This window comes from Tympanuchus pallidicinctus, unplaced genomic scaffold (assembly GCF_026119805.1).
Source record: "Tympanuchus pallidicinctus isolate F22 unplaced genomic scaffold, pur_lepc_1.0 scaffold6, whole genome shotgun sequence".
NCBI classification, from domain to species: Eukaryota; Metazoa; Chordata; class Aves; order Galliformes; family Phasianidae; genus Tympanuchus; species Tympanuchus pallidicinctus.
In genome coordinates, this window is record NW_026294780.1 from 29,836,202 (window position 1) to 29,939,608 (window position 103,407).

The following is a 103,407-nucleotide window of genomic DNA, read 5'->3' on the forward strand; positions in this document are numbered from 1 at the left end:
GGGAGTTAGCAAAGTGGAATCAAATGCTGCACCTTCTGCTGAAGTGCAAAAATCTCTTGAAAGCCAAGATCTTTCAGCCTAAGGTATTCTGTAGTGTCAGATTGCTAATACTAAGAGTTAACACTGGTTAAATGCAGCTTATTTAGCAAATGGGATCTTTTTCTTAGAGTGCCAGTTACAGTTTCCATTTTAAATGGCGAGAAAATTCATTCCTGAACAGCTTTGTCTAGTTCTGTTGCCTGTTCCCCTTCTCTGTTGCAGTTTTTCATCCTAAACTATGCTCTTAGAACTTCACAAAGATGTGGAAGGTCTCCAGAGCGATCAAGATTGAAGAAAAAAACAATGTCACCCTCCCGACTTCACCATATGCAGCTTTGGAAAAAGTTGAAGCAGAAAAGTAAGTAGGTACAGGTGGAGTTTTTCAAGACAATTTCAAAAAGAAAAAAAGAAATCTGCAATGCATATCTAACCCAAAACACAACAAAGCAAAACAAAATATATCGACAAAAATAAATCAAAACAGAAGAGGGAAAATATTTACACTTTCTATACTAAGAACAGCGTAGGGAAGGTCTACTGATCTAGTTCACAGGAAACAGATACCAGAGGGGATGCTCTGAACTTACAGATAAGGTATACCCAGATATCTGGCCAATTTGAGTGGACTCCTCAATTCAAGCTGTATAACACTCATAGAGCTAGTGTGAGTTGAGTCGTGTGTTCAGTTCAGGATGTTTATAAACAGCCTGGAAAAGAGAGCCAACAGTGCAGTGAATGAAAGCTGTGGATGATACATAACCATTTAGGTAAATGAAAGTAAAGTGCACAGAATCACAAAAGCACCTTAAACAATTGAGCCATAAAACAGCAGGTGGATTTTAATGTAGATAAATGTGCAGTAAAGAGAGAAACCACATGGAAAAATGGACCTAGCATCATATTTTAAAATGAAATGAGCGAGATTTTATATCCTGGAAAAGGACTTTGACTAAATAGCATCATCCCAGTGCTTAGAAAACTGACAGAATATTAGGAAAAGCTAGGAAAGGAGTACAGAACAGAAGATATCTGTATGTCATTATTCAATGCAATTTATGCCCTGATCTGGAAGTCTGGGACGATATGCAGAATATACCCCCAGTGATTCAGGTGGAGACAGTTAGAGAGCTCCTCTTCCATCTGGACTGTCACAAGTCCATGGGACCAGATGGGCTCCACCCTCGGGTGCTGAGGGAGCTGGTGGGGGTGGTTGCCAAGCCACTCTCTGCCATCTACCTGCACTCCTGGTTGTCTGGAGAGGTCCCAGAGCACTGGAGGTTTGCCGATGTGACTCCCATCTACAAGAAGGGCCACATGGAAGATATAGGGAACTACAGGCCAGTCAGCCTGACCTCGGTACCAGGGAAAATTATGGAGCAAATCATCTTGGATGAGATCACACGGCACATGTGTAGTGTCCAGGGGATCAGGCCCAGCCAGCATGGGTTCATGAAAGGCAGGTCGTGCTTGAGCAACCTCATCTCCTTCTATGACTGGATGATCAGTCTGGTAGACGAGGGAAAGGCTGTTGATGTAGTCTACCTAGACTTCCACAAAGCCTTTGACACGGTCTCTCACAGGCTTCTTCTGGGGAAACTGGACAGGTATACCTTCCTTTGGGTAAGGAACTGGCTGGAGGGCCGTGCCCAGTGGGTGGGCCCAGTGGTTAATGCCCAGTTAGTGCCCACAACTGGTTAGTGCCCAGTGGGCCGTGCCCAGTGGTTAATGGAGTGAAGTCAAGCTCGTGACCCGTTACAAGTGGTGTCCCCCAAGGGTTGGTGCTAGGGCCCATCTTGTTTAATATATTTATTTGATGACATGGATGAGGGGCTTGAATGTAGGGCAGGGAGGCCCTTCAGAGGGATCTGGATAAGCTGGATCGCTGGGCTGAGGTGAATGGGATGAGGTTCAACAAGGCCAAGTGCTGGGTCCTGCACTTTGGTCACAACAACCCTATGCAGCATTATAGGCTTGGGGATGAGTGGCTGGATGACTGTGAAGAGGAAAGGGACCTGGGGGTGTTGATGCTCGGCTGAACATGAACATGACAGTGTGCCCAGATGGCCAAGAGGGCCAACGGCATCCTGGCCTGCATTAGAAATAGTGTGGCCAGCAGGAGCAGGGAGGTGATCATCGCCCTCTACTCAGCACTGGTGAGGCCGCACCTTGAGTATAGTGTTCAGTTTTGGGCCCTTCACTACAAGAAAGACATTGTGGCCCTGGAACGTGTCCAGAGAAGGGCAGTGAAACTGGTGAGGGGTCTGGAGCACAAGTCTTATGAAGAGCGGCTGAGGGAGCTGGGATTGTTCAGTCTGGAGAGGAGGAGGCTCAGGGGAGACCTCATTGCACTCTACAACTTCCTGAAGGGAGGCTGTGATGAGGAGGGGTTTGGCCTCTTCTCCCAGGCCACAAACAGGACCAGAGGAAACAGCTGCAAGTTGTACCAGAGGAGGTTTAGATTAGGCATAAGGAAAACTTTTTTCTCTCAGAGAGTGCTGGGCACTGGAATGGCCTGCCCTGATTTAGTAGCTTGTGGTAGCAATGGTAGTGGGAGGGTGGTTGAACTATATGGTCTTGTAGGTCCTTTCCATCCTTGTGATTCTATGATTCTATGATTTAAATGCATGATTGCCCATAGCTTGAATAGTGTGTATAGCTTTGATACCTTCATCATTGAAAGGCCATTAGGAACTATCAGTTACTAGCCCAGTTTTTCCCTTCCCTCCATATCCACATATGGACAGTGCTAGGATAACCTGGTGGCTAAACATGTTTTTTGTTAGAATCATTTCTATGTTCTTTTGTGTATGTGGAGATTATTTTATGGCTGTGAGCTAGTGCTAACTAATCTAACAAATGAGTGTTGGCAATCAGTTCCAGCTGAAAAGTGTACATTGGCAAAGATTTACCTGTTGTATGCACAATTCTCTATGAGGATAGAGAGGATGAAGACCTGATTACAAAAAGATTTGAAACTCTGTACACATGGGATCACCTTGGGGATAAATAGCAATCAGTCTGAATAATTTGCTCTCCCACCAATACAGTTGCTTATGCATATGGGAATAATGCAGTATAATGCAGTAACTGCATAGTATTGTGATCAGTGATAAAATGTCTCAGATGCATCTCTGCTGGCTGTGGCCAAACAATGACAAGTACAGACACGGATTATAATTACACAAAGCAATTATCTAACTGGGTTGTTAAATACCATAAAGATGCTACATAGTCAGGGCTTTTGATACCATTCTCCCATACCCTGTTCAAACCCACTACAGCTTTCCCATAGTGGTACACAATGCCAGCAGTACACCATGAATGTTAGAAAGCTCACAAAAATTTTTATTTGAACACTTAGCTGTCAATGGTTGTAATCCCATAAGAAGCTGATTATTTCTGCTTTATATTAGCAATATTTACTGTGTGGGAAAATACAAGCAATTCAAATGATGTATTTCTGCTGCTGAAAATACAATGTCATTTTCAGAACTCTCTGAAAATATCAGAGACTCCAGTAGTTCAACAGTACCCTATTGTTGTTAACAGTTGCAAGTAACACACACTCCATTCATTTGACTGCTTGAACACTAAGGGACGTATTCTCTTACTCATTCTGCTTTCCCTCTGCTCAGCTGCCAAAATGACAAAAGGAGGCCAGCTGAATGCTGCAGGCAATTTTATTGAGTATAAAGCTAATGCTTTCAGACAGTCTCAGGAAAACAGTAGCTCAGATATACTCAACTGCTTCAGAGCAATTGAGTGGCATGAAGATACAGATCGGACTGAGAGAGATCAGCATCAGCTAGCTCACATCAGCACTGTTCCGAGTCATGAAATCAAATGGAACTGAAGACCTAGATACTCTTGACAATCTCTTCCTCAAATACTGAAAAATGAACATCATGGATGTTTTCAAAGGTTGTCAGATACATATTGTAAACATTCTTAATTTCTCTTTTGAGCCTTGAAACTCAACTGAAATCTAAATAAATACATTCCAAGTCCCCGTGTGACTGTTCTAATTGGACAGTGAGTGCCTTTTTGCAGCTGGGCTTAATCTCAAATTATGCAAAATCATCAAGCAAAACTGCGCAAATGCATTGTTATTATAGATAAGATGATATATATAAGAATCTCAAGCATGTGCTGCTAATGCTTTTCTCTCTTCTAGGATTATACGTTTTAGATAAACTCTCCATTAAATTATGTGATTTGACTTGAACCTATGTGAAATAAATCCAAATCACCTAGCCTGAACAAAAGCTGTTCATATTGAACATATTGTCTAGTTGAGACTCCATTTACAATAGGAGTGAATTCAGTGGAGTAATCATGGCATAAAATATTATTCATACATATATACATATATGTATGTATACATAAAGTATTATTCATGCAATATATATGTGGGAAGCAGAAGCGTTCTTTATATGGATGAAAATCTCATTACAGAACCCTGCTGCATTCCTTATAAAAGCAGAAGCAGATCAACATACCAAGCATAATGTTCAACTCAGAAAGGAAAGCAGGAAAAAGAAGGAAAAACAACAGCATTGACCTCCCTTTAATACTTTAGGAAATACTTGTTTGGAAGAGTTGCATGAGAACATACAGACAATGTTTTTGGTTTCTTATCAGGCTGGACCAATTACAAACCAATGACCTCAAGGTTAGAAGCCCTACATGTCTTTTCCATGTTCTTAAACAAACCAACCCTTCCTTCTCATAAAATATCTTATTCAGGACTCCATACTATTGAGTTACATATAACTTCTAAATACAACTAAGTCTAGATAATCATCTGACACTTGTATTGCATCAGACAATATGAAGAAAAAGAAGCTGATTCTCATTGCTACAAAATACTTTCTATAACATAGGGAAAGAGTGTCTCTTAAAAGCAAATACAGGTCTAGCATTTGGTGCTTAACATTTTGCTTGTTTTAAGAATGGATCACTTATTAGGTACACATTTGGGAAATGTTCCACAGTATCTACTCTGAAAGGAACTAGGACCTCTTAGATCTTATTTTTACAAAAGAAACATTGAAAGCTTCATCACTGCTGGTCTATTTCATAGGTGTGTTTTCCTACAGTACTATCTTATTTTGATGGAGTATGCTTTCTGGTTGTATATACCTTTTTTTTTCTTTATATTTACCAATGAAGGTTTTCTGACATATGAAGCATATGAACTGGATTATCTATTTATCAATAAGAGAAATATACCACAAATTGTTTGTTGATCAGGTTTCTTCTCCTTGTACACACAAACCCATCAAGTGCTTGAGTTCAATCTTTCTCTGCAGCAATCCCAGCAGGTGGATGCAGCAGTGACCTGTGTAGAAGGAGGCCACAAACCAACCTGTGCTGATCACAGTTGGTTTTGGCCAGGTGGCAATTGTGCCAAAACTTCAGGTAGTTAGAAGAGCACACAATGCAAAAAGAGACACGTAAGAAGGGCTGGGAGTTGCTACTGTTTGAAGATGTGTAAAGAGACACAAAAGGACACACAGGAGGGGATATGTAAGGATACACTAAGAATGAAAGAGGAGATATGCAGGAGACATGATCATGAGGAAGATGTGATCATGAAGGGATATGCAATCTTAAAAGAAGCACTCCTATACAGAAATGATACTCCTCTAAAGGAATGCAGCCCAAGGATACACACACACTGGAGCAGGAACACCCCTGAAAAAGGCTGTTGTCTGTGGTAGAATGCACACTCACACTTGTCCCAACCTCCTGCACTACCTTTTGTCTCTCAGAAGAGACTGAGATTTCTCTTTTTGATTGATGCTGCACTGGGGGAAAGAGGGTGGAAAGTTTTCCATAAATGATTGTTCAAATGTTTACTTCCTTTGTTTCTCAGTACCCAAATTGGTGATTAAAATTTTGTGTTAATTGGCAATAAACAAAATTAAGTGAAATTCTCAGTCAAGACTATGTTGCCTGTCACAGAACAGAAGGAGATCTCTTCAGCTGAGATTCTGAAAGAAAAAAGAGGAGGTGACAGCACCTCCACGTGCCCATTATGGTCTCAGGAAGGAATAGATGCAGTTTGCAATCTCATTCATGATATCCATGTTGGCATTTACACAAGCCAGCAGAGGAGTGAGAATTAACCTGATCTGAACAATATTTTGTTGCTTTTTACCTTCAGTTCTCCACTTAAATTGGAAACACGTAAGTGAATGTAGCTTAATTTCACTCTTTCTGGAAAGAAGATCATAGAAAAGCTGTAAAGAAAGACCTGGAATTATGTCATGGCAAGGAAAATAAATGGTGTTGATAGCACTTGCTATCAACCCTATCAATCCCTAGGAAGGTTTGTATTCAGATAACTTCTCACCACAAAGCTGGTATTCCTGTCTCTGCATAAAAGAAATCTCTGACAGCTCAGAAGTTTTGTTTTTTTTTTTACAAGTCACCTGAGGCTGTTATTAATATTTCTGAGCAGGATACAAAACAAATATTTAATTCCATACATTTCTTTTTTTTTTTTTTTTCCTAGAAGTCAGCAATTGTGTGAGAATGAAGGATAAAACAGATGAGAATACACAAAAAAATGTATGGCACACAATCTGAGTGTATATTTGCCATCCACATCTTCCTCTGCATTTGTTTCAAATTTCTGAGCATCTAGCATTTCTACAAGAAAGAAAGAAAAAAAAATAGAGAAGGAGAGGAATAAAGAAAAAGGGAAATGGGGAAAGGGGAAAGAGGAAAGGGGAAGGGAAGAGGGAAGAGGGAAGGGGAGGGGAGGGCAGGGGAGGGGAAGGAAAGGGAGGGGAAGGAAAGGGAGGGGAGCAGAAGGGAGGGGAGGGGAAGGGAGGGGAGGGAAGGGAAGGGGAGGGGAGGGGAGGGAAGAGAAGGGAAGGGAAGGGAAGGGAAGGGAAGGGAAGGGAAGGGAAGGGAAGGGAAGGGAAGGGAAGGGAAGGGAAGGGAAGGGAAGGGAAGGGAAGGGAAGGGAAGGGAAGGGAAGGGAAGGGAAGGGAAGGGAAGGGAAGGGAAGGGAAGGGAAGGGAAGGGAAGGGAAGGGAAGGGAAGGGAAGGGAAGGGAAGGGAAGGGAAGGGAAGGGAAGGGAAGGGAAGGGAAGGGAAGGGAAGGGAAGGGAAGGGAAGGGAAGGGAAGGGAAGGGAAGGGAAGGGAAGGGAAGGGTGGTATTTCAGACATAGGCATTTTAAAATGTTGAAAATACATTGTCTCTTTCCATGTAGACATACAAACAAGTCAAATCTTTTTCTTTTGTCAGTTAGCTTGACAACTCTACTGAGTAAATAATAAAACAAGTCTTCTTCAAATTACTTAATGCATGCCTGAAATTATCCTATTAAGATATTAACCAAAGCATATACCGCATTTGCAAATCACAGTATTTCCAGTTTAGTGAATTTTTTGTTTTACTAATTTTTTTATCTGTCTGTAAACAGTACATATATTAATATTGGATATATTTTAGATCAAAATGCCATTTAATTACCTAAAATGTTACTTTATTACAAGGAAAAGTGTTCAATATATAGGAATGTGCAATTACTAAGAGGTTAGAGTGGTGAATGAGTTGAGGGAATATTACAGAGACATTCCAAAGACACTAGTTGAAAGAGCTTAATGTCATTAACTTTATTGGGAGCCATTCCAAAAGATGCAAGTTGAAAGAACCCATGTCATTAATATCATTGGGAGTAATTCCAAAAAAACAGTAGTTGAAAGAGCTTCTTGTAGGACGATTTATTTGTTGGTTTAAGCAGATAAGTTAACCCATTTGGTATTTGATGCCAGATTTTGACAGTAATTCATTGTACTGATGACTTTCAGAAAAGGAGGTGGGATGTCCTGGACTAATATTCACACTCAAGGTTGAAGTTAATTGCTTGTAATCAGGAAAAAGGTTTTCTGCATTCTCCAAGACCCATTAAATAAATCTTTTTTTTTTTTTTTTTTCCTTCTCATGGCATAAGGACAAACTTTTATTTTCCATGCCCTTTTCAACTCTGTCCTTCTCTATTTCCTCTGTTTTGTATTTATCAGTGCTGTGTGTCGCAACTACTACATTTTCATTTGAAGTGCTCTTCCTCTGCCAGGACAGATGCTGTCCTCATGGGAGAGTAATTCACGTTTTTAATTTATTATCCTGTGCTTCTGCACTGATTGTAGCTTGAAATGATCACTTACAATTGCATGACAGTCTTACACAGGATGCACTTTACATATTTGTCCGCGAATCTGTTAATAGGAAAATTTCTTCAACCTTTTACATGGCAAGGGAAATAGACAGCATCCATACTTGTTATGCTGGATAACACTGTGTTCTATTTCAACATCTTTTCATATCCCTATCTCAGCATTTAGACCATTTTGAAGAGGGATATATTTTTCCTATGTGTTTGAGAAAAGCACTGGGCACAGAGGAGTCCTGGGTATTGCAGAATTCCAGACAGTGCCATATCTTTATTGTCATGTTCTTTGTTACATATTTCACACTACGGTATCAGTGGTCTCAGTTCTTTGGTCTTCTTAGCTACATACACATTATTTATCATCCAAGTTCCCATTATGGTGTGGTGAATGGTAGTGTTGGTGGAGGTAGTGAGCCTGAACGACTCCCTTGGCAAAAAAAAAACACAAAACTGCAGGCATGAACTGGAAAACGTTGCCTGCCAAGGTTTCATTACTATTTCTGCAATACAAAAATAAATGCTGGCACATCTGACTTCTTCAGCCTCCAAGCAACATGGCCTTATGTGCCCTTTCTCATTCTCATGCTACAGACAAAAATGACATGCCTTAGCTTTGGCAACAAGCTACAAAACATTCCTGAGTTAGATTGTGTGGCAGTTGGCCTTCTGGGCTGCAGCTGAATGAGAATGATGCTAAGCAGCATTGAAAGAAGTGTCAGCTGGGGTCAAAAAGAGATCAACATTTATGGTTTCACCAGTTTGAAAAAAAAAAAAAATGATCTGAGGCCAAAGAAAGAATCCGGAATTTGAGGGAAGTTTTGGTGTTTCCAGAAAATGCACACAAGTTGAATGGAGAACTAACCATTCAATCTGCCCTTGATTCTCCATACTCAGGCTAAGTTCTACACAGAAGTGCCAGCATGCAAGAGACCAGTCTGTGACTCAGAATCACCAGCCAACCCAGAACCTAGATGTGCAACATCTCACAGTAGTAGCCTCCAATAAAGACAACCACAGCAGTGGAGGAGCCAGGAAGAAGTGGACAGCCACGTGGATAGAGAATTCATGAACATCTATGCTAGGCAGCAAGGCTCTGCTGGATCAAGAAGCTATGCCTCTACCAGTTCACAAAGTTGTTGGTCCTGGGAAATCTGAGAGAATGTTTCATTTTAGTGTTTCAGATGCACAGGGGAAAGATATACTTACTCGTTCAGAGGGGTCAAAAGCACAGCGTAGACTTGGACAATGTACAGAACAGTCTTGTGTAACTTTCCTTTGAGTTTCCTGGCAGGAAAATTTCTCTGCCTAAACTGGCTCAGGGTGAACAGCTCCTCAGATTCACTTTTGTGTCCATGTGAAGAAGGCAATAAAAATGGCATGTTGGTGCTGCAGGGTAGGAATGAGCTCCAAAATGATTACAAATGTTCTCATAAATAAAATAAAGTTTTGGATGCACTTGCATTTCAGGACTAAAACATGTCTGTCTCCTTACCCAAAACTGTCACTCAGCAACAAGTACTGTGGCTGCATCCCTGACAAAGAAAGAAAAAGGGTAATATCCCAGTCAAATCAGCCTTGTCTGATCTCAGCATCTGAGATGAGAGGTCCATGAGAGGTCTGCACTTGCCAAGGTCTACTGATCTTTGTTAGATATCTTTGCTCCAACTCTTGGAGTGCAAATAAACCAGAAGTAAATAGTTGGCCTTCCTCCTGTTTTTAAACTTCCTTCATGTAACGGATGGCCTCAGTGAGATCTCTGTAGATGATTCTCTTCCAAACCCAAAGCAGGTTCTTTGATAGTGATAGAAAAAAGGGGAATAGTTTTAAACTGAGACAGGGGAGATTTAGATGAGATTAGTTTTCACACAGAGGGTGGTGACACACTGGAACAGGTTGCCCAAGGAGGTTGTGGATGCCCCATCCCTGGAGCCATTCAAGGTCAGGCTGGATGTGGTTCTGGGCAGCCTGGTCTGGTGGTTGGCAACTCTGCATATAGTAGGGGGTTGAAACTAGATGATCTTTGAGGTTCTTTTCAACCCAGGCCAGTCTATGATTCTGTGATTCTATGAGAGAGCTTAGCATGCGTGGAAGCCCTCGTATGTATGCCTCCTTGCTGGCCTAGAGTGAAAAAAAGGAAGCTGGAGAAGTGAGCCAATGGGTGTGTTTAAATGTATTTTATATACATTTCATGTTGTGTATTTATTTTAAAATTCATACAAACAGAAATACCTATGTAACTGCAACCCAGTAAAAGGCCTACTAATCCCTTAACCCTAATCCATCCTAAACAGGGAAGTATATTACAGTCTCAGATTTGTTGCTTGGATGGCCCAATAATGACTGAAATATATCCAGAAGAGGCAAGTAGCCAAAATTTGGAACAGTATCTTCTCATAAAAAGAAAAAGACTTTAACTAGTAGCTATGCACCTCACAGAGGGAGTTGTATTTTGTTTCTGCTTCCTTTCTTCCCTTCCTCCTTCTCACCTTTCAGAACTGTTTAATTAATATATTCATTTGCTTGGCTCATCACATGCAGCTGCAAAAGCAGCTGTTCAGACAAACTAGGCTTATTTTCCCAGATTTCTAGGTATATATTCAAGTCTGTTTTAGTATAGAGTCTTTTAGAAGCCTTTGTTGCTGCCAACAAAGCCTGGCAAAAAGATTATAGTTGTTAGGTTTTATCTGAGAAAAGCAGCTGTAATGTATGAATACTTATTTTAAGTGGTTCATTTTGGGAAATGCCACTGATCAAAAAGGTCTCTTTCCTTTACTACAGACCCTGAGGCTATGTCTACAAAGCACAACAAAGCATGTCACCTGGCTTGAAGGCCAGGTGGGACCAGCTGCTTACCTCAAACTTAGTTAGGACTAATCTCCTGGAGATATGCCTTGGAGATGGCTAGCTGGAGCAGACTAAAACAAAGCCAGGGAATGAGATACCAATCAAGCAAGGTAGATCACACTGGGTGTAGCATCTGAACTCCAGTGTAGCAAGGATGACTGAGCTCTATCCTGACCTTTGAACACGTCTTGTGGAAGTGAGATGGCACCAATATACAAAACATTATTACCTGTACCCTTTAGAAGAAGACTCGGGAACAGCTTGGTCCACAAGGACTCTCTGCCTTTCAGAGGAATGGATCAAGGTTTGAGTTGTATGCTTTCATTTTGTGCTGCTGCTCAAAAAACTTTGCTTATTCCAAACTAGCAACTGTATAGAGATCCTAGTCCATAGCTTTTAAATAAGACTGTTAGACTACAGCTTTAAACCCTAGGTTATACTTCTGTATGCAATGTGCTGCACTTTTCACAGGACACACAGCAAAGTCACAAAGAGTGTCCACAAGTAGTTCTACAGAATCTGATGCCAACACAGGAATTCCTGAGCCCATCCCATTAGTAGGGATGGTGCTGATAGGTCGTTGGAGGGGTCTTATCATTACGGATCTCATGATCGTCAGTTATCCTGCCCAGAGCTGGCTTGAAATTATTCCACTGCATTCATTTGTCCAGGTCACCTTTTGATGGATGGTTTGTTTACCCACTCTTTCTTTAGAAAGATCGTTTGGTAAAAACAAGGAAGCATCTGAGTTGCCATCTCAGAACCTATGCTATACTTGCATCTTTTCACTTGAGTGCAGATTTCAAAATGCTCCAACCACTACAGAGCATCCAAAGACTTTTGCCTGTGACAGAGAACATTTTTGGACTGCAGGAGGGATTACATTACCTGAGAGATCAGCTATAAGTTTCTATCTTGTGACATTTTCTTATGGACACGAGAACACAGCCTTTTAAAGAAAACAAAACAGTAACAACATCCTCTACTGTGTCGGTCGTACTTCTTACAGATGTTATTAATTACTGTCTGTGACAGGAAAATATTTTTCTTCATGCAAAAATCTCTTATGAATATGATCTTCTAAACATTTTTATCATGCCTTCGGGCATTACCTTTCTACAACGTTTTGTCAAGTATGAGGTGTACTGTCATGACACACAATACCATCTGACCAACAGTAAAAATAAACTGTTGTACTTAGTACCTCTGTCCTGCAGAGTTGCTTGAAGCACTGCATGGTTTAATATAAACATCCTAAAATATATAAACATGTTCTGATTAAACCTACCACTTAAAATTCAAACAAATGGTAACAAAGTGAGGATGAAAAAAAGGCTTTATGAGATAAGTAAACCCAAAGTCACTGTTGTTTAGGATTAAAATATTCAACTTCATTTAAGTGATGTTAGATCAATTGCTTTAATGTGATCCTTAGGTCTGACATCTGTACACAGGTTGGAAAAATTTTTTTAGCAAATAGTTTAACCACTCTCAAATTAGCCTTATCACTAAAACGCCACTACATATGCCTGATAAAAGAAGAATTTGGCTTCCACAAGTCAGGTAAGAAGCTAATACAGCCATCCATCTTGTTTCTGGAACAGCTTTGTGAAATTGTCTCCTTGCTCTCTAGATACTACCAGCAATACTAATTAAATGTGCTTTGATTATAATGTGAGCTTAGCCATGGAATTTGTTTGCAGACAGCGCATTTGGACATCTACAGTCTGGTACTGAATCACACTCCAAGGTGGCTTAAGTGATGAAAATGTAAGCATTTGGAACTCCATTCAGTTGCTTGAATACAGGTCTCAGTGCCACTTGGATGCTGCAGGGTGTCATGCTTGTTGTCCTGCCTTCCATTAGGGAAAAGCACAGGTTCACCAAAAGTCCTGTACCATATCCATTAGTTTTATGTGGAAAACCCTATGGCAACAGGTGACTATGTTTAGACAGCGGGATTGGTCCTGCTGAGATGAAATGAACCATAACACCGAAGTTTCCGCTTCTATCCACTGAGTGTATATAATGTTGTTGGTGACCCCAGGCACCACAGTGAAGCAGAAGAGTTCTGCTATGGGTAAGTCCGAAAAATCCTAAAGTGGAGGTATGTAAGTACAGTTCACTTCAGTGTTTGTGTGGATCCTGACAGAGATATCTTATCTGAAAGGTACACTGAGTAAATCTCCATGAAAGGAAATCGAAGCCCCAGTGTCACTTCCTTTATGTGACTCCCATCTTTGATAGAGATGTTTTTGACACTGAACTTAGAGTTTCCAAGTATGTTTCAGTGTTTCCATGTGTCAGTGGCCATGAGTTATGTACTAATACAAAAGCCCTTGTATTGCTGCTTGCCCTTCACGTTTTCCCTGTCATTATAGGATCCCTGCTGTCGGTCCTCTCCATATACAATCTGACCCTAAGGATCTCCAGTCTTAACACATGGCAGAGTACAGTTTTCAAAGCTGAAGTCTAACAGCAAAAAACATTTGTTCCAGAAGAGCTCTTGGGAATGAACATTAAAACATGCCTAAAACAAAAATTCCAAAATCAATGTTCACCAAGAAACAACATCAGTCATAGGAAATTTCAAAACAGAAATGTAGCAAGGAATCTCTGCAGCCATGTAAGGGTCTCACTGTTAACAAGATGGGTTTTACGGTGTATTTTGGAAAGGAAAGTTAATAAGAGTGAGTAAACACGTATGCTTTAGGTACTAAAAATAGCTAAGAGCTTCTGCATCTTCATGGAAATGTCCCATGAAAACTAAAGAAAGACAACTGGAAAAATACTGGTTCCACAGCAAAAAGCATTGTAAAAAATAAAGTGGTAAATATCTCTCTTTCATCTGATAATTAGTAATTATGTTAATTCCCAGGAAGGTTGGTGTTAGATTCTTCTATTATATCTTGACATCTCTTTCAGATCAGAATTTTGGCATAGCTTAAGTGGCAAGAGTTTTCATTTTCTGTACTGAGTTTTTATGGAAGAGATAATATTCCTTAAAAATTGCTGAGCCCCAATTGTCTTTTACCATGCAGGAAAATCTTTTGCTTTTCATTACCTCATGTCAAATCTCAGAGGCCATCCCCCACTCTGCAGCTCTTCTATAGGGGAGAGTTTGTCTTCTTTTTGTTTCTCAGCTTCCTAAACATGATTCTGTTTCGTCAATCTTTTAATCAGTAGCACTTTCACCTGTAGCAACATTATGGATAATGTAAAATATTTCTACAGCTCTCTTTTTTTCCAAGTCTTACCTTCAACTGGTTGCTTTGACTTCTCCAAATTTTTAAAGCTTATAAAAGCTGCTATAGAAGCTTTCCATTTTCTCATCTGGTCATGCTCAGTCTGCATTATATCCAGCACTTTGTCAGAATGTGTCACTGTAAAACCTAAACGTAAAGTAATAGGGTCAAAACACACGCCTCCTCATTTTAATACCTAGAATAAGGAAATTGAGGTAGGAATGTGAACATTTGATTCTTCGTGGTCAACAGAGAGAAGAAATCATCTCAGAAGGCTGAGTTACTTTCTTGATACACACTTCCTTCCATTGCCTACATAAAGAGATATAATTCACATTTTAGATGCTGGTGTTAGAAGCCTGACTTCCACTGGAACGCATCCAGGAAGAAAAAAAAGAATATTATGAAGTCAAATGGTCACTTCAAAGCCAGGGATTTCTGCTGGATGTGCCTCTATTTGTTTAGCATATACTATAGTGTAAACAAAGCAGTTGTACTTCAGTGAAGCATGGGTAGCTAGTGTGATTAATGTCAAGCCTTGAATTGCAAGGTAAGATCTTAATATATTTGAAAAAAAATGGCATATATTAAAAAATAAAATTAAATCATGCATCATTTCCTAAGAACATTAATAACTTCAGTACAAAATATGGATACCTTTTTTGTCTGGTTCTCTCTCTTACAAATCCTGGAATAGATAATTTGTGTTTTTTATATTCCAAATTCTGGTAAAAATAGGAACTCAACTCCCAGAAAACTTTTTTTTTTTTTTTTTTTTTTTTTGGTAATAAAGCCAGAAATCAGAAAATCTGGATTTCGTCTCTTCTGTCGTTTAACAGAGATCTGCATCTGTACTGAGCTGCAACTTGTAAAGCCTCTAAACTCATAAACAACATGCAACCCATTTATATGTGTTTATAAATGTAGTCAGCTTGAATGTGAATACAAGCAGTACACATACCTCCAGGAGTTAGAAGTAAACAATTTCCTAGCAGAAGCCATAGAAGAATGCATTCATGTATTGGTGAGGATCAGCAATAAGTGATGACATATTGACAGGTAACAGCACAAATCGTAATTCGGCACTGCACTGAAATGGAGAACACGATGGAATTAAAAAACTGAGCATAAATGTCTCAGAGTTACTTAATTAGAATGATGGATTCCTTCTCTGTTGCCTATCATCACTTTATTTCTGCACAAATTCCCATGGCTTCTTGATTAGCTACAGTCTGTTGCATTTGCTTTCATCTGTCTAGAGTAACTTAGCAATCACGGTGTCTCAGACATAAATGTTTACTATACAGACAATATAAGTATTACAAGGTGAGTATATGTACAAAAACAGAGCAAGTTTATCTCCCAATCTCACTTCCAGTCTCCGTGACCAAAACTGCCCATGGTTACAAGAGACATTGAATTGCTTGTGTTAAATGTATAAAGTTATTTTCCATAGTTGTCACCAGGAACACAGGCAACATCTAGATGAAACGAACATTTCAACCACAAAATTGTATTTTAATGCCATTAATATGAAAGCCAATTTTACACTGTCAGGATGCTGTGGTTTAACCCGGCAGGCAGCTCAGCACCACACAGTTGTTTCCACCCTCCCACCCTCCCTTCCAGTGGGATGGGTGAGTGAACAGGGGAAAAGAAAAAAAAAAAAAAAGTAGAACTCTTGAGATAAAAAATGGAAGCTGACTCGAGTAAAGATCTCAGTAAGAGACAAAAGGCCTAAAAGAGAAACTTATTTTTCCTCATAGAATATGGAGAAAAAACATGTGACTAACTTAGAGGAGACACCTAACTTCTGTTGGCAAAAGTTAGATTAAAAAGTCTTACCTTCAGAGATTATATTTTGGGAAGAAATAACATTTATGTTCCAGAAGAACAGTGACAGAGAGACACTGGCCCATTTCTAATGACATTAAAGGCAGGGGGAAGGCAGTGGACCCTAGAAGGAATACACTGTATGTATGACATGGTTGTTCCCTACTCGTTGCTTCACTCGACAGGTTTCTCCCTTGTAAGATCATGTGACCAAACAGCCAAACCATCTTTCCTGTTTTGCTATCATTTGCAATGTATTAGACTTTTACTAGGACCGAACAGCGAATACATTACAAGCAGTGTAAGTGCAGGTATACACAGTAGGCAAACATTTCAAATCAAACAAAATCATCATATAATAGAATCATAGAATGGCCTGGGTTGAAAAGGACCACAATGATCACCTAGTTTCAACCCCCCTGCTATTTGCAGGGTCATCAACCACTAGACCAGGCTGCCCAGAGCCACATCCAGCCTGACCTTGAATGCCTTCAGAGATGGAGCATCCACAACTCCAGGCCTGGACACAGTAATTCAGATGGGGCCTCACAAGAGCTGAGTAGAGGGGGACAATCACCTCCCTCTCCCTGCTGGCCACCCTTTTTTTTAATGCAGACCAGAACACAGTTGGCTTTCTGGGCTGCAAGCGCACACTGCTGGCTCATGTCCAGCTTCTCATCCACCAGAATCCCCAAGTCCTTCTCTGCAGGGCTGCTCTCAAGGAGATCTTCCCCCAGTTTGTAAAAATACCTGGGATTGCCCCAACCCAAGTGCACCCTGCACTTGGCCTTATTGAACCTCATTCGATTTTCATGGGCCCACTTCTCCAGCCTGTCCAGATCCCTCTGAATGGCTTCCCTTCCGTCCAGTGTATCAACTGCACTGCTCCTTGGAGATCAACAAGTAAATTTCATTTTAATGCAGTAAGATAAGCTGATGGCAACATCTTCTCATTGTGAGTTCGTGCCAAAATGCTGTTCACATGTCACTGCTAAAACTCCTTGGCACTTCTACCTGCAAGATGACTGCCTTGGAAAATCAACTCGAGTCAGTGATTCATACCTGTTCTGGAAAACTGAATGGGCTAAAGATTTCAAAGAAAAATTCGCACCAAATCTAAGTGACCTGCACAACACAGAAGGAAAGAGAAGTGGGATGAAGAAGAAGAGAGGACTGCATGAGGCTCTTCACTTTTCTAAGTAAATCTCTTTCTCAGTGGAAAGGAATACAGTATGTTGAAAGCACTAGCAGAGTGCTTTTCAGTAAAACAAAAATGTGAGAAAGCAAGAGAACTCATATGCAAACAATCCTACAGTCACTGAAAAATTGTTTATGATAGGCAATAAATGACAAAGATACAGCTGGAATTAAAAAATGAGTTCTCTTTAACATAGTGTAGTAAACACTCTCCACAAACAATGAGTTGACAGGAGGTCAGACAAGCTTTTATAAAGATTAAAAGCAAAGCTGAACAAGTCACCTTTCCTGTAGTTTCTTAAAATGGAAATAAGGAATCACACTCTGCAGTGTTTCTACTTCTGCATTACCCTTACTGATGTTCAGTATAGAGAAACGTTTGTAAGATGCGTTTATTTTGGCCACTACTGCTGACTGAATCTGCTCCATTATAGCCAATAGAGTTGTGTATATATTACTTTCAGAACAATGCAGTTCATACCACTCAGATGTTTGAGAAGCTACTCCCTTTCCTAAAGGAAACGTGAAATTTTTTAGTGACTGAAATGTTTGCAGACATACATTAAGGCAAACGTTACCATGAGCAGAACTATGAGGATTGGTGGAACACCACACTCTTTGAAACCCTACGGCTTTCAATTTCCCTGCACTGGTTTACTCATCCAAAGAGGAAGGAGATAGGATTGTAAGCATTAGGTGGCAAAATATCCTATTATCTCAGAATGAAAACTTTCAGACTTGTCAGTGTTTACTCTCCCTCCCATCTCTGGGCAAACAAAATGCAGTGTGGTTTACCAATGTCCTGGGGAGTGTGTGTCATACACAAAGCTTTAAAAGTTCCTGTTTATTGTGAGTAGACATTTCAGATCCCAGGATTCAGAATCATAGAACTAGGCCTTATTTTTCTTTTATACTTTGCCAATAACAGACTGCTCACTCTTCTGTTGTAGTATAGAAGCGGTGTTTATGTCAGCCTTAAGATGTTTGAAAGACACTACATAAATGTAGGTTACGGTGAAAAAAATGAGGTTTAAAATCATGCATAGCTTTTATGACTGTAAACAATGACAGCCATCTATTTGAAGGCACTGAAGATGTCTAATGAGCTAATCAATTCCAATTCAATTATCCAGATGGATAGCTGCTTGAATTTTTGAGAATGCAAAGATTATCCTTTGCAATTCTTACCAATAAAAAAAACCACAAAGCTTTGCAATATTACTGAGTCATGCATTAGTGTGACAAGACCTGTTTATCTTAACTTTCTGGAGCTTTAAACATGAAATCTAAGAGGGAGGAAGCAGGAAGACAATTTAGCGGTCAAGAATAGCTGGTGTGAAAGGAAGGGAGGGAGCTTTCCCCTGGAGCTGTGAAAAGATAACTTGCAAACTCTTGTTCTTTCTTTCAAAAAGCACTTAAAATTGGGGATGGTGATTTACTGAATACTCAAGTTCTGGTACTTAAGTGAAATTATTTATGCTGATAAAATATGGTTATGGTGTTTTTTGTTTTTTGTTTTTTTTTTAACTTTCAAAAAAACAATAATCTGCTTATCTGCTTTTTGTCCCATTTTTTTTTTCCTTAGGAACAGCTTCCAAAAAAAAAGCAGTAAGACTGTAGGTGACGTGCATGCATTCAGAGTACGCAACTCTTGTTTCGTGGTAAATTTTCCATAATGATTTTAAAAGCTAGATTCTATGGTTCACAAAAACATAAAAAGGACAAGTTCAAACCTGTTAGCATTCAAGTAAAAAAGTTTCATGTTTTAAAGTTGTTTTAGAAATGATCTTTTAAAAAATATTTATATATTTCTTTCATGGAATCAGGAAGATATTCCAGCGTTTTAGATAGCTATGCAAATGTATTCTTTTAGCTTCACAGTGTTCAGTAAAAGTAAATGAGAGCAAAATAGACCCAGACATGATGGGGTCTCCATACACAAAGTGACACATTTTCTCCCCATCATGTGACTAGCAACATAGATTGCACAAAGCACTGCCATTGCAAAAAAAAAAAAAAAAAAAAAAAGGTGCTACATTCCCTCTCATCTTCACTTGATTACAAGGATTAAGACTGTATAACTCTGCATTCTTGCCACCCAAAAGTAGAATGGAGATTCAGAGCCATACGCATTCATAGACACAGAAATTATGGGAGCTGCCCGTGGCATATTTTCTCCATTATAGTAATGAAATTACACACTGCTGTTGCACTTCTATTCCAGAATTTATTTTCATGGCTCAAAATGCAGCCAATATGTGATGACGCCAACTGATATTTGCAAAAGCAAATTTTTAGATCTGTGAGAAAATTGTTCTATGGTTATTTTCAGTGCTGGAAAAGCCATGTGCTACTAAAGCTCATATGGTTGAATATTTCTAGATAACTGGATTTGTATTCACAAAGAGGCCCACAGGTAGACACTGTGTGATGGCAGCTTCTGCTGTGAATGCAGCTTTTCCAGAAGGCAGAGTACTTGGCACAAGTCTGGAAGTCATGAGGCCTGCATGAGACTTGGACAAAGCCATCTGAACCTCTGACTTCTTTTGTGAAATAGCAAAGACTGCCACTGTTTGCTCTCCAATGACTGCTAAAAAGTTTAACTAATCACTGTTAATAAAGCATGCTGAGGATCTCTCACAGCATGGACATTTGGTTCTCTGGGACAGAACAACATGCAAAACAAGAAATCTCAATTCCTGATTCCATCTTAGAAAATGGCATTTTATTTTAGGAACACAAGAAACTTGGAACCAGATCCACAAAACAACAACTTCAGTGACATCTGCTGAACCAAATGGATCTATCTCAGTGAAAGGTAGAGCCCTTAGTTCTTAAGAAGTAGCATTAAAAAAATAATAATAATATGTGAGTTCTTTGGTTTGGTTAAGACTTAAAATCATGGAATCATTAAGGTTGGAAAAGACCACTAAAATCTAGTCCAACTTTCAGCCCTTCACCACCATGTCAACTAACCATGTCCCTCAGTGCCACATCTCCATGTTTCTTGAACACCTCCAGGGACAGTGAGCTCACCACCTCGCTGGGCTGTCTGTTCCAGTACCTCATCGCTCCTTCTAAGAAGAATTTTTTCACAGTATCCAAACTAGAACAGCTTGTGCAGGGAATGCTATTAAGTGCTTCTTAATTAAATACAGCTTGTACTTAATGTCAGGCATGTATTCCCATGCTTTCCTAAATAGGAGTGACACCACTGTTGTTTAAGGGTTCTCTGCCAGATTCCACCACAACTGTTATTAGAAGTATCAGATAGACAGGACTGTTTCTGAAGTTTCGAATCAGGATTTCATGTCCCCTGTGTGCAGTGAACCAGTATCTGTTCAACGTTCATTTCGCAGAGTACAAGCTCTCCAAACTATTTTTGCAACTGTATTTTCACAGTGTTCATTTCCTTGGCATCTGGAGAGATTAAATAGCCTTGCTCATCTGCAGCAAGAGCAATACTGTTTCTGCCAATATCTAAGAATGAGAGCTGAAAATGCATTCAAAATACATCTTGAATAAATGTTCAAAAACATGTCCTTAGGGTAGTTTCCTGTGTTACTGGCAAACTGACTTTGTGTGTGTCTGATAAAATGGTTTGAACTATGAAAGTTTAATATTGCAAAGAGTGTTTGATGATGCTTAGGACATGGCATATGACACTCTGAGCAATTCCCTATGCTCCTAGCTTATCATTTCCTGTCACTGAAAAAATCCAGCCAAATGTATTGAGCAGGGCATCTACTTTGTTCATCTTTCAGGTACCTAGTAGTTGCAGATAATTTCCATAATTTTACCTCTTAACGTTCTTTGTAAGCCTGAGCATTTTTATTAACTTTTCTTTATTACTATTATGAGATACAAAACTCCCTGAACTATTTTTCCTAAATGATCAAATTCGTATGGAATGACTTCCAAGCTACTCAAGTGAGAAGCACTTATGTTTCTACAGGTGGGAGGGATTATTAGCAAATGAAGATTTAATCAGGGAAGTGTTTTTTATACCTTTCCTTCTCCTTCCCTTCGAACCAAGATTAGGTGAATTCCTAGAGACTCAGATAAATATAGGGGTGAATGGTGAGTAAGTTTGTAGAAAATGATTTATAAAAAAGATTTTAATCAGCATGGAGTTACGAAAGCTAAGAAAATCAAAGCCAATCAAACCAAGCAGAATCAACAAAATCGGAGTAGTATTCGTGCTTCAAATAAATCCAAATCCATACCAAGTGTTATCTGATGAGCAAGAGGACTCAGTTTTCAGAGATGTTCTTCCACAAGGACACTTTCTACTTCTACTTGTGAAAGTTCTGCTTTTCAGAAACTGGAAGTTTCTTGACGTGTTCCTAACTGTGCCTGGTGCTGGTAAGGCCAAGACCACAGAGAACTAAAAGAAAACATTTCCAGTTCTTTCAGCTGTTGAAACATTTAACTGCCATTTTGTCTGACATTCAGCTCTGTTGAGAAAAGAGGACTGGGAACATGTTATATGGCAATACAGCAGTCAGCAATGAGTCTAATACTTTAGGCTGATTTGGATGCTTACAGTGAGAGCAGGATTGGTTTTTTCTCACTGGTGACAGGTGACAGGACGAGGGGAAATGGCCTTAAGTTGCTCTAGAGTAAGTTTATGTTGGATATCAGGAAAAAATTCTTTACAGAAAGGGTTGTTAAGCACTGGAATAGGCTCCCCAATTAGGTGGTTGAGTCATCATCCCTGGATGTGTTTAAAAACCTTTTGGATGTGGTGCTCAGGGACATGATATAGCGGAGAGTTGGTAGTTAGAGTAGTATGGTTAGGTTGTGATTGTACTTGATGATCTTTAAGGTCTTTTCCAACCTGAGCAATTCTACGATTCTATGATTCCATGCATCCAGATGTGACTTTGCATCATGTCACCATGCAGTAGAACGCTCTCTGTTTTCTTTCAGGATGAAGAAACCACAGTTATTAATATTTTTTTACTTAGAAACACTCAAAAACCAGTGCAAACAAATGCCTATGAAAACTAAGCACATCCTTTTTAAAGCCTTGTTCTGTAAAATTATTTCCAAAATATTTATAGGTGAATATATTTGCCCTGGGCTACTAAATTCCATTTTTCATTGGAAGAGCAATAGGAAGCAACATCTTCATCTGTCTTACAGCTTTAAGTATAGCAACAAACTGAAACATGTAATGCTAGAGTTTTTGCTTATTTTCACTTCCTTCTCCTGGTCATATTTTGAAAGAATAATGTCTCCTGTAGGCTATTTCTAGAACAGAAGACTGGTTCTGTCTGCTGATGTAAGTTATTAATGTCTGCATAATGGTTTGCTATATTGATTTAATCTAAAAGTTGCAGACATATCCAGGAAAGTAGTGATCAAAACGACTATTACAAAAGATGCTTTTCAGATACTCCTGCAAAACATGATTCCCTCTGTGATAATATAAACAGTCTGCATTTATATTTTATACGCATCTTGTACCTACATTTGTCACGACTGCTTTACAGCAGCATGTTTAGTGAAGTAATTTTTCCAAGCTTGTTTTTTACATCTAGAATCATTAAAAAGAACTGTAGGCATTTAAAGTGCACGGTAATCTCTGTATGCAGTAACTGCTTAATGTAAAACATAGAAGAAGTCCCAGGAGAAAACCAAAACAAACCAGAAACCAAAACCAAAACAAGAATAAACAGACCACCAACACTGTGGTTCCTTTCCCTTAATTGCTGCAAACTGTTGCAAGTTATGTAACTTACACTCTTTCTTTTTCCTAAAGTTTTCAGTAGTCGCTTCTGCTCAGTTTATCATAGAATCACAGAATGAATTGGGTTGATGAATATTGTATCAGCTGTAGGGTAGAATCACAGAATCATAGAATCATAGAAAATTTGGGTTGGAAGAGACTTTAAAGATCATGTAATTCCAACATGGGAAGAGTTGCCACCTATCAGATCAGGCTGCCCAGGGCCCCATCCAACCTGGCCTAGAATGCGTTCAGGGTTGGGACATCCACATCTTCCACATCTTCCACATCTTCTCTGGGCAATCTGTTCCTATACCTCACCACCCTCTGTGTAAAGAATTTCTTTCTCATACCTAATCTAAATCTCCACTCTTGTAGCATAAAACCATTCTGTCTTATCCTGTCACTGTCAGACCTTATGAGCTCTCCTAAAATAGTGGAAGGCCACAATGAGTTCTCCCTTGAGCCTTTTCTTCTCCAGGTTGAACAAGCCCAACTCCCTTAGCCTGTTTTCATAGGAGAGGTGTTCCAGCCTTCTGATTATCTTTGTGGCCCTTTTCTGGACCCTCTCCAACAGCTCCAACAGTTCCATGATTTCTTGTGCTGGGCGTCCCAAGCCTGGATGGGGCCTCACAAAAGCAGAGTAAAGAGGGATAATCTCCTCCCTTGCCCTGCTGGCCATCCCTCTTTTGATGCAGCCCAGGATACAGTTGGCCTTCTGGCAGCAAGCAGACACTGCTGGCTCATGTCCAGCTTTTCATCCACCAGAACCCTCAAGTCTTTCACAGTAGGGCTGCTCTCAATTAATTCTTCTCCTGCTCTGCACTTAACCATGTTGAAATTCATTAGGTTCATGTAGGTTCACTCTTCAAGCTTGTTCACATCTCTCTGTGTGCCTTCCCTTCCTACTGTCACATCAATTGCACCACTCAGCTTAGTGTCATTTACATATTTGGTGAGGGTTCACTCAGTCCCATTGTCTTTGTCGCTGATAAAGATGTTGAAGAATACCAGTCCCAAGACAGACTCCTGAGGGACACCACTTGGGGTGGCCTCCACCTAGACACAGAACCACTGACAACAATCCTCTGGCTGTAACCATCTTACCAATTCTTTATCCACTGAATAGTCAACTCTGCAAACCTCTCAGATTTAAAGACAAAAGTGTGGTTTGGGACCATATTAAATGCTTTGCACATGCCCAGCTAGTCCATCAGAGCTATCAGTTGCTCTTCTTTTGTCCAGCCATGCCATCACTCCATTGTAGAAGGCTACCTGATTGGTCAGACATGACCTGCCTTGCTAAAGTCATGTTGATTGTTTCATATCACCTCATTGTCTTGCAATTTAAGAGGAGAAGTTGAGGGATCCTAATAGCAGTGGTCTCCCTTGGGATACAAGCTGTGAGATCCTACAAGCCAGGTGTAGAACTTCTATGGTAAGCATTAAAACCATCAAGAGGGTACTTCTTTTCTGCTAGCAGAGAAACTGGAATTTAAATTAAGCAACAGGCCCACAAGTCATCCACAGTATTTAAATGTTAATTCATTCACCTTGGCTGCTGTTTGGACTGGCTTAGGTAACTTGCTTCGAGACACATTTTGTTCCAGAGGGAGCTACCTCTCAGCTGTGTAGCCAAGAAATAGTTCATGTCATTTGGCTTTGAGGTCAGGGACTGGGTCACAATCTCTTTTTAATTAGCAGCATAAACACTGCTTCAAAGAACATGTAAGTGTCAGACCTGGTTAGGGGAATTGTGGTTCTGACTCCTCAGTGAGCAGTCATCTCTTTTATAGCCCTAATGCAGGCACCTACAGTCTAGAAAAGGGAAGGATTTAATTAGCTAGTCCTAATGGAAACACTCATCCAATATATATTTTGGATTACCTCCTAGGCAGATAGGAACGTCAAAAGTAGGCATGACATTTACTACTGTGTAGGTACCCTAACTGGATGTGGTTCTACACTCCATAGATAGGTTTTCTTTTCTGTTTGTATTTTTTTTTTTTTCCACTAAGCCTAGAACTAGAATCTCTGTTTATCCAGTCTCTGATGATGCAAATTTAGATGAAAACCAGAAGCTTCCTGGTTGGAACTACTTAGAAGTGGTTAAGAGATGAGGAAGAACAGAAGCTTAGCACACAGTAGGAAAACGTCCCAAGATTTTAAAACATCAAATAATATCATGATAATCCTATTCCTTTGCTGTTTTTTAAGTCATAGTAGATGCCATCAATCCCGCTATTTCTTTCACCTTTTAAGGCATCCATGCCAACTCAGGGCTGACCACAGTTGTGTGGTAGCTGACTTTCACAGTCCTTGCTCTCAGAACTAATGCTTCAAGGTCAGCTTCTATGGTAAATCCAAAAAAGAGGATGCCAAAGATAACTGCCAGAGGTGTTACCCTTTCAAGAACATACAATCTAAAAAAGCTGCTCTACAGAAGTACGCACAGTTTTATGTTATTTTTTCCTTGTTTTTCAGACCCTAATCCCTTCAATGTAGGGACTTATTCTTGATATATCTAATTTTGTCTCCTTACTAACTCCATGTGCATAGCAACAGGCGTGATTCTTTAGTAATAACACAAAATTTCAGAAAAGAATTTTATTTACCGTAACAGGAGGACAACGTACAAAAATACTGAAGTGCTTGGTTTCTGATGAAAAGGGAAATGCACACATACATTAGCAATGTATACTTTCAAAGCAGTATGTGTCTTAGCCCAGATCATTTGGCTCATCAGGTAACAATAACAAAATAAAAAAATCAAACAACTGTAAGATTGGTTTTTGAAGTAAAAAGATATCAAATTCCTGTCTTGTCCATACCAATTCTCACCACACAGGAAATGTTTTTATTCTTCTCCCTGTGCAAAACAAAGAACAACACTTTAGAAGCAGCACAGTTATTTCCTTCTGGATACTTGAACTTGTTACAGACCCTTTGTTCATTACATAATTTCATTGCTAGTACAAGATAACCCCATCTCTGTAGTATGAGTATGTAGTATGTAGTATGAGTAGATCATATGGAAAAGTGCCTTCAAATTTGAATTAGAAGGGTATTATTCCACTGCTTCTTTTCATTGCTAAATGGTTATCTGTATTCATTAGCATCAAAAATTACTATCTGCTTCACTGTAGTTCCTGCAAGACTTAAGCAGTAATTCCATTGTGCTGTATGAGAACATGGTTAAGTTCATTTAAGCAAAGGTTGTTTGGTTAAGCAAAGATGTTTGGTTAAGTGGGGAAAAGAACACAGGTTTTCTGATCCCCAATTTACTCCACTGACTGTTTACTCATGTCTCAGCAACAGTCCTGCCATGTTCCTCCAGCTGGAACAACTTTGTTCATACTACAAGGTGCACAAACAGAGTTCAGGCAGTGCACTCACTGAGACTGCCAGCTGCTTCAGACGAGGCTTTTTGTTGTTATTGTATGAAATCCAACTTGCTTCCAGACACTGCCATAATACAGACACCTAATCCCACTGCACAAGCATGGGCATGTACCACGGGTTTTCCAGTGGTACTGAGGTTTTTATGAACAATGTTCATTTCCACTGCTCTGTGATTTTGTCAGCAGGCCACCACATGCCACAAAACAGCTTTTCATGTCTCTTTGTCTATTTCTCTCAGAGGAAAAAAAAAAAAAAAAGCATTTCACAACAAACTTATCTGCTTTGTGGAACTAAGGAAGGGTTTCAGAACGGAGGACAAAGTGGCAGTTCACTGATTCACAAAGGATTAAAGGGATATACAGGAGATGTGCTTTATAAGTTTTTTTCTCAAGGAGATGGTCTGCTTTTACGTAAACTGCCTTTCATCTTATCATATATTGTTCACAGTGAGGATATAAAGTAGACAGGATATTGAGTGAGGCTGCAAAACGATGCAGAAGGAAACACAGCTTTTTTCAGCAGTTTATGCTCTTAAACACTGTTGAAACGTTTCAAGTTTTCCACTTCTCCATTTCTTTCTTGGAAATTTGCTTGTGCTTATATAAACATGACAAGCACCTGTGATTTATATTTTGAAGCAAGACATGAAGTCGAGCAAACCACTGCTTTAGTCTTCAAGAAAGCTGTAAGCCTGCTCTTTGGGATACTGATGAGGCTCACTGTGGTGGAGTCCTCCATCATATCAGTGCTCCTTGGGTGTAATTTCATAGTGTACTGTAGACTTAAGTTGGACTTTTATGAATGCCTATGTCTTTTTATTAAAATACACACTCATTATATACTTTCTATTAAAATATACACTCAATTCTATATAAAGCAATTGAATGCCAGGGAAACCTATCACTCCAGTTGTCTGGAATACCTTGTCTAGTAGATGGCATTTTTGTTCCTATTTACTTTGGAAAATATGCCCTCAACAAAGCATTATTTTTAACAGAATGTCCTGTGCATGAGTCTGGAATGAGCCACAAAAATACACAATATTCCTGTCCAGATAATTAATTCTATTTCAACCTATTTTCTCTCAGTGCCATCGTATAAACTGCTTTCTGTAATAGACTGTAAAATAGTGCTCCATGAAAACAGAATAATGAAACCTCAATTTAAATGGGACTTAATAAGAACAGAGATTGTATCAGGAGATACAATTTGTCCAGCAACTAATTTCAGAGGTGTTAACAGTCTTACAGTTTGAGGCAGAAGCAATGGGATTTGCGAGTACTCAGTACATGAGAAAAACATGCCCATATTGTTAGTCTGTGAATAATTACATTTGGCTCTTCATCAAAGGGCATCACTCAGTTTGCTTACAAACCACAGGCCTGATAACAGAGCCACAGATTTGCTATCAGCTCTCAGCTGCCAGGCTGATTGTACAGAGCTAGGTATGGCAGATGCATGACCTCCTACCCAACCTCAGATCTCTGTCTGCATGAGATCATATCCAAAATAATAAGGTGTCCTGAGAAGCAAGATAAGCTCTGCTAACACTTGGCATAGCTTCTGGATCAGACCTCACTTACAGCAACCAGATCAGAGCATACCTGAAAGGGCTTAAGCCCATCTGCACCCACCCAAGTAGCTGCAGCTGTAAATCAAGTGGGGGTGGGAACCATCACTGCTATCGCATTCCTTTTATAGAGATGGAAGCAGGTTTGTGTACTGTGATTTCTGATCCAGCCAGCTTTGCAGCAACATCATTTCTTCTGATGTTTTTTCCCTTCTCTTATGTATACAAAAATCCTTCCTGTTGTATATGTATACATAATCAGAGTTGCATAGCTCATTCCAGTCAATGACTGCCTAGAAAAACAGGGATTAAATCAAAACACATTTTTATGATTTCTTTGGCTTAAAAAATCATGCCTTTTCTAAATTAATTTTCTTCCTGAGTTCTTGAACTTTCACTTCAATTACTGCTTTACATTTTAAAGGAGCTGAACAGAATATTAGCAGCATTATGGGAAAAAAAAATGTACATTGATGTTGGAATTGGAATATCTGCTTTAGAAGCAGTTTAAGAAAGTCTTCTAGAAAGGTCAATAGTCACTAAGCATTTTATATAATATAAATTCAACATATTTTTATTGACTTAGTGAAATTCACATTTGGAAAGAAAAGAGCACTTATTCAGATGCTGGAATGGGCTGGGAAGGGAGGTGGTGGAGTCACAGACCCTGGAGGTGTTTAGGAAAAGGAAGGAAAGTTTAGATGTTTTGCTGAGGGACATGGTTTAGTGGGAACTATTGGTGATAGGTGGATGGCTGGACTGGATAATCTTGGAGGTCTTTTCCAACCTTGGTGATTCTACAGTTCTATGATTCTATAAGGGTATCCAGAAATGAAGATATAACCTCCTGTAGGGAAGGTTGAAAAGCACATTGGTACTTTTCAAAAACATACTGCTGTATTTTCTGCTATTGCAAAAAAATGGTTCAAAATATTCCAGTTTATGTGTATTGTGGCTGACACTCAGATTACATTTGCTGCTGCTTCTGTAGTTGAAAAGCTCAGTCTTGGATACAGGCTTGCTCAGAAACATCTGCATGCAGTCTGCAAAGCACAAAGGTTGGACGGATTGCTGGAGTTCAGTTTGGGAATACTGCTGCAGGCTTATTCATGCTACAGGTCTGGCCAAATGGACAAAGAAGTAATATTTTGTTTTTCCAAGGAAACAACATAAACCTGAGGTACAAGGATTGAAGTGAACAGAATCGCAGGAGGAATATTATTTTCATTTTTTAAACAAAGAAAAAAATATTATTTTTATTCTTTTAACTTAAAAATAATAATGACAAAAAATTAAAGAAAATGTACAAGCATAAGGAAAGAGCTCTACGTAGCAGAAAGGTGATGTCTGACATGGCTAAACATTATCCTTTAGCTATGCTCACAGAACAAAAACAGAATGTTTGAGTATCATCATTTGAATAGATTCTAATATGTAATCCTTCTTTCAAGCAGTTCACCTCACCAAGCAGCTCTATGGTACCTGCACACAACTTAGTGGACCATGAGAGCTGTGCATCTGGGTAACATGTCTGCAGCAAGCACTGCACTTCTGGGAAGAAATGGCACTGTTGTGTTGGCCAAATCTACTCTGTACATAGGAGACACAAGTTTTTTTCTGCACAGCCAGAAGAGCAGTGTATGTGTCTCAATTGGTCTCAGATGTCCAGCCCCTCTGTGTAAAGAGCCATGCAGCTCCAGATAGCTATGAGAGTAATGGCAAGGACAGTCTGCTTCCATTTTGTTTCCATTTTTCATCACATTTCTCTTCAGGCAAGAGTAACTTTATGGTGTGTGCATATTATCTATTGTCTGCCTGTTGTTTCAATTTTGATAGCTACACCTGGGAACTGTGTGTGTTTCTTTCGACTGTGTTTCCATCTCTAAAAATCATGATGAATGATCAATACAAAAGATTAAAATTACATATGTTCCACAGGTAAAAAATGGCTTTGTATCTCTACAGAAAGTTTGAAGTTCAAGCATACACTTGATACAGTCCAAAATTCTTGACATGGTTCAGAGAGCCCAATTTATACTTCTATCCATTTTTTTAATCTGAACCAGTGAAGGATAAGACAGTTGTTTCCATATGTGTGTATTTATGCATGCCATCATTACATATTCTGCTCGAGGTAATCCATGAACTATGTGATATGTTTAGCCCTACTTCAAAAAACAAAGAATTCACTGTTCTTTCCTCCAGATCTGGGTTCATATATTCTTTGTCAATGTACTTACAGAGATCAGAAAAATTATCAAATTCTCTTCTCAACTATTTGACTTATTTGTATTCATAAACATTAGTCCAGGTTCTTCTGCTGAAAAATAAATCCACGAAAGTCAGGGGCTAATTCAAAAAGACAAATTTGGGCACTGTAGTGCTTACAGCACAAGATGAGATCAATGCAGGCATATGTATGTAAGTGGTTAATGACAGACTTTCTCCAGTAAAGCAAGCATTAAATCTGACCCAGAAACTATATAATAGTTTTCAGCTAATGCTATTCTTAGAGTACATTTTCTTACCTCTTCAGATTCAGATTCAGATTCAGATTCTTACCTCTTCAGCTTCAGACTATTACAAAAACTTGTTATGTTGAATATAGAATGTGCAGAGAAATTGGCATTTATGATCTCAGATGTCTTGGGAAACCACGTGAGCTAGTCCTAATCAAAAGATGGCTGCTATCTGCAAAAATGTATCATAATGACATTTCAATCACATACAGATCTGCTCTTCATAAAATGTCAGCTAGAATAGGTTTCACACCAAGACTTCAAGATTTTCCTCTGCTCAGGATGCTTAAGACATCTATACTGCATTGACCGTGGTGCCAGTATGTGAACTTCTTGGTATTGTCAAGCATTCAGCAGTGAAGTCACAAATATGCCTACTGACAGTGTACCAGAATGGTGACAGGAGAAGTAATTCAATCTTATTCATTTCCTTTTTTAATCCAGAATTTCCTAATTGATAAATAGTGCCTGAGAATTAAACACAGCGAATGTGTTTTTAAAAGATAGTGTGCTTTATTCCTTAATTCTTAATGAAATCTTACAAATTGTTCATAGTGAATGTTTAAGTGATGTTTTCCATATGAAAAATGTTCATTTTTGGAATGTGTGTTAGCATACAGGCATTTTAGTGTTGAGCCTAAGAACCTATTGGGCTTCGTACAAGCACAATGGGAAATGTCTTCAGCTTGCAACAACCTGCAGTCTGGGTATAGAAAAAAACAGATCAGGAAAAGGAAATATGATGTGATAGCATTGATTAATGGGCTCAAGAGCAGTCAGAAGACATAGTTTAACTGTTGTCCTATTTTCAGTGGTACTGTAGAAAAGAAAAGCCTTTAAGGAAGAATTTGAAGGTCGATAAAAATGATGTCCCTTCTATTTATGGGGAATTTCCCCTTCAGTGATGGACAACATAGAAGGAAGGCTTTTGATACTGCCTCAAGGCTTTTGATGCTGCCTTCCATAGGCAAGCTCAGGAAGTGAAGGGTGGGTGGGTGGATGGTGAAATGGATTGGGAACTGGGTGAATGGCAAATCTCTGGGGGTTGTGATCAGTGGCACAGAGAATATTCTTCTCAACAGAAAAGAACACCTTGAAATTCAACAAAGACTTACAAAGTCTAACACCTGGGGAGGAATAACCTTATGCATGAGTACAGGCCTGGAAAAGAGATGTCTCAGGGGATTTTGATCAGTGTGTATAAGTATCTGAAGGGCAGGTGTCAAGAGGATGGGGTCCAGCAATAGGAAGAGAGGCAATGGGCACAAAATGAAACACAGGAAATTCTGAATAAATAAGAGGAAAAAAACTTGTTACTGTGGAGGTGAAGAAGCACTGACACAGGTTGCCCAGGGAGGTTGTGGAGTCTTCTTGAGGTCCCTTCCAATCTGGCTATTCTGTGATTCTGTGATTCTTCCATGGAGACTCAACAATCCTGGGTAATGTGCTCTAAGGAACTCTCCTTGAGGAAGGAGACTGGAATAGTTGATGTCCAGAAGTCTCTTTCAACCTCAACAATTCTGTGATTGTGTGAAGCTAGGAGATGCTTTGTTTAGAAAAGAAACAACACAGGATGACATCATGGGCTTAGATATGGTAATCTACTTCAACAATGAATGCAAAACTGTTAGTGGGATGACACATTGCTTTGAAAACTGAGTGCAGCTTGCATTTAACTACAGTGATTTCCACAGCAAGAGAGAAATCAGAAGCAATACACAAAGAGTAGAAGTAACATTATCAAAGCAGGAAGACAGGAAATGATCTTGCAGTTTTCGTTTGGGTGGATCTTGTATGTTGAAGACTACCAGTTAGGGCCAAATAAAAAAGTGACTTCATGAGAGGAGATCACAGATGAATGCACTATCTCCAAGGATGGAAAAGGAAATTTGTATCTTCAATTTATCTTGCAAAATTTAGACTTAGATCAGAATGTTAGGTTGTAATAAAAGTTGAAGACTGATTGGGTTATGGAGTTGAATGACTGGAAAGTGAGAGGGTTTTATTTTATAACTGAAAAGGGAATGAAAATATCTTTAAGAAAAAGGTTTAGAACTACTTTTCGGACACCAGCCTGAAAACTGAGACCAAGATTAGTTTAGATAAAAGGAGGTAGGTTTGTGTTGAAGAGTCATTTCTGGGGCTCAGCAACAGGGAGGCAAGAGTAGATTGCTTTCATGCATCAAAAGAGGGAGAACCAAAGTTGGTTACAGAGAATCCTCAAATACTTCCTTATATTCAGAAATGAAAATATCTTTGGTTCCTCTTGAAAAACAGTGGTTTGACTATTTTAAAGCTATCTGTGTGGCCTTGCTGTATTTCATATTGCCCTGGAGAAGATTTGCCCTACACAGAATTAATAATGGCAGAAGTGGTTTTGTTCTGTTGCATAGTCCATACAGTTTTGTCTCAGTAATGCAGTGATAAAGTATGTGACACTGGGCACTATTTAGTAGTATTTGGTTAGCTAATTGCAATGGAGACAGCAAATTCATAGAATCATAGAATCACCAAGGTTGGAAAAGACCTCAAAGATCATCCAGTCCAACCATCCACCCATCACAAACGTTTTCCACTAAACCATGTCCCTTAGTACGACTTTTAAAAATTTCCTGAACATATCCACAGACAGTGACTTCACCACCTTCTTAGGCAGCCCATTCCACATCTCACCATTCTTTCATAAAAGATTTTCCTAGCATCCAATCTGAACTTCCCCTGGCATGACTTAAGCCATTCCCTCTAGTCCTACCATTAAGTGACATGGGAAAAGAGGCCTACCTCCATCTCACCATAGCCTCCCTTCAGGTAGTTGTAGAGAGCAATAAGGTCTCTCTTGAGCACAGAATCATACAATCAAATTCCCTCAGCTACAAGGAAACAGAATCACAGTCTGTGGTTGAAATGAGTTGAGTCTGTTGATTCTTTGAGCATAGAAAAAGATATCAAGCCACTCACACCTTGGGTTTCCTTCTAAAGACTGATGGCGTCCAGTGTGACAGATACTTAACATAACACATTTATGAAATCCTAATGTAATGAAATAACACATTATAGGAGATTAGAACAATTAAAAAGGGAAAAACACTGCATTTTCTTAAACAGTCCAATGCATCAAAAATGCATAATTCTCCAGTTCATGACACATTTCGTGGTGTTCAATATAAAAGTGCAAATCACAAGCATTTCACCACTTTCTTTTGAATGTCCTAATACACAAACAACACTGGAAAACAATTCAGTGAAGAGCCTGGAAAGTGGTACAGCTTTATTACTGCAAATAAAACATTTTCCAAGTACATGCTGCCCTCTTGCGTGCAACTCAGCACTGCCTCCAACAAGCAGCTTGCAATTCATCTTAAAACTTCAGCAATTTGTGGCTGTTATAACACAGATAATGGAGAAGCAAGGATACAAACGGGGCACCAGGGTTAGCTCCCAAAGGTTAGCTCTGCCTTAGCACTGCTCGTGCCAGACAGAGGTGGTGAACCAAAAGTCTTTGCCTGCTTCAGCTGTAGGTTAGAATTACAGAATTACGTAACAGTTTGGGTTAGATGGTAGAGATAATCTATCTACAACCTGCCTTCCAAGGGTGCGGACACCTTCCACTCAACTAACTTATCCAAAGCTCTACCCAACCTGGGCTTGAGCACTTTCAGGGATGCATCCACATCTTCTCTGGTGTGGTGGAACACGCTGCCCGTTCCAGTGCCTCAGCACCTTCACAGAAAAGAATTTCTACCTAATATCAAATATAAATCTTCTCTCTCCAGCTTAAAAACATACCCCTTGAACACTACACTCCCTCCCAAAGAGTCCCTCCCCAGCATTTCTGTATGCCTCCCTTTAAGTACTGGAAGGAAACAAGGTCTTCCTGGAGTCCTCTCTTCTCCAAGCTAAACAAGCCCATCTCTCCCAGCCCTTCTTCAGAGAAAACGTGCTCCAGCCCTATGAGCTTTGTGGCCCTCCTCTGGAACCACTCCAGCAGCAGCATGTCTTTCTTGTGCTGCGGGCCCCAGGCCTGGATGCAGGTTCTGTAAAACTCCTTGTCATGGGCAAATATGAAGCACCAACAGATCTGGCTCTGCATCCCTGTCACAATCAGTCTGCAAGCAAAATAAACAATTCAAAGTAACTAAGATTGTCCAAGAAATGATTGATTCCTTTAGCCAGTAGTTATTTTTTCTAATTAGTTTCTTATGAACAAGATGAGTTCCATGCACACACATGCTGAAATACTTACTTGTGCTGAGACAATTTCCATGCTGGAATATTTCTTGACCCTTATCAAGATTCTTTTTTTTCTTTTTTTTTTTTTTTACTAGAACTGCAAAGATACTACTGCATTCCTGTACAATCACATCTCACCCTAATAAAGACTTTACTCACTACTACTAAATTCTTCTTCTTTATTTTTTTTTTAGTTTGCCCTTTTAATAAAAACAGATCCTCAAGAAAATTCAGAGCTAAATCCATGGCAAAAGAATGGCCTGGTAGCTTCATACATATTCTCTTTTTCCTACTGTGTCACATTTGCACTTGCAGAATTTGAACATTAAATTGAAAAAAAAAATCTTAACATCACAGTAAGTTTGTTTAAAAAATAATGCTCACCTGTGTTCTGGGCATATTATGGCATGTTTTTTTAAAAAAATTCAGATGAACTTAGTTACTAGTTGCAAAAATGCAGCATAATATCAATGCTACGTAATAGGAACTCCAGAAGTTTAGTAGATGACAAATGCTAAATTCTGACAAAGCTTACACTGCATGCTCAAGAACAGTATTATTGCTGAAATAGATTCTTTATTTCTGAAACATTCCAAAACAGCAGTATACACAGTTGTAATCAAATATTAAGTCATATACCATTATAAGAAAGCATTGATTAGTGCAATTGGATTTTGTAAAAGATCTATCAAAAAAGATTTATTCACATTAAAACTCATTTTACATAAGCAACTGTTAATAAAACATTACAGTTTTATTCTTTGTAATAAAGTACTGAAAACCAAACATAGTCATAGAGATCACCTTATCTTTGTAAGTGCAGTGTAACTTACGATGCCAATTTAAATACAAAACACAATGACAATAAATTAACAATTGAACAAATGGTGAAAGACCAACAAAACCATGCTGACCCTGCTGGATGGCAGTCTCCAGTGAGTGCTACTTTTTTTGTGCTTTCGCAACATAAATACACTGCTTTGTATTGCCAGTGGTACAATTTTGTAAGATATGTTCCTAGTGCTAAAAAAGTACATTACCCCAAAAATATTATTTATGGCACAGAAAAGTTAAATCATCTCTCTGTTGTTCAATTCAGGCAAGTTTAAATGAACTCAAGTATACAAAATAAAATATACTGGAAACACTAAAAAAAAATCCAAGCACATACGTAAGTCCCTCCAAAATTCAAAATAAAATACACAATGCCTTTATACTGAATAAATTATCTTAGTATTTCAGTATAGCAAAAAACTGCCCCAGAATCCTTAACTCCAAGTTCTTTCTAAGGAAATATTCTGGTACTTTGCACATATGTAGTACTTTCTTCAGTTCTACACAACAATTCTGCCATTGTTAGTCTGACGCAGCTGTTCAGGAAACTTATTAAGTGCAATATTTAGTATTTTATAAGATGTTCCTTTTTAAAAAACAGCATTGCATTATGGATATTTACACATTAAAATCCCAGGGGACATAATATTGCGTGATGCAATTCCCAAAACATCCTTTTCCAAAACATTGTTACCCAGCCAGCTGGGTATGAAATCTGCATTACTTATTTTCCACTGTTCATGGGCATTGTTCATCAATAGCAGCCGTCTCTCCAGTTCCCATCCCGCATCGTGGTAAGTGATGAAAGTGGCTTTGGAGGCTGAAGAAAACTATGGAACAAATGACAGAAAAAGACAACGAAAGTCATATTTCACATGAAAGATTGAGGTACAAAAATATGATGTACTTCAGTAACGACACTGGCTTTGTGGCTTGCTCGGAGACATCACTATGGTATAATCCTGGCTCCATGCAAAGGCAACTATAGAGATCTATGGTGAAATTAAGACCTCCAATGAAATCCCATTCTGTTACTGGATAAAAGGTTTGCAGAAAGGAATTTACTGAATAATTCTCACATGAAGCATGAGATCCCCCTAAGTAGGAAGACTTGATTCTTCAGAGCTAAGCATGCTGAAGAATATAAACACAAATGTAAACTTATTTTTATCACTATGGACAACAAATCTTCCAATAGTGACAGATAACAGAGATGTAATGGGAAATATCCTCCAAAAAGCACTACTGCTCATTATACTTCCAAAAAACCCAAACACACTATGCAGGCACTAACAAATTAAAGCATCTTATCAAAAGAAGAACTGTATCAAGCCCTGTTCCAGAACTTCCTATTCAAGAGATAAGATCTCCATCACTCAGCCAAATTCAGAGAGCTGCCACTTCCTACACCACTGCCAGTGCAGAGAGCTAGCAATCCTTCAGCCACACACTCTCACACTTGGGCTCTAACTCTCACTAACAAGGACTGCTTAAAAAACCATTACTGGCCAACTTCCAAACCTTCCAGGTTTTTATTAGCAAGGTGACTGTTTCAAGGACTATTAAAAAATAAACACACAAACAACTATCTAACTGACCTTACTACCAATCCACTAATGATAGGCAACCTTATTTTATTTACATCACAAGTTGCTGAAAACGAAGTGTCCCAATTCTGTAAAACTGCTTCTTAAAAAACCAAGTCCTGAGCCTTCTTTTCTTCCTTCTTTGCATTTCCTTTAGCAGTAAGTTCCGTAACTTACTGATGCCTTCTCTCCCTTCCAAATGCCCTTGCACAAAAGAGACATTCTGTGTTAGCTGAGACTTGCCTAGTCACTCGAGAACTGTCTGGAAACTGGGACCATTGGCTGACAACTAGTCCCAGCGCTGCTCTGCTCTTGTTTGGGGGCTGTGGGATAACAGGGCTGTTGCAGATGGCTTCCAGCTCACTCTGCTCATGCCATCATGCTCCTGAGTGAAGATGGAACATGGAGGACCAGCAAGTAGGGGAAAGAAGTTGGGAAGGTGGATCCGTAAACCTAGTGCCAGAGTGTGAACTTGGAGAAAGCTGGGGACTGGGGCATCCATTTAACAGGGAAAAAATGCTGCCTTGCTTAAAAGATTGAATGCAGATGGAATGTACTCATCACAAGTTATTTACACCACTTTTGGATGCTTTAATCTCTGACAGTAGGAGAAAGGCAAGTAACATTTAGCCACGTTGATTATCTTGGCTATAAATTGTCCCTTGTGTTTGGTTCTGAAGTGAAGTACTGAAGTTTCCTAACACGGGGCCTACATAAAGTGCCAATTTATTTTATGCAGAATACCAGTAACTTGGCTACATAAAAGTCTGGCTATAGGTAAAAAATAAACAGCTTTATTTTGAAAGAACAATTCTTCCTGAACATGTGATTTATTAAAGAAAAACAAAAAAATATATTTTCCACTTTCAATGAAGTTATGATTAAAAACAGTTTTATTTTATTATATACTAATAGAAGCTAGACTCTTCAAAAGATAATCAAAAATACTGCTCCTCAGAAATGACCATAGTGACAAAGTCAACACTGAGAAAATCTTCCTCTTATGGTTGACTTCCGTCCAAGAAAGTTTCAGATGCACTGAAGCCACACTTATTTTTCAAATGAATAAATAAAATGAAAGTAGGATCTTAAAGTTGTTGGCTGAGGTCCAACCTGTGCTTTTTGAGACCTATAAACTTGTCATTTACACAGTGATAACACTATATATCTTCCAGCATTGTTGGCAACGTATGACACTGCAATTTACTTGCAGATGGGAAGATATAATTCCAGACTTCCTGGACTAAAAACAGAACTGTTACCAATCTGAACCAGCTTCTAATAAAAATGGTGTTGAGAGTAGGGTGTTTTGCCCTCTTACTGAAATCTCTTAATTTTGTTTTTCTTTAACATTGTCTGTTGTATGAAGTTACAAAATAGCAACAGACAAGGCCTTGTTGCCCAGAAAGTCTCTGTCTCACATGTTGCTATGAAAGATTTAAGAGCTCTGCAGAACATGAAGTTGAGGAAAAGAAAAAAAAGACAAAAAAAAAAAAACAAAAAAACCTTTACTATAAAGAACTCTAACGGAGAGAATTCCAGCAGAGAGGAGAGAAGGTTATAACAGAAATCTCATGATATAGTCTTCATCAAAGAAGAAATCTGACAGCTCTTTATCAAAGTTTCACCACAGTTGGTCAAAATCTGTTGTCAGTCACTTTGGTGTAATCCCTGCGTAACTCAAGCAAACAGAGAATATGAGCAATTGAAATTGCCAGTATCTATTGAAAAACACAGGAATAGTGAGAGGTAAACAGAGATAGTTCATCCAGCAGAGAAGTAGGCAGTGATACAGCAGGCTTTCGCAACAGGGGGGATGCAGGCAATGGGAAAAACAGCATAAAGACTTGACACTAGTTGATAAAAGTTTCTCTCTGACAAACTTCAACTTATTAATCACAGAATATACAGCTAGAAGTTTAACTCCCATCTGCGATAAGGTGATGAAAACATAGTTTCTTTTTTTAGGCTTATTTTACTGCTTATCCTAAAAAATTACTTGGAAACAATCTCTAGCAAAATGTAAAATTAATTTAATTAGCAATATAGCTCACTGCAAGTACACAGTACTTCAGGATTCCAGGTTTGCCTGTTGTTTCCCAGCTGTAACTGAAAGGATGCTGGTTCGACACAAGACCAAGCCATGCAAGATATCTCCTTCCTCATATTCCAACGCTGTAACATCACAGGTTGCATTTTTGAAGTCCACTGCTTTTAACAATAGGCATGCATACCTATTTGCAAGCTTATCCTATGAGCTTGGATCAGCAATTGGCACAAGTCTGGAAGATGGTGAGTCAGATACACTAATTATATGAGATGTTTTGATTTCTTACTGATGAGTAGCAATCCATTCTTACATAATTACATTCTAGCAAGTATCACAGTTTACTACCAGTAGACACTGTCCACCACTGTTTGTGGAGATAAATCTTCACCCGTTCACTGACTCAGCACTGGAAGCTAGAAATGTCTCTCCTTTATAGCCCAGCTTCATACTCCATGGGAAAAAAAAACAACACAACTAACTAAACAACTATCTAAATAAAATCTAGCTACAGAAGAAAGGTAGCCTGTTTAATTCTTACCTTCTAACTGGCTGTGCAATTTTACTTCTGGGTATGCCACTCCCATTGATGGCCAACGAGGGTCTTGGAAGAGCACTGCGCCCCAAAATCCCTTGACTGGCAATCTTGTTTGGCATTGGGATACCAGTATTAGAATGTAACTGTAGATTGTTGGATCCTGGAATACTACTACTACCTTGTACAGTTGGGCTTACATAGGCAGTAGCTTTGAGAGGCTGCCTAACAGACACTGGAAAATGTCCCACACTGTGAACTCTGTGTTGAAGCTGTCCAGGAGATGGAACTGTTAAAAGAGAAGTAGAAAAGGAAGTATCATGGTCAATATGCAGCGAACAAGGCAAGGTAATAATGCTCATCTCAAGACAGATTTAAATGCAGATAAACACATCATTATGCAATTAACTTGCTAATTATGAACTGCTGAATAACCCCTTGGATCCAATACTGCATCTGGTGACACTGCATTGATCTAAAATATCCCATTCCATCCCCACACCAAACTAAAATTCTATCCCTTATTCACCCTTCTTTCTCTCTCTCAAAGAAGTTTCATTAGTCATTAAAAGCAAACTAATTCCACTTATGCAATTGCAGCTTTGAAACCACTGAAAGTATATTAATTACTGTTAGATTATTCAGACGTTTACAAGGTTGTCCATAATAAAAACAATCAAAAAGCCATGAAAAGGTCTGAAATATAACAACATATTCCATGGCCTATGTTATGTAAACTATCATTTTAAATCAATGCTACCCATTCCAGAAGCTTTATCTACACAATCCTGCCCTCTGGTGTACATCAGACAAACATCTGTTTCAGAATTCATGTATCTAAAGCAAACCATCAAAAGCCTGAAGCACTTAAACTAACTACAGCACACAGGCAAATCTTTTTTCAACTCTTTGAAAAAAAGCATCTTAAAACCATTTAAAGACATGGAAGAAAATAAAGATGTGTGATTCAGTTAAACAAGACTAGCAGTGTATTGCTATGGAATCTCTCTCATAACACAGCTCCTTACAGACCCCAACAAAGCCACCTGGTAAATAATGTATTTTAGAAGAGTTACCTGTTACACACATATGTATACATACATACATAAACACACAGATAAACATATATTTTAAAGTAGTAAATAAAAAAATTCTCAACACACTAGGAAGTGTTTCAAGTGTTTCAAGGACCATGAACATCTTTTCATTCTCCTACAAGACATGGATGAAAAGAAAGAAAAATAAATCCAGCATAAGAAATATCAATTTAATCGTTCTGAAGACTTTTGAAAATTTAGTTGTAATTTGAAGGAAAATACCACAGCACTTCTGTGCCAATTTCTCCCTCAAAAACTTCACAGGCAATGGGAGGCAGAATTCAGTTCCTTCTGTCTGTGTCAAACAACATTCACTTTTTCCACTTCCCACAAGAATACCTCAATTATTGTGCTAGAAAAGACTGCCTTGGTTCTTGATCTATCTTGTTGACATTCTACATGAATAATTCAACAAATGACAGATCAATACTGTCATCCTGCCATCTAGAAGTCAACTAAATTAAACCAATTACAGAGTCATTTTAAGTCATTCACTCAACATGTAATATATACTTGAGGATATAACCCTCCATTTGCCACAAAGTGGCTCCAGTTCAACAGGAGAGAGGTCATGTGTTTTAAGACAATGTAGTGTAATGTAAATACAGAATTGTGCACATTACTGAGAAAAACAGTGTTTTAAATGTTAGTATCAAAGCTAAAAATCTAAGCCTATATGAATTAGCTCCTTTATTGGTGCTTCTATAATACTACCACTGTATTACTGTAATTTTAATTTTAAAGTAGTAAAAAATGAGTGGGCAAAGAAAATAAAGGTTGTGATGAAACCCTCAGCACTGCATAAGAAGATCAGATGGAAGATGCTTTCCAAAATAGCAGCTTTAAAATCTGGAGCTATATTAAAATCACTATAAAGGGAATGCAGTCTGCCTTTAATTTTTCATAAATTGAAAAACTTATGGAAGCTTTCTAGTGGCTGGAAGATATACTTTACCATTCTGTCAACACCTTACACAAAGCCAAAGAACACAAGTACTTACTACATGACTGCATCCTTGAAATCCCATTACTTGCTCCATGTAGATTGGAATCAAAGCTCTGACTGTTCCTCACTGTGACTGGAGAACTAGCAAAGCCAGCAGTATTGTTAATGGTGGGGGTACTTGGCATCCGAGCTAGATTAGGCATGCTTCTTCGGAGTTTATCTGAAGTGAAAGAGCACAATATTCACAGTCATGTCAGAATTTAGCAACAAATGCAAAGAGTCTCTGAATCATTTCTGTAAAAAAATCAAAATTAAAACCAAGTTGATTCAACACAAAGAAAGGTTTGGGTCAATAGGGACAATATGAATACATTATTATTAGCCCACTAACTGAGTCCTTCTGATTACTGTAATATCACAGTTATTCACAAATCATTTTAAAAACACCAACACGGAGTACATTTCAGGGATTACAAAGACTTAAACGCTAAAGTGTCATAATAAGAAAGAGTTCAATGTAAATGTGTAAAATAGGTCAGATGAATCATGCCCTGAATGCGCCTGTTTCTTTGAAGTGAATAAAAAGCACGGCTGAAGTGACAATCAGACATGGATATTTATATTATGGATGTCTAAAGACACATTTCTGCAGGGTGGCCGTGCTGAAAACCTGTTCAGTCTTGATACTGGCATTTGCTTGGAGACCTGGGCTGACATCACGATTTTCAAATCTGATGGGTTTGCCTCCTGTCATACTTATGGTGGACATTTTCCAAGGCCCTGCACAGAAAGAAAGCTGGAAATAGATGTATGGGGGCAGGATCAGTTGCTAATGTAAGTATGGAATTAACAGGTCATTCAATAAATCTTCTTTGATAATAGCACTGGCCTCTTGGCAAGGTTCAGTAGCAAAAATGCTGTGCTGCTGGCTTGTCGTTATGTTTTTTCTGGTACCAGGGTCAGCATGGAGTCTGCCAGCTACTGATCTGCAGTAGGTTCCAATGCACAGTAAAGATCTGCCTCTAGCTCTTCCACTGCAGTGATGTGCTTTTCTTGTAAAAGGCAGCCACAACTACCCTCTTCAATGGCAAGCGGGACAATTTAAGATTGAAATTTGGATTTATGCACGGGAATAATACATCACATATGGCTTCCAACTGCTGTTTCAGGCTGACCTACTAATTCACATGGGGATAAGGTCAACATACAGAAACTGAACTGTTTCTTAGGAGTCTCTGTTAATCAGCTCGCATAAATACATAACCTATTTAGCACTATAATGAGCTCCTCTAATCCTTAAATCTGCTAACAACTAATGAGTAATGAGAATTGACAGTACAGTTCTATCTATAAAATGTATTAGCAGTCACTAACTTGAGTACGTATGTTGCCTATGTACCTCCAGCGAACTGAGTCATATTGCAAGGCTATAACTGTAGCTGTCGTATATGAATTGTCATTATGATAAGGTTCAGTACAGCATTCTCCAAATTGTGAAAAACATGCTTGAATTTCAATGGTCCAGCATTTTGAATACCCTCGTGTCCCAGCTCCCAGTTACCACTGCCTACCTGTACTTTTTGGTCTTCACATTCATCCCAGCTAATGCTGAATTTCAATTACCATAGTATGGTCTGAGATAGAAAACCATTGCCATCTATGAAATAGTTTACATAGACCTATTTATTTTACTGAAATCAAACTGTAAGTATGGAAAGCAAAATAGGGAGGTGTTCATCAGAAGCAAATACAAGGTTTGACTTTCCAGAAACTAGAGTACAGTCAAATTCTGATAAATCAGAATTTTAAAAGGTAACCCTTCATTAAAGAATTAAAGCTGGTGTGCTTCAGTGACTCATCACTGACACTGGCAAACAAAGAGATTACCACTGTGATTCACTCAGGCAGTAAAAAATAATTTAATTGGTATAAAAATGGCACAATCTAAGGTTTCCAAAATCATACTGAGGATGTGAACGATGGCATCTATATAGAAACCATTTCTGAAATACTCATTTCAGAAATGAGTATTCAGAAATTTCAGATTTTGCAAATCGGAAAGGTAACTGCCTTCCTACGGTAACAGTTTCGGCCCAGAGTTGCAGAGAACTCACAAACAGGAGTTGTCTGTAGCTACAAAATGGCAAAAAATGTGTGGTAGGATAGTGGTAGGGAAGATGACACTACATAAAACAGATTTTTGTCGAATACTATCCACATATCATCTAGTACAAGCAGAATTCCTAGGAATCTACACGTTCTTCCACTCTGGGACTGTGTAGACAAAAAGGAATAATCTGTGTTTAGAACTGTCCAGTAGATGCAACTAAAGTAGCAAGAAAATAAGCACAGAAGTTGCTTGGATTTCCTCCATGGTAAGGCTGGTCATTTCTTTTGCCTCCCACTCATCAGTCCCTTCTTTTCTCAGCAGTCTGCTCTGCTGCTGATTCAGTCCTTAAGCAGAAGATTCCTACTGCACCTGCAAATTCTCATCTGTCAAGCATTTCTGTTACTTCTTAGATGATTCCTTTGTCTGTTGAGATAAATAGCCCCGAAAAGCAATGAAAACAGCAGGTCAGTGTTGTGTTTGGGGAAAACCCAGAAATGCTCATCTTTATAGTACTTTGCAGCTTTCATCTCCTTGGATGATACATTCTCTTTCATCTCTTTCTTGATGTTTATTCTGTCACCTGTTTCCCTCCTATGAACAGTGTAGAGTCTTATGGGTGTTTTAAGTGAAAAAACAGCTCCTGGAAGCCTGGTACACAGAAGGAGAAGACAAGAGTTATGTGATTTTAGTATTACTTCAGGTCACAGAAACCTGACTAGATATAAACTTGCTGGAAATCTATGAGAAGAAAGCAAAAATAATTTGCTAAGCCACTGATAGCAAACATTCCCTTTCTAGAGCTCTTAGCTTTTCTAAGAGTGATAAGAAAATTAACAGAAAGGAGTGAAGCAGAAGACCTGAGATTCTCAGGTAAGAAAATAATTTGCTCAGATGGACCTGTTTATTATGAATGCTGAACGTAGCAAAGGTCTGCTACCATTCCAGTTAGCTCTCTGGCACCGATCTGTCTCAACAGAAAGTCTAAAGTATCATTGGTTGTTTACAATTTATTCTGTTAGACACAAGCAGCTATTAACAACACAGGACCAGCACCTTCTATAGCATCAAAGACTACTGTGACCAACTAAGTTAGTCTTAACTAAAATTTGGGTTGAAATTAGTAAGATTTTATAAGTAGAATGCAGTCACATGAAATGCTACAGATGTATATTAGCTCTTTCCCTTTTTAAAAGTGTTAAGACCAAAATGCATGGATAGGTCATGCAACAGACTTAATCAGTATCTTGTCATTATCATATTCAGTAGTTCATGTATATACACATGCTTGTTATTTCATGACTGTTCTTCAGATTGCATCTGTCACCCTTGTTTCTCATATCTGCGGCAGAATAATCCAGAAAAAATTGCCTAAAGCATGTTTGCACATCTTCCTCTGTGTACTATACACACTGAACTCCACATTGCCTAGAGTACAGGAAAACTAGGAATTATGAAACACACTTGAAGGAGTGTGAAAAGATCGCCCAGACACAGACCATCGCCTCTACATTGTTTCCTGTGGAGACTACCTTCAGAGCAGCTAAGGCTACACTGGGAATCTGGAGGGATGTGGAGTAAAAAAAAAAATTCCTCCTTGCTCAGGAGACCAGCTTTCCTCTTGGCAGTCTGAGACTGCAGGCCTAAACATGGTCTCCACCAGACAGCAGGCTTATTCCAAGACGACCATGGCAAGGAAAGACTGCCCAGAATGTGGCAGTTCAGGTCTCCAGTTGCAGGGAGTGCCTGACCCTGCTGCTGACTGGGGAGAGGGCAGGGATTCCACCTGTATGACATGTGAGCAGGTGGATGAGCTGCTCAGCCTGGTGGTGGAGCTCAAGGAGGAAGTCCAGAGACTAAGGACCATCAGGGAGTGTGAGCAGGAGATGACTGGTGAAGTGACTTGCCAGCATGCTGGAGGGAACGGTGCCAGGGAGACGCGCCCAGAAAAGAGGTGGAGCCCCTGTCCCGTCACAGTCAGACAGACCTGACTGATGAGGATTGGAACAGAGTCCTGACTTGGAGTTACGGAGCCCTCCCTGTCTGCCTACCTCGCTTCCCCAGGTCCCTCTAAGCCATAGGTGCTAGAAATTGAAGGGGAGGCGAGTGGGGAGGCAATGGAGGATCTGCCTACGAGGGAGCCTAAGGCAAGGTGGTCACCTTCATGCCTTGAGACTGCCTCTATCAGGAAAGAAAGAAGGGTGGTTGTAGTGGGTGACTCTCTTCTCGGAGGAACGGAGGGCCCCATATGCAGATTGGACCTGAACTGCCAGGAAGTGTGCTGCCTTCTGGGGCCCGGGTCAGGGACATAACCAGGAAACCACCAAAGCTGGTTAGGTCCACTGATTATTTTCCTTTGCTCATAGTTCAGGGGGGCAGTGATGAAATTGCTCAGAGAAGCCTGCCAACTATGAAAAGACATTTCAGGGGTTTAAGCTGTTTAGTTCGAGAAGCAGGAGCACAAGTGATCTTTTGTTCTATACCTTCAGGGGCAGAGAGGGACACGGAGTGGGCTTATTGAAAGAACTTTAAACTAGCTACAACACGGGAAGGGGACAAAACAGGGCTCACCAGATGTGAGCCCAGGGAAATGATCTTGAGCTGGGCGTGAGGCAGATGACTCAGCTGAAGTGTGTCTACACCAATGCACTCAGCATGGGCAATGAGCAGGAGGAGTTAGAAGCAATTGTGCGCCAGGCTAAAAATGTTCTAGTTGCCATTAGCAAAACTTGGTGGGATCACTGGAGTGCTTTGATAATGACTACAAGCTCTTCAGAAGGGATAGATGAGAAAGGAAGGAGGGTGGAGTGTCCCTTTATATTAAAGACTATTTTGATGTTGAAGAGCTTGGGGTTGGGAATGATGAAGTTGAGTGTCTGTGGGTAAGAATCAGGGGAAGGCCTGTAGGGGCAACATATGGTGGGGATCTGTTATAGACCGCCTAATCATTATGAAGAGATGGATGAAGTGTTCTATGAGCAGCTTGCAGAAGTCGTAGGATCTCCAGAACTCTCATGGGAGACTTCAACTTCCCTGATATACGTTGGAAATATAACACAGCACAGAGGAAGCAATCCAAGAGCTTTCTAGAGTGTGTGGAAGATAGCGGGAAAGACTGTTGATGTAGTCTACCTAGACTTCAGCAAAGCCTTTGACATGGTCTCTCACAATATTATTCTGGGGAAACACAGCTGGTACAAGAGCCTACCAGGAGTGGTGCCTTGCTAGACCTGCTCTTCACTAATAGAGAAGGACTGGTGGGAGATGTGAAGATTGTGCACTGTCTTCGGCAGAGCAAACATGACACTGTAGAATTCTCTATTCAGAAGATGTCAGAAGGGTGACTAGCAAAACTGCTATCTTGAACTTCCAGAGGGTGGATTTTGCCCTGTTCAGGACACTTGTAGCATAGGTCCCTTGGGAATCGCTCAAAACAGGTAAAGGGGTCCAGGAAGACTGGATGCTCCTCAAGATGGAAATCTTAAAGGTGCAAGAACAGTCTGTGCAAGAATGCTGTAAGGCAAGTTGCAGGGGAAGACCAGTGTGGATTAGCTGAGAACTATTGCTGGGACTCCAGAAGAAAAAGAGTCTATGTCCTCTGGAAGAAGGCACAGGCTACTTGGGGAGATTACAAGGAAGTTGCTAAGGTATGCAGGGAAGAAGTTAGGAAGGCAAAAGCCCAACTTCAACTCAGACTGGCCGCTGCAATAAAAGAGAATAAGAAATCCTTCTATAAATACATCAACGATAATAAAAGAACCGGGGAGAATTTCAATCCTTTACTTAGGCAATGTGACCACTGAGGATAAAGAGAAGGCTGAGGTCCTGAACATTTTCCTTACATCTGCTTTTAATAGGCAGATCGGTTATCCTCAGGCATTTTATGCCCTGATCTGGAAGCCTGGAATGCTATGCTGAATGCACTGCTGGTGATTCAGATGGAGACAGAATTTCTCCTCCATCTGGACTGTCACAAGGCCATGGGAACGGATGAGTTCCACCCTCGGGTGCTGAGGGAGCTGGCGGGTGTGACTGCTGAGCTGTTCTCTGCCATCTACCAGTGCTTCTGGTTATCTGGAGAAGTCCCAGAGGACTGGAGGCTTGCCGATGTGACTCCCATCTACAAGAAGGGCCGTAAGGAGGATCTGGGGAACTAGAGCCTGACCTTGGTACAAGGGAAAGTTATGGAGCAAATCATCTTGGGTGAGATCACACAGCACGTGCGTGGTGTCCAGGGGATCAGGCCCAGCCAGAACGGGTTCATGAAAGGCAGGTCGTGCTTGAGCAACCTCATCTCCTTCTACGACTGGGTGACCAGACTGGTAGATGAGGGAAAGGCTGTTGATGTAGTTTACCTAGACTTCAGCAAAGTCTTTGACATGGTCTCTCACAGGCTTCTTCTGGGGAAACTGGCTGCCCATGGCCTGGACAGGTATACCCTTCTTCAGTAAGGAACTGGCTAGAGGGCTGTGCCCAGTGGGTAGTGGTTAATGGAGTCCAGCTGGGACCTGTTACAAGTGGTATCCCCCAGGGGTCGGTACTGGGGCCCATCTTGTTTAATATCTTTATTGATCACCTAGATGAGGCGATTCAGTGCACCCTCAGTAAGTTTGCAGATGACACCAAGCTGGGAGGTGGTGTTGATCTGCCTGAGGGTAGGGAGGCCCTGCAGAGGGATTTGGATAAGCTGGATCGCTGGGCTGAGGTGAATGGGATGAGGTTCAACAAGGCCAAGTGCTGGGTCCTGCACTTTGGCCACAACAACCCCATGCAGAGCTGTAGGCTGGGGGCTGAGTGGCTGGATGATGTGAACAGGAAAGAGACCTGGGGGTGTTGGTTGATGCTCAGCTGAACATGAGCCGACAGTGTGCCCAGGTGGCCAAGAGGGCCAATGGCATCATGGCCTGCATTAGAAATAGTGTGGCCAGCAGGAGCAGGGAGGTGATCATCGCCCTGTACTCAGCACTGGTGAGGCCGCACCTCGAGTACTGTGTTCAGTTTTGGGCCCCTCACTACAAGAAAGACATTGAGGCCCTGGAACGTGTCCAGAGAAGGGCAGCGAAACTGGTGAGGGGTCTGGAGCACAAGCCTTATAAGGAGCTGCTGACGAGTGGCTTGCTAGCCAAGGGGGCCATGGGCCCCTTGAGCAGCTGTACGAGCAGGACAAGGTGGGAGGCTGAAAAGACATACAGATGGAAAAATACTAGTATGTTCTCTGCAAGGACACCGTGTCCTTGAGGCCAGAAGTAAACGACCAAGGAGGAACTTGGGTCGGAGGTAAAGAAGTATCTGTGGGGGGAGCTGCAGAGATAGTTACTAAGGCATGAAAGCATGTGTAATCAATCATCTTTGTGGATTAGGGGCTGTTATGGGGTTGTTAACCAATCAGTTTGTGCCAAGTTTGCTAAAGTGGTTGTAAATATAGGCTTGTGTTTACAATAAAGCCGGAGTTTTCTGATGCACTCATATTGAGTTTCTGTCATCACTCCCTGCGCATGTGGAGTACCGAACTGACTAAATCCAGGACCAGCCCTGCCGTTTCTGCTGCAAGGAGCAGCTGAGGGAGCTGGGATTGTTTAGTCTGGAGAAGAGGAGGCTCAGAGGAGACCTCACTGCATTCCACAATTTCCTGAAGGGAGGTTGTGATGAGGATGGGTTTGGCTTCTTCTCCCAGACAACAAACAGGACCCGAGAAAATGGCTGCAAGTTGTATCAGAGAATGTTTAGGTTAGACGTAAGGAAGAACTTTTTCTCTCAGAGACATGTCAGGCACTGGAATGGCTGCCCAGGGAGGTGGTGGAGTTGCCATCCCTGGCAGTGTCCAAGAGATGTCTGGATGAGGAGCTACGAGATATGGTTTAGTAGCTTGTGGTAGCAATGCTAGTGGAAGGATGGCTGGACTAGATGACCCTGCAGGTCGCTTCCAATCTTGCGATTCTATGATTCTATAAATTGGTCAAGAACAAGCCAAAATGTTCCTTATTTTGTAAAATATTCCACAAAATTATGGTTAAGACAGCAGTTTGCCTCTTACCCAATTGCTTCAGTTCTGATTTTCCCAAAGAGTTTTCTGATTTTTCCCAAGATATTGTTCCCTAATACATTTTCTTCTCTGAAGTCAGCCAGGAATCAGTGGACAATTTCCTTCTGACAGGACTCCACAACAGACAGCAGCACCTGACGGCTGTCTTCTGATTCCAGCTCTGTTGGTAGCCATCACTGTCCAGTGCTTTTGTCCTTCTTCTGACCAAATACTAGCATCATCTGAAGGTTAACATCCATGCAGAATGCACCAAAAGAGGAATGACCTTGCTGGGTTGCCAGACTTCTGAGTTCTGATCTTTGGGTTTCCCTTAGAGGCTCTTGATAAATATTAACTTCCCTCTGAAAAAATGCTTTCATCCACTGTGCTTCATCCACTGAAGCTGCCTGTGATCCTGGATAAATGTCCCTAAATAACGATTCTCTTAGATCTTAGAGAAGTGGCCCAGAATCTGAGGGAATGGTTTCTATAAAAGATATTTCCTAGGATACAAGAGAATGTAAAAATGTTGCCAATGCAACTTTTCCATATGCCATGTCAGAATGAAATACCCAAATGGTATATGTAAGTCCGTCAGCGATTTCTAGAACTGAAGAAAGGTGTTAGCAGACAAAAAGAAAACAAAACCTAAAATGAACTACAGAAATACGTACTGGAGGATTACAACTGGTTGGCTAGCAGCTTGCACATTAATTAGTCTGTTTCCACTATGTAAAATGAGCAGGTTATCAGTACAAGCATTACAAAAGATGGGTCTTGTTACGTACAAAATAAGGTTTAAAAGCCTAGATTTAAAAACACCGAACTGATGTCAGATATCCAACACTTGTTGACAGGAGCAAGACTAAGTGCAGCCAAAGCTTATGTTGGCTATATAGTGAAGTGTCTTACAAGACATTTTTTCATTCATTGTTATTTTCTTCAAGTGTTGTCAGCATTTCATTTGAGCAGATTCATATCTGATCAAAAGTGCACTGTAGTTAAGAAATGCGATACAATGAATCATAATTATTAGAGTCTCATAGAAACCTGTATCACTTTTCAAACTACATTTGTAATTTCATTCACACACTTAAGTCCTTCACACAAAACTTGCAAATTCAATCCCACTTTATTTGTATTGTATGCACAAAGAAGTTACGGGAAAAAACTTAAGGGAAAAACTTGTTATTCACAGTTTGTTCTGAAATCCTTAACAAAATCGTGCTCAATTACAACTTCACCATGTGGGATATATACTATTGATTAATTTATCTTCTTCATCTTCAAACATCTGAGCTCATATCTGCATTACATTTGTTACACTTACAAGAGGTAAGACATCCTAAATAGATCATGGCCCAGTTAGAGATCTGTGAAATCATCAGTTAATACAACAGAGACATCAGTACACAAATGCATGATAAAGAACTAAAAAAAGTTAAGCAAGAGACAGCATTCTTCATTATTGTCAGTATCTACATTTTGCTATGTTGAACATCTCCATTTTATTTAAAATTATTACTTCACCCTGACATGTCTCCTCTGAAAGACACATAGAAACTTTCCCATTATCCTTCCGTGACTTCCCTTCACTGCTCACTATGCTCAGTAATGCTTCGAGAGCGACTGAAAAATATTTTCTTCTCTTTTTCTTTAATAAAGAGTCTGCTAAAATTTCCTTCTGATTTTGCTCTTCCTCGCTGAACTTCAGAAAGGTAAGAGAAGAAAAGCACTCAGTAAATCAGCAAGAGGATGTCTTTTCTCACCCCTCCAAACACACAAATCAATGTCACTTGACACTGAACTAGTATCTAAACACAGACCTACTACCTACTAAAATGCTGTTCTCTTAAGTCTGATTGAAGTTTGCTTGGAAAGAGGAATGGAAGGAATGAGGGTAAGGGGAGGGAAGGGGAGGGAAGGAGAGGGAAGGGAAGGAAGAGAGGAAGGGAAGTAGGGAGGAAGGGAGGGAAAGAGGGAGGAAGGGAGGGAGAGAGGGAGGAAGGGAGGGAGGGAGGAAGGAAGGCAAGAAGGCAGGAAGGCAGGAAGGCAGGAAGGCAGGAAGGCAGGAAGGAAGGAAGGAAGGAAGGAAGGCAGGAAGGAAGGAAGGAAGGAAGATGTGCACTTTCCAATTGAGGCAAGGATTTTGCAACACTCAATGATGTTCTTATAATTTCGTCTGAGAAAAGTAATTCCCCAAAAGTGTAAGCAATAAAATATTTCATAACTAACAATTTAAAAGAAAAAGCAAAGATTGTTAGTGTAAATAGTGTCATAAGGCATCAGTAAATGAAATGGCTGATGACTGATTAGAAATGGTTTTTTTTCAGATGTAGTTACAGACATTCAATTGATTTAAACAAAGAAAGCAAAGTTTTTCAATTAGTGAATTCTTATTAGGCAGAACTGGAAATAAAACTTATTAGTTTTAGGCAGAACTGGAAATAAAACTTATTAGAATATAAGCATAACATATGCACACTACAGGCATTAAATACATCTGCAGCCTGTGCTACGGGTGGCCCTTATATATACATTCTAAACATAACACATTTACATTTGCATGCATCTACCAATTTATGTTAGCATTTGTCAGGAACCTTTTAATGCAGCAGTTGTTGCGGATTTGCAGCAAATAGGACCGGTCCCATTCACACAGAGAGTTCACTGGTGGGGTAAAGGGAGAACAAGAACCTGAGAAGAAGAGCAAGACTGCATGCTATTTTAAAATAGATGTATGGCAATTTAAAGCGTGGTAGAGTATCAAAATTACACCAACAGGCAGTGCTTTGCTAAGTGCACTGGCAAGAACAATTTGCGAGTTCAAAGTTGTAGAATCATAGAATCACTCAGGTTGGAAAAGACCTTAAAGATCATCAAGGACAACCACAACCTAACCACACTGCCCTGTTAGAGTACAACCCTCCGCTAAATCATGCTCCTGAGCACCACATCCAAATGGTTTTTAAACATATCCAGGGACAGTGACTCAACCACCTAATTGGGGAGCCTATTCCAGTGCTTAACAACTCTTTCTGTAAAGAAGCTTTTCTTGATATCCAACATAAACTTACCCTAGTGCAACTTAAGGTCATTTCCCCTCGTCCTGTCACCTGTCACCAGTGAGAAGAGACCAATCCCACTCGCTGCAAGCACCTTTCAGATATTGGAAGAGAGCAATAAAGTCTCCCCTCAGCCTCCTCTTCTCCAGACTAAACAGCCCCAGTTCCTTCAGTCTCACCTTGTAGGACATATTCTCCAAGCCCTTCATAAGCCTTGTTGCCCTTCTTTGGACCTGCTCCAACACCTCAATGTCCCTTCTGTACTGAGATGCCCAAAACTGAACACAGTACTCAAGATGAGGCCTCTCCAATGCCAAGTACTGAGGCAGGATTACTTCCCTAGTCCTGCTCACCACAACACACCTGGAAAACATCTGTGAGCACATTCTCATCCCAAGTATATGCAGAAAATTACAGGGGCTAAGCTCACAAGACAGGAAATCTCTCTGCTACCTAGAATGACATCCTGTGACTGGAAAACAAACAGACCATCAGCTCTAGTGGACCTCCATATGGGTACATAGTGCCATTTGAGCGATGCTGGGTTGTTTAAGGCATCTGAACAACACTGACAGATGTCTGTGGTGAAGCCAAGAAGGGTGGTCTAGAGCACCTCATATAACAATAATTGCTTATATGCAGGCAGAAGAATTGGGCAGTGCATTCACATTTGGACACCTACATCCCAATACCTAAATGCAGCTGACAGCAAAGCAGATCCAATCTAGTATATGTGTAAGGGCATACAACGTGCATCCTAAGAATACAACATTCCTGACTCATCTCTTGAAAAGCCTGGAAGCATTTACAGCAATGAACCAGAAGTCTTATCTGTTCAAACCTTTGCAAGCCCTTTCAGCAAGGTTAAGGGAAATGGCACAGAGAAGCAGTCACTCCTGTCCCCAGAAGCCACACGCCTACATCTCCTCAGTCATGGTGACTGCCACTCTCTGTTAGGTGACAGCCCATTTACCTTGCCCTTTCCTTGAGGCCAGTATTAGACACTGCTCAGCCTTGTCAAAACAACTCTGTTACAGGGTTTGTAAATAGAAGATGTCTTTTCCAAGCCACTGGGAACCTGGATACAGTGTTTGAGTGCTTGCTGGGATATTCCTTGTCTATTCGGTAAACATTTTACCTTTTCCAATTGTTTTCACAGAGTCGGAGAATCACAGAATCGTAGAGGCTGGGTGGGACCTCCAGAGACCATTGAGTCCAACTCCCCTACAAAGCAGGCCACTTACAGCAGCCTGCACAAATGGGCGTCCAGGCGAGTCTTGAGTATCTACAGAGAAAGAGAATCCACAACCTCTCTGGGCAGCCTGTTCCAGTGCTCTGTCACCCTTATCACAGTAAGAAGTTCCTTCGCATAGTGGTGTGGAACTTCCTATGCTCCAGTTTATGGCCATTTCCCCTTGTCCTGTCCCCAGAAACCACTGAAAAGAGGTTGGTCATGTCTCTTTGACATTCACACTTAAGATATTTATAAACATTATTAAGATCACATTTGAGTCTTCCTTTTTCACAGCTGAACAGACCCAGGTCGCTCAGTTTTTCTTCATAGGGGAGATGCTCCAGGCCCTTTATCATTTTTGTGGCATCTCTCCAGGAGCTCCCTGTCTTTTTTTGTACTGGAAAGCTCAAAACTGGATACAATAATCCAGGTGAGGCAGAGTAGAGGGAGAGGATCACCTCCCTTGACCTGCTGGCCATGCTCCTTTTAATGCCCCTCAAGATGCCATTGGCCTTCTTGGCCATCAGGACACACGGGACTCTTGAAATCCAACCCAGCTTCATAGCAATAAACATACCAAAACTAATCATCAGGCATCCAATAAAATACTCTTAGAAACTATTAACATTTTCTAAGTTTATCACCCCTTCAGTCTGTTGTTATTTTTTTTACAATGCAGGTAGTACAGATCTAAACTCAGAATAAGTATCTCAATTAGCATACCACACCAAACAAACTACAAGCAAGTATGACAGAACCAGAACCCCTGATCCTATCTGTTCTTAAGAGCAAAAAAATATAGTCCAGGTAAACACGTAGATAGGTTTTGGGAAGTCACTGTGTCAAAGCTAAACACTGTCTTTCCGTCAAGACTGAGTGCCAAAACTCAATGTTTACTTGTTGATTTCTTTGCATTTACATTGAGCTCTGTGAACGGCCAGATGAATCAGCAGCCAGACTATTGACTCCATATACAAGAACAGAACCAATCTCTTTAGGGGAAAGTAGAGGAAAAGAGATTTGGGAATACTGTAACAGTAGTACTACAGCAGAGCATGCTTAAAGTGCAATTTTGATTAATTATGAATAATACTTTTCATGTATATTGAAAGCTGCAAGTAACATAACAGGTTAGCCTCTCTATCTATCCCATTCTCGTTATTCATCAGCTTTGGGAAAGTGCAGCAGTCCATCGCACTGAGATTCAAACAAATTCTTTTGCAGTCTAACTCTATTTCAACTTGTAGTTCTTGAAAGACTATGAAATTGTTGCCAATATGATGAGAAGTGCTGGTGAGAAGACACTGTCATAACACTACTAATACATCTTAAACATAGCAAAAAGTTTATTCCTTGTTTGCCAGCAGAACACAGAATCATAGAATGGCTTGGGTTGAAAGGGACCTCAAAGATCACCTAGATCCAACTCCCTGCTGCAGGTAGGGTTGCCAACCAGTAGGTCAGGCCAAAAACACAAATTTTTCACAATCAGCATTTTCCATTTATGTTGATCACTGCTGCATAGAGTCATAGAGTGAAGTTGAGAAAGCTAAAGAGATAAACAAATTGCCTCTAAAGATAATGGTACTGGCTATTACAGAATTGTCTGCCATGCCATCAAACAAGAGACTGGAGTAACACCAGTGACGTGTCAATCTTCCAAACAATACCGAACACATAATCCAACACTTAAGTTTTTTTGAGAAAAAAAGCAACCAGGTGATAAAATTGGTAGTGTTTTACATTTTTTTCCAGTTAATAAATTAGAAGTTCATGTAGTATTTGTATGCTGCAAGAACTTTCTGAGATTTTCATGTGGGAATCCAGTGATTAAACTGCTGAGAGATGTGATTGATGCCTCGTCCCTGGAAACTTTCAATCAAGGTAAGGCTGGATGAAGCCCTGGGCAACTGGAAGAGCTATTCATGTCCCTGTTCACTGCAGGCGAGATGGACTAGATGACCTTTAAAGGTCCCTTCAAACTCTAAGGATTCTATGATTCTATGATTCTAAGTTCTACTGACATGAAAAATAATTGAAAAAGACTTTAGGAACCATATGAAAACACTGCAATGCAACATCCTGCCCATATGTCAGAATCAAAAATGTCCCATCACTTTCTTTTCTATCTCCCAAACAGATTTTCCACAAGCTATTCAGCACTGTCCCATTCTCATTCCTCACAGATGAGAAAAATAATATTGAAATGAATGTGGTACATATGCTGTAACAGCAAACATCCACATCACTGTGCTCTGTGCTAACCTTAGCCTTCTTTGTAGGCTGCTACCTGTCAATTATACTTTCATGCTGTGTCTTACTTTGAATGCAAGTGCTCTTGGAACCAACCTGTCACCTCTGATTTGTCAGGAAAGTACCATGCATACCTGTAGCACACTATAAATAGGAGCTGTCTTGAACAACACATTTATTTTCTTGCCCAAGGGTAAGCTGTAACCTGTAAGGTTACAAACAAAACCTTGACTGAAAACTAACTGTCCTGAAGTATCTTGGGGACTTGAACTGAAGGAACAAAAAGTAGGATGCAGCAGTAGGAAGAAAATTATCATCATAATGAGAAAGGAAAAGGAATATAATAGCAAAAACAACTTAATTCCTGAAAAAGCAGTAAGAGAAAAATATTTTGGACTCTGAAATATATCTCAAATGCAGCGCATAAAGCAGCAATGGCTCAGGGTAGACTGGGTACAACCTTATCTCTGACTACCTCAGCAGCCTGCCCTACCAGACTTGGAACAAGAGCAGAACACTGACTTTTATCATAAGCACACATCATGAATTTACAACAAAGCTGCATTCATGGAAAAGTTGGGAAATAAGAAAGAGAATGTTATTAGGAATGAAAATCTGAAAATCCTTCTCTCTACCTTGCCATATCCATGATGGACATACACAGCCCAGGCTCAAAATCCTGATCAGCCTTTCCAGACAAACAATGGCCTGCTAAAAGATGCTCTTTTCCCTGTTTCTTCTCTCTTCACAGGTACTCATAGTTGCAACATTTTAAAACTAAGTTAATAGCTTTCATGACTGAGTCAAATTACAAATTATCTAATTACAACATTCCTCTAACAAAACAATCATTTGCACAGATTTAAATCTATTGTTGCAACTCAAGAACTGATCATAAATCAAACACTTTTCAGACAGTTTACACAACCTGATCTTTAGAACTGGCACTTTGAACAGAGGAGAGGCATAACAAAAGCATGCAACCCACCTCCATTCATCCTATTTGGTTGCTGTTCTGGAGTTTGGACTTGAGGAGAATAGTAGGGCTGCTGGTAAGTACTTGAAGGAAAGTGCTGGGAAGTAGGGCTTCTCCTGCAGTCCCGAATACTGGAGAAAGTCTGTGAGTGTGGGATCCCTCTCTGGAATGGGGAGCAGCGTGTGAGCCGTGGCTGTGGGGGAGGGAGATGGTCAAATTCTTCCTCATCCTCAAGGCTGTAGCGATCATACTCCTGGTCGCTGCACGTCCCCTTTTTTCCCAAATGTAGTGACACGCTTGAACTGTGTCTTGACGCTGATGCTGAAGTCGAAGCATAATCTTGTCTAAGGCCTGTAAATTCCAAGAGAAGGATGATTCAGCTTCTGTTAACTGATCAACACTTAACACACAATCTTTCAGACTTGGCAAGTACATGGACACATGATCTGACAGCAGGAACTGGATTTACACTCTAACCAAGCTGAAGATCTGAGATAGGATTCAGATCTAAATATTGGTGTCTACCTTTCAGGTATCTAAGCCTGAATTACTTCCGATGAGATCTCTTTTTAATAACATTTTTTAAAAAAGAAATGAGAAAGAGAATACAAGCATCTCCAAATTGTGTTGTGTGAACATGTCTCATGTTTCTCTTCAAATAATATGAATTACCCTAAGGAGCTGCCTATTTCTCTGCCAGTGAAAAAGATGACACAAATATTAAGTATTCAACTTTTTTAAATTAGAGGAATCAACACTCACTCTATTTGTTTTCCAAATTATTATATTTATTATACTTATTACTATACTTTTACTATTGTACTTATTACTGTACTTTTATTTTCCTGCAAAAAAACTGATGACATTCCTTAACATATAATCCATGTAAATATTCTTGCTCTTTAACCTCCTTGACCACGGTGAAATCCTGCTAGAACCTAATTTCAAAGAAAAGGCTCAAAGGTGACATTGTTACATTTCATACACACGCATTTTAACATCCCCTTCTCAAAACGACAGGTGTTGAGAACTATCCCACTATTAGCTCTACAGGTTTGCTCCAAGTGAAGTGAAGGGAAAGCATCCACAGTCCTTCCACTTCCTTCTTTTCCTGCTGCAGAGCAGCCAACACAGGAAGGGGGTTGGACTCGATGATCTCTGGAGGTCCCTTCCAACCCCTACAATTCTGTGATTCTGTGAAGCTTTGCACTTCCTGCACCTGAGCAATTCTGCAAATGGCTGTGAACAATAGCTTCCTTAAATTTATACAAAGCTTTCAGCTTCAACAAGTGTCTTGGCTACCATAAAGAAAATTTCTTAACATACCTGCTTTTTTTTTTCCCCTCTGCAGTAGGAGATTATTTGTGCATGTGAAGAGTGTGTGCCTATGTGCACGTATAATACTACCACTTTCTGCAGGATTAAGTGGACAACAACTGTCATGTGTTCAAAGACTGCATACTGATTGCTGGGAGAAGAATGAGATACAGTGATTACACAGGAAGTAGATTAGAAGAAAAATAGCATTTCTCTTTCCAGTTTATGAATGACCTGATTTATCAGAGCTAAGCACCTGAAGACTTTTTTTAAACACCACTCTGAAGGAGGACAGCACAGCATTTACACAACACGTTTTTCACCTCTGGTAGTCACAAAACTAATTTATCTTCATTCTTATATCTTGCAAACAATATCAGAAATTTTCTGAGCTGTGATTACACACATTGACCAGTTGAGAATTCAGTGATATGTTTGCAAAATTTCTCTGCTGAATGTAACTAGTACTAACAGACTCATAGCAAGCTCAAATGCTAACAAGTCCAGTGGCTCGAGCCAGACTGGATCTCCAACTTCTTGCTCCAATTTCTTCATTTCATGTAATCACAGAATGGCCTGGGTTGAAAAGGATCACAATGACCATTTGGTTTAAGCCCTCTGCTATGTGCAGGGTCGCCAACCACTAGACCAGGCTGCCCAGACCACATCCAGCCTGGCGTTGAATGTCTCCAGGGATGGGGCATCCACAACCTCCTTGGGCAACCTGTTCCAGTGTGTCACCACCCTCTGAGTTAAAAACTTTCTCCTAATATCTAACCTAAATCTCCCATCTTAGTTTAAAATGATTCCCCTTTGTCCTATGACTATCCACCCATGTAAACAGCTGTTCCCTCTCCTGTTTATATGCTCCCTTCAAGTACTGGAAGGCCACAATAAGGTCTCTCCGGAGCCTTCTCTTCTCCAAGCTAAACAAGCCTGATTCCCTTAGTAGTCACTTCATATTTTGCATTGTAATTCATGCATCACTTCTGAAATTCCCTTGTTTTTTATCTCATCATATCCCCTTTTACATCTCATTTGGCACTGGTAGAAAGTGAGATGCATTGTTTGAGTGATTTCTATGCCTAATGGCATTTACTTCTGAATAAAGTTATCTTCTAAACTACCATCACATCAAAATATAATACTCCATTTGCTATGGAGACTAGCTTCAGAGCAGGTAAGACCGCACTGAGCAGGGGATCTGGAATAAAAAAGACAACAAAAAAGCTTTTTTTTAAGGCTTTTTGAAGCCAGCAACAGTGCTGTGCTTATGCGGGGCAGCAGGTAGCTTGTGGGTGGCCTCCTCAACCAGCAGGGAGGGGGACCTGGTACATTAGCGGCACAGTTTAAACTCCTTATGAACGCGTCATCACCTGCTCTTAACGTTCACACCTGATAATAAGCTTTAAATAGCTTCGGAAAGAGCAGAAGCACAGAGCACCTCTGGTCAGTAACCATTGCTGCTGCCCACTGAGAAAGGGGAGGCTCAGTAAGCACAGCTCACGCTGCCCACATGGTACTGCAGCTGTGGGTGTGAGAGGTGGGTCAAGAGGACTGTAAGTACTGTTCCTCCTTGCTCAAGAGACCGGCATTTCTCTTGGCAGTCTCTGAGACTGCAGGCCTAAACACAGTCTCCACCAGACAGCAGGCTTATTCCAAGACGACCGTGGCAAGGAAAGACTGCCCAGAATGTGGCAGTTCAGGTCTCCAGTTGCAGGGAGTGCCTGACCCTGCTGCTGACTGGGGAGAGGGCAGGGATTCCACCTGTATGACATGTGAGCAGGTGGATGAGCTGCTCAGCCTGGTGGTGGAGCTCAAGGAGGAAGTCCAGAGGCTAAGGACCATCAGGGAGTGCGAGCAGGAGATGACTGGTGAAGTGACTTGCCGGCATGCTGGAGGGAAGGGTGACATGGGAGACGCGCCCAGAAAAGAGGTGGAGCCCCTGTCCCGTCACAGTCAGACAGACCTGACTGTTGAGGATTGGAACAGAGTCCTGACTTGGAGTCACGGAGCCCTCCCTGTCTGCCTACCTCGCTTCCCCAGGTCCCTCTAAGCCATAGGTGCTAGAAATTGAAGGGGAGGCGAGTGGGGAGGCAATGGAGGATCTGCCTACGAGGGAGCCTAAGGCAAGGTGGTCACCTCCATGCCTTGAGACTGCCTCTATCAGGAAAGAAAGAAGGGTGGTTGTAGTGGGTGACTCTCTTCTCGGAGGAACGGAGGGCCCCATATACAGATTGGACCTGAACTGCCAGGAAGTGTGCTGCCTTCTGGGGCCCGGGTCAGGGACATAACCAGGAAACCACCAAAGCTGGTTAGGTCCACTGATTATTTTCCTTTGCTCATAGTTCAGGGGGGCAGTGATGAAATTGCTCAGAGAAGCCTGCCAACTATGAAAAGACATTTCAGGGGTTTAAGCTGTTTAGTTCGAGAAGCAGGAGCACAAGTGATCTTTTGTTCTATACCTTCAGGGGCAGAGAGGGACACGGAGTGGGCTTATTGAAAGCACAAGCAATGAATACATGGCTCAGAGTCTGGTGTCAAAGCAGAAACTTGGGGTTCTTTGATCATGGGGCACTTTACTCAGCCCCTGGCCTGTTATCCGTTAACAGAACCCACCTATCTCAAAGGGGGCAATGAATCCTAGCACAGGAGCTAATGGGGCTTATCGAAAGAGCTTCAAACTAGCTATGACAGGGGAAGGGGACAAAACATTGATGATGGGATACGAGCCCAGGGAAATGATCTTGATCTGGGTGTGAGACAGACAACTCGGCTGAAGTGCGTCTACACCAATGCACTCAGCATGGGCAATGAGCAGGAGGAGTTAGAAGCAATTGTGCGCCAGGCTAAAAATGTTCTAGTTGCCATCAGCAAAACACCTCTGGAGTTTGTGATAGATGTTACAAGCTCTTCAGAAGGGATAGACGAGAAAGGAAGGGTGGTGGAGTGGCCCTTTATATTAAAGACTATTTTGATGTTGAAGAGCTTGGGGTTGGGAATGATAAAGTTGAGTGTCTGGGGGTAAGAATCAGGGGAAGGCCTGTAGGGGCAACATCTTGGTGGGAGTCTATTATAGACCGCACTCTACAACTTCCTGAAGGGAGGCTGTGATGAGGAGGGGTTTGGCCTCTTCTCCCAGACAACAAACAGGACCCAAGGAAATGGCCGCAAGTTGTACCAGAGGAGGTTTAGTTTAGACATAAGGAAAAACTTTTACTCTACGAGAGTGGTCAGGCACTGGAGTGGCTGCCCAGGGAGGTGGTGGTGTCACGGTCCCTGACAGTGTTCAAAAGGCGAATGGATGAGGAGCTATGAGATACGGTTTAGAGGCTTCTGGTAGAAGTGATAGTAGAAGGATGGTTGGACTAGATGATCTTGTGGGTTGTTTCCAACCTTGTGATTCTGTGATTCTATAATATATGTCAAACAAGCCTTCTGGGTCAGATTTGTGCACAATCACAGGTCTCACATCAAAATGCTGCCTTTAAGTGTCTGAGGAATTGTAAGGAGAATTCATTTATAAAATTTAGAAAAACAAAATAGGTGCAAAAAAAATGAGCACTGCTTAGGTCTTTTCCTTTCTCACAACACATATGTACAATGATAACCACAGTACCACAGAACTGACGATCTTTAAAGGTCCCTTCCAATCAAAGACACCTCCCCCTGCCAAAACAGGCTCCCTAGAGCAGGCTGCACAGGCAAGTGTCCAAGGGGTCTTGAATGTCAGCAAAGGAGACTCCACAACCTCTCTGGTCAGACTGTTTCAGTGTTCTGTCACCCTTACAGTGTTGTTCTTATGCACACTTCTGCTGAACATCTTATGCTTCATTCTGTGGCCATTTCCCCTTGTTCTGTTGCCGTGTATCACTGAAAAGAGTCTGTCCTCATCCCTTTGCCTCCCACACCTTAGATATTTATAGACACCGATCAGAACCCCTCTGAGTCTTCTTTTTTTAAGGCTGAACAGACCCAGGTCACTCAGCCTTTCCTCATATGGAAGATACTGTATACCCTTTATTGTGCTTTATTTAAATAATACCATTAGACACTATAAAACAGACAAATAAAAATGTATTCAGTGGATATGGAGCTCCTAATTGTGTTTCAGCAATAAATAAGAATCAAGTTTGAAACATCCAGTACCATTAACCTGAAGCCAATATTATGTACGCTTTCTCAGATAAAGAGTTTTTCCATCTGCTGTTGAAGAGGTGACAGCTTTCAGTAAAGATCCAATTGACTGAGACAAGGCAGGAGCAGCTTAGACTGCAGCGTGAAATCTTCCTCTGAAAAACAGAAGAAAGAAGCCACCTACTCTCTTCCTGTAGACGGGCCATAATCTGAACATCGGTGAGGTCCTGCAGTTTGTATCCCATGGAAATAGAATCATCCTCCAGCTCTGAGGTGCTCAGCTCACTGTCTATTGATGACTGAGGGCTCAAAGGGGAACTCCTAGAAATGTAACCTAGGCAGAAAAACATAATCTTTAGTCTGTGAATATCTTTGGTCATTTTTCATTCAGAGTTACTGCTCTTTATGTTACAATAACTTAAATTATTCTTATGTAAGAAACAAAAAGCTTTCGGAAGTATAGCCCAGCGCAGCAAGAATCAGCAAAGGCATCAGAAACTCATGAGAAGTAGGAGTAATAATGGATCATAAATTCCTCTGCATGTTCCCAAAATAGCTTTGCATAGCCCAGACAATGAATAATTTAATCCGTTCAGTTCTGATAGCATAGACTTGTTAGAGTACTCTAAATCTACCTGCATTTGAATCCTTCTTATGATATTGTGGTTCTCCCTATCCTTTTCTGAAAAGCAAGTGTGCGTATGTCTTGTGTTTAAGCTCAGTACTCAGATTCTGTACAGTAGTTATTTACTTAAATTTTATTATTCTTTTTAATTGTTTGTAATCGTCAGAGAAATAAATGATCATAGCAATTAAGACTGAAATAGGCATTATGAAACAAAAGAGCAAACAACACGTCCTTCACAGAGCTTTCAGGGAGTACTCTAGATTATAGTTTTTCCTGTGAAGTAGGGAAAGTATAAACTATACTACAATCACTTGTACAAGCTGGCATTTGCTCAAATTAAAGAAAAATTCTTCAAATAAAAAAGCAAATTACTTCTTATATCCTTTGAACCACCAGAGGCTCACAGGATGAAACCACTGTGGTGAAAGCTCTTAAGCAGTGCTTGTATCACATATGTGTTTGTATCCTCCAGCACAGCATCTATCCAAAATTTACCATCAATTCAGCTGTTCTCTAAAAATAACTCCAACAGAAAAGCACATGCAGGGAATTACTTTGCTTTGGAAGGATATAAGTGGTAAATGTGTTTGCCTTTTTAAATTTTCAAGTTGTAGTGGTCTTTTAGGTTTTGTAACAGCTGTGCTCTTTTGGATCAGCAGTTGGAAGCTAGATAAGACATGTGAGGGCACCTGAAACTGAACTAGATGCTTCTGGTTAGGAACTAAGCTGCATCCCACTAAACAGGGCAGCTCAGACATCCAGCTTACACACACAGACACCTACACAAGGCATTATCTCACCCACAGCACTCATATTCCTTAACAGGGCTCTCTGCACTGGTAAAGAAAATTGAGTATAGAGCATTGTGGCACTGTGTCAGCACTGCTGGCTTCCTCAGATCACATCTGCTATTGCCAGCAATAAAATATTAATGCTTCTTCCCCAGAGGATTATTTTCTCCACTGCCACTTCAGCTTAACAGCAGACACAGATTGAATCCTGATACCTGTACTGAAGAAGGAAAAACCCACTGAAATTTTATATTTTTCCTAAAATACCTGTGTCCTCTGAAAATCAGTGATAGTAGTAATGACGCCAGATGGAAAACAGCCTTGTTTCTGAAGGCTATTTTACAACAGGTAAATTGCCCATGCAAAGTCATTACACAGCTGCACAAATGTTTTTGTACACATAAAGAAGGAGCACAGTGGGATAGAAATAAGTAGTAAAGGGCAAAGCTAGAGATGGCTTAAACTGATACTGCAGCAATTATGAAGTGAGGTTAACCATTACGGAGAGCCAAGCTGCTTAGGAGCATTGCTTGCCTACAACACACTATGTAACAAAGAAAATAACTTATACCAGTAGCTATTAGTAGCAAAATTTTAGGTCTTTTTAATGAAAAAATCCCTCTGAGATGAAAGTTTATAAAATCATCTGAACAGTACATTGTTGTTAAATGCTAGCAAGTTTAGATTGAATTAAGCAATCTTGTAAGAGAACCATAAATGAACAAAAGGATAAGCATTACCTGTCCGTTCAGGTGTTAGTATTGCTTTACTGGAGGTTTTAGAGAAGCTGGGACTATTAAAGCCATTGGTATATGGGGTGAGTCTTGCAACAGGACTATAGGGGAAAGCCAAGGAGACAGGTGTAGAGAAGAGGCTCCGCCATCGGCTAGCTGTTATGGATGTGATGGAAGAGGGGAAGGAGAAAAAAAAGATTTATTGTTAAAAATTATTAGAGAGAAAATCATCTAATGATAATCTCTTAATTATATAAATGGTTTACTTATGGCAAATGGAACAGTCTGAATTCAGCAGCAAAACAGAGCATCAGCAGAGCCTTCTACATTCAAGATTTGTTCCACCAAGTTTTCTACTAACTATGTGCTGTTTACTATTTTCTATGTATAAACCATGTTGGTATATGTTTATCATATATATTGCTGTCAGTCAAGGCACAAAACAACAAAGAAAACAAAAAACATTACAGTTAATATAGAAACAGATTAAATTGGCAGTGCTCTTCAAGGAATTGTTCATGGCAATCAAACATCACACTTACTGAATTACAAGATACTGAATTATCAGTTCAGAGACAATGGTAAAATACGCTTAACCACCAAGTGCTAAAAACAACTGTAATCCCACAGCAAAAGCTTTTAAGCTACCATGCCATATTATTACTTTTCTTTTTCCAGCGTGGTTATATAAGCATGACATTTTTTCAAGAACCAACCAAATAATGGAACAGGGCACCTCTTTCTACAGATTGCTTACAGCAAGGTTGAAAAGCATCTAGTCTGCTCAGAAATGTCACAGAAAGTTCAGAGTAGGCAAAAATGCTAATGTTTATTTAACTTACATTTTCTTAGCTCATCTAGTAATGTAGCAATACATTTGTAGTTTGGTTTTGTTTGTTTGTTTTTAATATCTGTTCAAAAGGTAAAATAAGCAATATCCACATACTTTTAGGATAGTCAAAGACTTTTTAGCTTCTTGTCCTGCTCTGCCAGTGAGAAGCAGAGGGAGGACAGAACCAGGACAGCTGATTCAAACTGGCTGAAGGGATATCCCATACCAAATGGTGTCATGCTGAACAAAAAACTGGGAGGAGCTGTGTGGGGGTTGCCACTGCTTGGGGACTGGCTGTGCTTCTGTCAGTGGGTAGTGAGCAATTACTTTGTGCATCACTTTGTTTTGTATATTCTTTTACCATTATTATTATATTCTTTCATTTTCTGTCCTGTTAAACTGTCTTTATATCAACCCACAAGTTTTAGCTTTCTCTGATATTTTTCTCCCTCACTCCTGTGGGGAAAAAGTGAATGGGTTTGTTGGTGCTCAGCTGCCTGCTAGGTTAAGCCACAGCATATGGATATACTTACATCTACCTCAGAAATCCACAGGATAACTTTGGCACTTAGCAGATGTCCTTCTCTGTGACAGATGTTGCAAACCTATTTCAAAACCTAAAACCCTCAAAAGCCAAGTGTCATAATGGTTTGTATCACAAATCTACTATATTATTTGAATTTGTTCATCCATTTCACAGAACCATAGAATCATAGAATGATTTGGTTTAGAAGGGTCCTTTAATATTATCTGGTTCCAGCTCTCCCACTATAGGCAGGGACACCTCCCTCTAGACCAGGTTGCTCACAGCCCCATCCAACTTGGTCTTGAATGCTTCCAGGGAGGGGGGGCATCCATAGCCTCTCTGGGCAACCTGTTCCAGTGTTTCACCACCCTCACAGTAAATAATTTCTTCCTGATAACTAGTCTAAATCTACCCTTTCCAGGTTAAAGCCATTTCCCCTCGTCCTGTCAATACATGCCCTTATAAAAAGTCCCTCCCCAGCTTTCCTGTAGGTGCCCTTCAGGTACTGGAAGGTCCCTGTAAGGTCTCCCTGGAGCTTCTCCAGGCTGAAAAGCCCCACCTCTCTCAGCCTGTTCTCACAGGGGAGGTGCTCCAGCCCTCTGATCATCTTCGTGGCTCTCATCTGGATTCGCTCCAACACCTCCATGTCCTTCTTGTGCTGGGGGCTCCAGAACTGGATGCTGTCCTCCTGATGGGGTCTCATGAGAGCAGAGTAGAGGGACAGAATCACCTCCCTTGTCCTGCTGGTCATGCTTCTCTTGATGCAACCCAGGATACAGTTGGCCTCCTGGGCTGCAAGCTCACCTTGCCAGCTTATGTTGAATCTTTCAATTGACACTCCCAAATCCTTCTCCTCAGGGCTGCTCTCAAGCCATTCTATGCCCAACCTGTATTTGTGCTTGAGATTGTCCCAGACCAGATGCAGGACCTTGCAATTGACCTTGCTGAACTTCATGAGGTTGGCACGGGCCCACCTCTCAAGCCTCTCCAGGTCCCTGTGGATAGCTGCCTGGCACACTCACAGATATTTTTTAAAAAATATTAAAGCAGACCCTGTTTTAAGACTTTTCTGTCACCAAAATGATTTAGCAGGACATACAGATTTTATTCTGCCTCCTTGCTTACACCAACACAGAGTAGCTAAGGGAAAAACAGTAAGTACATCATATTGGCAGGCTGTGAGTCTCACAGCCACAACCTTTATGAGTGATCATAGGATCACAGTACTATTAAGGTTGGAAAAGGTCACTGAGATCATCTACTCCAATCATCAACTCATCTCACCATACACACTAAACCATGTCCCTCAGTGCGACATCAACACATTTCTTGTACACCTCCAGTGACAGTGACTCCATCAACTCCCTTGGCAGCCTGTTCCAATGTATCACCACCCTTAATATCCAACCTGAAAATCAATTCACCATCAGTACAAAAGGTACTGTTTCACTCCAGTCCTTTCATTTTTTTCCCACTCAAGGTTACTTTTGGTTTTGTGTGGACTAATCAGACTCTTATATTCTTCTTGTCAGTGTTACTAAGCTTACAGCAAAGGAGATTTCTTATTTCCACAAGGAGAATATAGCAGTCTGCAGTGGAAAGGAAGCATTTTAGTCTGGAGAAGAGGAGGCTCAGGGGGAATCCTCACTGCACTCTGTAATTCCTGAAGGAAGGTTGTGATGAGGAAGGGTTTGGTCTCTTCTCCCAGGCAATAAACACGACCAGAGGAAATGGCCACAAGTTGTACCAGAGGAGATTTAGATTAGACATAAGGAAAAACCTGCCCAGGGAAGTGGTGGAGTTCACCGTCCCTGGCAGTGTTCAAGAGGTGTCTGGATGAGAAGCTACGAGATATGGATTAGTAGCTTGTGGTAGCAATGGTAGTGGTAGGACAGTTGGACTAGATGATCTTGTCGGTCCTTTCCAACCTTGCAATTCTATGATTCTGTGATTCTATGATTCATCTGTAACACTTTGCCCCTGTAAGAGGGAATTAAACTACAAAAAAAAGTAAGATATAAAAATGCAAACTGTGATCTTTTCCATCACTTCACCACAGAATTATTGCAGTTCCCTCATTTTTCATGATTCTAATCCCTTCAAGCTTAAAAACCTTACAGGCCTGAGATCATATCTAGGAGCAGCACCATTGCCACTTCTAGAAAATTGCACCGTGCCTAGCAACATGGCCTCTACCTCTAGATAGAGCTATTCATCTTTAACATTTACTGAAGGTAAATTTTGAAAATTTACAGTTCAGAAGTCAAGTGTGCAGGTATTACAAGATAAAAAGGAGAGTGAACTCCAACAACCACAGCTCTACAAAACAGTGTGTAACACAGTCATTACGGATCAGATTAACCCACAAGCAGTCAAAACTGTAAATTAATTTGAGGCATTAACTTAAAGAAATGTGTGATAGAGTAGATCTAAATATCATGTCCACAGCTAACATCTGTCACTCCATCAGAAGCTATCAGTGAGGAGCAAAGGATGACAGCTCCTTGTAATTCTATTTTTCTGCCTAACACAAGGTCTTGTTTCATCACAGTCTGATCATTTGCCAGGCCAATTATCTTCCAGCATGTTCTCACCCACAGATGTGGTGAACCGTACAGCACAAATAAACATCATTCATTGCTCTGTACAATCACCACTGTAAGCCTGGCCTACAGAGCACAAAGCAACAGTCATTGTGACTATGTAAGCAAGAACCCACACTAAGAATATATTCAGTATTTATAACAAAACAGATTCAGAACTACTCTTTCAACTTGTGTGTGTTTTGAAGGGAAGGCAGAGAAAGATGCCTACAAACTCTAGCAATATACTATTCTAAAATGCCCCCTGAAACTACTGGGTTCTGTGTTTCAAATGCTTCAGGTTCAGCTGAGGACTGTCATTTTTTATGCATATGATTAACACCTAAACAATAATTTAGGTTTGAATATACAAAACCATTTTCATTAGGTTTGAAATGGAAATATCAAAATGAAGTACATACTGAGTATTTCAACAGTATCAACAACAGTAAGATTAGACTTATATAAATCTTGGGTTATGCCAAAAACATGAAAAGGTATGTAGGGAATGAAGGCTACACATACATAAGCAAATATGCAAAAAAAAGTAACATTTATAAAATCACAGAATAGTGCAATGGATGGTCACTTTAGGATAGTTATTTCACTCCAAACTGATTCTGAGTCTGCTCTGATTATTACAGTAAGCATTGTTAAAATACGCAAGGATTTGTACTTTGTTAATGGTTCCCAGTAGGATTTTTCCAGAGAATGAGGCAACATTGTGAAGACCTTTATTTTCAATTTAAAAGCCAAACTGTTTGGCTTCAACACTTCATATATTAGTAGTTTTTTTTTTCTTAAAGCTCCAACTTGGGCTCCCAGAGATGATTTACAAAACTCATCTGCCCTTTAAAAATAAAGGAATTTTCTGACCCTTGCAGTTGGATATAAACATGAACAATGCAGAAGACATATTGAAGGAAGAAACACCAGCTGTGGAAAGGAAAGCAGGCTTATCTAAAGAATCATAAAGAGAAAAGAAGCCAAAAAAATCCTTTTGATTTCCTGATGGGAAAGAGTCATATACATTAACAACTGGACTTCATGAAGCATGAAGCTGTTCACCTTTGACACCAACAAAAGGAGCTAATAATCTCTAATACATAAAAACAAATTGTCCCAATCTTCAAAGTTAACAGCTACACTGTGAATGCCCAACTTTCTGAATACTGTTTTCTTGGACTTGATCAATTCTTACTAACTAGATTGCTGATAATATACTGGGTTACATAACATCTATTATAAATAACCTTAAAATATTTACTAACACTTTAAAATTTTTACTAACATTTTGCTAAAAATGATATGCTGGATATATCAAAATGATGCAGAATACTAGTGTAATAATTTTGAGCAACTACATAAACACAAATACGTACCACACTGACTGTTGTTAATAATCAGCTTTAACAACTACGCAACAATTCACATGAAAACTTAAATCAGTAAACATATATATACATATATACCCATATATGGAATTGCATGACAAGGAATGGAATAATATTAATAACTAGAACAAACTCTATCTCTAAGCATATATACAAAAGCCAGTTTTGAAAGTGAGGCCAAAACTGACTATTAACATTAATGGCATCATTCATATGCTGGGACACGAGGTAAAACTGGCATTGACTCTCATCATGTTGTTTTAATTTTGTGCAGTTAAGTAAAACAGTGACAGATCAAGTACAGCTGCTGTACACAAGATAAGCTGCTGTATATTAGATAAGGATATACCAGGGCTTTCAAGAAACTACAGGGAGTATACGTACATTTGAAACACCTCTCTTTTTTATAATTCCATTATGAAACTCAGTGAACAGTTTGGCAGAATTCTGTATATAGCAACCTACTTTCACTCTAACACAAATAACTATTTCTTTGCTATACAGACAGAATAAAACATTAAATTGCTATATTAACAACTAAATTTTATCTGAAGTTGCTATCTAGCTCAATTAGCTTAAGTTTTATATAAGCCTTTAGGCCAGAGATGAAAATAGCTTTTATATTCAAAGCTAAAAAATAAATTGAATTGCATATATGAAGATACTTGACTCTGGTACTAATTACATGGCCTGAATAAAGCCTCTCTTCAAAGCTAACATTTGAGCAAGTATTTAAAATACAGTCAATCCAGTAAGCCCCATACTGTAGGTGGTAATTAATTTGAGGGCTTGGGCTACATTCTGTGCCCTCACGCTGTGATCGAGTCCTGCCTCCACTCAAGGCCCTCAGACTTTCTTGTTGACATACCTTCCTTGAGAAAGAAAGCCAACCACTTCCTTGGTACATTATGCATATGGGCAGTTGCATAGCAGCCATGCTTTAAAAAAAAAAAAAAAGTCTTCTCCACGAGTAAAACACACAGTCCTGCTTGGGAAATACAAGTATTGCATTAAGACTGGGGACGTTCAAGAGTGCTAGAAGGGAATTCAGAACTTCTTCCTTCATGTAGGTAAGAGTTTAAACAAGCTAAGAGGTACCACGTGAGTGAAGTATACCTAACAACTTCCCAAACACAGATATTTAACTATAGTTTAGAACCCTGTGATTCAGAGTCTGGCCCCTCCTCCTGCAGTTAGCTGTATGCCTGGGAACAGGTAAGTAGTTAACGTGCTTGAAAAGGCAGTAAGAGGAAATGAAAATTTTTGCTACTTGCTGAATACAACAATTGTGGTATTTGCTTAAGAAGTGAAAAACATGGGCTCCTACTGCTCTCTGAAGAGATTTTTCAAGAATTTTTTCAAGGATTTTTCACATCCTTGAAAACTCCTATAATAATTTTAAACACTCTTAAGAAGACAGGAGGGACTCTATGCTCAATTGCAAGCAATGCTATGGTGCCAATATGTAGGAACTGATCTCCAGGTCTCAAAATGTTCAAAGCAAAGCTTAAGCAGACAGCGTCTCAAGTATATCCATAACTCTATACTACAGGAAGCTTAGAAGCACACACATCTCCAGGGACAGGGACTCCACCACTTCCTTGGTGGCCTCACGATTTTCAGCAAATTGTAAGAGCTTAGTGATGTGCATCTGCAAATGTGCTGTGCCAGTCTGCTCTTTACACATTTTGAAATGGTCACTGAAGCAAATGAGCAATAGTAAAAATGAAGACTAAGAGCAGTACGTTTCATTCAAAATTTAACATTTAAAAAACATCTCCTAGCATCAATCCAATTTCCATGCTTTTCTCTGCAATTACAAGTGCTAAAACTTCTTCAAAAAACTATAATTTTTATTAGTAAAAACAAAACAAATACTGGGCCCAAGACAGCAATGTTGTCAGCTCTATTACTGTATGCAAGATAATTGAGTTATATTTATAAAATTGGAAGTTATTCTGGTGAATACACATATTCTCCTTTTATTGAATATTACTGCAAACATCTCAGCTTTTCAAGCATTTCACTCTTAGTTCCAATCTCTCCCAGTCATCAGCTGTGGTTGTCTCAACACCTTATTTAAGCACTTACAGTTTCATAACCACAGCTATAGCTCCCTCAGCCATCCAGTCAGCAAAAGTGTCATCAGCACAGAGCCACATTTCATATGCTTAATGGACATTTTCACTCGCATTGAATCTGTCATTGTCCAAAGCTATTTCCCTCCACTGTCATACCCAGCTCACAGAATGCTCTTGGGTCTAGTTTGCTGTTTCATACCTTGATGTCTCATTCCGGAGAGGCAAGATGCCTCCTCATCCACAAATGCAATGATGAATCTGTAAGTGCCGACTGCACAGATCAGTAAATAAGGGTCTCCAAAATAAGATTTCCTGCATATATTTATCCTTGAACCTCCACAACTAAACTGCAATGGCTGAATAAGTAAACAGCAACATTCTCCTTAGGTTTTGTTAGGATTTAGCGTAGAAATCCAACGACTTCCCACATTCTTAACATAGGTCAGCTTGTAAGAAACAACATAGCATTTTCATGCATTTTCATTGCATTGTCTTCTAAAAGAATGTAATTCCAATACAAAATTGGAAGTTTTCACAGCACTTTTATATGCAATATACAGGACTGCCATACAAAATAAATTAAAAAAAATATTAAAACACCCTTTCCATGCTACTTTAAAATAATAAAGAACAATCAACTTCAACTTCAAACGTGGTATCAAAAGTCTAATGAAAACAATTGCCACTACAGGTAGGTGACATAATCATGTATTAGGAAGAGCTGAGAGAATTAATAAGGATTGCCTACTTTCCTCTAAGCCTAGGAAAACTGAAAAATAATGTTAGTTTTAAGTGCATGTGAGAATTGGAAGTACCTAAAAAAGCTTCTTTCCCAACTATTCACATAAAGTAAGTTCTTTTTCAACAATAACATAAAAAGCAATCAATATTAGCGTAAAATTAGAAAGTAGCTCCGTTGGTTTGTATTGGCTTACTACTGTTTAAATCAAACTGCAGCAATTCATATACTTCAAAATTTGTCCCAGCAAAAATAGCACAGATCTCTTTCAAAGGTACAGTCAGAAAGCATCTAAATTGCAGAAGTGTCTAGGACTTTCATCCAGCACAGCACAGCAATGTAATCGACAGTACTGTTAAGCATGCTACAGTTGCTGAAAAAAAATGTAAATCTAAGTAAGATTCAGGAATGCTGCACTGTGTCAGACAAATTTCACTTGTGTCAATAGTGATGTATCATTGCAGGCAGCGAAGATTTCTATATTTTTCAAGACACACAACCACTCAGTTTCAACATAATTCAGTGATATGCTGACCTGAAAATTGTCTTTGGACACACTACAGATTGGAAAAATGACTACACTATGTTCCAACAGTGGCGCGCTGAATTGCAGAGAGAGTCCAACCCACCATTCCCCAACAGAACTTTTCCACACAAATGATTTTTTCTAAGCATTCAGAAGACTAGAAACAAAATGGAATTGAGCAGTGTGAATTACATGTCTTATACAAAACTTCTACAAAAAAAGTCCATCATGGCTTGGCTTTGTGCTTTTGCATGGCTGGGTTTTTGTTTTTCTTTCAGTTTGCCTCTTCTTTATAGGTGAACTACCTACTAACTAGTTACACAGACAAGCACGGAGGCTTTGTGATAAATGTAATTGTCTCACTGTTCATTTTCTTACTGTATGCAAAACTCCCTCTGCATGCACAGGTCCAAAAACCAAATTTTCAAGGAAGTAATAGCAAACAGGCAAATCTGGCTTGCAAATTTCTTTTTCTGAGATACTGGACAAATATTACACTGAAAAACTACACCTAGTAATGACCTGGGGCCCAAATGTCTGTTCCCCCCCTAGCTCCTATATTCAGCTTTTGGCAATTTCTACAAACTGCTAATCTGATCTGATTCTTAATCAGGATCCATAAGAATACAAGTTGTCATATTTCAACAATTTTGAAACAAGATATAATTTCCTAAGCAGAAGACACAAGTATTACTACATAAGGCAACGTGGTACAAAAAACAGATTGCCCAGACACTTCTGCCAAACTATAATCTTTTCATTCATTAAGGAGGGTGTTTACACCACTTATTTTAGGAGCCTTCTAATAAGGAATTACAAGCTTTTTAAAATAAAGAATTCTTACCAAAGAATGCTATCAAGAATAAAAGTTCATATGGGAAAACTACATAAGTTCAAAGAAGAATCCATCAAAGGTTGGTTAATCACATAAATCAGGTATCATATCTGGTTCAGTCACACTCCAAACTGAAAATACACCTGGGAGAGTGTCAGAGCAAGGGTGAGTGCTGCTTCCTCTTGTTCTCATTCTTTTCTAGTTATCTATTTATGGTACTTTTGTCCACAGGAGCCTGTGTCACACAGACATGATGAAGATGCTCTGATGTACAGACATTTATGGCTGACCTAGTCACCACAGTACAGAATATACTCAAAAGTGAAAGAACAGGGCATGATTCACCTCAACTCCACTTAAAAGGCCACGAGCTGTGCCTGTTTGCCTCCACTGACTACAAAGGGGGATCATGGTGACTGGCTGAGATACACGTCTGCATATATTCAAAAGAAATTCACTCTGACAGCATTCATTACAGGGAACAATAAACAGAGCTTAGAGACTTCAGAGACTGCCTTTAGCTTTCCCTTTTTCTAAGCAACTGAAAAAGACAACTTCTCTGAAACGCTAGAGTGTAACAGTGCTTGCAAGTATCCAACATAAACAGCTTTCTCAATCCAAGTAAAGTTGTTGTGCATCCTTCTTGGTAGTAGGGGCAGCTTGAAGGGTAACCTGTTCCTACAGGATGATCCTTTACCTCAGTCCTCCCAATGTCATTTTCTCAGCTATACTGTTACACTGCAATTACAAGTTTCCTACAAAGATTTAATGATAAATTTGATGAATTCTGTAATCTGTACTAAGAATAACTTTTTGTAGTTTCTTTTGCTTGTTTGTTTGTTTTTTAAATACTAAAAAGAGTTTCTCATTCCCATTTACCAGGAAAATGCTGGAAATTTATAACAAGCCATTTAACAGAGAAATGGAGAAGGAGAAAACAGGAGCAGGAAGCTGAGGCTGCTAAAGTCAATGTTGCCTGCAAAGAAAATATTTATCAGAGAACACTTTATGAATCACAGAATCATCCAACGGCTTGGGTTGGAAGGGACCTCAAGGATCATCAAGCTCCAACCCATCTGCCACCAACACACAGAACCACCAATCTCCAGATCTGACACTAGATCCGGTTGCCCAGAGCCTCATCCAAGCTGTCTGGCACACCTTCAAGGAAATTATGACATGTCTAAAGGTAGGTGAGATGAATTCAACGTCTTACAACAATTACTTATTTACATATACAGCACGAAGTAAATCACTGGCAATTTCATCGTATCTGTAACAATCAGAATCAAAAAACAGTAGAAAATGATAACTATCTTACAATTCCACAACTACTTTGAGGATAGATACATCACCTTCCTACTACAACCATGTATCTAAGGCCTCAGAAATATCTTCCAGAGCTTACCAAGTCAGCTGGATAGGTGTCCTGTCTCAGCTCCTCCTGACTACCAATCTCTGAAAGAGATACTATCAAGCCTCTGTTTAATCTAAATCAGCATATGCTGCAAGCAATGGGCAAGGACACCATTGTGTATGCCAGCAGATCTGAAAGAGCAAGAATGACATCCTCGCTGAAGAGAAAGTGGGTTACATTTAAATGTAAAGAGATTAAAAGAAGATACAACCACAGCAACATAAATTATCTTATTTCAAATTTAGTGGATCCACAAGAGGCTTGCATTACTGTTCATACTACAGAGCAGAGCAGACTATGCAAGGGCTCAGAACAAGCTCTGAGGAGGCTGATAAATCTACCTAAGGAAATGTTGGACCACGACAAGAAATTACCATTAGCACATCTTCACTATTAGTTATTTGCATCTAGACTGACCAACATAACTAATTTGTTCTCATATAGTTCAAATAACCTTGAAGAAAGCCCCATTCCATACTAATTATGAGTGGCGTGTTCATTCGTCTACCATGAAAAAGGTGTCCTCATATAAACTTTGTCACTGCAGCCTACAGAATGGAAAAGCAGTAGATTTAAGCAGAGCAGTGTCTAAACTTATGGTACACATACCATTTCAGCACTGCTCACGCATAATGATTGCCTCTTCGTTAACTGTTTATACAATTCTTACTGAAGTGCACCTATGGGAAGTACTGATAAAGCAAAGTTTACTTAAGGAGTCTCTGTAGAGATGTCTAAAATCTTCCCGAAGGAGCTTATGTTCAGGAACATGCTATGACTTAGTGGCAAGAGGCTTTCTCTGGGGAATCTGAAGAGAGTAGTCTCTCTAGGCAAAAAACTGTCATTAAAGAAGACTTGACCCTAATCACAGTAAAAATAATGGCAGTAGTACCTATATCAAATATCTATGTGTGATTTACCCTGTTTTTCTAGAAATAACTATGTGCTTTGTGCTCTTTGTGTGACTCTAGGTTAGTGTAGTATCCTAATTCTACAGAAGGATGAATATTTGTAATACTTTTCTAATACTTTAACAGTCACTTAAGCCTTTAGCAGAACCTAAATAGTTACCTTCACTCCTACCATAAAATTGAAAAAACATCACTTTACTATTGAATCAGGTTAATTTTACAGTGGTAGAATTCCATGGAAACAATTCTAGTTTACCACAGCATACATAAAGGTAGTAAAGGGACTGTGAGGGTGATGAAGCACTGGAACAGGTTGCCCAGAGAGGTTGTGGATACATCCACCCTAGAGGAGTTCAAGGCCAGGCTGGACGTGTCTTTGAGCAACCTGGTCTAGTGAGAGGTGTCCATGCCTACAGAAAGGGTGCTGGAACTACATCATCTTAAAGTTCCCTTCTAACCCAAACCATTCTATGATTCTATGACTCTAAATTAATTGAGCTACACATCTGATGACTAAAAATTCTTTGAATAGCACTGGTATGGCAGCCAATCTAATGTTTAACCAGAAAGGAGGGAACTGGTAGATGTTTTGCAAAATGCAGCATGTTCTCCATCTTTTAACAAATCATGTGATCAGTATTCAGCCCAGCAAATTCTCCCAGTCCAAATTTGATCTCCAGTTTTACCTAAGCTGTTTCTCTTGTCCCTCCCTGTCACTTCAGGAAGACAGCATGAGATGAATCATGCTACTCTGGGTTGTCTGTTTTTCTATCAGTTCCTGACACTTCAAGCTTGATGTTTAAGAAATCTTGAGTAAAGAAAGTTGAACCTTACCTTGAATGCACTTACAGAATGTATTACAGAGAAATGCAGACATATATAGTAGCTTGAGATGTGACCTAAAAGTTGAAATACAAGGAGTATCGGGACAATTTGTATACAAGTTGGATCCAAGAAACAGCTATATCCATGTGTGTTATCCATACAGCATGGCACTATTGTGTGTGGATGTACTGGAGCTAGGTTGTTTGACATGCTTTAAAACATCCAATGACAGCATTCCTTTGGAAGTGCTGCTTTCAACTCATATAGTACAACAGCTGCTTTGTGGTCTTTTGAATGTCTGTATCTTTGTACTGGCAGGTCTACAATTGTTAGTGTCATCGTATTTATCTTCCCGTCAATTCAATAAAGAAGCTAAGTCATTGCAAACACATCGGTGGGCAGGCTCCATTTCTGCAGCTCTAGTCTTGGAAATTCAATAAAGGGCTGGAGGGGTCAGAATTAGAAAAGCCATTCCAGTAAAAAAAGAGAAAGAAAAAGAAGATCACGTAAACTAAAGCTTTTCACTAATACATAATAATTAGGGCAAACAGGTCCATCCAAAGAATAAACAAAATATTTAAGAGAACATGCTGAAAGTATTATTTCAGAAACTCCTTTAGCCCATTGATTGGAGTAGAGGAAAAACAAAAAGGGCTATTACATCATGATTCAGAGAAGGCAATTTTTTTTTTCTCTCAGAACAGCAGCTACGTGAAAAATATAGTTAAATTGTATTTCTTAAATTTAAAATTCTAGTAGTATACGTAATTCTTATTTCTTCTGTACACTTTCTTTCAAATGGAGCTCTCTGCCTTCAGCTGTGGTAAGGATAACACATAAGGAATCTGTTCTGAAAGCAACTCATAGAAGAACAACCTCACTTCCCTCTCTTAGCAGTGCTGTATATTAATTACACATCAGGTGGAATCCAAATATGTGAATCTATTGAGATATCACATCACAATGTGAAAAAAAATTAAATAGTTCAATCATTAACCCTAACATAGAAGATACTGTAAAATATGGTTTTCTATTTATAAAATACCAAAGAAAAAGAATATAAACAGGAGGCGAAATGACTGTTTACGACGGTTTACAGTGATAGGACAAGAGGGAATGGTCTTAAACTGAGAGAAGAGAGAGTTAGGTAAGATATTAGGAGGAATTTTTTCACCCAAAGGGTGGTGATGCACTGGAACAGGTTGCCCAAGGAGGTTGTGGATGTCCCATCCCTGGAGGCACTCAAGGCCAGGCTGGATGTGGCTCTGGGCAGCCTGGTCTGGTAGATGGTGACCCTGCACATAGCAGGGGAATTTAAACCAGATGATCATTGTGGATCTTTTCAACCCAGGCCATTCTATGCTTCTATGATAATCATGCAAAACAGGATAAATGACATAAAGATATTTGATATAGATACTATTGTCATTATTATTACTGTGATTAGGGTCAGGGCTTCTGTGATGACAGCTTTTAGCCTAGAGAGACTATTCTCTTCAGATTCCCCGGAGAAAGACTGTCTCCTCCTGCCACTAAATCAGAGCATATTCCTAAACGTAAGCTCCTTTGGGGTGATTTCAGACATCTCTACAGAGACTCCATAAGTAAACTTTGCCTTATCAGTACATCCCACAGGTACCTACACTGCAGTAAGAATTGAATAAACATTTAACGAAGAGGCAATCTGTGTTTCTTGAAAGCAAGTAACATATATATAACTTGATGGAAAGGGATGTGTAGGAGTATAAAGCTGTCAACAAGAGTACATTACAATAGGGAAAGTATGAGAATAACTCAGAAACAATAGTCCATGCGCATGAGTTACATGATCACCGTCAACAGAATTATGATGCTGCTGCAGTAACTTTCTGCCCAAGTCTTATTTTATGGAATAAAAGGTACTTCATGGTATCTTTTCAAGCATTTTCACCACCAGAACCCGTCATGCCCACAATTAGCTGGAATGGTCTTAGGCAAGTTTGAAATGTTTTTCACTAAAAACCATTTGTTTCTTCAAAGTAATTACCTCAGATTTATCAGCACCCACAGAAGCAAAAAATAACAATATCCAACACAAGAAAACATGTGCCTCTTACAAACTGAAATCTTTTTTTTTTTTTTTGCTTATAAATTGAATGTGCTTTCACAATACATGAAGCAAAAACGACAGAAACAAACCTCAAGGCAACACAAAGGAACATGCTGAAGGCAAAGATTTCCTCCATCAGTTTATTCTGTTGTATGTAGTGCTTGCATAAAAATCACTTTTTTCCCTGCTTTTCCTATGGGTTAGGATGGAGGAATACAGAGCACCAAGAAGGTCTGATAGCATTCTACTGATCTACCTGAGGGTTGTGGTGGTGCCCAATAACAGGACAAGAGGCAGTGGACCCAAATCGGAACACAGGAGGTGCACTCTGAATATCACAAAGGACTTTTTGACTGTGAGAGTGACTGAGCACCAGCATAGTTTGCCCAGAGAAGTTGTGGAGTCTCTCACTTTGGAGATCCTCAAAAGCCAGCTGGACATGGGCCTGGGAAATTTGTGTTGGGTGGCACTGCTTAAGGTGGATGGACCAGGTGACCTCCAGAAGTCCCTGCAAATCTGAGACTGTGTGGTTCAATGAATACTATGGAGAAAGAACCTCAAACCATTAGGATGTTGAACTCAGTCCTTTCTATTTGCAGGCAACAAGAGAATATATGACTAAGCTGACATTACTCATACACTACAGGCCACAAAATCCTGCCCCCTTAACAGACCTTGCGATTGAAGCCAAAATCACAAATACATGAATTTTTAAATACCTCCAAAATTTGAAACATAGAGATATGCTACAAGACAGATTCAAATCCTTAAGATACAGTACTCAACACTTCTCATTTCACAAAGGTCAGGTACTGTGGTAGTACTCAGAGTCCAATTAAACTGGTATTATACTGCATGAGGCACTTCTGAAGCATACAATAAATGACAATCCCTATCCTTAACAGCTGACGATCTAAACACCATTTTCATTTCTTTTCATTTTCAAATCTTTCTACATGGTTTTCAACTGACTTTAAAAAATGACAAGCAGCTAATGCTACATCAAATCTATTTATGCACTAAACAAAGTTCAAAGTACCCTACACAATTATTTTCTTTTGCGCTGATAACTTATCAATGACATGATAGCATCAATAAAAAACTTATACTAAATTTCTTAATATGTAAAAAGAAATTCTAAATGGAAAACAAAACTAATCAATACATGCTGCTGTATGAAGCATGAAAAATCACAAGAGCCATATGCCAGCATGCTAATAATTTAAAAGCTGTAACCTAAACACAGATCCAGAATGAATTTTAAAAAGTTGAAAAATCTTCCTTCTAAAACACATCTATTACACTAACAGGTTGCATGTTAAAAGTGACCTGAGATGTTCATACATACAGCAGTGAAGAGGTTAGTGTAATTCATTACTAATAAAATCATGGCTGATTACAAAATGTAACATGCTAACATATATACCCCTAAGAAGAAAAAGAAATCAACATTCTCTCATAAAATTGTTTCAGGCATTCATCACTACACCATAGACCTTTCTTCTGACTATCTACAATGTCCACAAGTAAGCTCTGATTACAGTCAGTGAAAGTCTACAATTCATTAGTGGCATCTCATGCCATTCATACATCTGCTTTGGGCATTTTGAAGGCATCAGTGCCATACGTATGGACAATTAAATCTAGCCCTGTCTTTCTACTGGCTGTAATAGAAATTTAAATACTAATTGTGTGGAGTTAAGCAAGGAGATGATTGTCTCTGGCTGGAGGTGAAAGTAAATGGATGCATCAACAGAAACTACCAGACAGATAGGAGACATTACCCAACATTACAAGGAACAGGCAGTACCCTGACAGCCTCATACGTGACACCACGTAAAGCAGAGATGATTTAGGCAATGGTATCAGAATTAGCAAATCTGGGACCAAATGAGTGAAATATAATTAGGCACACGTTGTTTATTTGGCATGGACATGATGGGGAAAAAAAAAAAAAAAAAAGAAAGGAACATGCCTGACAGGGTACAAATGTGAAAAATGAAGAGTTCAGATTTACCAGTGAAGAATGTGATCCAATATCTCCAATATCTTGATTTACGGGAGAATTTACTGTATTGCATTTTATTTATTTTATTTTATTCTGGTAACAAAATAAGAAAACAAATAAATGGTGTCTAAGCTATCAGCTCAACTTTACTTTACCAATGTCCCACATCTGATTTCTGCAATATCTCATAGTCAGACATTCCACAAAATAAAATAATCAAGAGCATGCTAAAGTACTTTTTTTTTTTTTTTGCTCTTTCACAATTCTTTTAAATTAATAGAAGTATAATCTTAAAACTTGATACAACTGCTTTTTAAAACAAGAATAAACCAGGATTCAGCTTTTTCTTTTTTTCTGAGAAAAGCAACTTTTTTGTCTTGCAGGCAGACTTACAGTACATTCCTCCTTTGATCTTCTCAGAATCATAAAACTTTTAATTAAGTATGCAATTACAGTGTTGGGTCAATCCACGTTCAAAGAGTAAAAAAGGCTTAGTGACCTCCCCCAAAAGTGAATTCTCCAGAATAAAAGATATTCTGTAATTATGACTTTCAAAAACATATCCAATTCTAGAAGTAATATTATGGAAACAGTATCTCAGGAGAAGTGCATGAAAGAATCATATAAAATACTCAGGAATTTCATTTTTATACGTTCGTATTTAGCTTGGAGAAGGTTCCAGGGAGACCTCACTTTGGCCTTCCAATACTTGGAAAAGAATGCATAAACTCTTGATGCAATGACTGTTTACATGGGTGGATAGTGATAGAACCAGGGGGAATAGTTTTAATCTAAGACAGGGGAGGTTTAGGTTAGATACAAGGGGGAAGTTTTTCACTCAGAGGGTGGTGACGCACTGGAACAGGTTGCCCAAGGAGGCTGTGGATGCCCCATCCCTGGAGGCATTCAAGGCCAGGCTGGATGTGGCTCTGGGCAGCCTGGTCTGGTGGATGGTGACCCTGCACATAGCAGGGGAATTGAAACCAGATGATCATCGTGGTCCTTTTCAACTCAGGCCATCCTGTGATAATATAATAATATGTCTCCATCATTCAAACTAACTTACTCTGTCTTCCAAAGAAAGACTATAAAGTAAATCCACAGAGCTTGACTTTAGGGCCAGTACTCCTCAACATTTTCATACATGCCTTGGATACACAACTCAAATGCATTTGGAGCATGTGGACAACACTCTCAGACATACAGATGAAATTTTGGATGGTCCTATGTTGTGATGATCCCAGAGTTGAACTCATTGATTCCTGTGAGTCCTTTTCTTCTAATATATTAAAATGTGATGTCAACCACCAAGGACAAACACTATACATCATATATACAAGCCTATGGACTATATCCTAGGAGTAAAGACCTCTCAAAAGATACTTAGGAGTTATGGCATAGAAAAGTCTGAACAAAAGCTTCTTAAAAAGACACAATGCTATGAAGACAAGAAACAATGTTCTCATTGACAGCAGAAACACAGAAATAAACAATATTTTCATAAGGAAGTGATGCTACCTCTACATACCACATGGGGAAGGCTCATCTACATCATGAAATTTTATTTCCTGTTCTTTTCTGTAGCTATCAAAAATGGGCAGTGAAAGAAAACGGAAATTAAATAAAAAAGTTATAACAATAATTTGGAGACTATCAATGAGAAAGATAAATAGACTTTCAGGACCAAAATGAAATGAGATCTTCCAAAACAGCCCGCTTTGAAAAGATTCTCTTCCCCACAAAAAAATTATCCTCAGAGCAAAGCTCATCCATGTCCATCAATAAAGCCTATCTTTAATTTCTGTCTGGGAAAGCAGCAGTATACCTTTCAGACGAAAACATTATTTAGTGCTCCACTGGATAACAGTAACTGTGCCTGTATTTTTAGCGTAACTGTCAGGGTCAAAGCTACTACTGCTGCTTTCATACATATGCTGCATTACAGAGTGAGTCTACACTGCAAACATAAACCACCCCTGTTTTAAATAAGGCTTCTGAAATCCTCATGTGAAATTTGACAGTGTTCCTGGCTGTTAAACTTTTCAGAATGAACTGATAATCCTAGCTCAGTAGTAGGTGTGCATTAATAGAGCACTTTCATTCTAAAGTGGGGTGGATATCTTCTCAACAGAGATAATACGTAATATGACTTCTTAGACTGCAAATTCTGCATCTTCTCATAATTGTAATGACAACTAGAAATCAGTTCTAAGAAAGCATTTAATTACAAACTGCATAACAGCCAACTCCCAAATAAGAAATGAAAAATTCTTAAAAAGCATATTATATCTAAGAGCCATATTACAAAGGCAAGAGATATCAGAGAAGTGAATAGACTGAACTGTCTGATTTTCTGCGCATTTTGTTGTCATAAAAATTTTCAACCAAACCTTCTACCGTGATGTGCAGAGTAGAAATGTTCCAATGCCGGAGAAAAATAATCTATCTGAAATGGAAGTACATGCTTCCAAGTAGAGTATTGAAAACCATTTATTTTTTCCCAACTGAAGCATACAAATAATCTTCAGTAGCTGTGTTAGAAAATCCAGTGATATCAGTATTTGCAAAACCTCTGAGAACTTCTTAAAATTATGCCAGTGTTACATGTTACTTCAAATAAATGAAGTCTAATAGGAAATAATTCCTACACACGTATGTTTGTGTGCTCTGAGTGCTAAACTTGCACTGTGGTAGAAGACTGCTATACATACTGCCCTCTGTGATGTCATATTCCCTGAAAGGAGCTCAGATGCAGAAAGGTATTACAGATACCAGCAACTTTTGTTGTCAGAAACACACAGAGAGAGAAAATTTTGGATGTCAGGGGGAAGTTCTTGACAGAGAGAGTGGTGAGCGTTGGAACAGGCTGTCCAGAGAGACTGTGGATGTCCCATCCCTGGAGGCATTCAAGGCCAGGTTGGATGGGGCCCTGGGCAGCCTGGTCTAGTATTAAATGTGGAGGTTGGTGGCCCTGCCTGTGGCAGGGGGGGTTGGAGCTTGATGATTCTTGGGTCCCTTCCAACTCAAGCCATTCTATGACTCATGCTATGAAATGAGTCAGGCTTGCCACTTCTTTCATGCCTTCAAGAGACTTAGAAATTGTTTTATTTGTGATGAAAACAGCAATGCTATTGTCTGCAGGCTTCAAGACATTATCATTTGCAGCTCCAGAAGGATTTCACGTAAAATTTTAATCTCCATTACATATGAAAAATAAGAATGAGAAAGCTCTGTTAGATCTTATTAATCCACTCCTGATCGAAATAACATGCATCTCTGACAAATCAATGTACATGAAATAAACAACACGCTGCCACGCAAAACAGCACTGGATTCAGTTCAAGGACACACAACATAAACTATCAGTAACTTACAGTATTTCTTGTTTGCTTCAGCTGTTAACAGACCATGGTGCAAAAGTTCTTTATAACATCAATTTTTACTTGTTGATTAAATATACAGTGCATCTTAAATATGTCAAACTAAATGACTTCATAGCGAGCCTTTTGGAAGATTAAAAAGAATTAGGAGAACAGGACAGAATCTGTCCTAGCTCTGTGTAACACAGAAGCTTCATAACTAAATAAAATATTCTGTCTGGGACCCTACCAGCTAAAATTTTTTACAGATAAAAATAATTTAGTACTGCCAACTAATATCTGGGATCCCGTACAATAAACGCTAAAATTTCACTGAGATTTTTGGGCTTTGTGAAATCATGAAATCAACAGGTGATCTATTTAACAAGATACCATACTCACACAACATACAACATAATAGCATCCATCCTGAAGTATATTATTTATTTTAAGAAACGAAAAATAGCTTCATCATAAATTACTGCAGCCAACTGCAAAATATCCAGACTTCTGTCGCCTACTCTTTTGAAACATCTGAAGCAGCTTTTGTGAATGAGAACTCAACTACGATGATCTCTGTCTCTAACCAATATTTCATATTCTCCAAGGAAGAGTAGTTTTCTTTCTGGAAGGCTGAATTGGATGAAATATGCTTTGAAGCCCTGCATAAAAGCTGAGCTCCTATAGCCTGACTCCTTCCTAAGCCTCTAAACTCCTCAGTATATCCATCTGACTGCTCCACAGCAGTTTTTACAGAAGTGAAGCTATGCAGTCTAGCTTCATCCAGGATGTATATCAACATCTTTTAATAATTTCAGACAAGTTATACCAATCTGCAGCATCTAGGAAGTTTATATACTACATCTCTCTAGGAAGTTTATATACTACATCTCTCTCTCCCCCACTGGGTTTTAATGCTGACATTTCACAACATCTTCAAGGATTACCAAGGATTATAGAAGCTCCACTATACTTTTACGACTATTAAGCGAACCTGTTGATTTAAATGAAACTAAAGAAATAAGATAGAAAGCGGTAGTGACAAATGGACAAGGAACTGATTCTACAGTAAATGGAGAACCGGGGTAAACAACAAAGACCATAAAGGTTTTAAACAAAAAATAACAGAAGAAGAACAAAGAGAAAGAACTGATTCAGGTCAGGTCATAAGGTAAAAACAAAGATCACCTCATCACTAGAACTGCACCTGGAAAACAGGAAAAGTTCTAAGTAAAGACCTTACCATATGAGCTTCCATGTAAGGGATGGAATATCTCCCATAAAAGAAAAGACTGAAAGAGCTGGGGCTGTTCAGCCTGGAGAAGAGAAGGTTCCAGGGAGACCTGATAGCGGACTTTCAGTATCTAAAGAGGGTTTGTAAGAAAGAAGGGGACGGACTCAATAGAAACATCTGTTGTGATAGAATGAAGGGAAATGATTTCAAACTGAGAGGGGAGATTTAAACTAGATATAATGAGAAAGATGTTTTATGATAAGGCTGGTGAGACACTGGAACAGGCTGTTTAGAGAGGTGGTGGATGCCCCATCCCCTGGAGACATCCAAGGTCAGGTGGGATGGAGCTCTGAGCAACCCGATGGAGCTCTAGGTGCCCGTGTTCACAGCAGAGGAGTTGGGCTAGATGGTCTTTAAGGGTCCCTTCCAACTCAAAAGATTCTCTGATATAACTCTTATCCTTCTTAAAGCTATCATGCTTAATCCACTGAAACAGGACTTGTAATAAGTCTAGTTCATTACAAACTAAACATACAAGTTAACTAATAAGTGGTAGAACAGAGGCATGCAGAGAAGCTTGTCTATGCTCTCACAGCACTTCGCAGGGAAATCACCTGCAGACCACCACTGTGCTTATACCCCTAAAGATTTATTCCAAGATGAAATCTTCCATCTTGAAACACATAAAACAGTTTTTTTTTTTTTTTTTCCCCCTAGAAAGGAAGCTGGTGCAGTAAAGTGAAAAGAAAAATAGCATCATTAAGTGACTCTCCAACCTGAAACATCAAGTAGACATTTTATTATTTCATTGCCTAGGATTGCTTTAGCTTAAGTCTCTCAAAGGCATTTAGGCTCGTTGTGAGCCATCCCAATGCTGGGAAATTTCACACAACAACTCAGCATTTTTATGAAAATCAAAATATAATAAAATAAGGGAAACTTAAGCAGGAACAAATGAGCATGGATTTAAATACTGCTAGAAGAGAACATAAATTTGTTAAATACAGAAAAACAGCCTCACAAAGTTTTACTTTCTTGGTTCACAGCTCTCCTTTCTGTGTGCATTCATACATGCTGATCTGGCAGACAAAAACCTATTTTTACCGCTTTTCATTTCTGTCTGTACCACAGTGCTAAGAGAGCGATGATAATGTAAACTGGATTAATTTTTGGCTGATGCATCACTGACAAATTACTAATCTAATTCTACCTGTAAAACATCTCAGAAAGAGCATACTGGTACATTACAAATGCTTTTTTTTTTAACTACATGTTTAATATTTCTCTCATATATAGCGCTACAGTTGATTCTGTGCCTTACAGAAAAATCATTACTAGATTTCAAAATCACTCTAAAATACCATTCCAAAGCCAACAGCTGAAGGGGGAAAATACTTTTCAACTGTCTGAAGTCTGAAAATTTAACGTTAGGAAACAAGAGTGCCATTGTTAATTATAACAATTTTACCATGAAATTCTTGCAGTAGTAACAGGAGTCCATTCCTTCCTTGAACATATGGCTCCCATATCAACATAAATCCTGGGAAATTCATGACGCCATCACAACTAAAGTGATGCATCATCAATGTAAGTCAATGTATGTCACTCACTGTGACTTCTGCAGAGACTGTATGGATAATCATATAGTGATGTAAATCCAAAGTAATAAAATTTTCTAATGCTTTTATTGCCTATTAAATGTAAATTAATACCTTGGAAGGGAAAAATAGGTCATGTATTCCTCTGGCTGATTCCTGCATAAACATTATGGACTTGATTCAGTTGCTCATACCTATATGTATAGAGAGTATACTGAGGTGTGCTTGGGAGGCCATGATACCCTCAAAAGAATAGCAGAGTCACAGAACCTGAGAAAGGTTTGTACCCTTCCTGAGTGGAAGCCAGATGTCAAATAGGGTAATTGAGGACATCCTGAATGGTACTAAATGCCTACATGGGACAATTTGAGTGGAATCTCTACACCAGTATTCAGTTCCAAACTGGGATGCCCTACACCATCTAGGTGTAGGATATCTTCAGATGTGACATATCTTCAGGTGACCAGATGCAAGTTGAGTTCCATTATTGTCAGTGGACTCAACAGAGCTCCATTTAATTCTAAGAACAACACCTACACCACGTTCCCCGAGTAGCTCCCCAGGACTCTAGATGAAAATCCCACTAATTGCCAAACACAGACTTCCAGCACACACTGCAAACACCTGAGCACAGTTAGGATCCCAAGACAAATTCCACTCTACAGCTAGGTGGGATTATTAGCAATATATGAACCTCCATTTGGCTCACCTAACTGTAGGAAAATGAACTCGACTGCTTATTGCTATGACAGTAATTATTGTGTGATCTTTTACAGTCAAAGCGAAGAGAAGAATCCCTTCAGAGACTGATTCAGTTAAATGCCTAATTTTGGATAAGACTAACCAAAACTTTACATATGCACCAAAGCATGTATGTACATGTTCAGCCACTCTTAATAAATACTGTAGCTAAGTTATACAGCTAATGGCAGTACGAGCAGATGGCTGTTATTTCCTTTACCTCTCAACCTCCTGTTCATTTGTATTTTCTTACCTAGTGACTTATAAACATCAACATAGAGTTTTCTATCTTATTCACTCTCTTTGAACACTTATTACAGTGTTAATATGATCCTAACTCATTAACAAAAAAATAAAAAATGCATTGCATCTTGACAATTTGGTTTTGCACATAACCAGAAGCACTGCTTTTCAAATCTCAGTGCCAGATGAGTACTACAGTTTGCATCAAAGTTTTCTTGCAAAGAGGTCCACAAATTCCTGTTTTAAGCAATGTACGAAAAATACCATGTTGAAAATATGAGTTATGAAACAAAAGAAAAGAACAACAAAGAAGGAGAATACTTTAATACTTCAAAAAATTCATCATTATCAAAATAAATATTAACAATAGTGTTCAAGGAGAAGACTTGCAAGAAAAACTGCATGTTTGCCATTTTTGGAGCTTGCTGAACTGCAAAAGACACTGAAACACTAGGACAAGAAAGCCAGCTTACTAGTAGAAAAATTCAAATAACATACCTTGTTCCAGTCTAAAGCATAAGGAACGTTTTGCAGCCTCTATCTCAGGACTTGGATGATCCAGAACACGTCTGCACCACTGCAGGGGACTCAGTGATTTCTCTTGAAGAGTGACAGTCTTGTTAGGCAAGACATACAACCTTAACCAAAATACACACAAATGTCAGCAAGAAATGCAATACTTAAGATTTTACATTTCTATTCTCAGTTTCCTGCCCCTTTGTAATTTTTAACAGTGCAAAGCTGCAATGTAATTCTAATAACAAGAGATATTCTGAAAATTAGTTTAAACTAATTTTCTTCCCTCTTCAGCAAGCCAGGTGCCAAATTACAGACTTTACAGGTCTAGAACTGCCAATCTAAGTTCAATGAGACCTCTCATTAAAATCCCACATCTCATTATTAATATTGCCAAAATTTCAGAAAGGTTCAAAGTTCAAATGCATTAGCTGCTGCACACCTCTGTAAAGATGTACACACAACAAAGAAGCTACCGGTTTTCCCTTTTCTATTTATCTTCACTGGGGATTAGATAACTTCAACATTCGATTTTGCGTATAAATTACAATTTCACTGTTATGCTTTGCATTTTGACCTATAATTTAATCAACTTGTCAGAACGCTGATGATAATGCAAGTTGTACAAAGGGCCTTCTCCTAGATGAACCAAATGCTGTACAGCAGTCAGACTTCTAAAGATTAGAAAACATTTATAGAGATGTTTTCCATGTTGTTTTCCACCAGGAAAAAAAGCAAAAAGAACTAGCATATATGCATTACTCTCACGCGCTATTCTCATACTACAGAAGGCAACTAATCAGATGGCCAAGCACATTAGGAAGCCAGGTATCAAGAGTGGATTTCATGGGTAAATTCTTGAAGCTGGGATTTGTGCTGCTGCTGCTGCCCTTGCAGATTAGCTCACCAGGGCAGGCATCAGCTCACCTGGGTGAACACAAATCTTCCCAGGAAATGAACTATTATTAGCTGCCCAAGATCGCTCTCAGCTTATCAGCCTCACCACTTCTGATCAATGGGGATGCAGACAGTCTTAGATATTCTGCATCAGCAAAATGCTCCACAGACTGCAAAAGGATTTAGTATCCAAATAGGAGGTACAAAAGACAAGACAACAGCAACAAAAGGATTGAGCTTATCAGGTAGACTGCTTTCAGCTTTTCGACTGTTGAGAGTTTTGGTTCACCAGCTACCCAAGCCAGAGTGTAACTCTTCTCCCATCTCTGCCCTGTATCTCTACCTGTGAGGTAGGTAAATCAGTGCTCCCTGCCCAGCTCACAGCGAATCAATACCCTCACCTCAACTGGTATCTCTCCTGGCAGTCTCAGAGGAGTTCAACTATTGAATTGCTCTAAGGAGAAGACTAATTTCCCCTTGCTTCCTCCAGTGCTTGGCCACATATTTTAAAAATGATCCTGTGGAAAAAAAAAAAAAAAAAAAAGGGAAAAGGAAAAAACGGAAAGGCTTTGAGCTCTCCTGTTAACTTGCAGAAGTGTTTCAAAAGTTAGACATCCAACTGATGAATTCTCAGTGATGAGACATTTAAAGAGCTGACAAAAAGATTTGACTTGTCTGCAATGATGCTAACCCTGTTTTTTGTTGTTGTTGTTGTTGTTGTTTTTTGTTTGTTTTACTGTAGTTAAAAAAAACAACCAGGGCACACAACGGTCTTTGGCCTCCTAGATACCAGACTGCTTTGAAGACTTGCATGACAAAAAGCCCCAGGCAGCTGACATCACACAGCTGACCATTAATGGAAAAGGATGGAAATTCAACCTTGAATGAAAAATGTGCAACAGGTAAAGCAGCTCCTGGCAGAATAAACAAGTTGCCAAATTCTTCTTGTAGAGACATGGCTGTGTGACAAGTAGGCAAGTTTTTATCCTAATAAAGCACTTAGGAATGCTTCCTGGAGGCACATCAAAAAGGACGCTGATCAAGATCATCACTCTGTTGAGGCACACAAAATAATGCTGACTTTGCAGTGCTTTGTGAAACATAAACAAAAAGGAATAATGTTTTGTTGAGGAGGACTGGGGCACACAAATCCTCAGTGGAAAGGAAAGTTGAATCATTATTGCTCCTCTGTCACAAACACTGGGTTGTAGGACTGAAGTAAAATCAGGACCTATAGCCCCAGAGGAACATTGCACAGACCAACAGTGCACACAGTGAAACCACACTAGCAACATGTCCATACAATTTTTGGACGATTCTCAGCTGGAAGAAGCAATTATCAAAAACTGAAGCATGGATAACCTTGCAGCGTGAACTAGATATAACCAACATTCAAGAAATATTTACGCTATTCAGATTAATTTTAAAATATTTTTTCTGCTACCAAAATAAGGATGTTTAAGTGCTTCTCAGCTGCACTACGTTGTATTCTCAGCTCATCTAACCTTCCTATTCAAAAACTGCAATCATTAGAAAAATGATGTTGAAGTTTCAACACATTCTTAAGACGGATATGTGAATACAGATAATGCAGGTCATACTACTGAGACTGTGTGTTGTTTATGAACACAACTGAGCATCAATTATCCCCAATACAGTTATGCAGCATCATCTCCATAGTATTTCTGCAGTGTCTGGATAGTTCCTGAGATGTCTGCATGCTTTGCTGGGGCAAGTTGGAAGCACCAGACGTTATTTATTTACCCCTTCCAAGAAGCCCCTACTTTTTGTTTTCAAGGAATCCTTCTTCTAGGTCAATTTTCTGTTAGGCTTTATCAATTTGCTGTTTGTTGCTGCCTTACCTGACGCACCAGCACACCACCATGCGTCCTGATGCTACATGAAGATACACAAACAACCCTTTAGGTCTATGTCTAAAAGACAAAAGCCCTCCCAAATCCCTTAGGATCTGCTACAATTGGACTGAGATTTTAGGATGGCGAGCGAGGCGGCGCTGCCCTGATAAAGGATTTCCCGAATCCCTTAATATTTTTAATTCCTTATGTAAAGCGGAGGCTGGAACTAGGCTGACACCTCAAATCGGGGGAGGCAAGCATCCGCGGAAGGGAGAATGCAGAAGGGGCACACGCAGGGAGGGGAGCCGAGGGATCAAGCACTGGGGGTCCCCACCGCGCCATATTAAAATAAAGGAAAAATAAAAGAAAACGCAGGATAAAAAAGGCAGATGTAAGTTTAAGCAGCACGAGATCAAGTGGATTTGGGGGCTAATGCTAATAACGCCTTGAGCCAGCAGCCGGGAAGCTCGGCAGCCCCGCAAGGGGCCCGGGGACGGCCGCGGGGGCGATCCGCATGTACCATGTATCCTCGTCCTGGCCGCAGCATCCGTCCTCCAGCTCCAGCACCGCCACCTCGTCCAGCACCGTGGCAACCCCCGCACCGCCGGCCTCCTGCCCGCCGCCAGCCGCCTTGAAGTAGGCGAGGGGCTCCTGCAGGCCGGGCGCGGCGCCGGGCAACGGGCCGGGCACGCACGGCGCGGCCGGAGTCGGAGCCGGAGCCGGAGCCGGCCCAGGGGGGCTGGCGGGGCGCAGCGCGGCGGGGGCCGGCAGCGGGGCCAGCAGCAGGTGCGGGCTGGGCGGGCGGGCGGCGGCGGCACGGCTGCGGAGCTGTTCGTTTTGCTTCTCCAGCTTGCGCACCAGCTCCTGCAGCTTCTTCACCTCCAGCTCGGCGCTCACGGCCGCGCCGGCGCCGCTCCCCTTCACCTCCGCCATCATCGCCGGTTTCAGCAAGGCGGCCTCCATCCTGCCGGCCCTTCGCCGCGCCGCCGCAGGGCAGCGCCCGGGCCCGCGGGCGCTGGGGAGGGAGCGCCGGGAACGAGAGTCGGGACCCTGCGCTGCGCTCCGCCGCCCGCTCCGCTCCGCCGCTGCTGCGCCTCCCGACAGCGGCGGGCAAGGCGCGGGCGGGCCCGGTTCCCTCCCACTCGGCAGCCGGAGCGGGGAGGGAACAAAGCCGGGGCCGCCGCCTGGCCTCTCGGCTCGGGGCCGCGCCGGGACGCCGAATGATGTGAGCCCGTAGGTGTCGAGGCGGTAATTATGCAGATTGCGGTGTGACTGGAAACGAGAGGCGCAGCGGGAGGCTCTGTCGTCGGGCCCGAAAGGAACGGATGCAGGCAGACGTTTGTGGCTACCAGACTTGCTGATGTTTCGGGTCTTCTGATTCACAGCACCGTGTTTTCAGAACAAGTGTCGTGACAAGAGCTGAGGGAGCTGGGGCTATTTACTTATTGAAGAGGCTCAAGGGAGACCGCATCTCTCCCTGCAACTGCCTCGAGGAGGTGGGGGGTCTCTTCTCCGAAGCTGCAGGCAATGGGACAAGAAGAAACGGCCTCAGGTTGCTCCAGAGGAGCTCTAGGCTGGATATTACAAAAAGGGGCTGTGAAGCATTGGGACAGGCTGCCCAGGGAAGTAGTTGGGTCCCCATCCCTGGAAGTATTTAAAAGACATGTAGGTGTGGTGCTTAAGGGTGTGGTTGAGCAGCAGATGTGGCAGCGCTGGGTTAACGGCTGGAGTTGATAACCTTAGAAGTCTTTTCCAACGCAAATAATTCTATGGGTCTATGATTTTTTTAAGATGTGTTGGTGATGAAGGGAGACAGAACCACAAACAGTAGAAAACCACACAAAATTGTTGGAAGACTTTTACCACTAATATTGTCTAGTCCACGACTACAATGACCAATAAACCATGTCCTTCAGTGCCACATCTCCACATTTCTTGAACACCTCCAGGGACGGTGAGACCACCACTTCTCTGTGCAGGCTGTTCCAGTGCCTCATCACTCTTTCTGAGAAGAAATTCTTCCTAATATCCAATCTGAAGCTCTCCTGGCACAACTTGAGGCCATTACCTCTCTTACTGTCATGAATTACCAAGCATAACAAAAACATAACAAAATTGTTAAGTGGAGGAGAACCCCTGAGATGAAAAATGCTCCTCCCTCCCTCTTTCCTGATTGAAAGGTCCTTTAACACAGCCCAGATAATGTAAATCAGTTTGCTACCCTTCCTTATCATTCCTTGTCTAGGAACAAGTAATTTCTTCCAGTGGAAGAAATTATTCATGCATCCCTTCTCCTCAGCAAGCAGGTGGAAAGAGGTTCAGCACCATGCCCAACCAGTGTGTGGGCAACACAACCATTTCACACCCAGGACTGCCCCTTGGGTTCATTTAATCAGGAGAAGACAGAAGTTGCTGCCATGAAGTTTCCTACAGCTCTGATGTGATGTATGTGAATTGCCAGGTCAGCCACTGCTGGTAGCTGTTGGGGTCAATTGGCTGCTACCCAACTGCTGGGTACACCAATCCTGGACAGAGCTGTAGCGATAGCAGCCACTGCCACCTGCAGCATCACAGGTTTCATGTCAGGAGGTACAGGTTCTCTACTCAAAGCATAAACGAATCAACCAGTTCTCAGTTTTCTCTCTTTTGTTCGTAGTCTTTGAGGGGAAACTTTCTTCTGCATATGCACAGGACCACAGCACTATTACTTGTTAATCTTTTAAGCACTTACGCTACCACAGCGTAAGGATAACAGCTTGTACTACAAGAATGGCTGTAAAGATAAAGCAGAGAACAAAGCACTGACGTACTGATTTTTATTTTACCACCAAAGAGAATAAATATAGCCTCTAGCATAAACTAGATTGATCCTGATAGTGCTTAATCCAAAAATTTTGTTTAGTCTCCTCCATCCACTTGGAAGAGAGAAGTGGAAAAATGTTGAATGTAAAAACCTGCTGGCCCCAATTCTGCCACATATCATCCATGTTGGTAGCATAATCCAGTTTTCACTGCTATGGATAGCAAATTGTTGATTACCTGCTTCTGTTTATGCTGCCAACACAAATGCTGCACACAGACACTTGTTGGGGCAGTGGTCAGAGGAGGAAAAGCTGAGTGCTATGCCTTAGTCTTGAGCCAAACTTTTCAGGCAGCTCAAACAAGTTGATTACAAGCAGAATAAGGTTCACTACATCTCACCCCTCTTCTTTGAGTAGGACAGCTTCGAATCTCATCTCTATCCTGCAAGAGCTCAAACTTGTTCATGCTTCTGCTACTATGCTCATAATTGCTGTGTGAGACCGTGTCTTTTTTCCAGGTATTTCCTGGCTGAGTGGAGGTTAACCATCCATTTCACTGAATTGCTTTTGTTGCTGTATGTCGAATGTATGTGTAACATCTTTGCACATGGTGTTGGTGGATAGATGTGTGCTTTTAAGTCCTCTATCACCTCTGTGCTGGCATACTGGTCTTCTGGCAAGAGGGTTAGAACATGATTGAAATATTTGACCTGTTTGCTTTTCCTTAGCAAATTATTTTCCTCCCAATATTAACGTTACTAAAAAAATTGTTAACAAGCTCTACTCAGTGTCCCGATACTAGCTGATTAGGCTGGCCAGCTGAGAACACATACACTCTTTACAAACCAAATAAAGACTTTATGATTCCATTTATTTATTTTTTTTAAAGTTACTGATAAAACGTGTTTTACCTTCAGTCTTACATCTTCGAATGCCCATCAAACCTGTTATTTCCTGGACCTGAGAAACTGCAGTAGCAGAAAAGGTGCTGATTTTGGCTACTTACATGGCCTACTGGAGTAGAAATTTATGAATCAGTATAGTTGTTGATAGGCTCCCAGTGCAGAGAACAAAGAAGCAGGAAAGCCTGCAGATCCCATCTGCTCTTTTCTGATAATAAGCCTGTTGCTTTATTCTGTAATAGCTGCAGGCTGGACCTGCCTTTCAGGCAAGCCAGTAAAGAATTAATTGCAGTAATCCAGTCTGAGCTTCACAAAGGATGTGTTACAATAAGGTCAGAGCACGGATGGTAACCTCCATGCCTAGTGAAATTTTGAGGAGCAGTTCCAGACCAAAAAATGTCTGTGAAAATAACTTCATAGAAATAGAGCCACTAATGCAGCAGCAGCAGTCCATCTAATCAGTGACCGGTAACAAAGGCTGAGAGTGGCTGCTTAGGGAAAATATATCAGAAACAAGAAAAATACTGAGAGCTTCTCTCCAGCATTCTGTAGTCAGCAGATTGGGACATCTGGGCCATTTATTTTTTTATAGCCACCAGTGTGTAATATATTTTGCTGAGACCCATTTTTAAACCATTTATCCATTAGGAACACCCTGTGGCAATTAGCACTGCAATTTAATTACGTATTGTAAGAAAAGCTACTTCCTATTATCTGCTTTAAATCTGCTGCCTAGTAATTTAATTGGGTGCCCCTTAGTTCTGTTTTTTTTCTAAGACAGAATGATTAATCACCCTCTATTCAGATTTTCTTTATCATTCATGACTTATAAAACTCAGTCACTTCTCTTCCAAGCTGACAAGCCCTCATTTATAGAGCCTTGCCCCCACAGAAGCCAGGCTGAACCTCCCGTTCTTTCCCTCCATGATGAGAGCTGAATTTTCCAACCCATTGTTTCCTTTTTATTAGTAGTCCTTGTTTGCTTATATTATGATGGCTTAGGAAGAGATTGTGACAATTTTCTTATAAATCCAAATATATTCAGATAAAAAAAGAACAACTTCCCCAGAAACATATTGTTGCCTTTAGAAGTATACATACATTCATGAGCACACCTTGTCTTGAAAAAACTATAGAATTGCCTCCAATATATCATACCAGATGCCTGCATATTTCATTATTTATTGTAATTGGTACAAATTGCATTGATAGAAAAGTCAGCGTAACTGGAATATAGTTCCACAGAGCACCTTTCATATTTATTCAGGCCCAGTGTCACAGCTGATGCTTCCGATTCATTTGGCACAAGGCATGCTTTGAGCAATAGGTTAAATGCATGTAAGAAGTTGAACAATGGTACATTTGACCCTCTATAGAATTTTCGTATGCACAGTCTGGTCCTAAAAATGTTACTGTTAGATTTAAAAATCAGCTCAAATGTACAGGAGTAGATAAACATCTTCCTGGAGTTACAGGATTCTTCACTATCACTGTCTCTTGCAAACGTTTTATCTTCTTAATTGTTACTTTCAATTTTCTCTTAATTGACTTAATTATTTTTATACAATTTCTTTTTCTAAACTACTATGGTTCTTTCTGATCCTATGTTTTTTTTCATTATTAAATTAATATTAAGCTGAACTACATCGCAGTCATTACTAGCATATATTTTCCATGGGATTAAGTCCAAAACTGCATCATATTCTGCGAGACCCAGTTGCCCCAGAAAATCAGTAGTTACGGTAACTAAAATATTGCCTGTGTATTGAACATAAGTTTGTAGGTCCATCTAGATGGAACATGACACTTGTAGTTTAACTGAGTACTTTTTTGTTTTAATTCATCAGTTCCATATGAAATCACTCTGGTTTACAAATCCACTAACCCCTCCCTTACCTTATCAGCCATAGACAGAAAGCATTCACCTACATCAGTGCAGGTTGTTTCTTTCTTACAAGTTTTCATCAAGAATGACAGAAAAACATCTGATCTCCAGATGGCTAAAAAACCATACCACACATTTTGCCAACAATTCTGTTTTCAGCTTGATTTGTCTTCATGGGACAGGGGATGTTGGCAGAAGGAGAAATGCCTTCATGATGATATGAACGTACTTGGGCAGCTTTTCAACAGAGCGGGGAAAAAATTACTATCCATGTTCGCAGCCCCATCACACAGAATAATTAAGTGACTTTTACAATTTGAAAATTTAATAATGATACCGTAAAGTGGTTTAGAAGTTACCACATTAAAAAACCGAACAGCAATATGCTCAGCACTGGTCACGTCACGTGTCTGGGAAAAATTGATTTCAAAAACCCTCCAGCCAGCACTAAATGTGCTTTTTGAGGAAGCAAATCTGCGTGCAATGACACCAGAGTAGAATTAATGTCAAAAGAGCATGGAAAATTTGCAGTTGCTTCGAAGGTTTTACTTGTGTTAGCATATGCGTATGTTGAACTTTTAGACAAGGGAACAATTTCAAAGAATAATTGCCTGAACTATTATCCAAATTCAGTTTGATCATGCAGAAAACTTTGCTAAACATCCCAAAATAATAAATAAAAGAATGGCTTGCAATGGAAGGAATCTTAAAGATCATCTAGTTCCACCCCCCTGCTGTGGGCAGGACTGCCACTCTGCAGATGAGGCTGCCCAGGGCCCCACTCTACCTGGCCTTGAACACCTCCAGAGATGAGGCATTCACAGTTTCTCTGGGCAGCCTGTGCCAGCATCTTACCAAGCTCTAAGAATTTTTCCCTAACATTGAATTTAAATCTCCCTTTTTCAGTGAAGCATTCAATTTTACCAGAAGCTGGTACATGACAGGGGATATGATAAATCCACTTGATGCCATGTTCTCTGGCCTAAGTATCCACAAGTGAATTTTTGAAATGAGTCCCATTATCTGACTCAATTCTTTCTGGGGTGCCATGTCACCACAGGATTTGCCTCTCCAGACCTAATGTGGTGCTTTGGGTGGTAGCGTGGGGTCCTGCTTATGTTTCAAGTCACCCAGTGGTTGCCTCCACCATGGTGAGCATATAACTTACCACTTACCATTGCGAGATCGTGGCAAGGTGATATAATCAACCTGCCACACCTCCCCATATTTGTACTTTTGCCATTGCCTTTCCCCCCCAGATAGGTTTCATCTTCTTGGCTTGTTCAATTGTGACACACTTGTCACAGTCATGAATAACTTGGGCAATAGTGTCCATACTTAAGTCCCCCCCCGGTCTCTAGCCCAGTTACATGCCACGTCTCTTCCTTGATGGCTTGAGGTCTCATGGGCCCACCAAGCTAAAAATAACTCTCCCTTGTTCTGCCAGTCCAGGTCTATTTGAGCCACCTCAATTCTGGCAGCTCGATCTACCTGATGGTTATTTTGCTGTTCCTCAGTAGCCTGACTCTTGGCACATGAGCATCTATGCGATGCACCTTTATAACCATATTTTTTGTTCGGGCAGCGACGTCTTTCCATAGTTCAGCACCCCATATTGGTTTACCCTTCTGTTACCAGTTGTTCTGTTCCGACTGCTGTAACCACCTCCATGCATGAGTGAGCGTAAAGATAAAGCACTGGCCACCTCTCCCTTTCAGCAACATCTAAGGCAAGTTAGACAGCTTTTACCTCTATGAACTGACTTGATTCTCCTTGTCCTTCAGTGGCCTCTGCAACTTGTCATGCTGGACTCTATACAGCAGATATCCATCTGCGCTGCTTCCCACCATATGACATGATCTGTCCACAAACAGGGCAAATTTCTTTCTGGTAGTTTGTTGTATGTTGGGGCCTCTTCAGCATATGACACCTCTTCTACCGGCAATGTTCCTAACTTTTTACCTTCAGGACAGTCCATAGTCACCTCTAAAATTCCTGGATGGCTGAGGTTCCCCATCCATGCTCACTGTGTAAGCAACACAATCTGCTTACTCCGAGTGGCATCAGTAGCATGATGGGTGGAAGGAACTTTTCCTTTAAACATCCAGTCCTGCACTTGCAATTGAGGTGCCAGAAGAAGCTGTGTTTCAGAGCTGATTACTTCAGAAGCAGCCTGAACCCCCTCACACGCGGCTAGGATCTCCTTTTCAGTTGGAGCGTAGCCCTCTTCTGACCTCCTGTATGCTCTACTCCAAAATCCCAGGGGTCAGCCTCAGGTCTCTCCCGAGGCTCTTTGCCACAGACTCCAAGTGGGACCTTTCTCTCCAGCAGCAGGATAGAGGATGTTCTTCACATCCTGTCCCATCCATACTGGCTTTAGGGCCACGGCACAGAATCACCAAGGTTGGAAAAGACCTTCAAGATCATCCAGTCTAACCATCCTCCTGTCACCAATAGTACTCACTAAACCATGTCCCTCAACACAACATCCAACTGTTCCTTGAACACTTCCAGGGTCGGTGACTCCAACTCCCTGGGCAGCCCATTCCAATGCCTGACCACTCTTTCAGAGTAGTATTTCCTAGTGTCCAGCCTAAATCTCCCCTGGCACAGCTTGAAGGCATTACCTCTAGTTGTACGACTAGTTACATGAGAGAAGAGGCTACCACACAGCTCACTACAACCTCCCTTCAGGTAGTTATAGAGAGCAATAAGGTCTCCCCTGATTCTCCTCCTCTCCAGACTAAACAATCCCAGTTCCTTCAGCTGCTTCTCATAAGACTATGTTTCAGACCCCTCACTAGCTTTGTCACCCTTCTTTGAACCCACTCCAGGGCCTCAATGTCTTTCTTGCATTGAGGGTCCCAAAACTGGACCCAGTACATGGGCTATCTCTTGTTTAACCTGTTCAAAAGCCTGCTGCTGTTCAGGACCCCACACGAAGTTGTCCTTCTTTCACATCACCTGATAGAGGGGGCTAAGTAACAAGTTGTAGTTTGGGATGTGCATCCTCCAAAAGCCCACTACACCCAGAAAAAACTGTCTCCTTTTTGCTAGTGGGTGGATACATAATGGTGATTTTGTTGATAACATCTCCTGGGATGTGACAATGCCCATCTTGCCATTTTACTCCTAGGAAACTGAATCTCCAGGGCAGATCCCTTCACTTTGTTTCACTTACTAGCAAAACCAGCATGCAGAAGAATTTGAATTATTTGCTCTCCTTTCTTAAAGACATCCTCTGCTGTATCAGCCCATGGCAAATAGTTGAACTGTGTTTCCACTTCTGGGCAAACACTTCCAGGTGTACTGAACGCCCCTCCAAATAATAGCAAACTGTGGCCTGCATTCTGCGGCCAACGGAATGGAGAAGAACGAATTGACAACGACAGTGGTGGCATACCTTTTAGCTGCTTTTGACTCCAGTTCATACTGGAGTTCTAACATATCTGGCACAGCAGTGCTCAGTGGGGGTGTGATCTCATTCAGACTGCGGCAATCTACCTCCAGCCTCCATTCTCCACTGGCTTTACACACTGGCCATATGGGGCTGTTAAAAGGCAAGCAAGCTTTGCTGATCACTCCCTGACTCTCTACCCGACGAATCAGCTTATAAATGGGGAGCAAGGAATCCCTGTTGGTGCGGCACTGTCATCTGTGCACAGTTTTTCATAGCAATGGGTACCTGCTGCTCTTTTACTACTTTTTTCATCTGTAGTAACCCCACAACAGATGGGTTCCAACAGGCCAGACAAGACACACAGCTGCTTAATGCTGTCTGTATCTACAGCAGCTATTCCAAAAGCCCATTGGTATCCCTTGAGATACCCCCTTCTAAGATAACCCATATTGAGTATGCATGGAGCTTCCTGTCCAATTACTATAAGATGCTTTTGCCTTTTTCCCACCCCCCACCCCCTTTTTTTCTTCTTCTCTTCTCTAGTGAGGCTTATTTCTTCCTCCAACACAGAGAATTCCTGAGAGCACCAGTCACTCTGGAAATATAAGTCAGTTCTGTCCCTTTATAACTCAAGGGCATCAAAGTGCACTGAGCACCAGTGTCCACCAGTGCTTTATATTCCTGTGGTTCTGATATGCCAGGCCATGGAATCCACACAGTCCAGTACACTCTATTATCCCTTTTCTCCCCCTGGCTGAAGGCAGGGCCCCTCTCTTTGTTACCTGCAGTAACGGGAGCAACTTCAGTGGTGGTTGATCTGCTTTGTAAGTTTCTCACCTGTGCTCGTAGTGCAGGAATGGGTTCATCATGCCACTTCTTCATATCCTCTCCATGCTCATGTAAATAGCTCCACAGGGCAGCACGAGACATACATTTACTGCAGTCCTTTGCTTGGATGGGGGGGGGGGGGGGGGGGGGTTGTCTTTGATAGCTGAGACTTTAATCGGTTTAACCAGCTCCTTCAGCAGGTTCTTTTGATCATCCTGGTCTTCATCGGGTGTTTCTGATACTGCCATGAGTTCATCATGATTGATCACTCCCACATGCCGTTCTGGCTCTTTCTGGAGTTCTGCAGATAGCTGATAAGGAAGCACGGGATGGCGGTAATCTTTGTTCCAATCTCTGAAGTGTAAGAAACAGTTCAAAAATTGGGGGTCTTCTGCCTAGGTCTTCATATCTATTGGTCATTGCAAACAGTGAAGTGGTGTACCATTCTGGTGCTGTTCACATGAGTTTCCACCATATTTCGGGTGTACTCACCATTCTCTTGGGATCATGGTCCTGGCATGGATCATTGGAAACAAATTCAGGATTGTACAGCATTTCAACTAAGGCTGTTTCTCCCAAATACCGGATGCCTTTCTCAACAGTATTCCAGCTTTTCATCCTAGACTCCAGCTCGGTTCTGAAGGGATATCTTTCCTTCACAGCTAATAACATTCGTTCCTGAAGGGTGGTGATTCCATTCAGATATCTACTAATCCCTCTGTCAACAGCTGAGACTCAGGTGATGTTTCCTAGTTGGTGGGCTTCATTACTATTTAGGGACACACTACCAGCCCTCCCTCTCTCTCTCTCTCTCCACGACAGTGTTATATAGAGCTCAGTAAGCACAAGCCAAGCGCCAAATAAGTTGTTCCTCCTCAGATCTTTCTGAGCTGCACCATCCCTTACCCAAATGCTTGCATAGTTCCTCAGGATCCCACAGGTGTTCAAGAGTAAAATCCCATGATACAAGGGGTCCCCACACTTTCCTAAACCTCTCCATATTCCCCACCACTCCACATTCTCTGGTTTCAGGGAAAGCTTCCTCCACATAAATGTAAAATACCATTGCAGAGAATACATGCTGAGAGACTGACAGCACAATATCCAAGCTGGCACCCTGAACATGCATACAGAACCGGGAAGAGCACCTGGAAACCAGTCCAAACATCATACTGTCTGTTAGATTAGATTAGTCTGTTAAGATAAATAAGAACCAAGCATGTAGATATGTGCAACTCCAATACAGAATATGAGGGGCTTAAAAAGGAAC

At 40.3% G+C, this 103,407-nt stretch overlaps 1 protein-coding gene across 2 annotated transcripts; it reads right to left on the minus strand.

Moving 5' to 3' along the window:
- Positions 1-35,194: 35,194 nt before the first annotated feature.
- SLAIN1 (SLAIN motif family member 1) lies at positions 35,195-93,490 on the minus strand. 2 transcript variants are annotated; one of them, XM_052705929.1, is made up of 8 exons: positions 92,842-93,490; positions 89,551-89,690; positions 65,119-65,268; positions 63,144-63,293; positions 57,518-57,856; positions 41,904-42,068; positions 39,812-40,094; positions 35,195-36,467 (listed from the first exon to the last, which is right to left on the minus strand). In XM_052705929.1, exons 1-8 carry the CDS (start codon positions 93,282-93,284, stop codon positions 36,392-36,394), a joined length of 1,746 nt encoding a protein of 581 aa, XP_052561889.1. In that variant the 5' UTR covers positions 93,285-93,490; the 3' UTR covers positions 35,195-36,391. The 2 variants fall into 2 exon arrangements, with proteins under 2 accessions (XP_052561889.1, XP_052561888.1); XM_052705928.1 differs by lacking the exon at positions 65,119-65,268 and having other exon boundaries at positions 35,207-36,467; positions 92,842-93,418.
- Between the last annotated feature and the right edge of the window lie 9,917 nt (positions 93,491-103,407).

Excerpts from the sequence above, each read along its gene's own strand:
- SLAIN1 (XM_052705929.1), bottom strand. The coding sequence starts at position 93,284 with ATGGAGGCCGCCTTGCTGAAACCGGCGATGATGGCGGAGGTGAAGGGG. Across the intron at positions 65,269-89,550 it reads ATGCTTTAGACTGGAACAAG|CTAGCCGATGGCGGAGCCTC; the intron begins GTATGTTATTTG and ends CATCCATAACAG. Across the intron at positions 57,857-63,143 it reads GGCCCGTCTACAGGAAGAGA|GCCTTAGACAAGATTATGCT; the intron begins GTAGGTGGCTTC and ends TGGAATTTACAG.